At 44.1% G+C, this 111,680-nt stretch overlaps 2 protein-coding genes, 1 long non-coding RNA gene, 1 other non-coding gene and 1 pseudogene across 5 annotated transcripts; 2 read left to right on the forward strand and 3 right to left on the reverse strand.

Annotated features, from left to right (window-relative positions):
- Window positions 1-7,677: 7,677 nt before the first annotated feature.
- ZC3H12D (zinc finger CCCH-type containing 12D) lies at window positions 7,678-44,976 on the reverse strand. The gene is made up of 6 exons (XM_063725049.1): window positions 44,736-44,976; window positions 34,168-34,542; window positions 21,935-22,074; window positions 16,772-17,006; window positions 12,669-12,775; window positions 7,678-11,533 (listed from the first exon to the last, which is right to left on the reverse strand). Exons 2-6 carry the CDS (start codon window positions 34,470-34,472, stop codon window positions 10,737-10,739), a joined length of 1,584 nt encoding a protein of 527 aa, XP_063581119.1. The 5' UTR covers window positions 34,473-34,542; window positions 44,736-44,976; the 3' UTR covers window positions 7,678-10,736.
- Window positions 44,977-51,483: 6,507 nt separating this feature from the next.
- Window positions 51,484-52,365, reverse strand: LOC100462352 (thyroid transcription factor 1-associated protein 26-like; annotated as a pseudogene).
- A 12,457-nt stretch (window positions 52,366-64,822) lies between these two features.
- Window positions 64,823-106,975, reverse strand: PPIL4 (peptidylprolyl isomerase like 4). Of its 2 annotated transcripts, XM_024249100.3 has the most exons (13): window positions 106,634-106,975; window positions 102,216-102,283; window positions 102,067-102,131; window positions 101,659-101,776; window positions 96,604-96,746; window positions 95,687-95,783; window positions 94,455-94,571; window positions 86,927-87,051; window positions 85,199-85,265; window positions 81,111-81,222; window positions 77,379-77,475; window positions 72,221-72,368; window positions 64,823-65,802 (listed from the first exon to the last, which is right to left on the reverse strand). In XM_024249100.3, exons 1-13 carry the CDS (start codon window positions 106,701-106,703, stop codon window positions 65,551-65,553), a joined length of 1,479 nt encoding a protein of 492 aa, XP_024104868.1. In that variant the 5' UTR covers window positions 106,704-106,975; the 3' UTR covers window positions 64,823-65,550. The 2 variants fall into 2 exon arrangements, with proteins under 2 accessions (XP_024104868.1, XP_054414264.1); XM_054558289.2 differs by lacking the exon at window positions 102,216-102,283 and having other exon boundaries at window positions 106,634-106,672.
- On the forward strand, window positions 76,980-77,041 carry LOC112134025 (U7 small nuclear RNA). The gene has a single exon (XR_002915610.1). It is a non-coding gene; the product is annotated as a U7 small nuclear RNA (small nuclear RNA).
- On the forward strand, window positions 104,204-106,455 carry LOC134761569 (uncharacterized). Its single transcript, XR_010140374.1, has 2 exons — window positions 104,204-105,256; window positions 105,652-106,455. It is a non-coding gene; the product is annotated as an uncharacterized LOC134761569 (long non-coding RNA).
- Window positions 106,976-111,680: the final 4,705 nt, after the last annotated feature.

Consider the following 111,680-nt stretch of genomic DNA (forward strand, 5'->3'; position numbering starts at 1 on the left):
CAGCCTCCCAAACTGCTGGGATTACAAGCATTAGCCACCATGCCTGGCCTTTTTGGTAGCTATTATAAAATGAACGGAGTTCTTGATTTGACTCTCAACTTGGTCATTGCTGGTGTATAGCAGTGCTACTCATTTGTGTGCATGGATTTTGTAACCTGAGACTCTACTGAATTTGTTTATCAAATCTAGGTGTCTTTTGGATGAGTCTCTGGGGTTTTCTAGGTATAAGGTCGTATCATGGTGGAGATAGTTTGACTTCCTCTTTTACAATCTGGATGCCCTTTATTTCTTTCTCTTGCCTGATTTCTCTGGCTAAGACTTTCAGTACTGTGTTGAATAGAAGTAGTGAAAGTGGGCATCCAGGTCTTGTTCCAGTTCTTCGGGGGAATGTTTTCAACTTCTCCCCATTCAGAATGATGTTGGCTGTGGGTTTGTTGTATGTGGCATTTATTATTTTGAGCTATGTTCCTTCTGTGCCCAGTTTGTTGAGGGTTTTTATCATAAATTGATGCTGAATTTTATGGAATACTTTTTCTGCATCTATTGAGAAAATCATATGGTTTTGTTTTTAATTCTGTTTATGTGATGAATCACACTTATTGACTTGCATATGTTGGACTATCCCTGCATCCCTGGGATGGAACCCACTTGAGCATGGTAAATTATCTTTTTGATGTGCTATTGGATTCACTTTTCTGGAACTTTGTTGAGGATTCTTGTATCTGTGTTCATCAAAGATAGTGGTCTGTAGTTTTGTTTGTTTGTTATGTTCTTTCCTGGCTTTGTTATCAGGGTGATATTGGCTTCATAGAATGAGTTAGGGAGGGTTTCCTCCTTGATCTTTCGGAATTGTTTCTGTAGGATTGGTAGAAATTCTTCTTGGAATGTCTAGTAGGATTCGGCTGTGATTCCACTGGGTCCTGGGCTTTTTAATGTTGGGAGATTTTTTATTACTCGTTCAATCTCACTGCTTGTTATTGGTCTGTTCAAGATTTCTATTTCTTCCTGATTCAAGCTGGGCGGGGGTGGGATCTGGGGTTAATTTTATCTTGTTTTGCTGAGGTCAGTGGGAAGAGGCAGCTCAGAAGCTGAAAAGCAGCCTGGAATCCCGGTCCACCAACCCCTTGCTTTTCCCCCATCTAGCCCAGCCTCAGTTCATTCTGCCAGCAAAAGAAAGAGACCAAAGCACTACCGGCAGACCTTCACAGGTTTGTGTGTGGGTCTGAGGCCTGCGCCAACTAAGCACATATTTTGAACATCCCCCTTTTCAACAATGAAAAATTATTTCTCATGTCGTTTCTGCTAATTAACAAGATTCTAGCATCTATTTCTGTAACAATTATTAGGCTCCTAAGGTCCCTCCTCTGGAGAGAGAAACCCCAATTAGGGGCCTTCAAATGCTAACCAACCAATCTTTCATGCAGATTAGAGATACTTTGTTTTTTTTTTTTTTTTTGAGACGGAGTTTTGCTCCTGTTGCCCAGGCTGGAGTGCAACGGCACAATCTTGGCTCACTGCAACCTCCACCTCCCAGATTCAAGAGATTATCCTGCCTCAGCCTCCCGAGTAGCTGGGATTACAGGCATGTGCCACCACACCTGGCTAATTTTGCATTTTTAGTAGAGACAGGGTTTCTCCATGTTGGTCAGGCTGGTCTCGAACTCCTGACCTTAGGTGATCTGTCCGCCTCTGCCTCCCAAAGTGTTGGGATTACCGACGTGAGCCACCACACCCGGCTCCTAGAGTTACTTATAAATGCATTCATACTACTCTTTACACCGAATTCTTTTTAGCCTAAGTAACCATAAAGATAATACAAAACCGACCTTTGGCAAGTTGCTTCCAGCACCTCAGTTTTCTCTTCTATGAGATGGAATTAATGGCGCGCATCCCAAAGGCTGTTGTGAGCATCCCGGGGTGATTCAGAAACAGGGTAGAAGAAATGTGCACAATGAACCCAAGCTTTGTTTTGAACCAGAAGATGAGCTCTGTGACAGCAGGATTTTCCCCAGGTCCTAGAACGGAGGGCACATAGCAGAGGCCTCAAATAGCGTGCTGGATAAATGAATGAATGAATGAGCCAGGATATTTTTTCAGAAATCCCTAAACTGACAGAAAGGCCCCGGGGCCACAAGCTCCCCCTGTGCCTTGAGAAAGTGACTCGGCCTCCGGGACAGGCGTCCCCTCAGGACCTCTGAGTTTCCTCCAGACTCTATCCCGCCATGAACAGACAAAGCCACACACAAAAGTACACAGCCCTCACCTACAAGCCCAAAGAACGAGGCCCAGGATTGCTCAGGGTCGCTAACCTGCCCCACGAGCCCTCCTTCCTTGCACACCAGCCCAGCTGCCCACGGGTGCTGCAGGCCCCAGCTGCACTCACAGACTCTGGAAGGAGGCTGACTCATCAGAATTAATAATAGTAATTCATCCGCTCTTCCTCAGCCCCTCAGCTGTGAAGGGCCAGGAGCCCAAAAGGAGGTGGGAAGAGGCCAGGCGGCGGGTGGCAGGGCAGAGTGAGACATGCAGCTCTGGGGACTCTCTCGGGGGATTCTCAACGAGGATTGTGGGCCAAGGAATATGAATGACACGGCCCAGGGCATCTAAAGGATAACTGCCATTCTGTGTGAACTATGAGGCTGAGCCCCTCCCAGGGGTGAACCCTGATGGCAGGGTCCATGTGGTCAGGTCTTACAGCGGAAGAAATGGGAAACCTCTTGCCACTGAGGTGCCTAAATCACTCTGGGTAAATAAGCAAAGGAAAACCTCCCCACGACCCCAGGCAGAGCTGTGACAACAAATCAAAGGTCAGCAACGCCATAAATCTACTGTCTTTGCCACAAACAGATCATGAAGAGCTATTTTGAAAATGACTGGGCCAGAAAAATTCCCTGGAGCCGAATCAACTCAAAGAGTTCAAACAGAGAACAGGAAAATCTTCCTCCTTCTCTCCCAAGAGACCAGACCATGAGGCCCCCAGAGCTAAGCACCCACAGTGAGGGCTGCCTCCTTGCACTGGTGAGAGCACAGTCCCTAATGCCAGACCCAGGACAGTGTTCATGGCCTTGGGTGCTGCAGACTGACAGGTCTTCCCCCAACAGCCACTGCAGCCTGCAGGTGGGCAGCTTCTGAGAGGAGCCTCCCAAGATCCTTCACTCCCCGCCCCAGGAGCCAGGGCCCGCACAGGATTTTCTAGCAGCGCAATCAGGTGCGCTGCTCACCTGGACTGTGCACATGGGTTCAGGTCCGACAGCCCCGGGGCTAGCCAGGAACCTGGCCCACGAGGATTTTCTTTCCATGAAATATGCACACATGCATGTATGTGTGGAAAACGGCCTGAAAGAATCCACACTGGTATTATCGGATGTCACTGCAAGATCCCTGAATTTTACAATGGCTACATTCTGTACAATAATTTTTTACAAAGATGACTGAATTTTCTGAATAATGAATGTGTATGTTATACTTTTAAATACAGCATTGTTTGGCAAAATTTTTTTTCATGTTACCAAAGCTATTAAATACAGAGATTTAGAAAAATAGAAACCAAAATGGGGAGAGGATCACCTGCAGCCATAATCCCACTATCAAGATATATTCTGATGATCTTTTAGTGAATTCCCGTGGTATTTTCCTATAATAAGCATTTTTGATAATAAAGAAAAAAAGATTATATGGCACATTCTTTTCTTTTCTTTTCTTTTTGAAACGGAGTTTCCCTCTTGTTGTCCAGGCTGGAGTGCAGTGGCAGGATCTCGGCTCACTGCAACCTCTGCCTCCCAGGTTCAAGCGATTCTCCTGCCTCAGCCTTCTGAGTAGCTGGGATCACAGGCATGCGCCACCACACCAGCTAATGTTTGTATTTTTAGTAGAGACAGGGTTTCTCCATGTTGGTCAGGCTGGTCTCAAACTCCCAACCTCAGGTGATCTGCCCACCTCAGCCTCCCAAAGTGCTGAGATTACAAGCATGAGCCACTGTGCCCGGCCAGGACATTCTTTTTTATAACCTACTTCTTTGCTTCACAATACATGCTCCACACTTTCTAGCTCATGAGCATCCTTCCGCCATATCATTTTAATGCCCTATGGTATTCCATTAAGTGGATGTATGATGCTTCATTTAACTCATTCTTTCCTTCAGGATTTTCAATCAGCAAGTATTTCTCTCTAGGCCTCCACAGGCAAGTTGTCATGAGTTCTATTCTCCAAATATGTCGACCATGTGCAGACAGTGGGATCATGCTTTCTTGTCCCTAGGTGTTGCCATGTGACTTGTTTGGGCCAACGAAACAGAAGCAGCAATGACATCTGGGCAGAAGCTTCAGGATCCAGTGCACATTTCTGAACATTCTCTTTTCTGGAGGTAACTAACTGCTTCCACCCAGGTCTCTGCATGCAAGCCCCAGCCAACCTACAGTGGGCATCCAGCACAAACCAATAACCAACTCAATGGTCTTACCCACCGGGATTCAGGCCTGCATTGTTTCTGAGCTTGTCCTGACTGACTGGCCTCAGGGCTGATGCAGGAACAAGGTTCAGACAGAATCCCAACCCTCCAAGTGTGTGTGGCCCCGTTGGGGAAGTCCAGCCTACATGTAAGGGAAGAGTTCAATAATGCACAACAAGTAACCGTTCCAAGCAAAACTGTTGCCAGGGTGCCGCGGAGCACAGTGGACCAGTTCTGCCCTGAAAGGACAGCTTTGAAGCAGTCTGAGAATAACAGGGGCTCCTGGTGCTGGAATGGCCTGGGCAGATGCCCTGGAGGAAGGTTGAAGGGGAGGGCTCTAAAGGATGGGCAGATGTGAGGGGCATGGGAGTAACAGATGGAGAAGGGTGGGAGAGCAAAGGGTTCATGATGGAGCAAAACACAGAGCCCTGAGGACTGCAGGGGGGTGATTGCTGTGAAGTCGGAGCTCTGAAGAACTGAGAGCTGGAGACAGCCTCTGAGAGACAGCAAGGAGCCAGACAGGGAAATCACTCCAGTCAGGGGAGGAACCTCAACCCCCTCCTGTGCTTCCCAGGCTTCTTTTTGGAGGAAATGTTTCTGTAACTGCCTCATTCAGGAATGCCTTCTGTGAACCTAACTTTGGAGGCTTAATCTGGCTTGGTGTCATCACACATATGTTATATTCAGGAGTAAGACTGACTGCAGATAAAGTCAAAACCATTGTGATTTGCTAATTCTATTTGAGTAATCACGCTCAACAGCCAGCCACAGGTCCTGGCCACACTTCAGCCTCATCAGCTAGTGCCACTCAGCCAGCGTCAGTCAGCCAGTGTCAGCCAGTGTCAGCGAGTGTCAGCCAGTGCGTCAGTCAGCCAGTGTCAGCCAGTGTTAGCCAGTGTGTCAGCCAGTGTCAGTCACCCAGTGTCAGTCAGCCAGTGTGTCAGCCACTGTCAGCCAATGTCAGCCAGTGTGTCAGCCAGCCAGTGTCAGCCAGCCAGTGTCAGTCAGCCAGTGTGTCAGCCAGTGTCCATCAGCCAGTGTCAGTCAGCCAATGTGAGTTGGCCAATCATTGTGTCTGTCAGCTAGTTTGTCAATCAGTGTTCATCCATTAGTCTGTCAGTGTCAGTCTGTCAATCAGTGTCAGTCAGCCACTGTCAGTCAGTTGGTCAGTCAGACAGTGTCAACGAATCAGTGTCAGCCAGCCAGCCCATCACTGTCAGTCAGTCCATGTCAGCCAGCCAGTTAATAAGCACAGCGTTCAGGTGGCTTCTGAGCACTGGGCCTGTTTGCCCTTCTGTTTATTTACCCAGTACCTTTTCTGTTTCTAGGCATTGGGATAGGTGCATCATCTGTCCGTGAGGACAGAGAGCTGTCCCCAAGAACTCAGGACAAATTAATTACCCAGCTGGGTCAGGGCCCCAGCCCCCATTTTCAGCCCAGCCACCGGCTGCTAGGCTGAGCTGCTGTGATTCCAGGAGCTTCTTGAGCTTAGAGGGCATCTGTTCAGCAGTGAGTCAAAGGAACAAGGTCACCTTCTGACTCTGCAGAGCCTCTTCCTCCCCGACAGAGGCCTCCTGGAAAAAAAAAATGGCCTCCTGCCATTTGGTTTTGTGAATCACACTTGTAGCCAAGAACCTTGGCTAATACAAACTAGTATAATTCTAGAGCTACCTCGACTGATGTCTCTCGCTCATTTGGAAGTGGATAATCCAGAGTGTGATTTGCCCAAGTCCCTTGACTTCTCCCCTTTAGCTCCTTCCAGGGAAAGCCAAAGGAGCCCCCACTTAGTCCTCAGGTGGCTGCAGCGAGCAAACCCTCAGGTAGAGGCTGGGGACCAGCACCTGCTCCGATGCCATGGCCTTTTCTAGCTATGAAGCACATGCATCTTGGCCTCTGACTTCTTTCAGTCAATGTTTTGTTCTGAACATACTCTCAGCACTGAGAATGTTCTCTTGCTTGTGTTTTGGGTAACTCCATGCGGGGCTAGATTCCTGGGCATGTGACCTGTGCCATCGCACAGGGCCCTACGCTTCGAAGGAACCCATGTTTGGTTTCATGCTCTGCCGACATCTTGAAATTGTTACACATTTTGAACAGGGAACCTTGCAGTTTGATTTTGCATAGAGTCCCACAGACTATGCCACTGGTCCCGGCTCTGTGCAATCCCTCCTGGTAGGATCTGTGATTCCAAGGAATTGCTCCAGTTCCCAGAACCCCTCTCCCCATCACTCCTATCTTGTGTCTTCTTTACCTTAATGCCTCCTTCCCCCCATCCCTGACTTCTATGGTCTTCTCCCCACTCCACCCCATAGGTGGACCTTTTCCCAGAAGCCCACAGCCTCTGTGGCCTCATCTGAGCTCTGTCCCTGCCAGCCGCAGCTGGGGCATGGCTCCTCAGCTAAGCTCAATGTCAAACCAAAGCTGGATCCATTTTATTTGGAAGAATGCCAATTAGAGTGGCTTGCCTTGCTTCTACTCCTCAACCCCCCATATTCTGCAGTTCTGCCCCAAGCCCCCTTCCAGAGGCCTCTGGGAAGGCTGCCTCGGGGAAACCCAGGACGGCAACGGCCTCTGGTTTGATCAGTCGAGGAGAGCTCTGCTGCAGTTTTAAACAAGAAGAGCGGCTTCTATGAGACGGCTTCATAGTTCTGTAATGAGGATTTTAGAAATCTAGGAAATGCGCAAGCAGCCTGTGTCCTTGGGACCTGCTGCACATCCAGCAAAGGGAGGTCCTTGCCATGGCCTCACTGCTTCTCCTGGAAAAGGTGGATTTGAGCCCCTCACATCCCCCTGGGTGGAACAACACGGAACCACGGCTGCTGAGACTGGCCACAACCTCAGTCTTCTTCACACCTACCTTTTTTTTTTGAGATAGAGTATCGCTCTGTCACCCAGGCTGGAGTGCAGAGTGCAATGGCACAATCTCAGCTCACTAAACCTCTGCCTCCTGGGTTCAAGTGATTCTCCTGCCTCAGCCTCCCGAGCAACTGGGATTACAGGCGTGCCCCACCACGCCCAGCTAATTTTTGTATTTTTAGTAGAGACAGGGTCTCACCAGGTTGACCAGGCTGGTCTCGAACTCCTGAATTCATGAAGCCCGCCAAAGTGCTGGGATTACAGACACGAGCCATCGTGCCCAGTCTATACCCACAATTTTTAACAGAACAGACCAATCTGGGGGAAAGCCAGTAGGAGAAACTAATAGACAATTTGACAATAAAGAATCCAGGTGTGGTAAAAATGATTTATTTTTGAAGCATGGTAACAGCTATGCAACTAGGAGCATTTCATTTACCTGTCCCATCTATGTTTTTGTGTCACAAAGACATATACTAAGACTTTGGAAAAACTCCAAAGGGGATTACACTTGAAATGTGCTGTGTTTTCACTTTTTTTTTTTTTACTTGTCTTATTCACAGTGAATCAAATAAAATAGCTTTACAGCTTACTAAAACTCAAACTTGTTCTCAAAGGAAGCAGTTTAAACATTTTCAACTGAAAAATCAGCAACACAATGATTCTACATCAGGAAACCCAACCAGGGAGACAAAAAGCAACTCTAATAGAAAGCATGTCTTGTCAAAAGGTTAAAAATAAAAATAAAGGCCCGGGGCCGGGTGCGGTGGCTCATGCCTGTAATCCCAGCACTTTGGGAGGCCAAGGCGGGCGGATCACAAGGTCAGGAGATCGAGACCATCCTGGCTAACACGGTGAAACCCCGTCTCTACTAAAAATACAAAAAATTAGCCAGGCGTGGTGGTGGGCACCTGTAGTCCCAGCTACTTGGGAGGCTGAGGCAGGAGAATGGCGTGAACCTGGGAGGCGGCGGAGCATGTAGTGAGCCAAGATCGCGCCACTGCACTCCAGCCTGGGCAACAGAGCAAGACTCTGTTTCAAAAATAATAATAATAAAAATTAAAATTAAAAAAAATAAAGGCCCATTGAAGTGGCTCATGCCTGTAATTCCAACGCTTTGGGTCTCTACAAAAAAACAGAAAAAATTAGCTGGATGTGGTGGCGCAACTGTAGTCCCAGCTACTCAGAAGGCTAAGGCACAAGGATTGCTTGAGCCTGGGAAGTCAAAGCTACAGTGAGCCCTGATTGCACTACTGCACTGCAGCCTGGGTGACAGATGACAGAGCGGAACCCTGCCCCTTCCCCCCACCAAAAAAAACCCACACATATCATGAGGAAAATCCAACTTATTTACAAAGAGTGGGCCATCTTCAGACCTGAGATCCCAATATGTTACGGTAAAATTGTGAGTGCACCATCCTTTTTGGAAAAAGGGGGTGAGGGACAGATCTGGCTCAATCCATGCATGCTAAGAATCTGGTTTTAAAAGATCAAAGAAGTCTCAGAGAAAAACCTAACATCACTGTATGCCCCAGGGGTGTCATTTACCATGAGTGAAAGGGCTGGGAACGCACTCTCCCTGAGGTGCCCCCCAGGCCTGCCAACATCTCATGAAATCTGGTAATAAACTGGCAAGAGTTCCCTCTGCACCAGCAGGCTGCAGGAAGTTTGTGGGGCTGGGGGCTGGTCTTCTCTGGTCTTCCCCTGGGAAGTGCCTCCTGCTTTCCCCAAACTGCCAAGCTACAAAGCCCTCTAGTGAACAAATGAGCCATAGTCTGGAGGGCTGGCATGGTAACCAGAATGGGTGGATGCTGCCAGGAGAGGCCAGGGCCCCCTAAGGATTCGGGGGTCAGCACTCTGGCAGCACCATCTCACTTCGTAGCCATTGCGAATGAGTAGGCCCTTTCTCCTCAAACCCAGAGCAGTAGCTGGCTGGAAGAAATGGCACCAGGAAGATGGCAACAAACTCTGACTGAGCTCATGTCAGCTTTCTGCTGACCCACCTATAGATTTCAGAGCAAAAGTCCTGACTCACCCAGCCCCAGTTTAACTGTGAAGTGTGGCTGTCATGCTTACAGTCCCAATTACTCAGGAGGCTGAGGCAGGAGGATCACTCGAGTCCAAGAGTTTGAGGCTGCAGTGAGCTAAGATCACACTACTATACTCCAGACAGAGTGACACAGTGAGACTCTGTCTTTTTTATTTTTTTAAGACGGAGTCTTGCTCTGCCGCCCAGGCTGGAGTGCAGTGGCATGATCTCAACTCACTGCAACCTCCACCTCCTGGGTTCAAGCGATTCTCCTGCCTCAGCCTCCTAAGTAGCTGGGACTACAGGTGTGTGTCACCATGCCTGGCTAAATTTTTGTATTTTTAGTAGAGACAGGGTTTCACCATGTTGGCCAGGCTGGTCTCAAACTCCTGACCTCAAGTGATCTGCCCGCCTCAGCCTCCCAAAGTGCTGGAATTACAGGCATGAGCCACTGTGCCGGGCCGAGACTCTGTCTGTTTAAAAAAAGAAGAAGAAGAAGTAAAAGAAGGCAGCTCAGCTGGTACAGTAGAAAGCCTATTCTGGAAACTGCCATGATGGATGGCTAAAAAAAAATTGGAGATACTTAACCCTGAGCCAAACGGTATGTGTCTGTGTGGTGTGTGTGAGTATGTACATGTATGAGAGACTGCATGTGTGTGTGTGTGTACATTTGTGTGGTGGGGGTATGTGTGTGAAGGCAGGTGAAGGCCCCAGAAGGCAGCCCTGGGACAAAGTGCTCCTGCCACTTGTCCCCAGCATGGCACAGCCACACAATTCAGAGCACAGCACAGCCCACATCTGGAGGCCGGGCTCCCCTTGCGGGTGGGGTTAGCAATAGCTAACATGAAAATTTCCAGATAGCAAACTTCCCCTGGCCACCTGACTACATATTTCAAACATTACCTGATACAATGAAATTCAAGACCATTCAGTCTTTTTTAAACTTCTGACTACGACCCACATTGAGGTTAGTTACATGGCTGCCAAGGGGGTAGGGACACAGGATAGGTAACAAGAGTTCAGACTCAGCCTGATTGTACAGGGTGCACTCTGACCCGTCCCAGTCCGCTGTGTTTATGGTGGTGACCCACTAAATTGATTTTGTGACCCACTTGTGGATTCTACTGCAGCTTGGACCTGCAGTCTCCGTGCACATGGAAAATCATTCCCTCCACGGAAGTGGGTGGACCTCCCCGCAGCAGGCCCCGGCCTCAGCGAGGATCACCAAGTGCCACCAGGCCCCCACAGCCCCGCTCAGGAGGAGGAAGCAGGCTTCCCTGATCATCTTTAAAGAAAAGGGGGCGCCACGATGGGCCCACTCAGGTCCAGGTCGGCAACCACAGGTCCAACCGTCCAAGACGCAAGGCGAGGCTGGGCCATTCCCTGTAAGGGCGTGGTGGTCCCTTAGGGCTTGCCCAGGGGCGCCCCGGCGCTCTGGGATCTCTGCACCAGGAGGATGAGCCTGGCGAGGTCGGAGAGCTCCGGGAACGCGGCCATCACGCGGTCCACCTGGTCGCGCGGGAAGACGCTGTAGAGAGCGATGCGAGCCCGGGCGCGCGCGTCCCCCTCGTCGTCCTCGGCCGCGTACCCTGAAAGTCCCCCAGAGGCGCCGTCGCCCCAGGCCGGCTCCGCCCAGGCTGAGCGCCCAGGGAAGCTGTCGGAGCGGGGTGGACGGGCCCACGGGTCGTCGGGCGGCCTGCGCGGGGAAAGCAAGTCGCCGAGCAGGTCCCTAGGGCGGTGTTCGCCCCGCGGCTGGAGCTGCAGACCGGGCGGAGGCGGGAGGTCGCCCGGGGAGAACTGGCTTTCCGGGCTAGGGAGGCTGAGCGGGCGTGGCACCCGGCCGCCCGCGGACACCCAGTCGGGCCTGCCCAGTCGGGGCGTGAGGCTGCAGGCGGGGCCCGGGAGAGGCGGCCCGAGGGGCCCCGTGTCGTCGCTGAAGGCCAGCCGAGAGAAGCTCCCTCGCAGGGCGGCCAGGTCCGGGGACCCCCGCGCCGGCGGGAGGCTGTGCGCAACTGGCTCCCGGGGGGCCGCCCGGGCTCCTGCGGAGCCGCCCGGGGCTCTCGGTGGCCGCTGCTCCTCGGCGCCCGCGCCAGGCCAGGCCCCTGTCTTGGCGCGGAGCTCGTCGGCCACCGCCAGCTGCGCGTGGTGCGGCCTCTCCGGGTGGTAGAACTTGCACTTGACGCCGTAGGTGCATTTCTTGCCTGAAAGGGGCGGGAGCAGAGAGGGCGCGGTGTGAGGCCGGTGGCGCGGAGGGGCGGTGGTACCTGGTGCATCCGGGGAGTGCCGGCCCGCGGCCTCTCGGTGGAGATTCCTCCAAGCAGGCTCCCAGGCCGCCGCGGACTCCGCAGACTCAGCTCCCTGGAAACGCCTCAGGATCTGGGCGCGGGGCCGAGGTGGGGAGAAGTGCCCGGGAGGCGCCGGCGGCCTGGGTGAGGGGGCGCTGGGCACACTCATCCCAGGGTATGCAGAGGAGTGTCGGTCCCAGGTCCCTTTGACCAGGGACTAAGACCAAATCTCTGGATTCAAAGACTTTCAGCCTCCAATTCCCCAGGGACCCTGTGGATAGGGCCAGGCTTAGGGAGAGGGCGGTAGGGAGTGGGTGCTCGGGGCATAGGACTGCGCCTGCAGTGCCGCCTCAGTTCCCACTGTTCTCCCTTTTCGCTGTGCTAACGCTTGCCCTCACCCTGCACGCTGTTCTAACAGAGTCGTGAACAAATGGTCAAGTGTTACCATCCAAACCCAGGGCTTCTGAGAGTGCAAGAGGGAAGGAGGAGTCAGCCTGAATGTATGTATGGCCACCTAATTCTAACAAGAAATGATTGACTGTCACCCAAGTCTTTACTGAACTTGGAAACATCAAATAACTTGGCGAAGCAAGTCAGTGAAAGAGCTGGCTAGAAGGCTGGCATCCCCCAGGGTGCTGGGATAAAATTCTTAACTCTTCATGGAGAGCAGTGACCAAAGTCCATAAGGTGGAGGGGTGGAGAAGAGGGTAGGGTGAGGACAGAAGCTGCCAGGGGCTAGGTGAAGGGACTGAGACCCACAGCTGGGTTTGTGTCCAGCCTCCCGGCTTCTCAGACACAGCCTTGCTGTGTGCGTGACCCGTGCATCCGACCCTGGCATGGGACCCTGGCTCCCATGAAATCACCGGCCAGGATGTCAGTTCTACAATAACCCTGTCAGGAAAGTTAACTCTCCAGGTGGCACAGCTGGAGGGCAGAATTTGGGCAGGAGCCCAGGCTGCTGAGCACCAGGCCAGTGCTTTTTGACTGTGATCCTGTACTGCCCCCACACAAGGCCCTGAATAGGGCCTGCGAAGCACTAGGCACTACCCACCATAGGGACAATGCTGCCAGGATGGCTCTGGGGGCTTCGGCTTCCTGCTCAGGAAGTTGCTCAGGGAGGGTCCATGGCGGCCCAGGGGGTCATCAGGAGGCATAAACCTGGAAAATAAGCACAGGGGCAACTGCAAGACCACCTGGGATTTGCCACCAGCACCTGTACAAAGGGAGCAGGCCCAAGTTCCCCGAGAGCACCAGGAAGCATTCGGCCCCAGGCCCACCATCACCCAGCGGGATGTGGGTGATGTGGGTGAAGCATCTTAAAGCAAAACCTTCCCTTCACACTGAACCCCATGCAGAGCACACAGCACAGCTCTGGCCCTCTTTGGGTGTGTCTCCTGCTGTGGTTCAAGCCAGCAGTGTCAGAATCACCTAGCAACTTAAAAGTGCAGTCATCTGAGTGCAGTGGTTCACATGGGTAACCCCAACACTTTGGGAAGCTGAGGCAGAAAGATCCCTTGAGCTCAGGAGTTCAAGACCAGCCTGGGCAACATAGTGAAACCTTGTCTCTACAGAAAGCAAAAAAAAAAAAAAAGAAAATTAGCCAGATGTGGTGGTGAATGTCTTTAGTTCCAGCTACTCGGGTGGCTGAGGTGGGAGGATGGCTGAGCCTGGGAGATGGAGGCTGCAGTGAGTCATGATTGTGCCACTGCACTCCAGCCCCGGTGACAGAGTGAGATCGTTGCTCAAAAAAAAAAAAATTGCAGCCTCCGAGCTTCACAAGACCTGCTTCATCAGAATCTGAAGTTGTTCAGGAATCTGCATTTTAAGAACTTCCCCTTTGGGAGGCCGAGGTGGGCAGATTGCCTGAGCTCAGGTGTTCAAAACCAGCCTGGGCAACACGGTGAAACTTCATCTCTACTAAAAAATACACAAAAATTAGCTGGGCATGGTGGCGGGCACCTGTAGTCCCAGCTACTGGGGAGGCTGAGGCAGGAGAATTGCTTGAACCTGGGAGGCGGAGGTTGCAGTGAGCCGAGATCGCGCTACTGCACTCCAGCCTGGATGACAGAGCAAGACTCCTTCTCCAAAAAAAAAGAACTTCCCAGGTGATTTTTATCCAGGAAAATGAAAGTATAATTGCTCTAAGGGCTCCTCTGGCTTCCCACTGTCCTCAACAAAAGGTTAGAAACCTCTACGAGGTTAACAGCTCCAGAAAAGCCAGAAGTGGTGTCATACGCCTGTAGTTCCAGCTACTAGAAAAGCTGAGGAGGGAGGATCCCTGGAGCCCAGGAGTCCAGCCTGGGCAACAGAGCTAGACTCTATCTCTAAATAAACAAACAAACAAACAAACAAAAACAGTTCCAGAAGGTTTCAGAGTTGTATGAGCTCCTTGAGGCTTAGGTCCCATTTCTCCTGTGTTTCACCCCGTGCCAAACACAGCTCTGGGCTGTGAACCTCCAGGCAAAGAGGTTCAATAGGAACAGGGAGTTTGAATCAGTGAGGAAGTGGATCCCAGGTGCTGCCTGCACGTACAGAGCCACCTCGCAGACTTAACCTTCTCCTCTGCGCACCGTGGGGGCACAGGGTCTGGTCTCAGTTTCCATGGCTGCCCTGCCCCCGACTTGCCCTTCTCTCCTCCCTGGCATGGAGCCCTAATGAGGAAAGGAATGCATGCTCAGAGTTCAACAGGGAAAACCCAATTCCTCAGAAGGAAAATGCCCCTCGCTGAGTGAGGTCCACTTTTTTTTTTTTTTAATTTTAGAGGTCCACTTTTTATATAAATACTTTTGTTCCCAAGGCCACTTCCAGGTCATACAAAGGTTCTGTAGAGAGGTTGGGATTCTAAATCAAGGAGATGTTTTATGGGTTGCTGTCCCCCTAACAGTCCAGAGTCATGCTGAAGTCCCAATCTGCAGAGAGCTGGGTGATCCCCGGCACTGTGTGGCCCCCACAGCTCAGCTCCCAGCTGCACAGCCGGCTTCTCAGAGTTGGGCCTTGACCAAGAATCTGGGGAACCGCCCACTGTGGTTATTAAAAGTTCCCAAAGACTTCCTCTCCTGCTCTCTCAGGAGCAGGAGCTGTGCCAAGAGGGCCCTGTGGACGTGCCCGGGGCACCAGGGCAGGCGCCCTCGCTCACAAGCGGGCGGCAGGCCCTGCCTCCTGGCAGGCCCTTAACGAAGGCCAGTGCATCGAAAGGACTTGGCTCCGGCCCCAGGCTGTCGTCAGACCAGAGATGGCCATGTCCCTGAGAGCTCAGTGAGGATTTCTGGAGCCCATAGTTACCAGACTAGCCAGATTTCTCCAGGCCACAGATGGACAGTGAGAGCCGCTGGCCTTTTGTAGCTGGAAATGACAATGAGGGCTCCTGCAGGGCGCTGCTGCCATGCCTCTGGCCCTCCACCTCCACGGCTGCCGGAGCAGTTGGCCATGGGGACCACAGTACCCCCTGGTGCACCATGTCCTGGGAATAGCTGCTACCACTTCTGGGGCACAATTCTCTCTAGTCCTCACAATGATCTCAGAGGTAACATTATTAATCCCTTTTCAAGGTGAAGAACATTCAGCTCAGAGAGTCTGAGTGGTTCCCCCTTGACTCCCAGCCAGTAAGTGGCAGGGCCTCAGATGGAAACCTCACCTGCCCTCTCCAAAGCCCCAGCTCTTTCTCAAACACCACACTGTGTCCCTGGGTCCAGAGTCAGCAGCTGCTCAGCCGTGTGCAAGCAGCCTAAGCCCAGACCTCTCTCCCCATCGACCCTTCCCCAGCCACAGCCATTCACCCAGTCATTCCTTTACAACTAGTTACTGCACCCCTGTGGGCAAGGCATGCTGGAGACACCGCAAGTAAGACAGATACAGTCCCGGCCCTCACAGAGCTGAGGAGTTTGTCTAAAACCACGTTCCAAAAAGTCAGTCAGAGAGCCCAGAATGAGGGCCAAGCTAACACTGCCTGGAACAGAAATGGACATGGGAGCAACAGCCCAGCTGGCTGTGCTCTGTCACACACTGCTCTGGTCTCCAGACCCTCATCCACCTTGCCAGTGTCTGCCCTCACCACTTGCTGAGCGGTTTGTGCCTGTAGCCCTGGTGTCCCTCTCTGCCCCTAGCCATAGCCGGTTGGTCTGGGATGAACTGACCCAAGGGGCCTATTTCAGGGCTACATGAACCAGCCAGGTTCTCTTGAACATTTCAACCCAGAGTCAGGGCCAAGCAGGGGGAGATCTTTATAGCCCAAAAGAAAAGATTCTGGGCTGGGCTCAGTGGCTCACACCTAAAATCTCAACACTTTGGGAGGCTGAGGCAGGAGGATCGCTTGAGCCCAGGTGTTCAAGGCTACAGTGAGCTGTGATCATGCCACTGCACTCCAACCTGGGCAATGGAGCAAGACCCTGTCTAAGAAAAAAAAAAATCTATTGCCCACTCCCATATGTAATTCAAAACTTTTGTTTAAAAAAAAAAAAAAAAAAAAAGACAGCCAGGCACGGTGGCTCACGCCTGTAATCCCAGCACTTTGGGAGGCCGAGGTGGACAGATCACAAGGTCAGGAGATTGAGACCATCTGGCTAACATGGTGAAACCCCATCTCTACTAAAAATACAAAAAATTAGCCAGGCGTGGTGGTGCGTGCCTGTACTCCCAGCTACTCGGGAGGCTGAGGCAGGAGAATTGCTTGAACCCGAGAGGCAGAGTTTGCAGTGAGCCAAGATTGAGCCACTGCAGTCCAGCCTGAGTGACAGAGCAAGACTCCATCTCAAAAAATAAAATAAAATAAGACAAAAACCTGAAATAAGTGAAAGGCAATACAACAAAGTACAGATCTTTTCCATGATGACTATTTCAATATTCTGAAGTATGCAGTTCTGTTTTTTTAAGTTAGTGGTGCCCTAAACACATGCTTGCATGCTTGGGCCACTTCTTGGGCTTCTCTGTGGTGTGTCAGATGTGGCCCCGGGAACAGCAAGGTCAGAGCAAAGCAGCCCACCTATTGGGGACGTGCCCGCCGAGAATGCGGACCTGAGGGAGCTCTGTCTGAGGGGCTGGGTGACTGGGTGACCCCAAGCCCCGCCACCTGGAAGCAGGCGTGGCCACTGCTCCGCCCCCGCCCCCCTCCCCCCAACCCGCCGCCCCCCAGGGTGTCAGGACCCCAGCCGGACATACCGGTCGTTGACGAAGGAGAACATGAGCAGCCTCTGCTCGATGAACCACTTCCACTCGGGGTTCTCGCTCTGCAGGTCCCGGTAGTTGTCGTTGGAGACGATGACGCCGTCCTGCTCGTAGGCCACCTTCACGATGTAGCGGTCGTCGTAGCAGACCAGGCGCTTGCCGTGCACCTTGCGGGACGGCGTGTACACCAGCACCGCCTGCCGCTCCAGCTCCGCCAGCACGTGCTGCTCTGAGGGCGGGCGGCGGAGACGCGGGTGAGGGCCCAAGGGCACCGCCCCTGAGAACCACCCCCAACGCAAGGCCACCCGCCTCCCCACCCGCTTCCAGGGCAGGTCAGATGAGGTTTTGAGGGGAGCGGGGAAAAAACACCAGTTTTTCCCGCCATAGCGTTCGCTCCTTTCACTCAATTTCACTGAATTTGCCTGAAGCCCAAGGTCAAGCGGGCAGGCGCGTGGCTTCCGTCCTGCCCACATCATGACAGGAGTCCAGAAAGCGATACTCTACAAGGGAGAGTCACTTCAGAAGGAAGGGTTCAGCCACAGCCCTTGTCCTTTTGAGCGTTCCATGCCACAATGTCCCTACCGCAGCAGGCACAGGGGCGCCCTGGAGAAAGACATTCCTGTATTAACCCGGACTTTAGTGATGCCTTCAGCATGACGGGGAGCCTTGCATCCACCTGGAAAGCCCTGCATGGGCCCCTAGCTGGGAGCCAGAGGTCCATCTTCTCCCACCATCCAGGAACCTGCCTGGGATAACTTTTGGATGGAGCACCCCATCACTGACAGATACAGGGACTCAAGAACATCATAGAAAGCACCCAGGACTAAGAATCCAGCCTGGAGTCTGGGCTGGGCTCCAGTTCCTGGGTACTTCACGCGGGTTGAATGTTCATCCAGTTTTATATTTATAAAATGAAGATAGCAACGCCTCCTCTTCCTGTCTCAGAGTGTCTGTGAGTGGACTGAGCTCAAGTGAGTGCGAGTTCTTGCAAAAACTAGTCAAGAGGTAAACATGTACCAGATGGTACAAACATTACAAGGCCTTTCTTATCAGAGGCTAAAATCTGCATTCCAGGAGGGTCAGCTGTTTAATATGAATTTTGCCTTTGGAGACATGCAGGAAAAAAAAAAAATCCGTTTGACACGTAATAATTACTCAGGGCCCTCAAGTTTAAGTCCTTTCCCATACGACACTGTTGGCTGTTTTTAAAAGGTGCATAATGCAGCTATGGTACAAAGAACAAAAATAAAGACACCATATATCTAGCACCTCCTTTGAGAAATAGGGGGTGGCTCATGTTTGGAAGTCCCCTCTGTCCCCTCAGTCTGCAATCCTCTCCATTCCCCTTAAGGCCATAGGACAACCCTAGTTTTAGAACTCCGTGTTTATAATTTCCTTGCTGTTATTTTTAAAAATGCAGATTATGAGAATCATTTTCTTTCTTTCTTTCTTTCTTTTTTTTTTTTTTTTTTTGAGATAAGATCTCACTGTGTCACCCAGGCTGGAGTGCAGTAGCACAATCATGGCTCACTGCTGCGTCTGCCCTCCAGGCTCAGGTGATCCTCTTACCTCAGCCTTCCGTGTAGCTAGGACTACAGGCGTGCACCACCACGCTCAGCTAATTTTTTTATTTTTTGTAAAGATGGGAATCCACCATGTTGCCCAAGCTGGTCTCTAACTTCTAGACTCAAGCAGCCACCTGCCTCAACCTCCCAAAGTGCTGGGATTACAGGCGTGAGTCACCATGCCCCACTGAGGATCATTTTCAGTGTGGTTACACATTAGACTTGACACAAATGGAATCATACTATACATATACTTAAGCAGCTTGTCTTTTTCGTTCATCATTGTTTGTGAGGTTTGGTTGTGTCATATGTTCATCACTATTAGTCTTGCATCTAAGTCCCTGGCACAGAAGAGGCAAGGGTCTCTTCAGGGTATATCTCCAAGAGTTAATATGGCTGAGCTGTATGGAAGGCACTTTACAAGGTAATGCCAAATTGTTTTCCAGAGTGGTGATGCCAAGTTACATACCCAACACAGCACATAAGACAACCTTGCCGATACTTGGCATTTTCAGGCTTTTGGATGTTTGCCAATCTGGTGGGCACAAAATGGCCTCCTATTGTGGTTTTATTTTGCATTTCTCTGGTTGGTAATGAGATTGAGCATCTTTTCATATGTTTGTGTGTTTATATGGCCATATACGTTTTCTTTTCTGTAAACAGCTTATTCATGCTTTAGCCCATCTTTCTATTGATTCATTGTCTTTGTCTCATTGATTTGGAGAAGTTCTCTCAAGATCTAGGCAATAATCCTTCATCAGTAATGTGTGATGTATAACCCACCCCCACACCCTCACCCCAGTTTGAGGCTTGTCTTTTCACTTTTTTGTTTTTGTGGTATCTGTTAATGAATAAAAGCTTTTGTTTTAGTATAGTCAAATGTATTCATCTTTCCTCATAAGTTTGCACTTGTTGTGGCTTATTTAAAATTTCCTTCCCTATCGCAAAGTAATTTCCCTACTTTTTCCCACATTATATTTAAGTATTACACTACTGTTGAAATTCACCATTCTTCCCATTCAGACCATAAAGAATAATTCAGGACAACCAGTTCATGACAGGGAACTGAACACAAGTATTTACATTCCCTCCTTCTCATAGTTCCAACGTAATGAAAGGTGGGGGAAGATCTATAATCATGTTAAAAGTAGGTTTGGGGACAGCAGCAAACCCAGGATTTTGACATACTTTAGGAAGACAGAAAGCAGAGAGGATCGTATTGATTGTGCAGCATGGAGGGAACCACAGCCCAGAATGTGCGCAGAAGGCTGGAGTGGAGGTGGGAGCCATTGCCCTGCAGTCTTGGAGCACTCCTGGTGGTGGAGATGGAGTGGAAGTCGGGCAAAAATGGGATGACTAACAGGTGAGCTGAGCTACTCCCTGGCAGCTGCTCCAGGAGCATGGACCTCCACTCATTTCCCATCCCTATCCCTATAAAGAAAGTGAAGCTACAACTAGGAAGGAGGAAGCCTCCCATTGTGGCTGTTGACCTCCTAGAATAAAACCATCATCATTCTGCCATTGGAATAAGTGGTGGGCAGAGGCACCAGGCTGCCTGCCTGCTCCATGCCAGGTATACTAAAGTGAAAACTGTCAGTCAACACAAATGGTCCGCACTGCCATTCAGGGAGAAGTTCTCATACTAGGAGAGAAAACCCATGGCAACTGCACAGATATACAGTCATGCACTGCATAACAATGTTTCAGACCACGTGTGTGACAGTGGTCCCATCAGACTATAACAGAGTTGAAAAATTCTTATCATCGTAGCCATCCTGACCTTGCAGTGTGATACGTGACTCACGTGTCTGAGGTGATGCTGGTGGAAACACTCTTCTGTGCTGCCAGTTGTGTAAAAGTCTAGCACATACAATTATGTACAGCACATAACACTTGATCATAATAATAAAGAGCTTTGCAGCTGATCTCTTCGCACAGGTGAGCATCCCTAATCCAAAAATCCGACCAACATGATGTTCAAAGCAAATACTCATTGGAGCATTTCGGATTTGGGATTTTGGGATTAGGAATGCTCAGCCAGTAAGCATAATGAAAATATTCAGAAATTCAAAACACTTCTGTCCCAAGTATTTCAGATAAGGGATACTCAACCTGTATAAGAAGCCAAACAACAAACAAGATGCTGTTTGTTTAAACCACAGTGTTCTGACCGTGCCTGGTGGCTTATGCCAGTAATCCTAGCACTTTGGGAGGCCGAGGCAGAGGGATGGCTTGGGTCCAGAAGTTAAAGACCAGCCTGAGTAACATGGCGAAACCCCGTCTCTACAAAAAACAAAAACTAGCTAGGGCAGGGTGCGGTGATTCACATATGTAATCCCAGCACTTTGGGAGGCAGAGGCGGGTGGATTACCTGAGGTCAGGAGTTCAAGACCAGCCAACGTGATGAAACCCCATCTCTAATAAAAATACAAAAATTAGCTGGGCGTGGTGGCATGTGCCTGTAGTCCCAGCTACTCAGGAGGCTGAAGCAGGAGAATCGCTTGAACCTGAGAGGCAGAGGTTGCAGTGAGCCGAGATTGTGCCATTGTGCTATGGCCTGGGCAACAAGAGTGAAACTCCGTGTCAAAAAAAAAGAAAGAAAGAAAGAAAGAAACTAGCTGGGTGTGGTGATGTGCACCTATAGTCCCAGCTACTGAAGAGGCTAAGGTAGGAGGATCTCCTGAGCCAGGGGAGAGCAAGTCTGCAATGAGGCATAGTGAGACTCCATCTCAAAACTAAATAAATAAATAATAAAACCGCAGTATTCTAATATTTGTAGCTTAAAATATTCCTAGCTGATTGAAGAATTAAAAATGAAGAGGCCGGGTGAAGTGGCTCTCGCCTGTAATCCCAGCACTTGGGGAGTTCGAGGTGGGTGGATCATGAAGTCAAGAGATTGGGACCATCCTGGCGAACATGCTGAAACTCCATCTCTACTAAAAATATAAAAATTAGTTGGGTGTGGTGGCACATGCGTGTAATCTCAGCTACTCGGGAGGCTGAGGCAGGAGAATCACTTGAACCCGGCAGGAGGAGGTTGCAGTGAGCCAAGATTGCGCCACTGCACTCCAGCTTGGAGACAGAGAAAGATTCGGTCTCAAAAAAAAAAAAAAGAAGAAGAAGAAGAATTCCCTGGGTCTCAGTTTTCTTCTTCTTTTTAAATAAAGAGATTAGATGACGTATTTGGTAAATAAATATTACCTGACCAAATAAATGTCTGTTTCAAATCCTATAAACTATTAGAAGTGGAATACAGATCCAGTGTCTCTTCAGGTGTTAAAAGTTGTCAGGCACAATTATTTTGATAACTTAACACACCAAAAGAGTAGTTTGTTCATTCATCTACTCAACAACTGCTTATTGAACGCCTAATTTTGAACTACTTGTTGAATACCAGGTGTTATGCTAGGTGCTGGGTGCTAGGGCTATGGCATTGAACAGTCATAATCAGTGCCTTCATGGAGCTTATAGCACAGTGAGGAAGACAAACATCATTAAACAAACAATTAAGTAGATATTTGACTATCGATGTTAGAAGTGCACCAGGGAAACATGTCTAGTACCTCTTGAGCATACATCTGCTCCAGCATACCTCTGATAGGGGTGTCAGCTCTTGGTGGGTCCTTCCTCCAGGATGGAACAAAAACTTTGATGTAGGTGTGTCCTCTGTCCCTGAACCAGTCCACAGCCAGCTTGATTCCCCGGCAAGAGAAGATTTCTTTATTTCCATGGCTACAATGGGAAAACAAAGAAATCTGTAGAGACCCAGCAAGTATTCCTAAGAGTGATTCCCCTGTAAATATCCTGGATCACAGTCTCATAATCAAGAGGGAACCAAGAAAATCTACATTTTAGGCCAGGAGTGGTGGTTCACACCTGTAATCCCAACACTTTGGGAGGCCAGGGTGGGCAGATCACTTGAGATCAGGAGTTTGAGACCAGCCTGGCCAACATGGTGAAACCCCATCTCTACGAAAAATACAAAAATTACCCAGGTGTAGTGGTGCATACCTGCAATCTCAGCTACTCTGGAGGCTGGGGCAGGAAAATCACTTGAACCCGGAAGATGGAGGATTCAGTGAGCTGCAATCCCACCACTGCACTCCAGCCTGGGCAACAGAGGGAGACTGTCTCAACAACCACAACAAAAAAAAAACACACAAGAAAATATCTACACTTTAAAGATAGTTCATTCTTTCATTCACAAATAATAACCATTAACAAGAACCACATAGCTTGTGATAGGTATGTAGAGGGTCTTGGGCTCTGTTATAGCTAATATCGAGTGTCAACTTGATTGGATTGAAGAATGCAAAGTATTTTTCCTGGGTGTGTCTGTGAGGGTGTTGCCAAAAGAGATTAATATTTGAGTCAGTGAACTGGGAGAGGCAGACCCACCCTCAATCTGGGTGGGCACCATCTGATCAGCTGCCAGCACGGCTAGAACAAAGCAGGCAGAAGAAAGTAGAATGAGCGGACTTGCCGAGTCTTCTGGCCTTCATTTTTCGCCCGTGCTGGATGCTTCCTGCCCTCGAACATCAGACTCCAAGTTCTTCAGCTTTTGGACTGTTGGATTTACACCAGGAGTTTGCCAGGGGCTCTCAGGCCTTTGGCCACAGACTGAAGGCTGCACTGTCGGCTTCCCTACTTTTGAGGTTTTGGGCCTTGGACTGGCTTCCTTGCTCCTCAGTTTGCAGATGGCCTATTATGGGACTTCAGCTTGTGATCGTGTGAGTCACTACTCCTTAATAAACTCCCCTTCATATATACATCTAGCCTATTAGTTCTTCCTTCCAGAGAATCCTGACTAATATGGCTCCAAGGAGAATACATTCTGAGGACTAACAGACAAGACCCTCTCTTTAACTGAAGCTAAGAAAGATCAACATAAGACAGATAGGAGTAGCCATCTACAGAATCACTCTCACCCTGAGAGATGGTTGTAAATGTGTTATTGGGTTTCCCAAGTCCAAGCAAGGAGGCCAATGCCCCTCAAATTCCATAGAAGACTTCAATGGAGGCAATAAGGAGAGAGTGGTGTGAGATCAGGCAGGGCCTTGCAGACATTATGGAAGATTCCGTTCTTCCTCCTAAGAGGAATTAAAAAGCCATGGAAGGATTTCAAGATTGGAAGTAGATGATGTGATGTGATGTGATGATTCAAAAAGCTCAATCTGAGGCCGGGCGCGGTGGCTCACGCCTGTAATCCCAGCACTTTGTGAGGCCGAGGTGGGTGGATCATGAGGTCAGGAGATCAAGACCAGCCTGGTCAACATGGTGAAACCCTGTCTCTACTAAAAATACAAAAATTAGCCAGGCGTGGTGGCGCATGCTTATAACCCCAGCTACTCAGGGAGCTGAGGCAGGAGAATTGCTTGAACCCAGGAGGCAGAGGTTGTAGTGAGCCGAGATCATGCCACTGCACTCCAGCCTAGGCGACAGAGCAAAAATTGACGGTGACTTGGACTAAGCTGGTGGTGGTGGATGAAGGAGAAGAGTAGGTGAACTTGAGAGATATTTATTTAGAAGGTCAAATCTCCAGAACTCAATGACTGATTGGATATGGGAGTGATAGAGAAGAAGGCATCAAAGATGAATCAAGATCTCTGGCTTGTGTAACAGGATGGCGGGCTATTCACTGACACCAGGAATTCTGGAAGGGAACAGGGTTAGAGGGAAAGATCACGAGTTTTATTTTAGACACATATTGAGCTGTTAACATTTCCACTTAGAGGAAATGTTAAGTAAACAGCTAGGGTTCAGTGGAGATGTCTGAGTGATTGAAGTTGTAGGCCATCTCTGTGTAAGCAATAGCTGAGGCGACAGCATGGACAGAATTTCCTGCTCTCCTGGAGAGAAAGTGAGCGGCCTGGGCTGGACCTGGAGGAACTCTGCAACTTTGCAGCTGGTTATAGGTAGAGGGGGGCAATATCATATGGGACTCAGGAGGGACAGATCTGAGAAGGAGGCAGAAAACCAGAGGATGTGCATCAGGAAAGCCGAGGGAAAAGGGGTCGCCAAACGCTGCTCCAAGTGACTGGTGAAACCTGAAGACGTCCCTCAGACTCAGTCAGTGGGGTCAGTGGGGTTTCGCTGGAGGGAGACAAGTGGATAGATTTGAAATATTGAGAAGGCAAAATCAACTGGACTTAGCCATGGGTGAGACAGAGCCTGGCCTCAAATTAAATCACTCCACCTCCTCTTCCGCCTTCAGATCCCAGCTTCATCCTCACTTCCTCAGGAAAGCATCCCCTACTCCCTAGACTCCAGCAGATCCCTCTCACAAGCTCTCACGGCACCCTCCTGCTCCTTCCTGGCGCTGGGGAACGCTGGCACCCATCCAGGGGATTGCCTGGGTCTCCCTTCTTTAAACCATGGGCTCCTCTTGCTCACCACGGAACTCTCAGTGTCCAGCACTGTGCCTAATAATTGTAATGACTCACTTTAAAAGCTGTTGAATAAACGAATGGCTGAGAAGAAACTCAGCTGAGAAGCAGCTAGAGGAGAAGCCGAAGCAAAGGGAAGAGCTCACCAGAGAGATCCAAACACAGGCGTAACTGACATGGTCTAGGGACCAGAAAGACAGGAGTGGGGCTGGAGCATGAGGAATGAGCCCGGGCAACAGGTGTAAAGGGAGGGGCAAGGATAAGTTCTTAGAGAGCCAAGGGCCACCATACCACTCATGCCTTCTCCCAAGAAGCCTGGCAGCCAACCCATATGCAGACAAGGATGACATTTTGAATTTGCATTGCTGTGCTCTCTCTCGTATGTGAACTTTCCTGCTATTTTCTCAAGGGAGATTAGGATAGTCACAAGTTTATAAAAGAAAAAGGACACGGTGGCTCATGCCTGTAATCCCAGCACTTTGGGAGGCTGAGGCGGGCGGATCACCTGAGGTCAGGAGTTCAAGACCAGCCTGACCAAAATGGTGAAACCCCGTCTTTACTAAAAATACAAAAATTAGCTGGGTGTGGTGGCACGCACCTGTAATCCCAGCTACTGGAGAGGCTGAGGCTGGAGAATTGCATAAGCCTGGGAGGCAGAGGTTGCAGTGAGCTGAGATTGAGCCACTGCACTCCAGCCTGGGTGACAGTGCAAGACTCCGTCTCAAAAAAAAAATGAAGAAGATAAATATCCCTTTCACTATTGAGGCTGAACTCTGAGGCTTGTACAGTGAGGAGAAAATATCAACGGGGATATCTGTGGACAAAAGGAAGAGGAAGTCCGGGTGTGGTGGCTCACGCCTGTAATCCCAGCACTTTCGGAGGCCAAGGAGGCAGGATCACGAGGTCAGGAGATCGAGACCATCCTGGCTAACACGGTGAAACCCTGTCTCTACTAAAAATACAAAAAAATTAGCTGGGTGTGATGGTATGCACATGTAGTTCCAGCTACTCGGGAGGCAGAGACAGGAGAATCGCTTGAACCTGGAAGGCGGAGGTCGCAGTGAGCTGAGATCACACCACTGCACTCCAGCCTGGGCGACAGAGTGAGACTCCATCTCAAAAAAAAAAAAAAAGGGAAGAGGAAGCAGATCGCTGGTCCTTCCCAGTCCAGCAGAAGCTGAAAAAGAGAGGAGATGGAAGGAGGAGGAAGTCCTCACCCTGCCCCCCCATTCCGGCTCCACCCAGCCCAACCATAGGGGAGGGGGAGATGGAGAAACATCGAGACTGTGTGAACAAGAGGCTGAACCAAAGGCTGAACCTTTGTTTTTCAGCACAACCTGGGCAGGTTGCAAGCCCCTCAGAGAAACTGGGTTTCTACAAGGCTGCCTTAGAGGAACATGACTTGGAGGAGAGGTGAGTCTGAAGCCACACCCCATCCCTCGTGTGACCCCAGGCCTGGTGGACTGTCTGGGGATGGACAAGCTGGCGCCAGTGAGCAGACAGCACTTTAAGCCAGCATGGCTCCCAGAAGGCCACTTCCATGTTTCCTGTTTAGAGGCCAGGCCAGCCCAGCCACTGTGCAGCAGAACCCAGTGAGGGCCCCAGACCCCTTTTCCAGCCAATACCAGGTCTCAAAGGCCCCAGAGGCCATCTGAGACAGGAGGGGGCAGAGAGGAACCACTGATCCTGAGTCGCCCAGGAGACAGAAGAAACGGAGGCTCCACCTGATGTACACTGGCAAACGTAAGGTATACCCTCCCCTACCTAAAAAAGAGGGTAAGAGATTGTGCCTGTCATAGAAAATGAGGTCCGTTTTCTGTGTCCCTGAAGCAGTAAAGTGAACAATTGATGACACCCTCCCTCATGTCACCCCCGAGACACATACATCTCTTCAATGTAGTCAAGTCCACCCTCAGTTAATTCTCAAGGGAAAATAGCACCACCACAATTATTTTAAAACTTGTTTCTTGGCCGGGTGCTGTGGCTCACGCCTGTAATCCCAGCACTTTGGGAGGCTGAGGCGGGCGTCACGAGGTCAGGATTCGAGACCAGCCTAACCAACATGGTGAAACCCCCTCTTTACTAAAAATACAAAAATTAGCCAGGCATGGTGGCGCATGCCTGTAATCCCAGTTACTCAGGAGGCTGAGGCAGGAAAATCACTTGAACCCGGGAGGCAGAAGTTTCAGTGAGCCGAGATCAAGCCACTGCATTCTAGCTTGGGTGACAGAGCAAAACTCCATCTCAAAAAAAAAAAAAAAAGCTGTTTCTTAATTGCTGCTCTCTTTTCAGGGTCTTCTTCCATATTTGCGTTTAACCATTCACAAGCCATCTGTGACACCTTTGGTGGGTGTAGGAGGCAGTGTTCAGTGGTGAGAGAGAGGAAGGGAACCTGGACTCTGGCAGAGCTCTCAGTCGCCCTGGGAGCCCACTCCCCAGCACACAGACAGGAATGCACACACCAAAGGCATCCACTCATCTGCACGTTCCTTCAGAGACTCAGCACAATTCCTGAATATCTACTACAAGGCTCTGCACTGCATGCTAAGAAAAGACATCACCCTTGCTTCTTGGAGCTCTTTTTTTTATTTAAGAAATGGAGTCTCATTCTGTTACCCAGGCCGGAGTGCAATGGTACAATCATGGCTCACTGTAGCCTCGACCTCTCAGGCTCAAGCAGTCCTCCCACCTCAGCCTCCCAAGTCGCTGGGACTACAGGTGTGCACTGCCACACCTGGCTAATTTTAAAAATTTGTGTAGAGATGAGATCTGGCTATGTTGTCCAGGCTGGTCTTGAACTCCTGGCCCCAGGTGATCCTCCCATGTTGGCCTCCCAAAGTGCTGAGATTACAGGCATGAGCCACTGCGCCTGGCCTTGGAGCTCATTTTTAAGATCTGCAGAAAGTTCTGTCTTCCAGGGCACTTTGCACATTTTGCCTCATTTAATCATTACAACAAGCCCTTGAGGAAGTGACCCTGTCCCCATTTTACCCTTGAGGAAACTGAAGCAAAACAACATGTCCAACTCTCTGATCTAGGGGCAGCCCTCAAAGCCTGACCCCTTTGGCTGCAAACTCTTCCTCCCTAGTCTCCCGAAGACCATTGATTCCCCCCAACTTCATCTATACCTCAGGATCCAGATGGCAGTTCTTTTGGAGCAATAGTAACCCACAGTTTAAATGCTCATGCTTAGAAAAGGCACCTCATGCCCTTATTAACCAACACTGTGAACCAGCTCATCAGGCAGCAAGCCGAGAGCCAGGCCCTGGGAAAAGGAGACAGGAGCTGGGAGTTTTGTTTTTTGTTTTTTGTTTGTTTTTGAGACGGAGTTTTGTTCTTGTTGCCCAGACTGGAGTGCAATGGCGCAATCTCGGCTCACCGCAACCTCCACCTCCCAGGTTCAAGCGATTCTCCTGCCTCAGCTTCCCGAGTAGCTGGGATTACAGGCATGCACCACCATACCCAGCTAATTTTGTATTTTTAGTAGAGACAGGGTCTCTTCATGTTGGTCAGGCTGGTCTCAAACTCCTGACCTCGGGTGATTCGCCTGCCTCGGCCTCCCAAAGTGCTGGGATTACAGGCGTGAGCCGCTGCACCCCACCAGAGCTGGGAGTTTTGAATAACCGAAGGTACAAAGAGGAAGTGGGTTGGCACCCAAGGCAAATTTTGCCTGCCTGACAACTGTGTCTGGGGTAGCTGCAATCAGAGTGCTAGCCAGTTTCAGTAACTAGACAATCCAATTGTATACCACTGCATCTTTGACTATTGCCAAGTAGTTCCTGCAGAGGCTAGGGGCTCCCAAAGCAGTCACATGTGGAGGAAGGTTGTGGCTGTGGGCAGGAGGAAAGAGAGGAGCAATGATTCCTCAGGGGTCTGAGATGTGAAGGGAAGCTGCTGTTGCCACTCTCAATTGCAAACACTCTGACCCTTCTCACCAGGAGATCTCTCCCCAGCTCAAGGCAGAGGAAAGAGACCATGAGCAGGGGCTGCTCTGGGAGCTTTCACCTTACAAGAAATGGACGCAGACAGGCAGGAACCCAAGGCTAACGTCGGACAGAACTGATTCAGGGTCTCAGAAGCAGGTCTGATCCCCAGCCCGGTCATAAACCCCCACCATTCTCTTTCTTGCCTGCTGGGAACCCAGTGAGAGGGGCATGATGAAAACTGAGAGGTATGATTTCAAGCCTGATCTCTCTCTTCCTTGGAGGTCCCTTACTCCGGCACAAACCAGAGCCTGCAGAGTGTCCTGAGAGTGTAAAAATGTAAACAACAGCCAAAGCAAAAAGCCCTGTGCACTCCAAAATGAGGACACATTTACATGAAACCCTACTCTGGGGCAGTAAGAGGATGTGAAATTATCAGGTGGTTTCCCCCCAAGGTTGTATTTTGAATCCCGCCTTTTCTAGATTTGCCTACAGAATGTAAAACAGGCTGGGCACTTGTGAGTCTGCCCACCCTAGGCAAGAAAATGCTGCAACTGTTGGCTCGTGAGAATTCATGCTCTTCCCACACACCATGATGCCATTTTGAACATGCTTTCAATGCAAGCTGCCTTCTTCCTAAAAAGTTGCTGGACATTATTCTTAAGGCCAGGTACCTACGGACTCAGGTATTCAGCTGAATGACCCTAGCTGATGTCCCTCTCTTTCTCACGGAAACACACACACAGCCCTACCTTGAAGGTATGGAGACTGCACTCAGAAATCAGTCTTTGGGCTGCTAATCCATGAGAGCTACTATTCAAGGCACATGTGGCACCCTGAGGGCATCCTGGGCACCAGCCCTGCAGAGGGTCCCTGTGAAGGGAGTGGGGCCTCACACCTCCTGCCTGCAGCTGACAAGTCGAGGGCCTGTCAACTGCAGCCAGAGCCCACCTCTGTTCTGCCAGGCTCTGGCTGCAGGACAAGAGCCTATGGGTCAGGATCTCCTACCCTGTGGCCCTTTGCTAGGCCAGGGGGGATTGCAGAAGGAATGCTAATGTCTGGTGGGAACGCGAGGCATTGGAGAGAGCACTGAATCCAGAGCTGGCTCTTCTTGCTCTGTGACCTCAGGTGAGTTACTCTCTCTGAACCTCTAAAGAAGAGAAATTCCTTTATGAGAAGAATGTATTGACCAGGCACAGTGGCTCACACCTATAATCCCAGCACTTTGGAGGCTGAGGTGGATCACTTGACGTCAGGAGTTCGAGACCAGCCTGGCCAACATGGCGAAACCCCAGCTCTACTAAAAAAAAACAAAAATGTGCCTGGGCGTGGTGGCTCACACCTGTAATCCCAGCACTTTGGGAGGCCGAGGCAGGCAGATCACAAGGTCAGGAGTTTGAGACCAGCCTGGCCAACATGGTGAAATTTTAGTCTCTACTAAAAATACAAAAAATTAGCCAGGCATGGTGGCACACACCTGTAGTCCCAGCTACTCGGGAGGCTGTCAGGAGAATTGCTTGAACCCAGGAGGTAGAGGGTGCAGCGAGCCAAGATCTCGCCACTTCACTCCAGCCTGGGCAACACAGCGAGACTGTCTCAAAACAAACAAACAAAAAACTACAAAAATTAGCCAGGTGTAGTGTCAGACACCTGTAATCCCAGCTACTCAGGAGGCTGAGGCAGGAGAATCGATTGAACCCAGGAAGTGGAGGTTGCAGAGAGCCAAGATTGGACCATTGCACTCCAGCCTGGCAAAAGAGCAAGACTCCGTCTGAAGAAAAATAAAAATAAAAATAAAATGTATTTATTTATTTCAAGCATATGTAAAATAACCACCTTGAATCCTCACCCATTAGAGATGAAAAGGCCTTTTAAGGTTTAGTCCAACATCCTAATTGTGTAAACAGGGCTCAAGCCAGGTGACCTACCTGAGGTCACACAGCTGGATGGCTGAAAAGGGACAGCTGTACAGTCCAATCTATAGCCACTTGCCACACCTGGCTATTCACATTTAAGTTAAAATTAATTTAAAAAATAAAATGTAGAAGCCAGTTCCTTGGTTGCACTGGCCACATTTCAAGTGCTCGAACGCCACACGTGGCAAGTGGCTCTGTGGGGACAGGGCAGGGGGGGGCCTTGCCCTCACTGTGGGGAGTTGTGTTGGGCAGCCCTGGCCTAGCGGTCCTGTACTTCTGACTTCCCTGGTTTCCTTTATGGGGTACAGCAAGAGGTCCAGCAAAACTGGGGGCAGCCATAGGTCTGTTTACCAGGTCCCCATCTTCCACTCTCCCCACATCATCACTTGGAGTTCTCATTACATTGACCCACCTCTTACAAAATGATGAATGATGCCAGTAGTCCTGCTTAGGAGAGCCCATTTCTCTAAAAAGCACTGGGCCAGTGGCCCACTCTGTCAACCTCCAGAGAGCAGCAGCCAGGCCTTCTGGGTTCAGCCAAGCACGACCAATGGCGTTGGGCTAAACATTCTGAAGCACTGGGGAAAGAAAGCCATGGAAACTTCTACCTATTGTGTCATGGTTAGGAAGCACCGGTGGAGGTCAGGGTCTGATTCAAGCCAGTGTTGACCACAGTCAAGCCTGTCAAGTCCCTTCCTGTGTAACTGAGAGGGTCAGAACAAGAACTGATGGCCCACTCTAACATTCTCTGTGCTAACAGGGGACACATGGCCTAGTGCCTCCTGAAAGGCAGAGGAAAAATAAATCCCTTGCCACAAAGCATAGAATTATCTGTAATGTCTCATTCTATGTCAGTGGGTTATCATATTTTTAGGGATGACAGACTCTTTAAGTATCTATTGAAAGCTATGACTCTTCCCCCCAGAGAAACACATATATGCACACAGACATGCCACATTGTATATATCATTTCAGGCCATTGCTGGCTTTGAAGAGAGAAGGGGCCACGACCTGAGGAACGCAGTCTCTGGAAGCTGGAAAAAATAAAAGACTCTTCTCTAGAACTTCCAGAAGGACACTTCCAGGGGACAGAGCCACAGCCAGGAACAGGCACACTGAAGAACATTCCCGCCAATAAGAGCCACACTTCTCATCCGCTCAAGGTGGAAAGAACAGGTGTCCCACTCGGTCTTTAAGACCCTCCCCACCACTGCAAGGCCAGACAGTGCATGAAGCAGTGTTGCCTGCAAAAACAGAAAATGGCAATGTCTGCAATACTACAAAACCTCAGTGAAAGGGAATTTTCAGAAACCATGTTTCGGAGGTTAATTGAATTTTAAGGTCAACAGATAACAATGAGACACCACTTTGGGTTTCAATCACCCCATTGCCTGTGAAGGGTCAGCACCCGCTTGAACCTTTCATGACTAAGGATATGGCAGACCTGGAGGGACATGAGTCCTGTTGAAAGTCCCATTGGAGGACACAACAGATGTCACTGCAGAAGGGTCAGAGGATGGGGTGGAACCTTACACCCCACTCTCCCCAGAACTTGCCTTTAAAAGGAACAAATTAAGTCCTATGATCAGGTGGCGGTTGTGCCATTTGTCTCTTTTCCCTAACTACTGGGATCCAGGGGCAGAGAGAGGGGATATGTGTGTGTGTAGACACATTGTGTGTGTGTGTCCGTATATGATACACACAGAGCATAGGTACATGTGTTCTGGTTAACTCAAGTGTTTTGGAGGTAGCCAGTGTGTGAGAACATTTATGCTCTGACACATTCTTCGTAGTAAGTCTGAGTAAGGGTTTCGATGTGTAACCTGCACAGACTGAGCATGAGAAAATTAATCTGATTGCAATCGTGGGAGGTGGGGGGCAGAGGTGGGGGATCAATGGATGTACCCAGGACACATTATGGTCATGTGCAAACAGAGGATGTGGCTTAAGTTTGACTCCAAGCAGCAACAGAGACTCCCATAAAAACAAAACCCTCCACCACTATCCTATTATAACAACTTCTAAAATATGCCCGGTCCCCAAAGAGATTCTCTGGGGAGCGGGCATGTTTGTTGCCCCTGAAATAGTCTTTTTATCCTACAGCCACTCTGCTGTTTTGATTTGGAATCACAGAACTCATACAACCTTAGGGCTGGGAAGGTCTTTGATTTAAGCATTCAAAGCCTTCCTTCTATGGATGTCCAGGGAGAGAGGTTCCTTGCTCAGATCATATAGAGGCCAGGCCCCTCTCACAACCCCTTCTAGTCTTTCTAGCACCCTCAGAACCTACTGGATTCTTAAAAATCCTTTTAGCTTCCCAGAGATCTTAAATTGAGCAGAATTTCATAGGTTTACCTATCTGGTGCCTATACATGACATGGGTGACAATGTGACAGAGACCCCATGGGCCAGCCCCTAAGTCCCAGGAGAAAGAGAGGGCTCCATCGCCTTCTGATGTCATCAATGCCAGGGAGACTTAGCTGGTTAAAAGTTGAAAAAAAAAAAAAAAAACTCTCAGTACACACCACAAAAAGTGCAGGGACAGCCCCTGAGGCTGGATCATCTGGGTTGAACCATTGCAAACCTAGGTCCCGCAACACCAAATCCAAGTGAGCCCAAATCCCCAGGGGAAACTCTCGGAGGCTCTGTTGACACATTCGGTGCCGCAAAGAATTGCTTTTCTGGATTCCCACCTACGGTGGGAGTAACTCAGCTTTTGAAAAGGGAAGCACATATATTTACAGCTGGGAGTGAACCGTTTCCTACGGCTCTGCCCTTTGCACAGCTGTAACAAAGCCAAGCGGTAGAATAATCCACTTGTTTGGGCAATGCCCCACTTCGTCCAGCAGGGTGTTGGGGGAGGCTGCAGAGATTCCGTCACAGAGGAGCTTAGCCAAGACAGACAGATAACAACTCAGGCATGAGGCTGGCATTCCCAAAACCCACAAAGATGCCAACACACAGATGTTCACACAGCCGCATCTGCAGCTCAGGGGGCCACAAACAAATCTCTCAAACTTAAGGGAGCCGCAACTCCGCCTCCCCAGCAACCCCAGCAGAGGGCTTCCAGCGCACTTCAAAGCACACCTTCCCCTCTGATGCTCATAACCTTGAGAGAGTAGAAGAGATATTTGTGGGCCTCTTTCACAGAAGAGGAAATGAGTTCTGCAGCTTTCCCAGAGTCTCGCAGCCGGTTAGGGACAGACTCCCAACAAGAAGCCACTTCTGCCAACACTTGACCCAGGGCGCCTCCCTCATTACCACACCTTCCCCAAAAGAAGGCTCTTCCTCTGGGTTATGATAATAACAGCTACACTTGTTGAACACTTACTCTGTGTCAGGCACTATCCTAGGCATTTTGTGCACAAAAACCCTCTACGGAGATTTGATCCCAACCGTACAGATGGAGAAAATGAGGCTCAGAGGGGTTAAGTGACTTCCTTAATGCCACACAGCTACTAAGAGATGGTACAGGGATTCAAAGCCTGATCCATTGGCCCCAAAGCTTTTTGGACCAAACCACAAAGAAGAGGGACAGTTCTCAGGGCTCCTGCGAACAGGGGCCTCCCCAGCCCCAGCTACAGGATGAAGGGAAGCTACCTCATCGCCACGTTGCTGCCATCAATCACTATGGGTCGCAGAGAACTGGCCAGGGCTCCGAAGTCCTCTTCCAGGGCTGTCCCCGGGCCACGCTGGGCAGAGTCCGGGACCCCACAGGAGCCCCGAGGCACTAGCCTGGGTGCAGCTGGGTGCTCCAAGGCCCCCGGGCGGCTGCCCGTGCGGATAAGCTCCTGCAGCACATCGTTGACCAGGGCGCCCTCGCCCAGCTTGCCCAGCACCCGGAGCACGTCCTCCCGGTCGTAGCCCAGCTTCTGGAAGAATTCCATCTTGCTGGGGTGCTCCATGCTGTGCCCAGCGGCCACTGGCGCAGGTCCTGCCCCAGGCTTCCTCCTCTCAGAGCCCTGCAGGCATGAGCTAAAGAGAAAAAAAACGCATCCATCAGGTGTTTCCTGGGCAGACTGGGGCAAGGGCAAGGTGTGCCTGCGCTGGCTCCCTCCCGGCCTAGCTGTCAGGAAATCAGGTGGAGCACAGTCCCATTGGGGACTTTCAGTTGCTCAATGTGGCTGCGGAGCTGCAGAAGCAATCACGCTGCTTTCACAGTGAGCTCACTGAGGCCTTCACCCCACACTGCCGGGCAGGGCACACACCCGACCACAAACCAGGGCTGCCGGGGCTGAGCGTGCACCTAGCACTCAGGACACGCCAAACACAGGTTTCTTGTTTCTCAGACTCTGTGGGGGGCTGAATAGTGACCTCCCAAATTCCCATGGTAAATTCCTCACCCCAGTACCTCAGAGTGTGACTATATTTAGAGCTATGACCTCTAAAAGGAGGTCGCTAATCCAATATGACTGGTGTCCTTATAAGAAGAGGAAATTTGAACACAGAACACACAGAGGGACCACCATGTGAAGACTTGGGAAGAAGGGAGAAAGCAACCCTGCAGGCATCTTGACCTTGAACTTCCAGCCTCCAGAACTGTGAGACGATGAATTTCCCTTAAGGCCCCAGTCTGTGGTGCTTTGCTCTGGGGCACCCAGCACTCCGGACAGGCCAAACATAGGTTTCAAGCAGACTAACACAGGCCCCTGGCTTACCTAGGGCCAAATGCCCCCAAGCGAATTCTACTCCAGAAAGGCAGTGCTCCCACCCAAATTCTGCTTGGTGCCCTGCAAAGCTTTCCCTAATGATTAACTCAGACCGCAATGAACCTCTGCAATAGAAGGGCCTGCCCCAGCTGGGCGCGGTGGCTGACGCCTGTAATCCCAGCACTCTGGCAGGCTGAGGCCGGCAGATCAAGAGGTCAGGAGATAGAGACCAGCCTGGCCAACATGGTGAAACCCCATCTCTACTAAAAATACAAAAATTAGCCAGGCATGGTGGTGGGCACCTGTAATCCCAGCTACTCGGGAGGCTGAGACAGGAGAATCACTTGAACTTGGGAGGCGGAGGTTGTGGTGAGCCGACATCGTGCCATTACACTCCAGCATGGGCAACAAGAGCAAAATTCCGTCTCAAAAAAAAAAAGGGCCTGCCCCAAATTTCATCCATCCCAGCCAGGCACTATGGTCTGGCCTACACCAGGGGGTAGAGGGTGGCCTGGGAAGGGGGCTGCAACCTGATAGATGGTTTCTAAAGGAAGATGACTAAACCAACAGGAACACTCTAGACAGCCTGGGTCCCTCTCTCTCTTTTCTACCCACAAAGACCAATATATTTCAAAAAAAAATTTTTTTAATACAGAAATAATAATGAAAACATATTTATTGCAAGTGAAAACTCCAAGCAACGTAGAAGCATAAAGAATAAAAAGACATGATGTCTCTTCTGCACACCCCAAACCCACTCGCTTCCCCTACTGTTTTTCTGCACCCCTCTAGTTCTTTCTCTGTACGTTTTCTTGCATGTCTAATAGATAAACACAAATATTGTTTTAGAGTTGTTTTGGTTTAGTTTTACACAAATGGTGTCATATTATACTTATTGCTCAGCAACTTGCTTTTGTTATTAAAAATGCATTTTGGAGGCCGGGCGCAGTGGCTCATGCCCGTAATTCCAGCACTTTGGGAGGCCGAGGTGGGTGGATCACAAGGTCAGGAATTCGAGACTGGCCTGGCCAACATGGCGAAATCCTGTCTCTACTAAAAATACAAAAATTAGCCAGGCATGTGGCACGCACCTGTAATCTCAGCTACTTGGGAGGCTGAGGCAGGAGAATCGCTGGAACCTGGGAGGCAAAGGCTGCAGTGAGCCAAGATCATGCTACTGCACTCCAGCCTGGGCAACAGAGTGAGACTCCATCTCTCAAAAAAAAAATGGATTTTTGGCTGGGCGTGGTGGCTCATGTCTGTAATCCCAATACCCTGGGGGGCCGAGGCAGGTGGATCGCTTTAGCTTAGGAATTTGAGACCAACCACAGCAACATGGCAAAACCCTGACTCTACAAAAAATACAAAAATTAGCTGGACATGGTGGCGCTGGCCTGTAGTCCTAGCTACTTAGGAGGCTGAGACGGGAAAATCACTTGAGCCCAGGAGTTTGAGGCTGCAGTGAGCCAAGATCATATCACTGCACTTCAGCCCAGATGACAGAGCAAGACCTTGTCTAAAAAAATAGAACAGAATAGAATAGAATAAAAATGCAGTTTGGAAATCTTTCCATGCTAGTTTACCTGTTCTACTGCTCACTGTATCCCCAGCACTTAGGACAGTGACTCACACAGTTGAATCTCAATGTACATGTGTTGATTGGTGAATGAATGAATGAGTGAGTATGTTCTTCAGTGTTTAACCATATGTCATAGGATGAAAGTTTGTTTTCCATTTTTCACTGTTACAAATCAGGCTCAGTGAACATTCTGGCACATCCACCTTTCTACCCCACCCTCATCTCAGTATCACAGGCTCCTGACCTTCAGTCCCTCTTCTCCTATTTGACTTCTTTGCGTCAATCACATCTCTCAGCCAGGTTCCCACTTTGGCCTGGCATTCTCTGCAGGCCTGTCCCCGGAGTTCAGGAGCCAGAGCAGATCTAACAATGGCAGGGTCTGGCAGGTGAAGGGCATTTCGCAGCCAGACCCCTGGACAGAGAGGCCTCTGCTGCAGTGGCCACCTGCTCACCTCCCACTCCACCTCAGCCCACTGATGGCAGGCACCATGTGAAACAATGAAACTGACCCCAGGGGCACCAGCCCCGTCTAACTGCCAAATCCAACAACATCTTCACAGTCCTTGCCTTATGCCACCTCTCTGCCACTTTTGAAACTGGGAACCACTCCTTGACTTGTTATTTTAAATTTAAAAATTGTGGACTGCCCTTTCTTGGAACTATCTGTTCCCTTAGGCTGTATAACTTGGCCTGATTCTTCTCCTCAATTGGTCCAGCTCTTTCCCCTCTCCTTCAGTGCTGGGGTGCCACCCAGACCCTCCACCAGCACCTATATTCTGATGGGCCCCACAGCTGCATGTCTTGCTCACACCTCCCACTGAGCACCAGGCACAGTTATAAGTCTGTGAGATAAACACTGTGCTTGCTATTTAAGTGCTATGGGAACTCAGAATGCAGTCACACAACAGACATGTGCTAAGTGACTACTTCAGTGGTTCCCAAGGTGTGGTCTAGGGAAGCTTGGGGGACTCCAAGATTTTTTCAGGGCATCTTCAAGGTAAAAACTATTTTTAGGCCAGGCACGGGGCTCATGCCTGTAATCCCAGCACTTTGAGAGGCCAAGGCAGGCAGATCACGAGGTCAGGAGTTCAAGACCAGCCTGGCCAATATAGTGAAACCCCCTCTCTACTAAAAATACAAAAATTAGCTGGGCATGGTGGTGTGCACCTGTAATCTCAGCTACTCAGGAGGCTGAGGCAGGAGAATCGCTTGAACCCGGGAGGGAGTGGTTGTGGTAAGCCGAGATCACGCCACTGCACTCCAGCCTGACTCCATCTCAGAGCAAGACTCCATCTCAAAAAAAAAAAAAAAACAAAACTATTTTTATAATAATGCTAAGATGTAATTTCTGTACTTTACTCTTATCCTCTCCTGAGTGTACAACAGAATATTCTAGAGTCTACATGTTGTGTGATACCGCAACAGCTTGAATGCAGAAGCAGGTATGAGAATCCAGCTGTCTTCTATTAACCCAGACACTAAAGAGATTTGCAGAAATGTGAATTAATGCCAGGCTTCTTACTAATTTTTTTTTTTGTTTTGGAAAATAAAGCTATTTTTCATGAACATATGTCATTTATGTCGGTATAATTGGTTTATTATTATGTAGAAATAGATGAATTTTTTAAGTTCTTAGTTTTCATTTCTAATAAAGTACATATCCAGCGATAGATAGAACCCACATAAACAAAGGCTCTTTAAGAACCTCAATAATTTTTAAGAGTATAAAGGGGCTCTGAAACTAAAAAGTTTATTCTTAAATCTAGAGCTGTTCCAACAGGTATTTCCACATAGCTGACTCCATGTAGGTGACCTATAGACACGCCCTCCTTCTCCCAGGGCCCCAGCACAGAACATCCAGTGTCTTTACTCCCTCAATCTGGCCCTCTCAAATCTATCTCCTACTGTCCTCTGCCCCACCCACCCCTCAGTCCTGCCATCTTCACCCCATACCTGATGACTGTAACAGCCTCCATCTGGCTTGTAGCCAGCATTGTATTTCTAAAACGAGTCGGATCATGTTCGCCACCTGCTTCGAAATCTCCTCATTGGCTACAAGAAATACACCAAATTCCTAGACAGGCTGCCGAGCTTGTCACAAAGCAGCCCTGATACTGACCACCTCACTGCCCACCCCTGGCCCAGCTGACCCCTTCTCTAGAGCCATGCTGAACATTTCCCTGCTCCCTAGGCATTCCAGAATGTCACACCAAGCATAGTGGCTTGTGCCTGTAATCCCAGCACTTTGGGAAGCCGAGGTGGGAAGATTGCCTGAGGCCAGGAGTTCAAGAATAGCCTGGAAAACATAGTGAGATCCCATCTCTACAAAAAATGTTAAAAATTATCTGGGCATGGTGGCGTGTGCCTGAAATCCCAGCCACTCAGGAGGCTGAGACAGGAGGATTACCAGACCCCAGGAGGTTGAGGCTGCAGTGAGCTGTGATCACGCCACCGACCCAAGCCTGGGTGACGGAGCAAGAGCCTATCTCTTAAAAAATAAAACTAAACTTAAAAAACAAACAAAAAAACAGAATGTTCTCAGCACTGTGTTTCTGCGTATGTTTTCCTCTCTACCTGGAAGTCTCTCTTTGTCTTGGAAGACATCAAGATGACTGTTATTCAGAGCAGTCATCCCTGAGTCTACAGACAGAATGAGCAGTTTGGCCATCTCATCTACCACAGCACTTTGCTCACACCTGTCTTATAACACTGTGAATTATCATTCTTCTGTTTCTCAAGACACTGAATTACTCGGGTATCCTGACCTATTGCCTCAGAATCACCAGCACCAGATGATGCCTAGTATATCTGAGGAGTTTAATGGATTTGTTTTTTTAATTTTTAGAAATGGGGTCTCACTATGTTGCCCAAGCTGGACTTGAACTCCTGGGCTCAAGTGATCCTCCCACCTTAGCCTACTAAGTAGCCAGGACCACAGGTGTATGCCACCATGCCCTAATAGATTTTTAAAACTAAATATCCAAAGCTAAAGTTATCTTCCCTTCTCAAATATCTTTTTCCTTGGGCCCCCAATCTTATTGAATGGCGTCCCCCAGAGGCCCAAAGAAGAAATCTCGAAGTCCCCTTTCACTCCTCTCTTTTCCTTACCTCTACAACCCGTTGGCCAATAATTCTACTTTCCGGACATTTTCCATAACCACCATCCCCTTCACACTCACACCACCACCACCCTAGCTCATTCACTCCTTTGTGTAATAAACATTTGCCGCTCACTGACTCAACACCAGCACTGTGCTGCATCCCAGCTCTATGAAAACAAAATAACACAATCCAATGTTAACTCATTCATAATCAATTCAAGAAAATAGACAAAAACATTAACAATGAGCTGTAAACCATGAAGATAAGCACGTACTTTCAATTAGAAAAATGTGCTTTCAAATATGGTACATATACATCACGGAATACTATGCAGACATAAAAAACAAAATCATGTCCTTTGCAGCAACACGGATGGAGCTGGAGGCCATTATCCTAAGTGAATTAATGCAGAAACAGAAAACCAAATAGCACATGTTCTCACTTATAAGTGGGAGTGAAACACGGAGTACATGTGGACACAAAGAAGAGAACAATAGATACCAGAACTGACTGGGCGCAGTGGCTCATGCCTGTAATCCCAGCAGTTTGGGAAGCCGAGGCAAACCAGCCTGACCAACATGGAGAAACCCCGTCTCTACTAAAAACACAAAATTAGCCAGGCGTGGTGGCGCATGCCTTTAATCCCAGCTACTCAGGAGACTGAGGCAGGAGAATCACTTGAAACCAGGAGGCGGAGGTTGCGGTGAGCCAAGATCGTGCCATTGCACTCCAGCCTGAGCAACAAGAGCGAAACTCTGTCTCAAAAAAAACAGGTGAGGAAGGTCTTACCTTCCTTTGAGGGGCAGGGAAGGCCAAGGAACTGTTGGAGAGAGCTGAAGTGCACAGTGAAGGGAGACTGGCTCTTCCAAGTGGGAAGAAGGGCCGTGTCACACTCCACGCCATCATCACAGTCGGGCCCAACACACCCTCCAGGCTCTTGGCCACCTGCCTCCAGCCCAGCCTCACCTCCTCCCTGACTGGTGACCAGTCCTTCTCTCTCAGGACGGTTGTCCCCTCAGCTGAGGTCCACCTTCAGCCCGGACTCCATAAAGGAAGAGGACATTCACCCAGCCTGACAGGCTAGCGTCACACCAGGGCCACTCACTGAGCCCAAAAGGCTTCCAGTCAGGCTCTTCCCTCACCCGGAACATTTGCCTCACAGGCAAACCCCACTGCCACACCCCTCAGAAGCCTTCCCACCCCTGACAGCCCCAGCCACCTCCATCCCTCCCCACGCAGGCACTGTGACATTTGTTTTAATCTGGAAGAAAAAGAAAGAATGGAAGAGGGAGGAGATGTGGGAGAAAGAAAAGAGGGTGAGAACTAAGAGAGAGAAAGGAACAGGAGACAGGAACAGAAAAGTTCACGTTCCTGTGGCTCAGTCTTTTTTTTTTTTTTTTCTTAAAGAGAGAGTCTTGCTCTGTCGCCCAGGCTGGAGTGAAATGGTGCGACCTCAGCTCACTGCAACCTCCACCTCCTGATTATCAACCGATTCTCCTGCCTCAGCCTCCTGAGTAGCTGGGACTACAGGCACGTGCCACCACGCCCAACTAATTTTTGTATTTTAGTAGAGATGGGGTTTCACTGTGTGGGTCAAGCTGGTCTCGAACTCCTGACCTCAAATGATCTGCCCGCCTCAGCCTCCCAAAGTGCTGGGATTACAGACGTGAGCCATGCTCCTGGCCATGGCTCAGCCTTTGTATCCAAGGCCTTCCCCTTACCCCTGGTGGGAAGATGGGGTAGATACAAGTGTTCCCTTCCCGCGGGTGAGGAAACTGAGGCTCGGAAAGTAAAGGCTGCATGGCTAGTAAAATGGCAGAGATGATCTGCAGTGACAAAAATGATTTGTCGTTTTGAGATGTGTTCAGGACACAGGCAGCATCTTGTTAGCTGGGTCAGGTGACTTCTCTTCGGTCACCAAGGAACGGCTCTGAGGAAAGTCCAAGTTTCTTTTGTAATTTGAGCTCCATGTGATAGAAACATGAGCGTTTCCAAAATGAAAACACTGGGGGCTGCGCAGGGACAGCCGCCCGGGGCCGAAGTAGGGGGCAGCTCCCCTAGGGGGCCTCGGGGCACAGCCCACAGCCCATTTTCTGAGGAGACTGAAAGGGGCAAGCGTGGCCAGGAGAGCTGTTTTCACACTAAACTGAAAGAATGCATCTACTTCAGAGGCTTTTTCTCCCTTGAGACTTTAAAATCAACTTGGTTCCTTTTTAAAACTTCTAAATACGGAAGAAGCGGGGACAGGAGTGGGGTGCTGCTCTTAGGAGCCCACTGGGTCCTGGGGCCGCAGCCTTCCCCCGGGACATGATGATCTCTGAGCTGCAGCTCTGCCAGCCGCGACTCGTTTCTTCCTTCCTATTTTGAAGACCTGAAAGTCTGAACGACTTCATTTAAGTTTCCTTCCTCCGTCCTGACTGGAAGTCACACTCTGTCCGGATGATTAGCGACAACACTTAGAAAATCCTCCAAGTGGCCCCGCAAGGCCCTGGGAGGTCACAGGAGCAGCTTCCTGTTGTCAGAGCAGGCCCCCGGGGGTGGGTTCGGGGCGGCCTGGAAGAGCAGGGAGGAAGGGAGGGGGCCCCATGGCTGGAACAGATCAGATCTGTCCATTCTAGAATCAGCCAATCCAGGGGAGGGGTCCCAGGTTCTAGTTTGCAGCCTCTGACTAGAAGGGCCCTGAGGAAAAGAGAAACAAAGAGGAGAGAAGGAGTAGGGGGAGAAGTGCCAGCTCCCACGGGCACTTCCTTGTATATTATCACATCTGTGGGAACCTCAGTGTCTGGGAGCCACCTCATTACTCCCAGTGCAGGGGAGGAAACTGAGGCAAAGAGCGGCTTTGGTGACATACCCAGGACCCTACTGTCAATAAGGGAGACCAGACTCCCAAAGGTGGCGATTCGCCGAGGCCAGAAGGCACTGCCCAGGGCTGCTCAGGTGCCACCCAAAGGCCAGCGGCCACCATGAGGTGCCATGGAGCAGACCACAGCCAGCCCAGCCCCAAGACCAGCACACTCAACACCTCGCCCCTGCCCCCCAAGTCTGTTCCCGGGTCACCTCTGCCAACTCCACAGAAATCCACGAAATTACGGCCTCCAGAACTCGGCCACCAGGGTGAGGAGAAAGTTGTCTTGTCCTGAGCTTCTCCACAGAGGCCAAACAGAAAGTTTCTGGTTCAGCTCAGAGCTAGAGGCCCTCAGTGGAGCTGTCAGTTAGATTTTGAGGAAGTCACAGAGAGGCAAAGACGGTAGTTTATGGGACTAGTGTTTCTCGCCTGGCCTTTATTTTTTTTTTTAAGGGAATTTGTAATTTTTTTAAATTTTCTTTAAATTGTGGTAAATTATATGTAACATAAAATGTACCATTGTAACTATCTTAAGGGTACAGGTCAGTAGCATGGAGCACATTCAGACTGCTGTGCAACCATCACCAGCATCCAGCTCCAGATCTCTTTTCAGCCTGCAAAACTGAAACTCTCAGCTCATTAAACATAACTTCCCATTTCCCGTCCCCAGCCCCTGGCACCCACCATTGTACATTCTGTCTCAATAAATATGATGATTCTAGGCAGCTCTTAGGAGTGGAACTGTACAGTATTTGTCCTTTTGTCACCGACTTATTTTGCTCAGCATTATATCTTCAATACAAACTCCCGGGCTCAAGTAGTCCTCCTACCTCAGCCTCCTGAGCAGCTGGAACTACAGGCACACACTCCCATGGTTGGCAGGGTTTTTTTTTTTTTATTTTTTGTAGAGATGGGGGTCTCACTAAGTTGCCCAGGCTGGTCTCAAACTCCTGGCCTCAAGGGATCCTCCCTCCCTGGCCCCATAAAGTGCTGGGATTACAGGTGTGAGCCACCACTCCCAGCCAATTTCTCTCGTTTTTAAGGCTAAATAACATTCCTTTGTATGTATACACCACATCATGTTTATCTATTCACCTTTCAGTGGACACGTGGGTTGCCTCTGCCTCTGGGCCTCTGGGCCTCTGTGAACGATGTTGCTGTGAACATAAGTATGCTGGCCTGGCCTTTCGCTTTCTCAAACTTGTCCCCTGCTCTTCTGCGTTGTGATGGTTTCTGTAAGGTGGACACACAAGCATTTAAGCCCTGATCCACATCCCGGAGCAACTCTACTGTAGTCCACACCCCAGCCTGTTCATGGGTCAGGGATGGGCACCCCACAGTTGGCATCGCCTAGCCTTAGAGAAAAGCTCATAATCTTGGGGGCCACAGCGGAGGTTTCTTACAGCTGCAGGGAATTTGTCTTCACTGCAGTCAGATTAAGATTTAGTTCAGTTTCCTCATTAGCCTTTGTGAAGCCCACAGAGGCATCCTCTATAAGAGATGCTACCAAAAGTTCCTGACTGCATTCAGCCTGGAAACTAGGCTTCCGATAGATGATAACTAGTCTAGAAGATGCTCTCACGAGCAAGGTGACAGGGCTCAAATGTGCCTGGGAGTTCTACTCTTTCTGATTTCCTAACATGTAAATATCTTCACAGGCCACAGCAGGAGGTTTTACTGAAACTGAAGAGCTCCCTCTGTTTAATCTTTCCCCAAAAAAAGCCATCTGGAAATTAAGCACAGTTTTGCTAAAATGAGCAAGGATTTCACCTAAATGAAATTAAAGAGGGTTATCTTAATTTTTTATTTAGCACTTAAAATAATTTAGAGTGTGAGAAATCAGATTGTTCAGGGTCACACTCCCCCAAGGACTGCTCTCTAACAGCCCTCCTCCTGCCCCTGTCCCGGGGTTCCAGTCTCTCTCCTACACCCCTGGAAACAAGTCTGAGTGGTGTTGGCCACACTGACTGACGGCCAGGGGACATGCACTCACCAGCAGGGTGTGTCCCTCCGGTCTTCACAATGAATGCTGGCCCGGTCGCCAGGAGCCTTCACACCAATGTTCTCCCGTCAGTGAGGCCAGGCCCCCAGGTGCCACTGGAGTCAGAGGAGGGCAGCTGGCATGCGCCAAGCAGCCACTAGGAGCCACTTCATGCCAATGCTCTACTTCCTGCACGCCACAGTCACGTTCAGCTGCAAAAGTAGTTATGCTTTGGGTTTTTTTTTTTTTTTTTTTTTTTAAGAAAGAAAAAAGGAAAGGAAGAAAGCAATTAAAGGGGCGGGGGGGTACTTAAAGTTTGCACCTCAGCATGAGTCACCGAATCAAAGTTCAGCAACCACATGCAAAACAAACCCTCCGTGAGGGCAGCAAGTCTCTGGGAGGGCGGCTGGGGTTGGCTGCACAGCAAAGCCAGGAGAGGCTCCCTGAGAAGAACAGCATTCAGAGTCCAAGGGGGAGAACCCCTGTTCCAAATGGGAACTTGGAACAGAGGTTCTCCTGCCTCCAGCTGAGAAGATGATCGGATTCTAGCTGCTCATGGGGAAAGTCGGTACTCACAGCTGGACACAAACATAGCTTGCAGGAGGAAGAGTGTCAGGGCAAGAGAGAGAGCAGAGATGGCTACGGAGATATGGGTGCATATGGGGACATGGCACAGGTAGGACTCTGTCCCAGCCTTCACAAAGGGGAATTCCAAGCAAGTCACGAAGTCCTTCTGACTAGGGACCAAGGCACTAGCCTGTGTCAGAGATAACATGGCCCTGTGGCTCCCTACTGCCGCCCTGCGTGGCATGGGTGGTGACTTCTCGCCCACTGTGGCAGGGGAAGTCTGACACCACCCGACCACAGCATTCTGCAGACTGCCTGGTCTCCAGCCTCACCAGGTACAGGCAACTGACCCAGAACTCTGAAATTATTTCCTAAATTTGGTGATGCCCATCAGGGGCCAGAAGAAGAGAAAAGAACACAATCAACCCACACAGTAGCCACCTCCCAACAAACCTCCATGTCTCAGGCAGCAACTTGCTCAAGGACACACAGTCAACCAGTTGGCCAAAGTGGGTTTAGAACCCAGGTGTTGGTGCTAGGGAGGTAAGAATGGCACAAGGTAACTGGAATGTGTAGCTCTTTTTATTCATTCACCACCTGTCTCCCAAAGAAAATGTGAAGCAGTGTAGATGATTAAAACACAGAGAATGGAATAATTAAAATAAAAAATAAGGCCAGGTGCAGTGTCTCACGCCTGTAATCCCAGCACTCTGGGAGGCCAAGGCAAGAGGATTGTTTGAGCCCAGGAGTTCAAGACCAGCCTGGGCAACATGGCCAAATCCCAGCTCTACAAAAAATATAAAAATTAGCCAGGCATAGTGGCACATACCTGTGATCCCAACCACTCTGGAGGCTGAGGTGGATTGCTTGAGCCCGGGAGGTTGAGGCTGCAGTGAGCTGTGACTGCATCACTGCACTCTAGCCTGGGTGACAGAGTGAGATCCTGTCTCAAAAACAAATAAATAAATTTTTTTGAAAGTTCAATCAGAAATCCTTACAAGAAAAAAAGAATATCATACTAGAAAGCTAGATTAGAGTAGTCACTGCATTAGAACACTAATTCTAGCTTTGAAATTTTCTGGTACAATGGATTTTCAAGTAACAGCTCCCATTTTTTTCTTTTGTTGTTCTTGTTTGTTTGAGATGGAGTCTCACTCTGTCGCCCAGGCTGGAGTGCAGTGGTGCGATCTCAGCTCACTGCAACCTCCGCCTCCTGGGTTCAAGCGATTTCTCTTGTCTCAGATTACAGGTGCGCACCACCACACACAGCTAATTTTTGTATTTTTAGTAGAGATGGGGTTTGAACATGTTGGCCAGGCTGGTCTCGAACTCCTGACCTCGTGATCTGCCCACCTCAGCTTCCCAAAATGCTGGGATTACAGGCGTGAGCCACCGCGCCCGGCCGACAACTCCTATTTGTTTAGCACCAATGATATATATGGTAGTTTACATCAAAGTGTCCTAATCCCCACAACAGCTCGATGGCATTGGAATAATTATTCCCATTTCCAGATGAGGTTATTGGGGTTGAGAAAGGGCAGCCAACCTGCCCACGTTCACTCATTAAGTGGTTGAGTGAAGATGGAAGCCCAGGGCCATCAGACTCAAAAACATGCTTTACACAACCACACATTGCCTCCAAGCTCCCAAAACCATAAAAAAAGATGCAGAGTTTCCAAGAGAAATAAATACATTCCTGATGTTAAATTTTAGGAGAGATTGGCCAGGTGCGGTGGCTCACGCCTGTAACCCCAGCACTTTGAGAGGCCAAAGCAGGCGAATCACCTGAAGTCAGGAGTTTGAGACCAGCCTAGCCAACATGGTCAACATGGAGAAACCCCGTCTGTACTAAAAATACAAAAATTAGCCGGGCATGGTTGTGGGTGCCTGTAATCCTAGCTACTTGGGAGGCTGAGGCAAGAGAATCATTTGAACCCAGGAGGTGGCAGTTGCAGTGAGCCAAGATCTAACTGTTGCACTCCAGCCTGGGCAACAACAGCAAAACTCCGTCTAAAAAAAAAAAAAAAAAAAAAAAATTAGGAGAGATCTAAATCCCTACATTGAGTAAGAAATCAGTCAATATCTTCAGCTCAAGTCCTGTAGAAGATGCCACGTTGGTCTTCAAATGCCCATTCTTCACCACACGCCCCAGTAAAAGCTGAGGGTATAACCTCATACCTCAACTCAAGGGAAGGCGTTTCTATGGGGAAATGAGCTACCGCTGTCCAAGAGCCTTGTTCTCTAATCATCTAACCAAATAAAGCAACAGAACTCAGAGACACCAGTGCAATGGCTTCCTTGGATGATCTCTTTCAAACACTAGATGACTGAGCCACATTTTTTGCAGGTATGAGATAGCAACCAATCAAAAAAGAAACTCTCTGAGGATATTGCCAAGTGCAACCCGGCTGTGCATTTAAGAAAAGATGAGCCTGGGCAATGAGGTTTAGGAATCCCGATGTGTACTCAGCCCCAGGTAAGCAGCATGCCCGCACAGGATAGGGGCCACAGTGGGCGGCACCAACTGCTTCTCAAAAGAGATTCCGGAATCGGCTCAACGCAGACAAGCAAGCATTTGGTGGAGGTCCCCAAAATTCTGTCTTAAATTTTGGAGACATTATTTAGGCCAGAAAAATGATTATTTGATTTAAGAAAAGAGCCATGCTACAGTCTTCTTACAGTATCTGATTTAGAGAAACTTCATCTTGAATCCTCCACAGCTAAAATGATTTTGCTGCCATGACTCTGAGAAGCTGGAAGAATGAAATCGTTGTTGAGGCTATTTATTGCACACTTGAGCAAAAAGTAAGGCCTTCCAGGGGTAACAACAAGTTTAGGTACAGCATCAAAAACTAGGCTCTGCCTCTGAGAGATGTAAGAGATGTAAGAGAAGGTGATGGTGGCCAGGTGCGGTGGCTCACGCCTGTAATCCCAGCACTTTGGGAGACTGAGGCAGGTGGATCATGAGGTCAGGAGTTCAAGACCAGCCTGACCAACATAGTGAAACCCCATCTCTACTAAAAATACAACAATTAGCCAGGCATGGTGGTGTGTGCCTGTAGTCCCAGCTACTCAGGAGGCTGAAGCAGGAGAATCACTTGAACCCGAGAGGCAGAGGTTGTAGTGAGCCAAGATTGTGCCACTGCACTCCAGCCTGGGCAACAGAGTGAGACTCCATCTCAAAAAAAAAAAAAGAGAGAGAAGGCCACGGCTTTCCTCTTGCTGTGTCAGTGGGGCCAATGTCCACACATCTCTGGACACTATTAGAGCACTGAGAAGACAGTAGGGCAGTGAGCCTCACACACTTTCTCCTTCTGCCCTGTTTAAAATTGGCATTGGATCTGCCCCAAAGCTATTTCTGCCCATTCTGGCCCTTGCGGTGAGACTGAGGTCTGTGCTTTCAGGAAGCAGTCCAGAGATGCTGAGACAGTGGATGGCAGACGTGTGGGTACGGACCGTCACCGCAGAGGAAGACACAGATGCCCAGAGAGATAACATTTGTCCTGGAGACTGGAAGCCCATCCATGGGTCCAAGTGGGGACCCCCTGGCTTGCCTGCCCCCTTCTATCTACAGCATCAGTGAACACCATGAATATCATGGGTTGTGTAACTTGTTTTTCCAGTGAGCTAAAAGAGAGTATATATAGCTATTTGCAGTGGTGACATGGACACGCATGCATTGGGCCCCACTAGAAACTGCTCAGCTGCTCTCCAATGACTCGTTCACCAGCAGCATGGGAGGGGTCCCCATTTCTCCATATCCTGCCAACATCTGAGATTGAGACAATCTCAGTGCTTTCTGCTAATCTGACGTGTGAGAAATGGTATATCATGGTTATTTTAACTCTCATTTCCTTGGTTACTAGTGAACTTAAGGATCTTTTTATACGTTTCTTGGCATTGCAGTTTTCCTTTTTCACCCTTCCATTGCCCATTTTCCTATTCTATAGACTTTTTTCTTTTTATTTGTATTAATGTTTATATATTTATTTTGTTTGTTTGTCTTGAGATAGGGTCTTTGTTGCTCAGGCTGGAGTGTACTGGCATAATCATAGCTCACTGCAGCCTTGAACTCCTGGGCTCAAGCCATACTCCCAGCCAAGTAGCTGAGACTACAAGGGCGTACCACCACACTCAGCTAATGTTTTAAATTTTTGCAGAACCATCGTCTTGCCCAGGCTGGTGTCAAACTCCTGGGCTCAAGTGATCCCCCTGCCTCGGCCTCCCAAAGTGCTGGGATTACAGGCATGAGCCACAATGCCCACCCCAAGTTTTATTTTTTACATTCAGGTCTTTAATCATGACCTGGAATTTATTTTGATAAATGGTATGAGAAATAATCTAAGCTCTTTTTTATTGTTTCTTTTTTCTTTTCTTGCATATCTTGGTAGGGAAAGAATCTAAGCTTATAATGGAAGGGAGTTTGGTGTCACGAACTTGAAGCCAGAGTGCTCTGCTACTTATTAACTGTGTAACTTTGAGCAAATTATCTAACCTCTGTACTTGAGTTTCCTAATATGTAAAATGGGAATAAATAATCTTATCTACCTCATAAAGATACTGTGAGAATTACAGGAATTAGTGTCTATGAAGTACTTAGAAGAGTGCCTGGTATATAGAGACCCATTTTTCTGGAAGCTATAGTTCTCTTACAAAAAGCCCCCAGGGAACTATGAGATGGCCTATACTAACATGCTACCCATTGCTAGGAAGAGAGACTGAATGAAAAGACACGAGCACTATGGGAAACAGGTAGAGGAACCTTGGGTTGAAGGCAAAGAATGAGTGACGATTGCATGTTAAAATGAAGTACCTACTCCTGGGCTAATGATGTGGGATTATAAGTGGTCACATTTGAATGCCTGCAACATTCTATGTTTAGAAATGTGGCCTCCAAGGCTCAGCTCAGTATCTGTTCAACATGTTTGCTAACCTCTAGCCAAAGTGCTGGGTAGCTTTTCTTGAGCTCTGCAAACACCTTACACCCTATAGTGGGTTAAATCGTGCCCCCAAAAAGATATGTTCAAGTCCTAACCTCTAATTTCTGTGAATGTGACTTTATTCGGAAATAGAGTCTTTACAGATACAATTAAGTTAAGAAGTGTTCATACTGGATGAGAGTGAGCCCTAAATCCAATGAACCAATGATGGGTGTCTTTTTTTTTTTTTTAAGATGAAGTCTTTGGGGCGGTCACAGCACCATATGTTGGCCATTAATTTGGGGCGTACACACATCCTGAGGAAAGCACTTGTCCCCAAGGCTGGAATGTGATGGTGCGATCTTGGCTCACTGCAACCTCCACCTCCCGGGTTCAAGCGATTCTCCTGCCTCAGCCTCCAGAGTAGCTGGGATTACAGGCACCTGCCACCAAGCCCAGCTAATTTTTTTGTATTTTTAGTAGAGAAGGGGTTTCTCCATGTTGGCCAGGCTGGTCTCGATCTCCTGACCTCAGGTGATCCACCTGCCTCGGCCTCCCAAAGTGCCGGGATTACAGGCATGAGCCACTGTGCCCAGCCGGGGTGTCTTTTTAAAAGAAAGGACTGAGAAATTTGGAGAGAGACACAGAGGAGATGCAGGGAAGAAGGCAATGTGAAGACAGAGGCAGAGATGAGGATGATGCAGCTATAAGCCAGCGAATGCCATGAGAAGCTAGGAAGAGGCAAGGAAGGATTCTCTTCTAGAGCCTTCAGAGCAAGCATGGCTCTGATGACAGCTTGATTCAGACTTCTAGCCTGCAGAACTGTGAGATAATAGATTTTGTTTTGTTTTGTTTAAAACAGAATCTCATTCTGCCACCCAGGCTGAAGTACAGTGGTACAATTAGCTCACTGTAACCTCAAACTCCTGAGCTCAAGCAATCCTCCTGCCTCAGCCTCCTGAGTAGCTAGGACTACACGCAGGCACCACCACACCTGGCTAATTTCTTAATTTTTGTAGACATGGGGTCTTCTTTTTTTTCTATTTTTAAAAAATTTTATTTCATTTAAAAATTTTAAATTTTAAATAAATAAAAATTAAATTTTTTTATTTCATTTAAAAAAATTTTATCTCATATGGTACAAAAGTATTACATGCTTGGGCCTGTCTTGCAAATAGGAGGTTCTTTCAGTTCTTCAGGCCAACCTTCAAAGGCAAATATTTCCTTCAAAGGCAAATAAACAAGAAACATATGTAGAACATATTTAGAAATTTTTTTACCATAATAAAAATATGTGAACATCTTATATTTAGCATAGCTTAGCAATCCAGTTTATGTCAACAAATTTAGTTCATTGCTGGGAGGCACTTGTCACAGAAGAACCTAATAGGCAGCAGGTATTTTAACCTGTGGGAACAAAATGTTTAACTTAACTTTTTTCTTGTATTTTTTGAAGAAGGTACTCTATTTGTACCTTCAAGTTTGGTTGGCCCTTTTTAGTCTTTTTGTTCAATATTTTAAACACTTCCATTTTCTTCTTTTTGTACTGCCTTTGGGCTTCTCTCTCCTGTTTTCTCCTCTCAAATTCTTGTTTCTTAGCAGCACGTTTAGCTTGTACCTGTTCATATTCTTCTTGTGCTTTTTGATTTGATGTTTTCTTTTTATTTTTCTTTGGAATTGTAAAGGAGTTTACTGTTTTACTACATTGTTCTTCTGGCTGAGGCTGGTCAAAGCTACACTGATCTTCAAATAAAGCCTGGTCAATGCTACACTGTTCTTCAAGCAAAGGCTGGTGAACTTGTTCTGACAAAGGATGGTCAACTTTTTCTGGTTGCTTCCTAAGTCTTTCCTCTATCTGAAAATAGAGATGTTTCAGATTATCTGGGTATCGATCTGTGAATTGAGATTCCAGTGACGTTTGAGCCTTCTTTTCCTTCCATAGCAATTTCTTGTAACTTTGCTGTATTCTCAGTTTTCTTCGAAAAGCAAAGCCTTGTCCCTCATGAACGCTCCCCACGAAGGCTTGCGGGCGGGTGGTTAGGCCGCCATGTCTTCTGTTTCACATTCTTATTCCTGTACCCGAACGTGGAAACCCCTTCACCACGCACCTCAAAACCACCAGGCCGCCACTTCGCTGCCCGCCTCACCGGCGCCATTGCAGCCGACTAACTGCGTCATTGACATGGGGTTTTCTTTTTTTTTTTTTTTTTTGAGACGGAGTCTCCCTGTCGCCCAGGCTGGAGTGCAGTGGCGCGATCTCGACTCACTGCAAGCTCCGCCTCCCGGGTTCACGCCATTCTCCTGCCTCAGCCTCCCGAGTAGCTGGGACTACAAGTGCCCTCCACCTCGCCCGGCTAATTTTTTGTATTTTTAGTAGAGACAGGGTTTCACTGTTAGCCAGGATGGTCTCGATCTCCTGACCTCGTGATCCGCCCGCCTCGGCCTCCCAAAGTGCTGGGATTACAGGCGTGAGCCACCACGCCCGGCCAACATGGGGTTTTCTTATGTTACTCAGGCTGGTCTTGAACTCCTGGCCTCAAGCAATCCTCCCACCTTGGTCTCCCAAAGTGCTGGGATTATAGGTGTGAGCCACGATGCCCAACCTTGTTTTAAGTCACCTTGCTTGTGGTAGTTTGTTGTGACGGTCCTAGGAAACTAATACACCCTTCAAGCCCACAAACACTTTTCCTCAGAGTTCTTAGTTGTGATAACCATTTACTCACAGCTAAGCACATTCTCGCTGTCCAATGAGAAGACAGTGAAAGAGCTATGGAGTGAAGCCTTGAGCCTGGAGGATGGGTTGGCAGGCCATGGGGCAGCTGTCTGCATGTGATGCAGTGTTGCCTGTGCCTGCCCGTACTGGGGTTGTGCAGTGAGAGGGACATCTAGGACAGACCTAAACCTAAAAATTAAGCATGTATCATGGTCATGCCTGTCGTGTTATTCCCTATAAGCGTATGCCAGGGGAAAAGACCATGAGTGTGTGTTTTTTGTGTGTTCTCAGAAAGTGAGTAGTAGAAAATGATCAATACAACAATGAAACATCACTTATCACGAAGTTAAAAGTGTGCACTGCCACCTGCTGAGATTGCAGTGTTTTCAAGGCTACTTTCTTGCTCTATGTGAGGCACTCTCTCCTGCATGCCAAACATGCCATGAATCCAACAAAGAGCCTGTGCCCAAGATGCTTCCAGGTCAGCCCTCAGCTACACATCCCACAAATGCAGCAGGGGCCACGGTCGACCATGTGGGCTCCATTCTGATCCTGCTTACACCCTATCAGGTTTACTAAAACCACATCCATCCCTGGTCATGCTGAAGACACTGGTATTATTTCTGTGATGCCCAATGAGTGATTATGTAACAAAGACTGTAGGACTTTAACGTTGTTGTTGTTGCGCCTATTCTACGTTCTAGCACTGCACCAACTTGGATATCAAATGCAGAAGAGATATCAAAGCCCTCAGCGTCTGCATCATCTCCTCTGGGAAGCCTGCTTGATGTACGTCTGCATTTGGGGTGATGTGTGGAATCGATATTGAATGAAATCGTATTCAATGCCATGTGAGGACTGTGGTGCCAACCCATGGTAAAGGTCCTACATACAACGCCCAGAGTAACTTTTCTCAACTATCCCAGTGCCACTTTCTTCCTTATTTTCTGGGGCCTGGCAAAGCAAATCCAAGCTTCTCAGTTTTGCATTTGGGACTCTCCCTTTCCCAATTTCCTCTTCCCTCCTGACACTCATTGCCTTCCCAGCCTCGGCTGTAGTCAGACACCACCCTGCTCTCCCTCTGCACCTGGCTTGTTACCACCTTCATATGCCTTTGTTCCTGACTCAGGTTTCCCCAGCTCTCTCCACCAAACCAAGCAAACAAAACTTTTCTCTTTTTCAGGAGCCAGAGGTCACTGGTCTTGTTCTAGATTCACAGCAACAAAGAAGCATTACCTAACTTCTCTTTTTACACAAACTCTCTTGCTAGAATGATACTGTATTTGCAACCTTTACGTGTGTCCAGCTTCCTAGTACTCTACTCATTTAAGTAAATAACAGCAATACAACTTTTTTTTTTGAGACTGAGTCTCGCTCTGTTGCCCAGGCTGGAGTGCAATGACACGATCTCAGCTCACTGCAGCCTCCGCCTCCTGGGTTCAAGTGATTCTCCTGCCTTAGCCTCCCAAATAGCTGGGATAACAGGTGTGCACCACCACACCTGGCTAATTTTTGTAGTAGAGACGGGTTTTCACCATGTTGGCCAGGCTCATCTCAAACCCCTGACCTCAAGTGATCCACTTGAGGTGGATCAGTGCCTCAGCCTCCCAGAGTGCTGAGATTACAAGCATGAGCCACCGTGCCCAGCCAATACAACTTTTTAATTGCCCATAAAAACATCACTCAAAAACCCTGCTCATCTGCCCATTCAATGAACAAGGAATAGCAGAGGAGGCGAAAACATAAAATTGTTAACTCTTGACAGTGCCCCTAGCAAAATCAAGCCTAACTAGTAGTCGAGTGTGGGTAAAATAGGGTCAGAATATAGATTTTCCCATTAGCAGAAGAGTAATTAAAATGACTTGCTTTAAAAAGAGTTCTGGGCGGGGTGTGGTGGCTCATGCCTATAATCCCAGCACTTTGGGAGGCTGAGGCTCTTAGATCACTTGAGGTCAGGAGTTCAAGACCAGCCTGGCTAACATGGTGAAACCCCATCTCTACTAAAAATAACAAAAATTAGCAGGGCATGATGGCAGGTGCCTGTAATCCAAGCTACTTGGGAGGCTGAAGCAGGAGAATCACTTGAACCTGGGAGGTGGAGGTTGTGGTGAGCCAAGATCGTACCATTGCACTCCAGCCTGGGTGACAAGAGCAAGACTCCGTCTTGAAAAAAAAAAAAAAAAAAGGAGTTTTGAAAATGAAGGGGATCTCCACGATCTGTCATTTAATAACAGGAAGCCCAGGGTTCTCTCAAATTTCCCATCAAAACATGGTTTCATAGCAACAGCCACTGAAAGGTAAGGTTCCTGTGATTTCGATTTTACTAGCTATTATGCATTCTTTGTGACTCAGTCGAGACGGGTAAGAAATGTCAAACTTAAGATTAAATGTTTTTATGATGAATGGAAAACCAAGATGAAATATATTTTTCAGTAACTAAAAAGCAACCAATTTATTAAAAGACACTTGTAAAAGTATGATTGCTGAGTGTATTTAAAGTTTCTTTTATTTAGCCTTTAATAGTTCTGATCAAAATCTTTGAAAATTCAACTGGTAAGAAAGATTAAGCTGAAAACTTACAGTGAAGTTATAATAACTGAGAAATTTTAGGTTCCAAATAGTTTTGGGTTTGTTTTGTTTTGTTTTGTTTTTTTGTTTTTGAGATGCAGTTCCACTCGTCACCCAGGCTGGAGTGCAATGGCACGATCTCGGCTCACTGCAACCTCCGCCTCCTGGGTTCAAGCAATTCTCCTGCCTCAGCCACCCGAGTAGCTGGGATTACAGGCCCCTGCCACCACACCCAGCTAATTTTTGTGTTTTTAGTAGGGACAGGGGTTCACCATGTTGGCCAGGTTGGTTTTGAATTCCTGACCTCAGGTGATCCGCCTGCCTCAGCCTCCGAAAATGCTGGGATCACAGATAAGCCACCACACCCAGCCCCAAACAGCTTTTTAACTTAAAAAAATCTGACTACCAACAGCTCACTCAATCTTTTTTCCAGGGTAGGGGTTGCGGGGACAGGTTAGCAAAAGCCAGTAGAATATGTAAATGGAGACTGGTTTTAAGAGTTCACCTAAAACCTAGAGAAGCAAAACAGAAGAAATAGGAAACATGGCCACTTTACCGTAGATTAGTAGTAGTATCATGAAGCCAAGACTGTGCTGTATCTAATCAAGGATACGTGATGAACACTATGTTTCTGTACACACATCTTTGTTAAAACCAGTTTCTCATACCTAATTGCAGCATTTGCAATTGAGAGTTTTGCCTTGCAATGATAGGTTCAAACATTTTTACTTCTTTGGTTTTTCCCACTGGATCTACTGAATCAAGCTTCAGGTGTGAGGAGGTTATTTCCTCTCACTGCTCCATCACCTGCAACCAACATTTCTCCCTTGCGCATTCATTCTTTCAGACTACATTTTAGAATCTTCTGTATGAACAGTATGTATTTTTCTATATTCAGAGTGATAGTTTCTTACGTATTTAAAATGTTTTCTATTGATGGCTAAGAATTATGTACAATAGCAGGGAGACAAACTGCCCTTAGCCATATGGTGAACTAGATATTCTGAATTGTAACTGCCCCCTCCCACCTCCTCCATACAACATCCACATGCCGGATAAATTACAGCAATCATACTTTATTTATTTATTTAGAGATGGAGTTTCACTCTTGTTGCCCAGGCTGAAGTGCAATGGTGTGATCTCGGCTCACTGCAACCTCCACCTCCCGGGTTCAAGGAATTCTTCTGCCTCAGCCTCCCGAGTAGCTGGGATTGCAGGCATGCACCACCATGCCCAGCTAATTTTTTGTATTTTTAGTAGAGACAGGGTTTCGCCATATTGGCCAGGCTGGTCTTGAACTCCTGATCTCAGGTGACCCGCCCGCCTCGGCCTCCCAAAGTGCTGGGATTACAGGCGTGAGCCACCACACCCGGCCAGCAATCATACTTTTACATGCATTGATGAGACTGCAAGACAGGGAAATTCCTCATGACTCACAAATATATTAACAAAATGGTAAACAGGCCACTAGCCAGGATGCCTCTGCCTACACAGCTGGGGACTAAGGACTTCAGCTCACAGTGATGAGGGATATTTATAAAGACAAGGCTTTGGACCCAAAAGAGAATTGGGAAGCTGAGCCTAAGATCTTCACATGAAGCCAGGAGACTATAATAGAAGAGGTCACTTAAAGCAAGTTTGTCAGAGAAAGACTGGGCTAGGAAAAAAACCACTAAGGCTGGGCACGGTGGCTCACATCTGTAATTCCAACACTTTGGGAGGCCAAGGCAGGCGGATCACAAGGTCAGGAGTTTGAGACCAGCCTGGCCAATATGGTGAAACCCCGTCTCTAATAAAAATACAAAAATTAGCCAGGCGTGGTGGCAGGCACCTGTAGTCCCAGCTACTCAGGAGGCTGAGGCAGGAGAATCGCTTGAACCTGGGAGGTGGAGGCAGAGGTTGCAATGAGTTGAGATCGCACCACTACACTCCAGCCTGGGTGACAGAGCGAGACTCCATCTCAAAAAAACAAAAAACAAGAAAACAACACCTGCGTTTTACCCAGTTCTGCAATGATGGGGGTATAGATGGGAGATCTTAATGCTAGATACGTTTTCCCTGATATTTTGTCAACTTTCATCAAGGTCTAGGGTTCAAAAATACATTATGCTTGCACGTGGAAATTCCAAGCCAGAAATGAAAGTGGCCCCAAGTGATTGCATCACCTGGAGACTGAAAGGTAAATATGCATCCTCTCTGGAGAAAAGCATCTTCATTTTAGGTACCTTAGGAGTCCCAAAGTATGTCCTCCCAATTTAAGGGGAAAAAAAAATCTGAAACACACAAGGAAATAAGCCAGTGTGCACAAGGGTCAGCAGGAAAATTTTTTAATTCTTAAGAAATTAAGATACTGGAATTATCACAAATACAATATAATTATGTAAATAAAACAGAGTGGAAATAAATGAGCAAAGAAAAACAGAAAATTAAAAATAACCAGGCAAATTCAAGAAAGAATCAAACAGAACTCCAAAAAAAAAATTACTGAAATTAAAAATTCAGTGGATGGGTTAAATAGGAGACTGGGCTTATGTGAAAAAGAATGGGTGACCTGGAATACAGACCTGAAACAATTATTCAGAATGCACTATCTGGAAAATACGAGTTAAGATACAAAGAACAAGATGAGAAAGCCTTACATAAAACTGACTAAGATTACAAAAGGAAATAATAGATAGAATGTGGAGAGAGACTATTTGAAGAGAAAATGGCAGAGAAGTTTCCAGAATAATAAAAAACATGAAGCCATCAGACACAGGATATAACAAGATAAAGGAAATCCCTATCTAGACACATTATAGTGGAATATTCTAGAATACCGAAGACAAAGGAAAACCTTAAAAGTAGCCAGAGACCTTTTTCAACAAATAGTCCCAGTACAAGTGGATGTTCATAAGCCAAAAAAAAAAAAAAAAAAAAAATCTCAAAATGGATCACAGGCTTAAATGTAAAACTAGAGAATTTTTTTTAAAAAATTAAAAGTATGAGAAAAATTTCAGAAGCTAGTGCTTGGCAGAGTTCTTACTTTTGACACCAAAAGCACAATCCATAAAAGGAAAAACTGATAAACTGCAGAAAAATTAAAATCTTGTACTCTACAAAACTCTATTAAGAAGATTAAAAGACAGGCCATACATTGGAGGCTAGGCATAGTGGCTCATACCTATAATCCCAGCATTTTGGGAGGCCAAAGCGGGAGAACTCTAGAGACCAGGAGTTTGAGACCAGCCTGGGCAACATAGGGACCTCGTTTTCGCTAATAAAAAAAAAAAAAAAATTAGCTGGGTGTGGTGGCAGGCACCTGTAGTCCCAGCTATTAAGAGGCTGAGGTGGGAGGATTGCTTGAGCCCTGGAGGTTGAGGCTGCAGTGAACTGTGATCTCACCACTGTACTCCAGCCTGAGTGACAGAGCGAGACTGTCTTAAAAAAGAAAAAAAAAAGAAAGACAAGCTATACACTGGGAGGAAACAGCTGCAAGCAACATATCTGACAAAGAACTAGTATGTAGAATACATAAAGAACTCTCAAAACTCAAAAATAAAAAAACACTAAAAATCCAATTAGATATAAAGTAACATTTCACCTATCAGGATATGCAGATGGCAAAATGAGCACATGAAAAGATACTCAACAACATTACCAATTAAAGAAATAAAAATTAAAACCAGAATAAGTTATATATCACTATATACCTACCAGAATGCCTAAAATAAAACACAGAGACACAACTAAATGTTGTTGAGACTGCGAATGAAGTGGATCGCCCATATGTTCTTGGTGGGAATGTAAAGCAGTCTGACTCACCCTGGAAAACAGTTCAGCAGTTTCTTTAAATATGCAATTATCATATGACCTAACAACTGCACTACTGGGCAGTTATCCAGAAGAAATGAAGACTGTGTTCACAAAGAAACTAACAGCAGCTTTACTCATTATGGTCCCAAACTGTAAGCAACCCAGATGTCCTTCAATGGGTGAATGGTTAAGCAAACTACAGTATATTCATACCATGAAATACTACTCAACAATAAAAGCGAACTATTGGCCAGGCACAGCGGCTCACACCTGTAATCCTAGCACTTTGGGAGGCTGAGGCGGGTGGATCACCTGAGGTCAGTTCGAGACTAGCCTGGCCGACATGGCGAAACCCCGTCTCTACTAAAAATACAAAAATTAGCTGGGCATAGTGGTGCGCGCCTGTAATCCCAGCTACTAGGGAGGCTGAGGCAGAATTGCTTGAACCCAGGAGGCAGAAGTTGCAGTGAGCTGAGATGGCGCCACTGCACTCCAGCCTGGGCAACGAGACTCCATCCCAAATAAATAAATAAATAAAACAAAATAAAATAAAAGTGAACTATTGATACAGCAACAACCTGGAAGAATCTCTGAAGAATAAGGCTGACTGGGGTGAAACAAACCCAATCCCAAAAAGGGGTTTGGTTTATAATCCTGTAAGACACAATCTCGAACACCTTAATCCTGAATGGTGAAATCTCAAAAGATCAAAATGCCTAATCTAAAATTCATAATGTCTAAAATCCCAAAAATCACAATCAGAGGATACTGGCATCATGATAGGTAGAACTACAACTTTCTCATTGTCTTTATTTGGAAATTAAGTACGGTTTAAGGAGGTATGTATGGGTGCTGAGTTGATAAGAGGTGTTCTTTGGGACTTAATTTTAGGTGTCAAGTTGATTGGATTAAGGAACACTTAGAAACTTATTAGTGTTTTGAGTGTGTCTGTGCAAGTGTTTCCAGAGATTAGCATCTGAGTGAAGCCAGTGGAAGACACTGGTTTTTCTTAAAGTATTTCAAATGACTGCAGTTATAAAGCCGAGCATACACAATTACCAACCATACGGCTATGGGCTGATACATTTCCCTTTTTGACCTATTTCTTTATAAATACCACTCATCTGTTCATAACTGTCATACCCATGTGACTGTCATTAGTAGAGCTGAGAACTGCTTATGCTTGCAAAAATATGTATGTTATTGTTGCCTATTTTATTGTGTAAAGTGGCCCGTGTTTGTATTTCTCAAATCCTCTGTTAAAAATGTAAATAATCAGCCGGGTGCGGTGGCTCACGCCTGTAATCCCAGCACTTTGGGAGCCCCAGGCAGGCAGATCACGAGGTCAGGAGATCGAGATCATCCTGGCTAACACAGTGAAACCCCATCTCTACTAAAAATACAAAAAAAATTAGCTGGGCATGGTGGGGGGTGCCTGTAGTCCCAGCTACTCGGGAGGCTGAGGCAGGAGAATGGCGTGAACCTGGGAGGCAGAGCTTGCAGTGAGCCAAGATCGTGCCACTGCACTCCAGCCTGGGTGACAGAGCAAGACTCCATCTCAAAAAAAAAAAAAAAAAAAAGTTAATAACCTGAAGTCAGGGGTTTGAGACCAGCCTGGCCAACATGGTGAAACCCCATCTCTACTAAAAATACAAAAATTAGCCGGGTGTGGTGGCACACACCTGTAGTCCCAGCTACTTGGGAGGCTGAGGCAGGAGAATCACTCGAACCTGGGAGGTAGAGGTTGCAGTGAGCCGAGACCATGCCACTGCACTACAGCCTGGGCAACAGAGTAAGACTCCATCTCAAAACAAACAAACAAACAAAATGTAAATAAATATCTTTTAAAGGTTTTTAAAATTCTTCTTTCGAGAATTACATATTTGGGATTATGATTATCAGGGTTTCAACCTTCATGATCGTGGCATTTGGGATTATGTATTTCCAGATTATGAGTGGCTCCCCAAAAGGCTACATAATACAGAATTCCACTTATATAAAATCCTTGAAATGACATAATTATAGGAATGGAGAACATATCAGTGGTTGACAGAGGTGAAGGAGAAAACAGAAGTGGCAGGGAAGTAGATGTGGCTATTAAAAGGACAGCAAGAGGGGTCCTTGTAGTGATGGAAATTTTCTGTATCTCCACTGTGTCCATGTCAGCATCTAGGTTGCGATACTATACTAGAATCTTACAAGATGGTATCACTGGGAGAAACTAGGCAAAGGGTACACAGGTTCTCTCTGTATTATTTCTTATGATTGCATGCCAATCTACAACTGATTTCAAAATTGAAAGTTTAATTAACCACAGCAAAAAAGCAATCAGAAAGAAAAGTCACATTATATCCAAAAGAATGACATTTGGAATGACAAAAGATTTCTCCCCAGTAGTAACAAAAGTAAAAAGACAGTAGACTAATTCTTCAGAGTACTGGGGAAAAAAAAACACACCTCAACTTAGAATTATGTACATATAAAATCAACTTTATAGAATGAATTGAAAATATTTTTGATAAATGTAAACTAAGAGTTTGCCATCAACAGATGTCACTGGAGGAACATCAAAGGATGTGCTTCAGAAAGAAGGAAAATTATCCTAGGTGAAAGGTCTAACATGTGAGAATAATAATGAATAAACAAACACTTCTAACATATAAAGTAAATCTAAACCAACAATTATCTGTACAAAAACAGTAATAATCACAAGGTCTAATTTTTTTTCTAACAGATGGTGTCTCACTATGTTGCCCAGGCTGGAGTACAGAGGCTAGTTACAGGCACAATCGCAGTGCACTGCAGCCTCTAACTCCTGGCCTCAAGGGATCCTCCGGCCTCAGCCATTCAGCAGCCAGAACTACAGGTGTGCACCACTGAGTCCAGCTCAAGGTCTAATTTTAAGGTTAAAAATCACAAGCTATAACTAAAATACTGAATGATTGTAACATGAAAGTTGCAAGAGGGGTGACTTAGAGAGTTCCAAGACTCTCAATTAGAGAGGAAGATAAAAATATAACATTATACTTTTTAAGTACGGATGTAATATTCCAAGGTAATTCCCCCAAAACAGAGGGGGCAGAGGGGTGAGGGTGGAATTAAAAAACATTTTTGATTCCAAAAGAAAAAAAAAAGAGTGGAAGAAAAAAACATAAAAAGCACAAAATAAGGTGGTAAGGAATAAATGCAAATACATCAGTACACATAAAAATGCACTAACCAGTTAAAGTTCAGATTAGATTTAAAAATAATTGGCCGGGTGCAGTGGCTCATGCCTGTAATCCCAGCACTTTGGGAGGCTGAGTTGGGCAGATCAGAAGGTCAGGAGTTCCAGACCAGCCTGGCCAATATGGTGAAAACCCTGTTACTAAAAAAAAAAAAAAATTAGCCGGGCCTGGTGACAAGCACCTGTAGTCCCATCTACTCAGGAGGCTAAGGCAGTAGAATCGCTTGAACCCGGGAGGTGGAGGTTGCAGTAAGCTGAGATCGCGCCACTGTACTCCAGCCTGGGCGACAGAGTGAGACTCCGTCTCAAAATAATAATAATAATCATCATCATCATCTAGCTATGTGCTGTTTATGAGACACACTAAAACATAAGGACATTCATCAACAAAGCAAAAGGACAGTAAAAATCTACTAGCTAAACTATGCACAATGCTATCAAAAAATAAAAACTTCAATGAAAACAAATTCCCAGAAAAATGTAATTAAAATGACTAACATTAAAGAAATAGAAAGGCTAATAATTCTATAATTTTTGAAACCTAATCGTTAAGAAATTTTCTCACAAAAAAATGCAAAGTTCAGACAATTTTATAGGCAAGCTCTATCCAGCTTTTAAGGAACAGATTAATTTAAATCTTTTTCTTTTCTTCCAAGAGAACAGACAGAGGGAAGGAAAGAGAGACAGCACTCCTTAACTTATTCTTAGTATCCACAATCTATTAAGTATAAAAAGACAACAATCTACTATATAAATGGGCAAAGACATGAAACAAGCTTTTCACAGACAGCAATCAGGAATGAATAATAAACATGGGAAAAGATGCTCAGCCTCATTAACATTTAGGAAATACAAAGTTAACTTCCACTCTAGTCAAAATGGAGTAGCAGAGGCACGATTTACCTTCTCCACCTTAAACTAAAACCTATATAAAATGTATACAAGGAAGTTTTTCAGATGTTAGACAAAAGCCAGTGCAGGACAGTGACTCCTGAGAGATGGAAAACAAAGAAAGCCCTATAATTGCGCAAGCTTCTACATGGGGTTTCTAGGTTGTGGCACTAAGGCTAGGGAAGGGAACCTCCCTGGGTAGAGAATTTAGGGGAGCCAAGGTAAGATTTGCAGGGCAGAATATTGGGTTTCCCTTAAGTCTTCAGCTAAACATCAAGCAGTGTATGCATGTGAGGTAAGGAACAGGAGATACAACTGGAAGCTCAATAGGGCTCAGAATAGTTCATGTTCCCAACAGACAGAATGCAGAAACCATGTAACCAGGAAGATTATTCAGAACGGTATTACTTTCATAGTGGGTCAAATTAGCCCTAAACTAAAGGCTGTCCCAGTCCTGTCTTATTAAGCTTAAAAGCAAGCTATAAAATGATCGGATTGTTTCCAAGTAACTTTATTTCCCCAAACAGAGTTCAAGATACTTAAAAGAACTCCAGCACCCAATGTTAAAAACAGAAATTACCAGGCATGTAATGAAGGAAGTTACAATCCAATATGGGCAGGGTGGGAGTTGGGGTAGGGTGGGAATCAATCAATAGAAACAGACCAGAAATGATGCAGATGACAGAATGGGCAAGTACATTGAAACAGCTATTATCAATACACTCCAGATGTTAAAAAAAAAAAAAAAAAAAAAAATAGAGGAAGGCATGAGCATGTGAAGGAGACACATGGGAGATAAAGACCCAGATAGAACTTCTAAAGACTAAAAATATGTCGGAGGTGAAAAATACCTGGATACGATTAAAAGGAAATTAGATACCTTAGACGGAAAGATTAATAAACAGTGAGGACACAGCACTGGAAACTACCCAACATGAAACACAGAGAGAAAAAGGCTTTTAAAAAAGCTGAACAGAATCAGCACACTGGGAGACAATTTTGAGGGGCCTAACGTACATCCAAGTCATCAGAGCCCCAGGAGAAGCATGAGAGGAGCAGAGAGACAAAAAATATAATAGAAGAAAAAATGCCCCCCAATTTCCAAATTCTACGAAAACCATAAACCCACAGGTAAAATAGCTGCAGCAGCAGAAACGTGAAAAAAAAAACTACAGCAAGCACATCATAATCAAACTTCTTACAACCAGTGATAGAAAACCTTAAAAGCAGCCAGGAAAAAAATGACATCTTACACATGGAAGAACAGAGATAACAGTAATCTTGCTGGAAATCACAGGTAGATACCACTTAACATCCACTAGGTTGGCAAATTTTTAAGTCTGAACTTAACAAGTGTTGGAGATGCTATGAAACAAAGGTAACTCACAGTGCCAAGAGAGGTATAAACTAGTACAGCCACTTCAGAACACAAATTTGGCATTATTTTATCAATATATCAAGCAATATAATTCCTAGATACAATGTTCACAGCAGCATTGTTTCAACAACAGCAAAAACAAAAATAAATAAACAAAACTCAAATGTCCATCAAGAGAAGAATGAATAAGTTGTGGTATATTTATATAATACTATATAGCAATAAAAATGAAAGTCACAGAAGTAAACATTTTGCCATTTATATAAAATTCAGAAACATACAAAATTAACATTTCACTTACAGATACATACGTATGTTGTAAAACTATAATAGGCAAATGACAAACACAAAATTCCAAATAATTATTTGAGAGGGAGGGCCTTAGGGAACTTCTAAAATGTCGACAACATTCTGTATCTTAAGCTGGCTGATGAGTACACAGATATTTACATTTATTATCCCTTTATATATACGTTTATGTATTTTTGTAGTATGAAATACTTCATTAAAAAAAGAGTGAAAATGTAAGACTTCAAAAATGAAGACTACCATTTATGTATAACAATAAAATTAGTGTAAAAAAGTATACAAAGAAAATGTTCAATCTTTATCTTTCCGTGCTCTATATAATCAGTATTAATCTAAAGACCATAATCCTAGTATGAAAAAAATAATAAGCTTTGAAACAAAATCTAAGCATCTGCTTTCCTGGCACTTTTAAGTTAGACAAGAGTAAATACGTTAGCCTCTCAATTCTGCCTCTTCATCTTTCATCTGTACTTAGACTTTTCTTTATCTTTGGATTTCTTTGGACTTCTGCTTTGGTCTCTCTTTTTACTCCTTTCTCTTTCATAAAGATCTGTTTGGTATTTTGATTTGTGACTATTACTATAATGGCCATCCCTCTCTCGAGATCGGCTACGACTTCGGTTCTGAGTTCGGTCTCTCTTTTCACTCTTTTGTTTCTCCCAACAGCTTTCTTCTTCTTCATAGTGACCAAACCCCATTTCTCTATAGATATCCTGTCAAAGGAAGGGAGAATTACAAGTGAATCAGTAAAATAATCATTTTGTGGGCATTTTCAATTAATAAAACTTAGAAAAGTCTACCATTAGAAGGCTGTTATAACAGCTTAAATGTGAACACTACCACTAATGTCAAGAATCTTGTAAATTACAAAGCAATAAAATAATTCAGAAAAAGGTTTAACAATGTCACTGATTCGTATCTACTATTTGGCTGAAATGAAGGATCAGATTCAAAAATATGGAACTGAAATAGCTCAACTGAAATCAGAACATGTCTTTACAGCAATCTGCAATATCAAAAATTCTGATTATGTACAGTCTTATTCCCAGCTCCCCACCCTTCACTCCCCCAAAACGTGGTCCCATTATTGATCTGCAGTGAAACTACTAAAATTCCCACAAGAATCCTATAAGAAGATATCATTGAAATAACTTAGCAGGAAGAGATCTTAGATAAGTCAATAAGTCTTAAATAAGAAAATGGAGGCTGGGTGCAGTGGCTCACGTCTGTAATCCCAGCACTTTGGGAGGTTGAGGGGGATGGATCACCTGAGGTCAGGAGTTCAAGACCAGCCTGACCAACATGGAGAAACTCTACTAAAAATACAAAATTAGCCAGGTGTGGGGATGCATGCCTGTAATCCCAGCTACTTGGGAGGCTGAGGCAGGAGAATTGCTTGAACCTGGGAGGCAGAGGTTGTGGTGAGCCAAGATTGCCCCACTACACTCCAGCCTGGGCAACAAGAGTGAAACTCTATCTCAAAAAAAGAAAATGGATAATGTATACTTGGGTCTGAGCAATTAATTTTTAAAGTGTTTTATTTTATAACAGCTCCTCTCTAGATGTTCAAATACATCTTCCATGTTTAGAAACACAGAAGCTAGAGAGGAGAATTTTTTTTGAGACAAGGGCTTGCTGTCTCCCAGGCAGGAATGCAGTGGCATGATCATGGCTCACTGTAGCTTCAACCTCCCAGGCTCAACCGATCCTTCCCACCTCAGCCTCCCAAGTAGCTGAGACCACAGGCATGTGCCATCACACCTGGCTAATTTTTGTATTTTTTTTGTAGAGACGGGGTTTCGCCATGTTGCCCAGGGTGGTCTCAAACTCCTGGGTTCAAGTGATCCCCTCCCACCTCGGCCTCCCAAAGTACTAGGATTACAGGCATGAGCCACCTCACTCAGCTGACCAGGCTTATGTTAAAATTATTATATTTCTTTAAAATTAGTTTTTAAACACTGGTAGAATCCTTTGCCCCAAAGATAATAAAATTGCTACATTTAATTCTACTCTTAGACCAGAGCCAATGCTCTTTCAAGGATACTTTGTAAAATTTAACTTTCTTAAGACTGCCCAAAGGAAAGGAAAATTCTAACGACTAAACTCCCAAGGGTCTCAACTCTATCACCAGATACTACTGTAGCAGACATAAATGTCAAGGCTTAAAATTCAGAGTGATGAATACCCATGGTTAAGGACTGGGTTTTAAGCAAATTATTAGTTATTCCATATACTGTCTAGATACTGTACACCTTGAGTTTGACAGTGTGTGAAAACAGATGTAACATGATTGTTATAGTAATAATCACAGTATGGAATACAATATTATAAACTGATTTGTGATCTTCCACACAATTCCAATAGTTCTTGTCATATTATAAGAGTCCCTGAGGTAGAAAAAATGAGTAGGCATTTTGGTTTAGCCCTTCACCATCAATTTTCTAGTAAAATATGACATTCCGAGATAAAAGAATTTTTGTGATTCCTATAACATATACAAAATAGAAATATTCATATACGATTATATCTGTACATCTTGTACTTATTTCTGTATTGGTTGAGACAAACTTTCAAAATGCCGAGACTGCTGGCTGATGTATAAATTTATAAACTCCTCAGTACGTTATTATACAAATGAGCACTTAAGTGCTTTGAGTATTTAAAATAAAAGAGATAAAAGATTATGTAGCACTTCATTCTTTTAAAAATTTGAGGAAGCTGAATATTTGAATTGGACTGAAACTTTAAAATCACTCCTACTTGGGAGTAGTTTTCAAACCTACACAAGCTTTGAAGTCAGGTAGATCTGGGTTCAAATAGTCTTTGACATTTAGGAGATGTGTCGAACAAGTACTCTTAAGGTTAGAATAATTAGAGAAGGTTTCATGGAGAAGTTAGGATTTCAGATGAGCCTCAAAGGGTAAGTGAGCTTGGGTCTGAACTGGCTGCAAGAAGGCTAATAAAAGTAGTGTAAGTGAAAACTGAAAAGCAAGGAAAAATGAGCCCTGTATGTATGAAGGGGAAAAGTTAAAGTGGCTGAATGAAGCCATGTAAGAGCAGATCCTCTAAGTACATGCTAACACAGTGCTAAGAGCTTTAGGAGTGCAATATCCTCATTCTAGAAATAGGGAAACTGAGACTCAAGAGATCTGCACAGGTTGGAGATAATTTAACTTGACATCCAAAATGAAAAAGTGGGGAGTGGTATAGAATAATGGGGAAAAAATGCAACACCTGACTGAACCAAATAAATGTTAAAATTCTAGCTCTCCCACTATAAAGGCCTAAGGGCCTGTGGGATCAGTATCTTCATATCTAAAGTGAGATAAATGAATTAGATAAGCTCTAGGTCCTTTCCAGTATGAATTTTTAAAAGTTATATTATTTATACATTTAAAACATAAGACAAGATGATTAAACTACCATGTGGCAAAAAAAGAAAGGAAAAAACGAAGAACACAAAATGGCCAATTTAAAGCAATTAACCTAGCAAATGACTTGAAATAAGCAATCAAAAAAAGTCTAATCTAATTAAAAGCTATCCTTGCTCAGGTCTCTGGGACTAAATCAAAGATCTGGTTAAATCTTAGTCACCAAGATAACATTAAATCACTAAAATGACAGCAAAAGTACAGTCAAGAATACAAACATTATGAAAACCCTGGTGGAAAACGGACAACCAGCATGAATACTTCTCAGCAAGGCAACCCCCAGCTGAATACTCATTTCCTGTAACCCCAGTAAAACCCAAACCTCAACAACACAAAAACCATCTCTGGAATTAAGACATGAGGTGGAAAATTAAACACGTTTTCGAATTGATTAGTAAGGCTAGCTACTCAATAAAAAACAAAGAATTTGAAGAAATAAGTTAAAATACTCTTGAGAAACCAGACTCACCAAGCAAAACACTGACAAACAGGAAAATATGAACTATAGCTGAAATTTGTCTAGTACTGAAAATTCTCTTTAATGAATTTTTAAAAATAAAAAACAATCAAAATAATAAAAAATCGGGGGGCCATTAAAATCTTAAATACTGATGCTGAGTTTTATTAGAAAGCAGAGAAAATTAATGTACCTATATCATTAAATCAAAGTACAAAACTTTTTTAAAATTTAATATACTTTAAGGGGAGAAGTTAGGAGATCATTATTCAGAATTTAATAATTTTATAGTTAATATTGCCTTAAAATTTAAACTTAAAATTGCCTTAAAATCTTTTAAAAAATACTAATAGCATTCCCCCAAAATCTTGATGCTTTTACTCCATGCAAAATGAGAAGGATATTTGCTACTGTAAGGTTTCAGGTAATCAAACAGCAGAATCAGAAAGACTCACACAAAAAAACCACAACCAGTCTGAATTTTTTTAGACCTCTGATTATCTCAAACACACCAATGTTTATTTATCTCAGGCTTAAATTCATTGACGGTTCCATGTACAAGCGCAGAATGAAAAGCTGGAGCTAAAAGCAGCACATGGAGGGGGAAAGAATTCAGAGTTTTTAGTGGAAAACATGCTAAACATTCATAGGAATGTGATACAGCCACCAGTAAAGAAGACTGATGTGACCTTAGACTAAAGTAATAGAGTACAGACATTTAAGAAGGAGGAGATGTGTTCCTATTAGATCACACTGGAATATTATACTATGGGACAAATTTTATTAAAATAACATTAGAGTTTAGGAGATGAAACTGATGAGAATAAACCCCAGGTAAGAAGACGAGCAAGAGTAGTTAGGAGTCCAACTATGAAACTAAACTGTGGTTCCACTACTTACTAGCTGTGTAAAACTATGGGCAAGTAACAATTTTTTGTTCTCACTTTGTTGTGTGAAAAGGGGATAAAAGAACCCACCTTACATTGTAAGGACCAAAAAAATGGTTAACTACTACTACTTTTTTCTTTTATTTAAAATTTTTATAGAGACAGTGCCTCCTATGTTGCCCAGGCTGGTCTTGAATTCTGGAATCAAGCGATTCTCCTGCCTCAGCTTCCCAACATGCTGGGATTACAAGCATGAGCCACTGCACCTGGCCTACTACTACTTTTATTACCACCACTGATTCATGTGAGAAATATTTGCAGGAACCAACAAAAGTATGGCCTAAAAATGGGATGAGGCATGAATGATGGCAATCTTTAAACAGCTAAAGGGCTATAGAAAGAAGAAATTCTGTCTCTGTTGGATTATAGCAAAGAGCTAAGCACATATATCAAATATTTACTTGCTAAATTTTTTTAAATCAATAACCCATAAAACACATAAAATAGTTACCCACAGAGGGAAGAAGGAAAAGGGGAGGGAACAAGAACGGAAGCTAGGTTCTCTAAATGTACCATTTTGTAGATTTCACTTTGGAAACAGTTTTTAAAACTACAAAACAAAAAATTGTTAAAGCAACCCTTAAACATTAAAAAAAAAAAAAAGAAAAAAAGAAAAGAAACAGGGCTGGGCGTCGTGGCTCACGCCTATAATCCCAGCACTTTGGGAGGCTGAGGCGGGCAGATCACGAGGTCAGGAGTTTGAGACCAGCCTGGCCAACTTGGTGAAACTCCATCTCTACTAAAAATACAAAAATTAGCCAGGCATGGTGGCAGGTGCCTGTAATCCCAGCTAGTCGGGAGGCTGAGGCAGGAGAATCGCTTGAACCCAGGAGGCAGAGGTTGCAGTGAGCCGAGATTGCGCCACTGCACTCCAGCCTGGGCAACAAGAGCAAAACTCCGTCTCAAAAAAAAAAAAAAGAAACACTTTAACTGAAATATGAATCTAGTTAATGTCATAACCACAGACAAAAACTATTCCAAGTAACTCTAAAACTAGTAATTTGCTTTAACAGTTTTAAAAAAAAAAAAGTAGTAACAATAATAGCCAGTGTAGAAAATGTTTGCACACGCATTTTTTTCACTGAATCTTAACAAAATGCCTGTGAAGTATTTCTCGCTTTTCACAGAGGATGAAACTGTGGCTCAGAAAGTTAAAGAACTTGTCAAGGTCACTTTGATGGCCAGCAGTATAGAAATGTAAACCTAGCTCTCCTGACAGCAAATCCTTGACTCTGCCTATCATACTACATTTCTCTATTTCTGCATCTTTGCTTGACATTCTCACCATCTTTTAAGTTCCCTCCCTTCTCACCTCAGCCCACTGAAATCCTTCTCATCCACCAGGGCCCAGAATAAATGTCTCTATGTGGTAAAACAAAAGCAAGGAGCTCTGATGTAAAAAAAAAAAAAAAAAAAAATTGTTTTTTGGAGATGTGGTCTGGCTCTGTCGTCCAGGCTGGAGCACAGTGGCACGATCTGGGCTCACTGCAACCTCAACCTCCTTTGCTCAAGCGATCCTCCCAATTAGCTGAGACCATAGGGGCACACCACCATGCCTGGTCAATTTTGTGTGTGTGTGTGTGTGTGTGTATTTTTTGTCGAGATGGGGGTTTCACCACGTTGCCCAGGCTGGTCTCGAACTCTTAAGCTCAAGTGATCTACCTGCCTCGGCCTCCCAAAGTGCTAGGATTACAGGCATGAGCCACCGTACCCAGCCTGTAAATTGTTTTTTATTTAACTAAGAACCAAAGCATAGGTTGGAAATAATCACTTTTCTTCACAATAAATTTTCTTTGGGGAATTTTTTTTTTTTTTTTACATGTGCTGTTCAGGAGAGCTTTTAGCATGCTAAAGTTAATTATCAGTGCTGTTTTTCTTATATACAATATGGCAGGATATAAATGTTTTATAGGACATAAAATCTCAAGAGCCCTTAAGTGCTACACATAACACTTGGTGATATATTAAGCAGATAAATGACAAAATCTTTTTCAGCACAACCACACTTGTTTCTGATGGGAATAAAGGAGTATCCACAGGTATGGAAATCACTCTTGCTTCACAGTGTGGAAGTATTTGATACATTAAGTTATGTCAAAAACGATCTTTTATCATTTGTGATAAATATTTTTGAAAATTAAAATCCAATACCCCAGTACAACCATTCTGCTTCTTAGGAACAAACCCATCTCTGCTTAGAACTATCACTTACCTCCTAAATTATATCAGTAAGACATCATTTACAGAGGGATAAAATATTTATTTCTCCACATCTAAGTCTGGACATTTGAGGTACCTGATTAGTATTTTTGATTGGCATGTAGTCCTCATCTTCTTTCTCTTCAGAGCAGTGACGGGTTTTCTTCTTGTGTTTTTTACTTGTGTGTGAGTGACTTGATTTTGAGTCTTCAGCCTGCTCATCTAATATAAGATCGTATTTTGTACTGCAGTAGTTAGTTAAGGATAAATGTGATAAATAATACTGATAAGACATCAAAACTTAAGATCTGGTAAAGAAAGGAGGTCATAAGGCTAAATGTAACTAAAGCAAAAAGCATCTCAAAAGAATAGAGTACATTTCTAAAACAAAACATTTTCTTTCATTATATAGTCAGGAGAAATGGAAAGAATCCTAATCCTAAACAATCTTAAAATAAAGACTAGTAGGCAAAAAAATTAGGAGGAAAAAATAAACATATTTGTCAATAATTTAAAAAATTTAAATTTAGAAAATGAGGGACATCTTTAACTAGAAAAAATTATTATAAATTCCAATGCCCAGAAAAGCTATATAAGATAACAGGTATATTTGTATGTCTCTTCTTTTAGTTCAATCCCACAAGAGGAAATTCAGCAATGCCTATCGAGTTATCATGTTTAAATTCTTTTTTTTATTATTATTATTTTTGAGACGGAGTCTTGCCCTGTTGCCCGAGCTGGAGTGCAATGGCGCAATCTCAGCTCACTGCAACCTCCGCTTCTCAGGTTCAAGCAATTCTCCTGCCTCAGCCTCCCGAGTAGCTGGGACTACAGGCACGCACCACCACGCCCGGCTAATTTTTTTTGTCTTTAGTAGAAACGGGGCTTCCCCATGTTGGCCAGGCTGGTCTCAAACACCTGACCTCGTGATCCGCCTGCCTTGGCTTCCCAAAGTGCTGGGATTACAGGCGTGAGCCACCACACCTGCCCATCATGTTTAAATTCTAATAAGAATTTATGAATACAGTTAAATGAACAAAAATATACATAAAAGCTAGGCGTGGTGGCTCACACCTGTAATCCCAGCACTTTGGGAAGCCAAGGCGGGTGACTCACTCGAGGCCAGGAGTTCGAGACCAGCCTGGCCAACATGGTGAAACCCCATCTCTACTAAAAATACAAAAATTAGCCGGGCATGGTGGCGCAACCTATAACCCCAGCTACTCGGGAGACTGAGGCAGGAAAATCATTTGAACCCAGAAGATAGAGACTTTCGTTAGCCAAGGTTGCACTACTACACTCCAGCCTGGGTGACAGAGTGGGACTCAGTCTTCAAAAAAAAAATACATATATATACATGTATATATATATACACACACGTGTATATATATATGCATGATAGTATTACTTTTAGTAGCAAAGTGGGAACAACAAAATATCTAGTAATAAAGACATACTTAAATGCATTATAGTACTTCAGCAAGATATAATATTATAAACGAAGTTATCAACAATGATAAATACTACAGAAAAAACCCTAGAAAGGTATTTATGAAAATTAACATGAAAAAAGCTTAAAGCAAAAACTACATATACTATACGATTATAACTTTACATAAGACAAGGCTTGAAAGAAACAAAGAGAAATAAAAAGTATCATGTGTCTAGGTGATGAAGCTATGAGTGAATCTTTTTAAATTTCATCTAAACGTGTTAAAAATGTTTTAATGTTTTAATTCAGAGATAAGTATTTTCTTAAATATACTATAATAGAATAAGATAAAATATAAAAGAGTTACAATTTCTGCTGAAAATAATCTCAACCTCAAAAGTGGATTTTGAGGAAGACTGACATGGGCTGGAATGGTGGTTTTCCAAAGAAAGCTTATGAGGAAGCCCAACAGGCAGAGCTATGCTAATTACATGTGGGACCACAGTAAACGCAGACACACTTCCCTCAGGACTAGAGGCTCGTGTCTGCTTCACAAAGCCACAACTCAACACTTTCCGCAGGAATGTCTCACTTCTACATAAGATCAAATGAAAGACACTGTCCCTCCTAGCTTCCCGTGAGATGGCTAAAGAGGGTTAGTCAGCTGGTACCATTCGGTTATGACTCCATTATCTCCAACTTCCCTCTTTTTACTATGCTATGCTGTTTCCGGGGCATCTTCTGGATCTTGCCTTTTCCAGATACACGTTCCATAGCTCCTGCCTATGATTTCATCCTAATGTGTGCTCTGCACATGCTGCTCCCTCTGTCCAAATTCTTCAGAGCAGTGTTTTTCTTTTCTTTTTTTTTTTCCTGAGACTCAGTCTTGCTCTGTTGCCCAGGCTGGAGTGCAATGGCCCGATCTTGGCTCACTGCAACCTCCCCATCCAGGGTTCAAGCAATTCTCCTGCCTCAGCCTCCCAAGTAGCTGTGATTACAAGTGCACACCACCACACCCAGCTAATTTTTGTATTTTTAGTCGAGACAGGGTTTTGCCATATTGGCAGGCTGGTCTCAAACTCCTGACCTCAAGTGATCCACCCGCCTCGGTCTCCCAAAGTGCTGGGATTACAGGCATGAGCCACTGCACCTGGCTCAGAGCAGTGTTTTTCAAACTGATGACTATAATCCATCAATGGGGTACAAAATCTATTTAGTGGGCCACAACAGCATTTTAAAAAAAATACAGAAATACAGTAAATGCCACCTAAAAAAAATTTTATTTTGGTTCAAGTGTGTGTGTGTGTGTGTGTGTGTGTGTGTGTGAATGCTTGTACTGTGACTGTATTGGGTTAAGATAAAAACTGTATTTTTTTAATTTTTTTTTTTTTGAGACGGAGTTTCACTCTTGTTGCCCAGGCTGGAGTACAATGGTGTGATCTTGGCTCACCACAACCTCTGCCTCCCGGGTTCAAGCAATTCTCCTGCCTCAGCCTCCCAAGTAGCTGGGATTACAGGCATCCGCCACCACGCCAGGCTAATTTTTTGTATTTTTAGTAGAGACGGAGTTTCTGCATGTTGGCCAGGCTGGTCTTGAACTCCCGAGCTCAGGTGATCTGCCCGCCTCAGCCTCCCAAAGTGCTGGGATTATAGGCGTGAGCCACTGCACCCAGCCAATTTTTTTTTTTTTAAAGAAAAAAAATATGGAGACCGGGTCTCGCTATATTGCCCCAGCTGGTCTCAAACTTCTGGGCTCAAGCAATCCTCCCACCTCAGCCTCCCACAGTGCTGGGATTACAGGCATAAGCCACTGCACCCAGCCTATTTCTTAAATGATGGATCATACGAAAGAAGACAGCACTCCACCTCAGCCCTCCTATCTTCCATATTAGTGTCACAGCTTTAATGTCACTTTTTTCAGTGTTGAGGGTATTCTCTAACCTCTCGCCCCCTATTATGAGTCCCATATCCCTTTGTAATATTTATTTGCAATAATTTAGACATATTTAGAATGGTAATTATTTAATGTCTGGTTTTTTTCCCCCACTCCAACAGTAAAATGTAAGCTCTATGTGGGCAGGAACTGAATATCTTTCATTACTAAACTGGGTATGTGACAGATGCTTACTAAGTATCTGTTGATTACTTGTCATACCCTCAAGACACTTGTTATATCTCCTGCTTCCTCACTTACCCACTATCTTGTACTTACCACTAAAATCAACACTTTTAGAAGACATCGAATCCCTCTCCCTTTGAATAAAACACAAATTTGTGAGCTCACTGCCCTCTTTTCTCCAATTTCTTCCCTGAGGTCTAGTTGGGCCAAGTTATTTCCTTCTCCTACTTCTATTTTTAATTCTTCTTATTAATAATCTATACTTTCAGTAATTTCTCTTTCTCTTAAGGCCCATAAAGTAGATGACACCATGCCTTCTTAACTGACTTAAGACAACTTACCTGCACATCAGACTATCCCCTAATGGCATTTCTCTCTTTTGCATCAACTTCAAAAGGCTAGAAGCTACACTATTCCATATAGGTATATGTGTGGTTGTTTCAATTAATTAAAATTAAAGAAAACTTAAAATTCCCCTTCTTCCAGTTATAGTTATTAGTAATAAGCCTAAATTTAATTTCAAAGATTTGGTAAATAAATATCAAATGTATTCCATTCATACCTTTTATGATTTTGAGCTTTCAATCATATGCCCTTGAATGTTGATCTTTTCTGACCAAATCTCAGCTTATTTGGTCTGTCTGCATGTGAAAGCCTCTCCTTATGCTGATTTTATCAGCTTTCTTCAGACTTTATCCAGTTCTAACACCTCACAATGCTTTATACATTGCAGACAATCAACACATCTTAAAACATGAATACAGACCAGGTCAACCTGATATTCATCTTTCTTGATGAGTACTTGGAAAAGAAATGTCTACATATGTGGAAAAAAAATCCCTGAAATACCAATAGAAACTAGGAAACAAAGACACCACTTACCAGAAAGAATCACAAAAGAAATAACTCTTGCAATGTGTGGAGTGATATATTTATAATGGGAAAAAATAGTGAACAAATTTAAATGTCATAATATAAACAGTATGTTTCATTACTTTTCACATGTCTCAACCTAAAACTTGGAAGAACCTGAAGTAAATGGTCAAGTCAATGGATTTCTTTTTAATCCTACAAAAGTGAATTCTTGCACTCAGTAGAAGCCCAATAAATATTTGTTGTTGAAATTACAATATACTATACCGAAAGAAGTAACCTAACATTGTAACAGAGAACAATAGGATTTTGTTATCTAGATAAGGAAGTTAAACATAACAACAGTTAGCACAAAGGAATCAGCTTAGCAATAATAAATTTCTGATTATGAGGAATAGAAAACATTACAATTACATATAGAAAATACAAAGCTAGTGTTACAGATCTTTTAGAATTTGTCTAGTAGGCTTTCCGGTTTTTGCAGGAAAGCCCCCACAAAAAGAAAATACAAATCTTACCTGAAGATCTTCTGAGAATATGGTAAGTAGGAAAGTACTTAACCTAGAGTAGGAAAGTATTAATAAAAGAATTAGGCTACAGATTTCTTTCAACCTTAACTTTCTCCATACACTAGAGTGTAGTGAAAAAGCAAAGTATATGTAAGATCTTGAAAAGAGATAATGATAAACTAAGTTACTTCCTCACAAACAATCTGGATTCAGGAACTTTGTCTTCTATAGCTTTTGTGACTTTTCATAACACATCACACAGTACTCTACCACATAGCATATGGTCAATACATATTAACTAACTGATTCTTGGTAAGGATACTCCTGTTTGGGCTTTACTTTATCTTTCAGAACCAAATTAGATGGTTTATCCTGTTCTTTTTCATACTCCTTGAAATCACTCTTGGTGTATTTCCCACCTATTTATTAGGAAAAGAAAAAAAGAGCTTAGTAAAAAAACCACCTAATCAAGACCAATAATTATTTTATAAAAAGTAAAAGAGCTATTTTATAAATGGCATATATCGAGAGACAGAAAAAGGGAACAAAAGAATCATAGTAATTCCATCTCCATTACTAATTTAACTGAAATCAGACATCCATTTTTGCTAGGTAGCCACATGCTGCCACCTAACGATATATGTGAATATTACAACATCAAACTTTCAAATAAATTACACACAAATGCTGTGTTCAAGTAGAGCCATTGAGCCCATGAGAACATTAAGTCCAATGGAAAACTGAGGATTTGGGACCTGAGTTTAAGAGCTGAAAGACTTAAGTTTGAGAGAAGTAAGACTTTAAGAGACCTTTTAAAGATCTAACAAGATAGTGTGTGCCTGTAATCCCATCTACTCAGGAGGCTGAGGCAGGAGAATTGCGTGAACCTGGGAGGCAGAGGTTGCAGTGAGCCGAGATCGTGCCACTGCACTCCAGCCTGAGCAACAGTGCGAAACTCTGTTTCAAAAAAAAAAAAGATTTAACAAGAGATACTCTGCTGCCAAATGGCAACAGAGCATCAGGCAAATAGAAGAGGGCAGGATGTGCAGAAAATCACCAAACAGCTATGAGAGGAGAGGGTGGGTAATAGCACCAAAGACAAACTGTCTCTACTTTGAAATTCTAACTTAGGGGCAACTTTATTCCTCCCAAGAGCCAAAAATCCCTTCAGGAAAACAGGACCTACTGCTACATCCTAACTAGCTTGGTAGGGCTAGAAAGGAACAGTATTCAATGCAGCCTCTCTACTCTCAAGTCTAGTCTCCTATCAGATGAGAATTCAATTTTCAAGTCTCCTACTAGATGAGAATTCAATTCGTATCCATGTCCCAGACCTGTTGACTGCCCTGCCTTTCCTATCCCTCAACTACACCACTAGGAAATGCTGTTTGTAGAAAGGCTTCCTATAGAAGGGTCCTAGATTAAATGTAGAAGTAAAACAAACTGGAGGTATAGACAGAGGTTTTGACTGGGAATCCTATGTACACCTTGATCGTCAGGGTTTTAAAGGGGGACCTATAGGGTAAGCAAAAAAGACAAGATCAATCTATTTGGCAATTCCAAAGACTCCAGAAACAAAAATGGCCAGCAATGTTTCCCATAAATGTGAAACAGTCTACTGCAAGAGTTAAAATAACTGGTAACGGTAACAAACAGCCATCATTTATCATTGAAAAATTATTTGCCATCTGCCTGCCATTAAAAGTCTCACTATGGATGAAGCAGTTACCGTATAACAGAAAGGGCACCAGATTAATGTAAGAGGTTCTTGACTGTAGTGGGAGGTCCTAGGTAAGACACCATTTCTCTGCAATTCATTATCTTTATTTACATTATCTTCACTTATAAACTGAAAATAATACCAACATTTCACAGAGTTGCTGGAATCATCAGACTATAAAGGAAAGTACTTAGTGCTGTGAATGGCACATTATACACATTAAGTTTATAAATGTGAATCAATAACATAATTATCTCAAAATTAACTGAGAATAATAATAAACTGTATGTTTATGATGGCATATACAAAACCAAAGCTTCTCCCTCCTATGTGACATTTTATCTTAGGAAAAAACATGAAGAAATTTATTTAAAAGTCACAAGAAAGTAGTATTATTTATTCAGTGGGTGGATGGGTTGAGAAGACAGGATTGAGAGGGTAAAAAAAACAAACCAAATTTAGGGTCTGTCTAAATCATCTGTGTATGTGACTCTAGGTAAATCATGTCTCAAGATTATGCCTCAAATTCCATTTCTATAATGAGGAATTATAATACTTATTTCATACACTTCCCAAATGATACAATTAAACTAGCTCTTCGGAAGCAAAGCTCTACATAAGAGCCACTTGGCATTACTACTGGCCAGAACTACACTGCATCAGGCCAGCAGCTCACCAACACTTCTGAATACACTTACTGGAATCTTTTGTTCACAAAGTTGTAATTTTCATATGTGGAAAAAAATCTTAGTACTTCAATTTAGTTTTCACAAATCACTCAAACAGCACTGTGAAAAGCTAGCCATGTGTTCTAGGAGGAGGTAAGGTTTCACAGGAGAAACTAATAGTACATGGAACTCCAATCCAAGTCACCCTCTCCCTTATCACAGAGATCACAGCTTCCACTCAGCATTCCTTGCCTACTTTAGTCACATTAATAATTTCCTCCTTCTCTGAACTCCCATAAGGTAACAGAATCCACCAAACAATTCAGCAATTCATAACTAAATAGTGTTTTTCTTTATTGCTAAAAACAGACAAAAAAAAAGTTCATTAAAATGATGGGAAATAAGTGTTAGAGAAAAAGAAAGTAACCCTGAAATTCCCAGTAAAATTTAGCATTACATGTGAGTAACTATCAAAGTGAAACCTTTTAAAAACACTGCATCAAAAACCAAAAATTCGTATTATTTCAACATATGAGAGACCCAACTTTTAAGACTGACATGCTACCAGGAATGTATTTGACATATATCTATGTGTATGTGGGAAATGTAATACATACAAAGGTGGAACATACTGCTATGGACATGGAAGAGTAAAAATTTAGAAAACCCATTAACAGGGCTGGTTCATTTTATATACTGATATGAACTGATCTCTTAGATACACTGTTAACTGAAAATTGCAAGGTACAAAAACAGTATGTATAGCCTGCATCCTTTGTTTTGTATTTTCCTTTTTAAAAGGACAAAATCATATATATACATATGTGCACATATGTATTCAAAAAATGTAGGGGAAACTTAGTACCAATCGGTAATAATGGTTACCCTGGATGAGAAATTAGACAGATGAGGAGCAGGAATGAATGAGACTTTTATCTACCTTTCCATGGACCTTTTCTATTTTGCATCATATGACAACTAAAACAAACTTAAAAAAAATTTAAGTTGTGCATCTAAAAGACTCAAAACACCATAAAGTCAAAATAATTACTTTGGAAACATATCATGTCTGCAGTGGGTAATTATTAGTAATTTATAATATAGTCAAACATAGAAAATATAATTTTTCATCAGTTTAAAATACACGCACAGGTACACACATGCATGTGCGTGCACACACACACATACACACACACACACTCTACCTTGGATTCTAGATAGCAGGTTTGTAAAATTATAAATGGCAGGAGTTACATCAATTAATATTTCTCCTAATTAACAGCACTCAATAAAAGGCTCATACAAGCATGAAAAACAGAACAAAAACAAGGCCGGGTGCAGTGGCTCACACCTGTAATCCCAGCACTTTGGGAGGCCAAGGCGGTGGATTACCTGAGGTCAGGAGTTCAAGACCAGCCTGGCCAATGTGGTGAAACCCCACCCCTACTAAAAATACAAAAATTAGCTGGGCGTGGTGGCACATGCTTGTAATCCCAGCTACTTGGGAGGCTGAGGCATGAGAATGGCTTGAACCTGGGAGACACAGGTTGCAGTGAACCAAGATCGTGCCACTGCACTCCAGCCTGGGCAACAGAGCAAGACTCCATCTCAACAAAAAAAAAAAAAAAAAAAGGGCAGAACAAAAACAAAACATAAACCATCATACCTTTTCCTTTCCATTTAACCTTTGCAACAGACTGGCTAAAATCCACGTGTATTCTTCTGTCATCTATAAGCACATTGTCCATTTTGAAGAATGCTTTCTCACAATCTTCTTCCTGATAATAATTATAAAAATTCATAAATCTTTACGGAAAAGATTTCTGTAGCTAGAATACTGAAAATACAAAAAGTTTGTTGTTACAAAAATTAATGTTTGAATAGTTATTACACACCCGATGCTGTTAAATGCTTTCTATCTATTACCTCAAATACCTCTGGTAACAACCCCATGAGGTACTATCCATTTTCTTAATGAGAAAACAGAAGTTTAGAGAAGTATAGGAGTTGTTGGCAAGGGTCAGAGCCAGGATTTTAAAGAGACAGTCCAACTACAGTGAACAGATAAATATACACTTACTGACTGTATTATACAAGTTCACAATCCTTTTTACTCAAAATTCAAAAACATCCTGAAAAGTGAAAGTTGTTTTCGTAACTTTGGTGTTAAAATTAATTTGGCAGTAACACCGGACCTAATGGTAGGTTATGACCTTTTTTTATCCACTTAGTATGAATATTCATTTGTTTCACTGCAGAAATACTTTTGTGACAGATTATGGAATGCTGACCCCGAACGGTATTACATAATCACAGATGTAATGTGTATGTGTGTGTATGCATATATACAGTATTACCTTTCTGAATTCTGAAAAATTCTGAATTAGCAAGCCTAGTTATTCTCAAGGGTTTTAGATAATGAACTGTGAGCCTGCAATACCAAGGTCTGTGCTACACAAGAATCCTTCCTGTCAGTAACTTCACAATTCTAAATCCCTGTTTCTGACACTGACAGTGACATATTTCAACTCAGTGCTGATCAATTTTCTTTTACATTCCTGGAAACTTATTCTTACTAGAGATAATCCAAAGAGAAGCAGATAAAATAGTTATAATCATATTTATTACATGTGTCAATAATTAAATGAATTATAAAATCCACGAAGATATAGACAAAGCTTGATTCGTCTTTGTAACTACATCATTTAGAACATCATATGGCATGGTATCTAAAACATAGGCAATCAGTGTACGTTTCATGAATCTGACTGATTATTTTCAGGCAGGTGTAATTCTATCACCATGCTATATCCCCAAAGAGAAAGCTCTGAGATCACTTTTTCAGGAGGATAGTATTTGCAAATACTCAATTTACTTACACCTAAATAATAGTTAAGAAATCTCTTCAAAATTGAGAAACTGATTCAAAAATATATATAACTATTCAAAAGTCAAAAACAGCCATGACAATCTTCAAAAACAACAAAAGTTGGAAGACTCACAGTTATCAAGACATTATAAACCTATAGTGATTAATACAATGTAACAGTGGTATATGAATAGACAAATAGATCAGTGCAACAGTATAGCATCTAGAAATAGACTCTATACATATATGGATACCTGATTTATAACAAAAGTGGTACTACAGAGCTGTGGGGCAGGACAACTTTTTTTATTATTTTTTTCATCAGTAGAGACCTCAGAGAAAAAGGACAACCTTTTATTTATTTATTATTTTTTTGAGACGGAGTCTTGCTCTGTTGCCAGGTTGGAGTGCAGTGGTGTGATCTTGGCTCACTGCAACCTCTGCCTCCCGAGTTCAAGCAATTCTCCTGCCTCAGTCTCCCGAGTAGCTGGGACTACAGGCGCGCAACACCACGCCCAGCTACTTTTCATATTTTTAGTAGAGATGGGGTTTCACCATGTTGGCCAGGATGATCTCGATCTCTTGACCTCGTGATCCACCCACCTCGGCCTCCCAAAGTGCTGGGATTACAGGCCTGAGCCACCACGCCCGGCCAGGACAACCTTTTAAATAAATGGTGCTGAGTGTCACTTGGCAATCCAATGTATGAAAAACGCAACAATGTAATACACATACACCAAAAGCAAATTACAGAACTGAATGGGAAACAGTTTCACAACAAAGTTTCTAAAAATAATACAGGAGAATATCCTCATGTCTTCGAAGTAGGCAAATATTTTTTAAATAGGACACTAAAAAGGAAGAAAAATACTGACAAACTGAACCATTAAAATTAGAAATTTGTTTATAAAAAGACACCATTAAGAAAGGAAAAAGGCATGCCTGTGGTCCCAGTTACACAGGAGCTAAAATTGGAGAATCACTTGAGCCCATGAGCTCAAGTCCAGCCTGGGCAACACAGAGTGATCCTGTCCCTTAAAAAACAAAAAAAAGTAAAAGGAAATCCACATAGAAGATATCTGTATCACACATAATCAAAAAAGATCTTGCATCCAGAAAATATAAAGAATCCTTAGAGATCAATAAAAAAGCAAAACAGCAGGTGCAGTGGCTCAAACCTATTAATTCCAGCACTTTGGGAGGCCAAGGCAGGTGGATCACTTGAGGTCTAGAGTTCAAGACCAGCCTGGCCAACATCATAAAACCCTGTATCTACTAAAAATACAAAAATGAGCCAGGTGTGGTGGCAAGCACCTGTAATCCCAGCTACTTGGGATGCTGAGGCATGAGAATCGCTTGAAACTGGGAGGCGGAGGTTGCAGTGAGCTGAGATCATGTGACTATACTCCAGCCTGGGTGACAAAGCAAAACTCTGTTTCAAAAAAATAAAAATAAAAATAAAAAAAGAAAATGGCATAGCTGCAAAAACCTCAAAACATGGGTAGTCATTAGTCTATGAGCTACAAATGAAATTTTATTTGTGAGAAAATAAATAATAGATTCTATAGTGTCAATGATAGAATGCTAGTGCAGGTCTACAAGTTTTCACAGCAAACCAAAGGTAAAGGTCTTTCTGCTGGCACCAGTGTACCTTGTAAGTACCATTTCTGGTACATCTGACACAGTGCCTACATATAACTTTATGTGTCTATATTCCTCAACCCTCCATGATTCATCTTGTATCCCTAGGCCTTATTGCTGTGTCTGAAAACATAAAAGGTATTCCATAAATGCTCTGTAATAATTAGAACTCAGAATGAGCTACTACTGGATACATATGAGTCCAAAGTTGCATTAAAAAAGAGCATACCATAGCATAGTGTAAACTCAATGGGAACAGAGTCAGACATATCTGAATTCAAATCCCAGCTATGACATTCATTCACTAGGTGTGTGATTTTGAACAAGTCACATTAGCATTATATGTCTCAGTTAACTTATTTGGAAAAGGGGATGGTCCCTATCTTACAGAACTGAGGATTAAATGCAGCAAAAGTAACATAATGCCTAGCTTAAAGTAAATATTTAAGCAACATAAGCTATCATTATTACACCTCTAGAAGGGACCATCTAACCTAATACCCAAGTTTTATTTATAAGGTAAGACCTAGAAAGAACAGTTAACTAAACTGCCAAGTATCATACAATAGCTGGTTAGTAACAAAAGATGTATAATATCTAAATCTTAACACCCAGTTCAGTTCTCTATTACTCAATTTTATCTCCACTTAAGTAACAGGGAAAAATTATTAAGAGTCTCTGAAGGGCTTTACTTAGAACTTAAAAAGTTCTAAGACTGGCTGGGTGTGGTGGCTTATGCCTGTAATCCCAGCACTTTGGGAGGCCGAGGCAGGTGGATTGCTTGAGGTCAGGAGTTCAAGACCAGCCTGGCCAATATGGTGAAACCCCGTCTCTACTAAAAATATAAAAAAATTAGCAGGGTGTGGTGGTGGGCACCTGTAATCCCAGCTACTCAGGAGGCTTAGGCAAGAGAATCGCTTGAACCAGGAGGCGGAGGCTGCAGTGAGCCGAGATTGCACCATTGCACTCCAGCCTGGGCAACAGAGTGAGACCCTGTCTCAAAAAAAAAAAAAAAGTTCTAAAGATACTTTCATGCAGATTGCACCTGAACCTAAAGTAAAAGTACATATGTTAACATCAACAGATGTTGAACTTATTCCCTATATAGATACAATAAACTTAATTTTGGGGAGTGCCAAAAGAAAGGGCAATTCTAGAAACTAGAAAAAGTTCTATAATTTTTCACATTTTAATACCATATAAAAGCAAATAAATACCAAACTTACGTCTGTATTATGACATACCTTTTCAAATTCAATAAAAGCATAACAGAGGGACTCTCCTGTCTTCCAGTCTCGGATAACTTCACAACTGAAAGAAAGTATTTAAAAGTGACTTAAAAAAAAAAAGGAAGAAAGCATTCACTCTCACTCTTCAAAACTGAAGAAGAAATAAGTCAGTTATTACAAGGCAAAGTTAAATTCATAGATTATTTTTCCAAATTCATTTAATAACAATTCTTTTTTAAAAATAGTTCACCAGAGCAGTAACTAAATTATCTAAATTCTACTCTAAGCGCCTTATGTAGGCCTACAGTCCTAAATTCCCTTAAGCACTGAAGAAAGAATAAAAATATTTAATTTTCCTTTGGCAAAAGTAAACTACTGCTAGACTTTTAAAATCACAACACTTTTCTAGTCCAAATATAGACGAATTATAGAATATCTAACATTACTGTAGAATAATGTATGCATACTTATACATATATAAATGTTTAGTAAGTTTAAGCTTTGAAATTTTTGAATTTTAATATAAATGAAGCTCAAATTTAACACTGTGAGCACAATGTTAATTACAAAACTAATATACCATAATAACCAAGTGAAAAGGCCAATAAGCTGAAGTTGAAAGCACCTGGCTTGTCCCTTTCCCCAAGTGTCATAAGTCTCATTTTAAAAACCTGAAATGAGGCCGGGCGCAGTGGCTCACACCTATAACCCCAGCCTTTTGGGAGGCCAAGATGGATGGATCACAAGGTCAGGAGTTCGAGACCAGCTTGGCCAATATGGCGAAACCCAGTCTCTACTAAAAATACAAAAATTAGCTGGGCGTGTTGGCGCATGCCTGTAGTCCCAGCTACTCGGGAGGCTGAGGCAGAAGAATCACTTGAACCTGGGAGGCAGAGGTTGCAGTGAGCCGAGATCACGTCACTGCACTCCAGCCTGGGCAACAGAGCGAGACTCCGTCTCAAAACAATAAATAAATAAATAAAAATAAGTAAAATAAAATAAAATAAAATCCCTGAAACAAAAGGAAACTCTAAATATAATACTTTTTAATCAATTACAAAATAGTCCCCTTCCTCAGAGGCAGAAGAATCACTTGAACCTGGGAGGCAGAGGTTGCAGTGAGCCGAGATCACGTCACTGCACTCCAGCCTGGGCAACAGAGCGAGACTCCGTCTCAAAACAATAAATAAATAAATAAAAATAAATAAAATAAAATAAAATAAAATCCCTGAAACAAAAGGAAACCCTAAATATAATACTTTTTAATCAATTACAAAATAGTCCCCTATGAAGAAATACCAGCTTCATAGACTTTTTCATTAATGCAGGGAAAACTAACCAAAAGAAACATTTTAGAAAATTTAGTTTTAAATTAATTTTGACATAAATTGCTGGTAATTCCATGAGTTGAGTGAGATAAATATTTTAAATATTAAAGAAGGCTGTTGAGAGTATTACAGAACTAGATTTAAATTGTTCCATTCATTTCCTGTTTTAGAGTGAAAACGTGTTGAGTGGGAGATTCAATTATTTATCTCTGTGTGTGTGTGTGTGTGTGTGTGTGTGTGTGTATGTATACACACACATATACTTTTCTTCCCTACTGTCCAAAGACTCACCTGTAAAAATTCACCAATACAAAATTCGCCTAGAATTCACAGAATCATCAAAATATGTCATTAGAAAACCACCAACTGATACCTAGTTTTTCTAAATATCTCTTTCACTAATTCTAAGGATTACCTTCTTATTGGCCCAAATCTAGAGAATATTATTTCCAGATCCTCATCTGTGGTCACTGGGTTCAATTTACACACAAACAGTACATTTTCTGGGGGTTTAATATCTGCATCAGGTAGGTCTCCCACCTAAATTACAAACAAACAAAAACATAAATCAATTCCTATTTAGTTTCCATTCTAAATCCTATCCAATCCCACAATGCTGATTTCCTTAAAACATCTAAATTTATATTACAAACTGCAGGCTCTGGAAAAGAAATCCAAATAAGATTTCAAAATTTGAACTACACTGTTCCTATTCTCAACAGTATTAATAGCTAATATTTAAATAACTCATACTTTGTGTGAACAGTGCTTGGGGCTTCAGATCTATTACGCTAATTCTTGAAACAATCATGCAATTTCCATTTTAAAGACAAGTAAAGTGGCCGGGCATGGTAGCTCACGCCTGCAATCCCAGCACTTTGGGAGGCCAAGGGGGGTCAGATACTTGAGGTCAGGAGTTCAAGACCAGCCTGGCCAACATGGTGAAACCCCATCTCTACTAAAAACACAAAAATTAAACGGGCGTGGTGGTGTGCAACTGTAGTCCTAACTACTTGGGACACTGAGGCAGTAGAATCACTTGAACCCAGGAGGCAGAGGTTGCAGTGAACTAATGCCACTTCACCCCAGCCTGGGCAACAGAGCAAGACTCCATCTCATAAATAAACAAATAAAATGAAGACAAGTAAAGTGAAATTTAAAAGGTTAAACAAGTAACTTGCCCAAGGCCACACAGTGGTAAACAACAGAGCTGGGATTCGAACCTACGTTTATCTGGCTTCAAAGCCCAATTTTACCCCTACTTCGTCTTTTTTCAAGTATTTGATATATTTTTAAAGGATAAGAATTTATGTAAAGTACATGTAAGTCATAAAGCATAAAAATAAAAATCACTATGATGCTACCACCTAGCTTAAGAACTAAAATGTCACCTATCCCATTCTCCCTCTGCCTCCTCATCAGAGACAACAAATACCCTGCTTTTTGGTTTTCCTTTTTAGTCATTTCCTTGCATATCATCAGAGTTTTACCATATATGTATGCAACTCTATCACATTTAGATGGGACAACAACATCCCTTTATACATATATTCAAACACTCTCTCAGAGATTATTTCTGATACGATCACCTGTAAAGTGTCTCCTCTTGGATAAACATGCCCTTCCCCCCAAAATCTTGAAAATAAAAAACAGTAAGAAGCAACACAGCCAGTAAGATCTCCTTAATGTTTCTGAAGTCTATCAAAAGACAACATTATGTCCAATAAGAAGCATCACAGCCAGGCATGATAGCTCACACCTGTAATCCCAACACTTTGGGAGGCTGAGGAAGGAGGATCTCTTGAAGCCAGGAGTTTGAGACCAGCCCACGCAACATAGTAAGACCTTGTCTCTATAGTAAATTTAAAAATTAGCCAGGCATGGCAGTGTGAGTAGTCCTAGCTATTCAGAAGGTTGGATGGACTGCTTGGGTTCCAGAGTTTTTGAGGCAGCAGTGAGCTGTGATCACACCACTGCACTCCAGCCTAGAAAACAGAGTAAGACCCTGCCTCTAAAAAAGAAAAAAGAGTGTCAAAACACAGAATGAGAAGAGCAAATTAGTAAAAATCCTCCAAAGCACCTATAATGGCAGAAAGGAAGCACAAATGAGAAAAAAAGTTAATGAGTCAAAAAAGAACTTGCTATAGTACTTTGTCAAAGCTAATTTTAAAATACTATTAGGAAATTTAAAATATTCATAAAAGCTATGAGGTTCAAAACTAATTTTACAAAACACTAGCTGAATTATCACTATATTACAAACAAATGCAAATAAAGTAAGAGAAACAGATATTCTTAGAAAACAGAAGATGAAACATGTTAATAAAATCAAAAGGACACAGGATCACCTTTTAGAGTGACTAAAATCCAAAACAATACCATCAGCAAATGCTGGCAAGGATGTGAGGCAAAAGAAACCCTCATTCATTGCTAGTAGGAATGCAAAATGTAAAGCCACTTTAGAAGACAGTTTGGCAGTTTCTTACAAAGCTAAACCATTCAATCCAGCATCTGAACTCCTAGGTATTTACCCAAATGCATAGAAACTTTATGCCTACACAAAAATCTGCATGCAAATATTTACAGCAACTTTAATCACAACTGCCAAAACTTGGAAGCAACCAAGGTATCTTTCAACAGGTAAAAAATAAACAAGCTGTGATACATCCATACAATGAAACATTACTTAGCAATTAAAAGAAATGAGCTATCAGCCATGCATGGTGGCTCATGCCTGTAATCCCAACACTTTGGGAGGCCAAGGCAGGAGGATCATTTGAACCTAGGAGTTTGGGATCAGCTTGAGCAACATGGGTAAGACTCCATCTCTACAAAAAAATTTAAAAATTACTGAGGTGTGGTGGCGTGTGCCTATAGTCCCAGCTACTCAAGAGGCTGAGGCAGGAAGACTGCTCAATCTCAGAAGTTCAAGGTTATAGTGAACTATGACAGCACCACTGCACTCCAGCCTGGGTGACAGAGTGCGACTTTCTCTCAAAAAAAAAAAAAAAAGAAATGAAATCCCAGGCTGGGCAACATAGTGAGACTCTGTCTCTACAAAAAATAAAATTAGCCAGGCATGGTGGCACACGCCTGTGGTCCCAGCTACTTGTGAGGCTGAGGTAGGAGGATTACTTGAGCCCTAGAGGTCAGGGTGCAGTGAGCCATTATTGTGCCACTGTCCATGCAACAGAGCGAGAACCTGTCTCAAATTAAAAAAATTAAAAAAAAAAAAAAAAAGGCCGGGCATGGTGACTCATACCTGTAATCCCAGCACTTCAGGAGGCCGAGGCGGGCAGATCACGAGGTCAAGAGATCAAGACCATCCTGGCTAACATGGCGAAACCTCGTCTCTACTAAAAATACAAAATAATTAGCCAGGTGTGGTGGCACATGCCTGTAGTCCCAGCTACTCAGGAGGCTGAGGCAGAAGAATCTCTTGAACCCGGGAGGCGGACATTGCAGTGAGCCGAGATCGCGCCACTGCACTCCAGCCTGGCGACAAGAGCAAGACTCTGTCTCAAAAAAAAAAAAAAAAAAGGAGGGAAAGAAAAGAAAGGAAAAGAAAAAGGGAAAGGAGAAAGGGAAAGGGAAGAAAGAAAAAAGGCACAGTGGAACCTTAAATGCATATTGCTAAGTGAAAGAAGACAGTCTGAAAAGGCTACATATGCTATAATTCCAACTATATGACATTTTGAAAATGCCAAAACTATATAGACAGTAAAAACATCAGTAGTTGCCAAGAACTGGGTGTTGGGGGTGGGTATGAACAGGTGGAGCCCAGGGGATTTTTTAGACAGTGAAACTACCTTGAATGATCCTGTAAGGGTAGATATATGCTATCGTACATTTGTCAGTTCCACCGAATGTACAACACAAAGCTTGAATTCTAATGTAAATCATGGATTTTAGTTAATAATGTATCAATACTGGCTCATCAATTGTTAACAAATGTGTCACAATAATGCAAGACTGGGGGAAAGAGGGTGGGAGTACTTAGAAACTCTCTGTACTTTCTGTTCAGTTTTTCTATAATCCTAAAATTGCTCTACAAATTGTCTATTTATTAAAAACAAAGCCAAAAAAGAATCCATGAGACACTGATAACGAACGGATAGATAAGCAGTTAAGAAGGGAGGGCTCGGGCGGGCACAGTGGCTCACACCTGTAATCCCAGCACTTTGGGAGGCCGAGGCAGGCGGATCACCAGGTCAGGAGTTTGAGACAAGCCTGACCAACGTGGTGAAACCCCGTCTCTACTAAAAATACAAAAATTAGCTGGGCATGGTGGCGGGCACCTACAATCCCTGCTACCCAGGAGGCTGAGGCAGGAGAATCGCTTAAACCCAGGAGGCAGAGGTTGCAGTGAGCCAAGATTGAGCCATTGCTCTCCAGCCTGGGTGACAGAGCGAGACTCCGTCTTGAAAAAAAAAAAAAAAAAAAAAAAAGAAGGGAGGGCTCTTCCTTACAGTAGAATGCAGGTGGGTAACTGTGGAAAAAGTGGTGGAGTTGGGAAATTACCACTTTGCACTTAGCAGAGTCAAAACTGGTGCAGTCAGGAATCATGAATGGCTGAGGAATTTATGGGGGAAACTTGACAAGGAACAAGACATTTGAAAGATCTCCAAGTGTCTAGCCACAGATTGTCTATTGGAGACACCAGGCAGTGGACTACCATGACCAAGTGACGAAAACTGCTCATCTTCCAATGAATATCATACACCTCCAGATGTGACCTCTGAGGACACAACATCACTCACGTACTATTTCGGCTGTGCGTACATAACCCGAATCTAATCATGAGGAAAGAGTAGACAAACCTAAATTGAAAAATATTCTATTGGCCGGGCGCGGTGGCTCATGCCTGTAATCCCAGCACTTTGGGAGGCCAAGGCGGAAGGATCGCCCAAGGTTGGGAGTTCCAGACCAGCCTGGCCAGCATGGTGAAACCCTGTCTCTACTACTAATACAAAAATTAGCCGGGCATTGACTGGGCGTGGTGGCTCATGCCTGTAATCCCAGCACTTTGCGAGGCCAAGGCAGGCAGATTGCCTGAGCTCAGGAGTTTGAAACCAGCCTGGGCAACATAGTGAAACCCTGTTTCTACTAAAATTACAAAAAATTAGCTGGATGCGATGGCGGGTGCCTGTAATCCCAGCTACTTGGGAGCCTGAGGCAGGAGAATCGCTTGAACCCAGGAGGCGGAGGTTGCAGTGAGCCGAGATCGTGCCACTGCACTCCAGCCTGGATAACAGAGCGAGATTCTCTCTCAAAAAAAAAAAAAAAAAAAATTAGCCAGGCATGGGTGGCAGGCACCTATAATCCCAGCTACTTGGGAAGCTGAGGCAGGCGAATCGCTTGAACCCGGGAGGTGGAGGTTGCAGTGAGCCCGAGATCATGCCATTGCACTCCAGCCTGGGCAACAGAAACTCCATCTCAAAAAAAAAAAAAGGGAAAATATTCTACAAAATAAATGCAACAGATGATAAGTCATGAGCTGGATTCTAGTCTGGAGGAGGAAACAATTATAAAAGATATTATTAAAACAACTGGCAAAATTGGAATATAAACTGTAATTTCTTTTTTCTTTTTTTTGAGATGGAGTCTCGCCCTGTTGCCCAGGCTGGAGTGCAATGGCGCGATCTCGGCTCACAGCAATCTTCGCCTCCTGGGGTCAAGCGATTCTCGGCTCATAGCAACCTTCACCTCCTGGGTTCAAGCAATTCTCGGCTCACAGCAACCTTCGCCTCCTGGGTTCAAGCGATTCTCCTGCCTCAGCCTCCCGAGTATCTGGGATTACAGCCACGCGCCTCCACACCCAGCTGATTTTTGTATTTTTAGTAGAGACGGAGTTTCATCATGTTGGCCAGGCTGGTCTCGAACTCCTGACCTCGTGATCCACCCGCCTCGGCCTCCCAAAGTGCTGCGATTACAGGCGTGAGCCACTGTGCCCGGCCCTATAAACAGTAATTTCTGTCACTTCTAAATTTTCTGATTTTGATAACTACACTGTGAATACATACATATTGTTATACACATTGAATACTGTTGCTCTTAGGAAATACACACTGATTAAGAGGTAAAGGGAAATAACAGGCAACTTACTATCAAATAGTCCAGAAAAAAAATGTGTTTATGTGCTTGTATAATCAGAGAGAGAGAAAAAGAGAGAATCATAAAACAGATGTAGCAAAATGTTAAAAATTGGTGAATGTGGGTAAAAGGTATATAGAAGTTCTATGTACTTTTTTCCATAAATTTGCAATTATCTGAAAACAAAAAGTTTTAAAAAGTATGTTAATCTATTTTCTTCTGGCATAAACTTCCAAAGTGTTGCTGTTGAAAAGTCTGATAACAATCTAAATTAATTCCCTTATAAGTAACTTATTCTTTCTGCCCAGTTGTTCAACATATCTTTCAAGTGTAGTAATTCTCTTAGAATTTGTCTTGATGTTGGGTGTTCAGGGTCAATACTCTGAGATACACAGTGTGCTCATTAAAATGTGTATTTTCAATTAATTTTTTTAATTTCAGTAAAGCTTTCTTGAACTATACAGCCTTTACTATTTGTTCATTCAGACAGTTTATGGTAATATAAACTTAAGCCTGGCCAACATAGGGAGATCCTGTCTCTACAAAAAAATTTTAAAATTAGCAGGGCATTGTGGTGTGTGACTGTGGTCTCAGCAACTCAGGAGGCTGAGGCAGGGGCATTGCTTGAGCTGAGGAGTTGGAAGCTGCAGCAAGCTATGATCATACACCACTGTACTCCAGCCTGAGCAACAGAGTGAGACCCTGTCTCTATAAAATAATAAATAAATAAACTTTAAAACAGACTACAAATCTGAAAGTTCTATTATATAAAATAGTAACTTTGTTATCCATTCATTCCAATATTTATTTATTTATTTATCTATTCTTTTTTTAATTTTTAATTTTTTATTATTATTATTATTATTATACTTTAGGTTTTATGGTACATGTGCGCAATGTGCAGGTAAGTTACATATGTATACATGTGCCATGCTGGTGCGCTGCACCCACCAACTCGTCATCTAGCATTAGGTATATCTCCCAATGCTATCCCTCCCCTCTCCCCCCACCCCGCAACAGTCCCCGAAGTGTGATGTTCCCCTTCCTGTGTCCATGTGTTCTCATTGTTCAATTCCCACCTATGAGTGAGAATATGCAGTGTTCGGTTTTTTGTTCTTGCGATAGTTTACTGAGAATGATGATTTCCAATTTCATCCATGTCCCTACAAAGGACATGAACTCATCATTTTTTATGGCTGCATAGTATTCCATGGTGTATATGTGCCACATTTTCTTAATCCAGTCTATCATTGTTGGACATTTGGGTTGGTTCCAAGTCTCTGCTATTGTGTCATTCCAATATTTATTATCTATGATATGACAAGTATGCCTATTCTACAAAAATAAGAAATGGAAAATAATACCAAGTAGGTCAATTAATCATCTACTGAATTATTATTCCCCAAATGACTTCAGGTTGTTAATAATACTGAGAAGCAGTATATTTTAGAGTGCTCAGTTTCTACCCATTATTTTACCCTACAACTACCATTCTGTTTAATCTTAATACTTGAGTGGTTCAATGAAGAACTATTCTTTAATATACACAAAATTCAGCCTGCTAAACACTCTTTAAAAATGAGATGAATATTAAACAACTGAAATTCAATTAATAAGTTAGAGATCCACTTCCCACTGTTTAAAAAGGCACTTAGCACTATATTGACAGTAAAGCCAAATTTATTTTCACAGTAGAGCCAATTTATTATTATGCCATACCAAATTTAAACCAGAAAAAAATCATAACTCAATTTTTAATATTTTAAGACTACCGAAGAGCCAGAAATAAACACTCAATAAGTATTATTAGCTATATTACAGAACAATTTGAACAAAGATAATTATCTTACCATCTCCAAAAGTATAGCCTGAGTTTTAGCCTCTTTTTCTGCCTTTATTTCTTCTACTTCCTCAGCTGATCTTCCTTTGAAATCATCAATTTCTTCATCTGCTCCTATTCGACCACTCTGCAAGACAGAAGTTACTGATGTATATATTTAAAGAATAAAAAAATCTGAGAAACATAGAAGACATACTTTATTCTTAGTTATATCAAACATGCTATAAAACAGTAACTGATCAAGGTTGCAGTGAGCTACAATCACACCACTGCACTCCAGCTGGGTGATACGGTGAGATCTTGTCTCTAAAAAAAAAATTTTAATAATTAATTGGACAGCAACTGAGACAAACTTATAAACCTCCAAGAATTGGATTTATATTAATTCTAAAATATTAGCCAAAGTAGGCTTCTGTTAAAATCACAATAGGCCAGGCGTGGTGGCTCATGCCTGTAATCCCAGCACTTTGGGAGGCCAGGCGGGTGGATCACTTGAGGTCAGGAGTTCAAGACCAGCCTGGCCAACACAGTGAAACCCCGTCTCTACTAAAAATACAAAAATTAGCTGGGCATGGTGGCATGCGCCTACAATCCCAGCAACTCAAGAGGCTGAGGCATGAAAATTGCTTAAACGAGGAAGGCAGAGGCCACAATGAGCCGAGATCCCACCATGCACTCCAGCCTGGGCAACAAAGTGAGACTCCGTCTCAAAAAAATAAATAAATAAAAATAAATATTTATATGGACACTATTTATTATCCAATTCTAACTGCTGAATGAAGAGAAATGATCTGACAATTAAGCACCAATCCCAACCATAAAGACAAATTCAGCTTTGAGGAAGCCACATAAACCTTAAAATATGTGGGGGAACAGTCTGCGCTGTTTCACAGAAATTTCTGGGTTCTAGCCTGGCTCCACAGCGTCCCCAGTTGAAAAGTTACCTCAAAAGACAATAGTTTAATTTGATGATAAGAAAAACACTTTCCCAAGGTGTTCATGTAAGCTTCTAGAGCTAAGGTTGTCTCAGTAGAAAAGAAACTGAAGAAAGGAAATTAGAGAAATGAGAAGACAGCTAAAAAATGAGTATCTCTGTGGAAAAGAAAAAGAACTTTAAACTTGTTCTAATATAATTAAGCAAGATAATAATTCGGAAAAAATTAACTTTAATAGATGAAAAAGATAAATCCATACAAATCATTAATATGAATGTACATTTAATCATAAGAGGGCTTCACTTACATCTAATTGTTCCCTTGTAGGTTCTGGTGATCGATCAGGGATTAATAAATCAGGAGGGTCATCAAATGGATCATCTAAAATCACTGTATGATTTATCCTTACAAAATAAATCCAAATTAAATGTTATACATTTAAGTTATTTCAGAATCCTATTTTATTTTAATAGATTACAAAAAATTACTTGATTATCTCTAAGGACAAAAAAAACCCATATTGCACGTGGATATTACTAACCTAGATATACTTTCACAATAAGTGTTACTGTTTTGCATTGAGTGATACCATATTTATTACCCTGCATTACTTTAAGATGTAAACTAATATAACTGTTTAAATCTTAGTACTTTTGCCCTATTTCTCAATTAAAAAACTAAATTAAAGCATTAACAATTCATCCAGCTGGGCGCGGTGGCTCACACCTGTAATCCCAGCACTTCGGGAGGCCGAGGTGGGTGGATCACGAGGTCAGGAGATCGAGACCATCCTGGCTAACATGGTGAAACCCCGTTTCTACTAAAAATACAAAAAATTAGCCAGGCGTGGTGGCGGGCACCTGTAGTCCTAGCTACTCGGGAGGCTAAGGCAGGAGATGGTGTGAACCCGGGAGACAGAGCTTGCAGTGAGCCAAGATCGTGCCACTGCACTCCAGCCTGGGCGACAGCATGAGACTCCGTCTCAAAAAATAAATAAATAAATAATTCCTCCAAACGTAATTATAAATAATTAGTACAAGTATAAAAATACAAAAGGTCCTTTTTATTATAAAGATTCTTACAGTCTTATATTAATTTACCTTTTGGGATTAGAATTATCCAGAAACCAGTCCTATGCATACCATTCCTATCCATACCACTACGTGTTAAACATCTCAATATTAAAACATTCTAGCATATTCAGATAGTAAATTGTAATCACACCTGATATCCTGATATGGTACAAAGTCCTTGTCAACAAAGGTCTCATTAATTTTCTTAATTATGTCCATGCCTTCTGTCACCTCACCAAACACTGTATGGACACCATCAAGGTAATCTAGATTTTCTCCTGTAGTGATAAGAAACTATACAGAAGGACACATAATAAATACCATAAAAAAATACATAACTCAAACTGAAATCAGTTACAGACTGACAAAAAAATACACGAAAGTTAAGAGTCCACATTTACTGTACCAATTCTTAGACACTTGTTACCAAAACTAAGTAAAAAGTACAAAGCTTATACTGGCATACCTCATTTTATTGCACTTTGCAGATACTGCATTTTTTACAATTAAGGATTTCTGGCAACCGTGTATTGAATAAGTCTATTGGTGCCATTTTCCCAACAGCATATGCTCACTTCATGTTTCTGGCTCACATTTTGGTAATTCTCACAAGATTTCAAACTTTTTCATTACTATTGTATCTGTTATTACCATCTATAATCTCTGATCGTACTACCGCAATTGTTTTGGGATACCACAAACTATGCCCATATAAGATGGTGAACTTAATCCATAAATGTTGTATGTGTTCTTACTACTCCACCAACCAGCCATTCCCATCTTTCTCCCTCTCAGTGCTCCCTATTCCCCGAGACACAACAATACTGAAATGAGGCCAATTAACCCTACAAGAGACTCTTAAGTGTTCAAGTAAAAGGAAGAATGGCACATCTCTTACTTTAAATCAAAAGCTAAAAATGATTAAGCATAGTGAGAAAGGCACGTTGAAAGCCAAGATAAGCCGAAAGCTAGGCCTCTTGTACCAAACAATAGCTGAGTTGTAAATGCAAAGGAAAAGTTCTTGAAGAAAATTAGAAGTGCTATTCCAGTGAACACATGAATGATAAGAAAATGAAACAGGCTTACTGCTGATATGAAGAAGGTTTTAGTAATCTACATAGATCAAACCAGCCACAACGATCCCTTAAGCCAAAGCCTAATTCCAAACAAGCCCTAACTTTCTTCAATTCTATAAAGGCTGAGAGAGGGGAGGTAGCTGCAAAAGAAAGTCTGAAGCTAGCAGAGGTTAATTCATGAAGTTTAAGGAAAGAGGCCAGGCGCAGTGGATTACTCCATCTCAAAAAAAAAGAGAAAAGTTTAAGGAAAGAAGCTGTCTCCATAATTTAAAAGTGCAAGGTGAAGCAGCAAGTGCTGACACAGAAGCTACAGCAAGTGGCCAGGTGCAGTGGCTCACGCCTATGTAATCCCAGCACTTTGGGAGGCTGAGGCAGGCAGATCACAAGGTCAGGAGTTCAAGACCAGCCTGACCAACATGGTGAAACCCTGTCTCCACTAAAAATACAAGTTAGCCAGGCACGGTGGTATGTGCCTATAATCCCAGCTACTCAGGAGGCTGAGGCAGGAGAATTGCTTGAACCGGGAGGTGAAGGTTGCAGTGAGCCGAGATCACACCACTGCACTCCAGCCTGGGCAACAGAGTGAGACTCTGTCTCAAAAAAAAAAAAAAAAAAAAAAAGAAGCTGCAGCATGCATCAAGTTATCTGGAAGATCTAGCTAAGATCACTGATGAAGATGACTACATGAAATAAAAAATTTTCCATGTAGATGAAACAGTCTTATATTGGAAGATGCCACTTAGGACTTTCATAGCTAGAGAGGAAAAGTCAATGCCTAGCTTCAAAGCTTCAAAGACAAGCTGACTCTTCTGTTACAGGCTAATCCAGCTGGTGACTTTAAGTTAAAACCAATGCTCACTGACTATACCAAAAATCCCAGGGCCCTTAAGAATGATGCTAAATCTATTCTGCCTGTGCTCTAGAAATGGAACAACAAAGCTTGGATGACAGCACATCTGTTTACAGCAGGGTTTATCAAATATTTTAAGATCACTGTTGAGACCTGCTGCTCAGAACAAAGATCCTTTTAAATATTACTGCTCTTTTAATAAGAAATCCTTTTAAAATGTTACTGCTCATTGACAATACTCCAGGTCACCCAGGAGCTCTGATGGATATGATGTACAAGGAAATTAATATTGTTTTCAGCTGTGCACAGTGGCTCACACCTGTAAACCCAGCACTTTGGGAGGCTGAGGCAGGTGGATCACTTGAGGCCAGTTCAAGACCAGCCTGGCCAACATAGTCAACATGGTGAAACCCCATCTCTACTATAAATACAAAAAATCAGCTGGGTGTAGTGGTGCACGCCTGTAATCCCAGCTACTCAGAAGGCTGAGGCAAGAGAATTGTTTGAACCCAGCAGGCACAGGTTGCAGTGAGGTGAGACTGCACCACTGTACTCCAGCCTGGGTGACAGAGTGAGACTCTGTCTCAAAAAAAAAAAAAAAATACCATTTTCATGCCTGCTAACATAACAGCCATTCTGCAGCCATGGATCAAAGAGTAATTTCAACTTTCAAGTATTATTATTTAAGAAATGCAGCCTGACATGTGGCATGCACCTGCAGTCCCAGCTACTCAGGAGGCTGAGGTAGAAGGATCACTTGAGCAATGTAGTGAGGCCCCATCTCTAAAAATAAAAATTAAAAAAAAAATACATTTTGTGAGGCTATAGCTGCCATAGATGGTGATTCCTCTGATGGATATGGGCAAGTACACTGAAAACCTTCTGAAAAAGATTCACCATTCTAGATGTCATTAAGAACATTCGTGATTTGTGGGAGGAGGTCAAAATATCAATATTAACAGAAGTTAGGAAGAAGTAGATTCCAACCCTCATGGATGACTTTGAGTGGCTCAAGACTTCAGTGAAGGAAGTAACTGCAAATGTGGTGGAAATTGCAAGAGAATGAGAATTAGAAGTAGAGCCTGAAGATGGGACTGAATGCTGCAATCTCATGATTAAACCTGACCAGATATGGAGCTGCTTCTTAAGGATGAGCAAACAAAGTGGTTTTCTTCCTTTTTTTTTTTTTTGTTTGAGACAGTCTTGCTGCATCGCCCAGGCTGGAGTGCAGTGGTGTGGTGCAATGTCGGCTCACTGCAACCTCTGCCTCCCAGGTTCAAGCAATTCTCCTGTCTCAGCCTCCCAAGTAGCTGGGACTACTGGTGCCCGCCACCACGCCGAGCTAATTTTTATATTTTTAGTAGAGACGGGGTTTCACCATATTGGTCAGGCTGGTCACAAACTCCTGACCTCACGTGATTCGCCCACCTCAGCCTCCCAAAGTGGTGGGATTACAGGCATGAGCCACTGCACCCAGCCAAGTGATTTACTGAGATGGAATCTACTCCTAGTGAAGATGCTATGATAATTGTTGAAATGACAACAAAAGATTTAGGATATTACATAAATTTGGCTGATACAGTAGTAGCAGGGTTTGAGAGGATTGATTTCAATCTTAAAAGAATTCTACTAAATGCTATCCAACAGCATAGTATGACACACAGAAATCTTTCATGAAAGGAAGAGTCCATCAACATGGCAAACTTCTGTTGTCTTATTTATTTATTTATTTATTTGCAAGACAAGGTCTCACTGTCACCCAAGCTGGAGTGCAGTGGTGCAATCACAGATCACTGCACCCTTGACCTCCAGGGCTCAAGTGATCCTCCCACCTCAGCTTCCCAAGAAGCAGGAACTACAGCCCTGTACCACCATGCTCAGCTAATTTTTGTATTTTTTTGTGGAGATGGGGTTTTCACCATGTTTCCTAGGCTGGTCTCGAAATCCTGAGCTCAACCGATCTGCCTGCCTTGCCCCTGCAAAGTACTGGGATTACAGATGTATGCCACCGCGCTAGTCAGTTGTCTTATTTTAAGAAGCTGCCACAGTCACCTCAACCTTCAGCAACCACCACCCTGATTAGTCAACGGCCATTAACATCAAGACAAGACCCTTCACCAGCAAAAAGATTATGATTTACTGAAGGCTCAGATGATCAGAAGCATTTTTTAGTAATAAAGTATTTTTTGGTCAGCCACAGTGGCTCACACCTGTAATCCCAGCACTTTGGGAGGCCAAGGCAGGTGGATCACCTGGGGTCAAGAGTTTGAGACCAGCCTGGCCAACATGGCAAAACCTCATCTCTACTAAAAATACAAAAAGTAGCCGGGCGTGGTGGCGGGCATCTGTAATCCTGCTACTCGGGAGGCTGAGGCAGGAGAATCGCTTGAACCTGAGAGGCGGAGGTTGCAGTGAGCCGAGATCACACCACTGCATTCCAGCCTGGCCGACAGAGCAAGACTCTGTCTCTAAATAAATAAAATTAAATAAAATAAAACAAAATACTTGGACAAGCCATGACTCAACTTCATGTGTATATAATAAAAAATAGAAGTACCTAGTCTAACAGGTAGGTCATTGGGAGAATTAACAGGGTCATTGGGAGAATTAAACAAGACAATGAATAGAAGGTACTCTGCATAATGTTTTTAAAAAAGTAAGAAACAGTGAAAAACGGCCAGGCGTGGTGGCTCACGCCTGTAATCCCAGTACTTTGGGAGGCCAAGGCAGGCAGATCATGAGGTCAAGTGATTGAGACCATCGTGGCCAACATGGTGAAACCCCGTCTCTACTAAAAATATAAAAATTAGCCAGGTGTTGTGGCGGGCGCATGTAATCCCAGCTATTGGGGAGGCCGAGGCAGGAGAATTGCTTGAACCCGGGAGGCAGAGGTTGCAGTGAGCCGAGATTGTGCCATTGCACTCCAGTCTGGGTGACAGAGCGAGACTACATCTCATAAAAATAAATTAATTAATTAAATAAAAAGAAATACTGAAAAATCAGCCACAAATGTGAACAGTGATAATCATGGATGGTGGAGTTGTAGGTAATGTTTTTCTTTGTACTTTTCTGTATTTTCTCAATTCTTCACAATGGGAATGCTTTACATTTAAAAGAATAAAATAATTTTTTTTAATATAGAAAAAGTGCATTTTTTCCCCTAACACATATTTCTGATTGAAACTCTCTAAGCCTTACTGGATAGTTTAAAAATAACTCTGTGGGATCCTTCCAGTCCTTCACTTCTAAGCAAATCTCATATTCTTACTCATTTCCTAACCTGAGATCCATGTTGATCACTGCCATTATTCACCATGGACACTGTGCCTTTCTTCTTGTGCTTAATTCTTGGGACTTTTTCTGCCTCAAAAAAGCTTGCTTGATCACCATACAGTTGGCTGAAAAAACATATAAGGTTATAAATATAAGTACTCTCAAAATGAAATACAGAAGTACTAGTAACTTACAGGGTTATCAATTATTTCTTTACAGAAATGCCAACAGAATTCCAAATATTACTTTTTTTTTCTAGATATTTAGGGAACTTGGGGGAAAAAATCTAAATTTAAACCACATTTTAAAATGCAGATTGAAGCATGAGCAATTATATTTTTCCTCATTTAAGAATAAAAGAATTTGTTCTGCCCTTCCAGAGGTTAAAAATAAATAAATAAATAAAACAACTTACCCAAAAATAGACTCTCCTCCACGGCCAGTCCCTGTAGGATCGCCAGTTTGTATGATAAAATCCCTCTGTAATATGTAGGATTCTTTGTTAATTCACAGTTTGTTAGATAGCTCCATAACAAAGGAAATGACTAATATCTACCAACTCACCTGTACATTGTGAATAAGGCAATAATTGTAATATTTTATTTTGCACAATTTCAAGAAATTCAAGCAGGCTGAAAGAAAGTAAATACCAAATTTATCACAGTAATCCACAAACACATTTTTAAATAAGTAAAGCCACAGTAAAATGTAATTTCTAAATTACTATTAAAGGAAAAAAAAAGCCAAATGTCCAAAGCTATAAAAAAGGGCAATAAGCTGGGCGCTGTGGCTCACACCTGTAATCCCAGCGCTTTGGGAGGCCGAGGTGGGCGGATCACTTGAGGTCAGGAGTTTGAGACCAGCCTGGCCAATATGGTGAAACCCTGTCTCAACTAAAAATACCAAAAAAATTAGCCAGGCATGGTGGCGGGCACCTGTAATCCCAGCTACTAGGGAGGCTGAGGCAGGAGAATCACTTGAACCCAGGAGGCGGAGGTTGCAGTGAACCAAGATCGCACCACTGCACTCCAGTCTGGGCAACAGAGCGAGACTCCATCTCAAAATAAAATAAAATAAAACAAAAGGGCAATAAGTCTAGAAAAAAAAAAATTTTAATTACCTTTTTTTTTCTTTCATAGGACTTTTGGGGCATCTGGGCTAATACAGAAAACTGACACTTATAAGCAATCATTTACTGATGGATTGATTTTATTACGAGAAAAAAGAACACTTAAAAGAGCATATTGTAATAGAAAAGGATCTAGCAGAATATATAAAAATGGATACAGATTACATCAATTAGGAAAAAGTCAAACATCCAGGGTCATTTTTTTAATAATAGTTAAACAGCCCTTTATAAAAATCCATACACTTATGAACAACCTTTCTCATATAAATTAATCTGCTTATCCAATAAACATTTACTAAGTACCTTCTAGATGCCTGACACTGCCATCACAAATGCCATTAAACTGTGGTCCCTGCTCTCTAAAAGTTCACAGTCTAGTCGTGGAAAGACACATTAACAAGTTCTTAAGGCACTAAGTTAGAAACCAGACAGACAGTAAGACATATGAGGCACTCCCTGCCCTCAAAAAGCTTACATTAAATTAGGGTCCTTACATCTGAATACAAGTAGTTACATACTGGGCATATCTAATTAATAACGTGTGCCACTTATTTAAAATGGTAAAAAAGTAGTTTTAAAAATTCCACAAGAGTTCAAAAGATTGTTTCTGGCTAGGGAAATTAGAAAACCTCAGGGAAGTTTAAGGCAAGCATTAAAAGAACTGGACTAGCAGAGAGTGAAGGGTGAGCATTTTAGGTCTGGAAGACTATGAAAAGGCATGGAATTGGAAATTTAAATGTTTTAGGGGAGGTCCAAAACACCAAAGTTCCATAATAGTCTGGTATTACATAGTAATAGAGGATGAAAAGACTGGAGAGATAAGATGGGGCTGAGCTATTGAAGAGTGCTCAATATCAGTCTTGAAGTTGTTTTTCTTGAATATATTTCTGGGCTTCATGTTTAACAGATAGGAGTGGTCCTTTTACTAGAAAACAAAAATAATGAATTTAGGCAATGATCATCAATGGCTGCCAAAATCTTTGGGTTTTTCATCAAAATCCGATGGGAAGAATTTATAAGCGCAACAAGGACTTAACCCACTGACCAATTTTAACATCACAGAAAGAGCCAACCAGACATCAAGTGCCTCCTGAATGTGATGCAGCTGAAAGTACACACTATCTTATATGAAATATTCTTGCCAAAAACATTAAACTGGAACCTAATCAAGGCTCTGAAGCTAAAGAACAATTTATAGGAAACAGGGGACACAAGAATATGTTAACGCACCCAGTAAATAATCAGTCAAATCCAAAACAAGAGAAATTCTAAAAGACAAAGCACCCAGGTTCTTTCTCAAATTTTTTTCAAGAAAAAAGGGGGAGAACCAATAGATTAAAACATATATGAGACATTTTAACCAATATATGGACTTTGGGTCCTAATTTAAATCACCATATTTTTTAAAAGTTTGTGAGATAATAAGAAAGTTTAAATGATACTAAAAAATTATTGCTAATTTTTTCAAAGTGTGATAAGATTTGTGGTTCTGTTTTTTATTCTTTTTTACAACTTTTTCTCTTTTCTTTAGTATTTTTCCCTTTTCCCTGACAAGTTTTTTTCTTTTTTTAACCTGTCACTTATGTGGTACTTAAGCTCATAGTTCCATTTTTTTTGTTTTTTTAAAGAGACCTTATATTTTAGAAATACATACTGAAGCAATTACAGATTAAATAGATGCACTGGAGGTGGGGGTATTACAAATGAAGCAAGATTGGCTATGTGTTCATAGCTGTTAAACAAAGCTGGTCATGTGGACATGAGAGTTCATTTACATGAGTCTCTCTACATCTGTGTTTTAAATTTTCTATAATTAAAAGTTAAAAAAGAAAAGGAAGAAAGAATGGAAGGTAGGTAAGTCTGGATATGTTGATCATAGATTGATAAGTGGGTATAAACATAGCAGGTACACATGTGAGCACATCTCCAGTCATATGCTTACAAATATGCACAGGGGGTGGATTTATGTTTTGGTATTATGGGCTTATCTTTGCAGAACCACTGCTTGTTAATTGGGTGGGGTAGCTCTACCCCCCCTTTATTTCCTCATAACTCTGGGGAAAGAGGCCCATTTATTTTGCCAGGTGCTACTCTACATGGGCAGAGCGTCAAAGGAACTCAAAGAAAAGCAAAATCAAGAGATAAAAAACAAAATTCCCTATAATATTCTTTGAAACACTGGATCCAGCCACCCTTAAAACCAAGCTTACCCCAGTATTATGAGGCAACCAATTATTTTCTTTGTTTATGCCAGTTTGAGTTGGGTTTCTATCACTTGCACAAAGGGTCCTAACTAATACAACACATTTATATCCATTAGTCATTATAATGAACCTCTAGTGTGTGCCCTAAAAGTAGCAGACATTGGACTAGGTACTCAGGATATAGAGATGATAATTATGGTATAGTTCCTGCTCTCATTGGAGTTTACATTCTTGAGCGAGGACACGACTTGTAAACAACACCAGGATAATAGGTAAATGTTAAAATAAAATGTGTCATGTGGTTTATAAAAGACCTAAGACAGAGCAGAGGAAACCTCAGGTAACTCTGCTTAGAAAGGAGGCAGAGCTTCAAAGAAGAGATGATGCTTGATCTGAGATTTAGATAATAAGTAGTAAGTTCGCCAGAAGGACAACAGTGGAGAGGAATATTGGTTAGAAGAAACAGCAAAAGAATGGTAAAAATGGTACAGGAGAGTTTGTAGTGTTTTCGCCAGGTGGAGAGGAGGGAATAGCTGCGTGCGGGGGAAAGTGGAGCACGGCAGGAGGTAGTTATTGTACAATATTGCAACTTATTTCACCTTCTTTGATAGGCTCTGCATTCCATGTGGGTAGGACCCTGTTTGTAACTAATCTCTCCTGGTCTCAGTTTCTTCCTGACTCGGATACATTCTCCACACCGCTGCCTATTATCTTCTCAAAACAAGTATGCCATGCCTCAATCCTGCTTTTAAAGTCTTCAAGGACTCTGATCATCAGCAGGGCACACAAGACTATTCACGACTGACTTAGGCGTATCTGACCAGACTCGAGTCTACCATTCCACGACTCACACCAGTCCTTCCAGCCACACCAAACTACTTGCCGTTTCCAGAAAATTCCAAACAAAGTCCAAGCTAAGAAAACCCTCATTCCTATTCATCTTTGAAAGAACTAGTTCAAGTGTTCTATATAGTCTTTGCTAGCTTTGCTTCTTCCCAGCCCCACCAAAGAAGCCGCCCTCCTCTGGTTTCCATGGCAACTTACACATTCTTCTACCATAACACAGAAAACTAAAATGGGTTCCTGTGTCTACTTCCCCCAGTGGAAAATCAGACCCTCAGGGGCAAGAAGCCAAGCCCAGGACTTAGCCCAGTGCCTCGAAGGCTCAGTCCACACTCCAGACAACCTCTTCCTCCTCCACTTAAGCGGTATGCCCACACTCGCTGCGCCAAGCACACCCTAACTGCCTTCATCAAGATTTAACCGATTACACACCAAGCAATAGTTCCTGTGTTCCTCTCACGAGTAAACACAATAAAGGCACAAAGCTATGGGTATTGTATGTGCAGCTCGAATCACACACACACACGCCCCACACACACACTCCCAAAGGCAATTAATGACCGCAAGCACCCTCCACCGGACTGGCCAACACAAAATACGAGAGAAGGGATGCCAAGGCTCAAACGAATTCCCGTCACAAAAAACTTTTCTAGCCAAGGCCGGTTAATCAAATAGCCCAGTCGCGGGCACCAGCAGCCCAGAAGCTCGAGCTCTAGCCAATCTCTGCCCTGGACTGCGCAGAGAAGGAAAAGCAGGGAGACAAGCTCGGGGGCCCCGGCGACAGGTGAATGGGGCTCAAGCCTCACCACGCGGCCGCTCCTCGGTGTACAAGTCGATGACGACGTCGCCTAAAGTGGTCTCCAGTAGAACCGCCATGGCGCCCGCTCCTCCTCCGCTACAAACCCCGGGGTGGGAGGTGACAGGCGCAGGCCGTCGGCGTCTTCTACGCCACGCGTCACCCTTGGCGCGACCCCTCTTGCATCATCACGCCGGCGCCGTCCCCGGTTCTGGGCAGTTCCTACCGGCCGGCGTGCGGGCGCCGGGCTACCCAGCTGGCGTACAGTTCGGGTTGGTCCCGTCCCCGGCGCGACCGTTTTGAAAATCCTGGTCCGCCCTTGGCGATTTTGGCGGAAGCCTGTCCCTCAGAACGGTCTCAGTATAGTGTTTTGTGCCCCGTTTGTGTCCGTCTCAAGAGCAGAGCGGCCCTCCGAGCGGCCCTTTTATCCACCAGGGGGCGCCCGCAGCGGGATCTTCTCTCCACCTATTTGGGCGGACTCCTCCGGGTATCCTCACCAGTCTCCTTTTCGCAAAACAACTTTGGGCTTCTGCTAGGGGTTTCCGATTCTAAAAACTAACATTTTGTTTTATTTCCTGTTTTGAGGCAGGGTCTCGCTCTGTCCGCCAGGCTGGAGTGCGGTGGCACGATCTCGGCTCACTGCAACCTCCACCTCCCGGGCTCCAGCGATTTTCCTGTCTCAGCCTCCCAAGTGACCACAGGCGCGCGCCACCACGCCCGGCTAATTTTGTTCTTTTATTTTTTGCAGAGATGGCGGTCGGGGGAGGTGGTCTCACTGTGTGGCTCAGGCTGGTCTCGAACTCCGGAGCTCAAGGAGTTCGAACTCTTCCCGCCTTGGCCTCCCGAAGTGCTGGGATTACTGGCGTGAGCCACTGCGCCTGGCCAAAACTAACATTTTGCCATGCAAGTTTATTCCCCAGACAATTTTCTGGGCAAGCCTGTCACTCTATCTTATGACATTTTACACATAATCTCCCATAACTTCACATCTGACGAAAAGCCAAAGCTTTTTTTTTTGAGACGGAGTCTCGCTCTGTCGCCCAGGCTGGAGTGCAGTGGCGCGATCTCGGCCCACTGCAAGCTCCGCCTCCCGGGTTCACCCCATTCTCCTGCCTCCGCCTCCCAAGTAGCTGGGGCTACAGGTATCCGCCATCACGCCTGGCTAATTTTTTGTATTTTTAGTAGAGACGGGGTTTCACCGTGTTAGCCAGGATGGTCTCGACCTCCTGACCTCGTGGATCCGCCCGCCTCTGCCTCCCAAAGTGCTGGGATTACAGGCGTGAGCCACCGCACCCGGCCGAAAAGCCAAAGCTTTTATAATGGCTTAGAAGATCCTCTCCTACCCCATCTTCCTACGCCATCTTCTTATTCCTCTGAAGCCACACTAGACAGTTTGCTATTCCCTGAACACTGCTGACATACTCCTGCCCTAGGGCCTTTTCACTTGCCTTGGTTGAGGGACCTCTTCCTCCAGTTATTTGTATGGCTCCCCTTCATCTCTTTCAGGCGCTTTGGCGTCCGTCACCCTGTCAGTGAGGCCTTCCATGGCTGCCATAATTAAAATTAACCCCACATACACTTTTCTTTTTCTCCATATAGCTTTTTCTCCAGAGTACATTTTACAATCTAACATGGTATTTACGAATTTGTTTGTTTGTTTATTGTTACCAGAATGTGTGTTCCAGGATATTCCATCTTGTCTGTTTTGTTTAAAGCTATATCCCTAATGCCTATGACAGCCTGGTACACAATGTGCAAATAAATGTTTGTTGAATGAATAAATATTGTTTTCCAGTTTGGGTTTTTTTTGTTTTTTTTTTGAGACGGAGTCTCGCTCTGTCGCCCAGGCTTGAGTGCAGTGGTGCGATTTCAGGTCACTACAACCTCCGCCTCCTGGGTTCAAGCGATTCTCCTGCCTCAGCCTCCCCAGTAGCTGGGTCTACAGGTGCCCGCCACCACGCCTGCCACCGCAATATTCATGGCTGGGCGTGGTGGCTCATGCCTGTAATCCCAGCACTTTGGGAGGCCGAGGTGGGCGGATCACCTGAGGTCAGGAGTTTGAGACCAGCCGGGCCCATCATGGTGAAACCCCGTCTCTAATAAAAAATTAAAAAAAAAAAAAAAACTAGCTGAGTGTGGTAGCGTATGCTTGTAATCCCAGCTACTCAGGAGGCTGAGGCAGGAGAACTGCTTGAACACGGAAGGTGGAGGTTGCAGTGAGCCGGGATCGCGCCACTGCACTCCAGCCTGGGTGACAGAGCAAGACTCCGTCTCAAGGAAAAAAAAAAAAAAGAAAGAAAGTGCTCACATACCATGTTCCATTTATGCCTGATATGTCTTTAAGGGTTAAAAGTAAAGCCAACAAAGGGAATCCTAAGACTGTGAGTTCTGGGTCATTGTAACGTTCCTCAGTGCTGTTGAACTGAGCAAACCGTTTAGGACAGACCCAACAATTAGTCTTGTTGTAGAAATGGGCCATGGTGGATACTGTAGGAGCTAAAGGGTGTGACGTATTACTAAGTCCCATAAAAAATTCTAACAGACCTAGTGATAGTAAAACGCTCATGTTTACTGTCGGTTAATAACTATTATTCCTGCTGTGAGGATAGTAATTAAGCAAAATGCTACAGTAATTGAGATTCTGTTTGATATTACACCCTGAGGGTGCTATAGTATATAGTAATACTTGGCTTAAAAGGAGAGGTAAAAACGGCAGAAAGTATTTGGTGAGGTAGAGGCGAGACTAAGGTGAGTAGTTCTTACTCCACTACTTATCTTTTGTGATTTTCAGCTTACGGTCTCCTACTTCTTCGCATTGATATTCAGGTCATTTCTCTGGGCTGTCAGGGGTTGCTCCCTCAGCTTTCCAGGCTTTGACTTGAGTGTGATGTATCCAAAAGTCGATTCCTGTAACTTTTATTGCTGAGGAAGTTGAAAGAACGGTGTCAAGGCCCTTCCCAGCTTGGGCTTAGGAAGAGAGAGAAGGGAGAGCCTTCACCAGTACCAAATCTCCTGGGTTAAATAGAGGTGGTCCAATTTCCTGGGGTTGGGCATTTGCTAAATGTGCTAATTCCTGTTGCAAGTGAGCCAGAGAAGTTACATGCTTGACTAGCTCAGAGGTTTCTTGATCTAATAGAAAATCATTGGTAAAGAAAGGTCGTCCATACAGCATCTCAAAAGGGCTAAGACCAAGTTTTGAAGGGGTATTTTTTATTCATAATAAGGCCGTAAGAAGAAGAGTGACCCGGCTGGGTGCGGTGGCTCACGCCTGTAATCCCAGCACTTTGGGAGGCCGAGGTGGGTGGATCATGAGGTCAGGAGTTCAAGACCAGCCTGGCCAAAATGGTGAAACCCCATCTCTACTAAAAATACAAAAAATTAGCCGGGCGCAGTGGCAGGCGCCTGTAGTCCCAGCTACTCAGGAAGCTGAGGAAGGAGAATCATTTGAACCCGGAGGGTGGAGGTTGCAGTGAGCCGAGATCGTGCCACTGCACTCCAGCCTCGGTGACAGAGTGAAACTCCGTCTCCAAAAAAAAAAAGAAGAGTGACCCAAGGAAGGTGAGTTTCTTGGGATAATTTTCTGATATGTCTGTTGATCATATCATTAGTTTTCTCTACCTTTCCTAAGGATGGGGGTCTCCAAGCACAGTGGAGATGGTATTCTATGCCTAGTGCTTTTGAGACCCCTTGTGTGACAGCTGCCTTAAATGAGGGTCCATTGTCACTTTGAAGATACCTAGGTAGACCAAAGCGGGGAGTTATTTCATTAACTAACACTTTTATTACCTCAGAGGCTTTTTCTGTATGGCATGGGAAAGCCTCTACCCAGTTAGTGAAGGTGTCTGCCCATACCAGCAGGTATTGGATGCCCTTTGTCTTCGGCATGTGGGTGAAGTCTATTTGGCAGTCTTCTCCTGGATAACCTCCTATTCTTTGGGGTTGAGGAGGAAGGAGTTGCCTGTTAAGGATTATTTTTAAGACAGACTTCACAAGCATTAACAACCTCCTTAACTGTTTTTAGTAAGTTATCCCCTGAAAACAATCTCTGGGCACATTGATATGTCTTATCCTTTCCCAGGTGAAAAGCTTGGTGAAGGACTTCAAGGACTTTCCATTGGCTAGAGGCTGGCAAGTGGAGCTTGCCATTCTCCAACTGTCACCATCCTGAGGGCCGAAATGTATACCCTCAAGAAGTGGCCCATTCTGCTTCTGTAGGAGAGTACTGAGGTTTAATTCCTCTGATGGAGCCTTCCCAAACTAGAGGGGTTTGAAGTATTGATGTCTTGAGGCTTTCTTGCCGCTGACTTAGCTGCCTGATCAGCTAATCTGCTTCCTTCAGCTACCTCATCTGTTCCCTTTTGAGGTCCCCTACAATGCATTACTGCGATTTCTCATGGAAGGAAAACTGAGGATAGTAATGTATTAATTTCCTGGTGATATTTTATAGGAGATCCATTGGTGGTAAGAAAATGCCTTTCCAGGCCAGGCATGGTGGCTCACGCCTATAATTCCAGCACTTTGGGAGGCCGAGATGGGCAGATCACGAGGTCAGGAGTTCGAGACCAGCCTGGCCCACATGGTGAAATTCCGTCTCTACTAAAAATACAAAAATTAGCTGGGCATGATGGCGGATGCCTGTAATCCCAGCTACTTGGGAGGCTGAAGCAGGAGAATCGCTTGAACCTGGGAGGCAGAGGTTGCAGTGAGCTGAGATCGTGCCACTGCACTCCAGCCTGGGCAACAAGAGCAAAAGTCCATCTCAAAAAATAAAGAAAATGCCTTTCCTTCCAAATGGTTGCATGAGCATGGAAACCTAGGAAAGCATACTTGGAGTCAGTGTAAATATTAGCTACCTTACCTTTGCTTAATTCAGTTGCTCTTGTAAGAGCTATTAGTTCAGCTAATTGAGTGCTCCTGCCTGGAGGAAGAGACGCACTTTCAATAGAATCAAATTCAATGGAATCAAATAGTGGCTGGATAGAGGCTAGAACAAGTCTTTAATTGGATGTGGGAACCCTCTAACAACAGGGCCTGATATTTAAGCCAATGGAGTTATG

Source organism: Pongo abelii, chromosome 5 (assembly GCF_028885655.2).
Source record: "Pongo abelii isolate AG06213 chromosome 5, NHGRI_mPonAbe1-v2.0_pri, whole genome shotgun sequence".
Classification (NCBI taxonomy): Eukaryota; Metazoa; Chordata; class Mammalia; order Primates; family Hominidae; genus Pongo; species Pongo abelii.

Bases quoted from the DNA above. Each gene is read 5' to 3' on its own strand.
- ZC3H12D (XM_063725049.1), bottom strand. From the start codon at position 34,472: ATGGAGCACCCCAGCAAGATGGAATTCTTCCAGAAGCTGGGCTACGAC. The intron at 17,007-21,934 runs GTATGCTGGAGC...GCCCGCCCTCAG, and splicing joins AGCTGACACCCCTATCAGAG to AGCAGCACGTGCTGGCGGAG. The intron at 11,534-12,668 runs GTGGGTAGTGCC...CGCCCCTTTCAG, and splicing joins CTGGCAGCATTGTCCCTATG to GCAAGAAATGCACCTACGGC.
- PPIL4 (XM_024249100.3), bottom strand. From the start codon at position 106,703: ATGGCGGTTCTACTGGAGACCACTTTAGGCGACGTCGTCATCGACTTG. The intron at 102,284-106,633 runs GTGAGGCTTGAG...ACTTTCTTTCAG, and splicing joins CACCGAGGAGCGGCCGCGTG to CCTGCTTGAATTTCTTGAAA. The intron at 87,052-94,454 runs GTAAGATAATTA...TTTGTAATTTAG, and splicing joins AGGCTATACTTTTGGAGATG to GTGGGAGACCTACCTGATGC.